This window comes from Sebastes fasciatus, chromosome 16 (assembly GCF_043250625.1).
Source record: "Sebastes fasciatus isolate fSebFas1 chromosome 16, fSebFas1.pri, whole genome shotgun sequence".
Lineage (NCBI taxonomy): Eukaryota > Metazoa > Chordata > Actinopteri > Perciformes > Sebastidae > Sebastes > Sebastes fasciatus.
Window position 1 is genome coordinate 4,736,978 of NC_133810.1, and position 144,179 is coordinate 4,881,156.

At 41.5% G+C, this 144,179-nt stretch overlaps 4 protein-coding genes across 5 annotated transcripts; 3 read left to right on the forward strand and 1 right to left on the reverse strand.

Moving 5' to 3' along the window:
• The first annotated feature begins 4,306 nt into the window (after nucleotides 1–4,306).
• Nucleotides 4,307–9,560, forward strand: LOC141753154 (rho GTPase-activating protein 24-like). The gene is made up of 9 exons (XM_074611539.1): nucleotides 4,307–4,437; nucleotides 5,771–5,884; nucleotides 6,096–6,303; nucleotides 6,388–6,520; nucleotides 6,721–6,794; nucleotides 7,102–7,223; nucleotides 7,811–8,036; nucleotides 8,234–9,193; nucleotides 9,276–9,560. The coding sequence occupies exons 1-9, from the start codon at nucleotides 4,386–4,388 to the stop codon at nucleotides 9,514–9,516; spliced, it is 2,130 nt and encodes a 709-aa protein (XP_074467640.1). The 5' UTR covers nucleotides 4,307–4,385; the 3' UTR covers nucleotides 9,517–9,560.
• A 1,223-nt stretch (nucleotides 9,561–10,783) lies between these two features.
• Nucleotides 10,784–19,969, reverse strand: LOC141752382 (putative monooxygenase p33MONOX). Its single transcript, XM_074610262.1, has 9 exons — nucleotides 19,811–19,969; nucleotides 17,491–17,621; nucleotides 17,220–17,283; nucleotides 16,377–16,552; nucleotides 16,126–16,240; nucleotides 15,902–16,029; nucleotides 15,137–15,246; nucleotides 14,537–14,700; nucleotides 10,784–13,313 (listed from the first exon to the last, which is right to left on the reverse strand). Exons 3-9 carry the CDS (start codon nucleotides 17,242–17,244, stop codon nucleotides 13,099–13,101), a joined length of 933 nt encoding a protein of 310 aa, XP_074466363.1. The 5' UTR covers nucleotides 17,245–17,283; nucleotides 17,491–17,621; nucleotides 19,811–19,969; the 3' UTR covers nucleotides 10,784–13,098.
• A 2,579-nt stretch (nucleotides 19,970–22,548) lies between these two features.
• On the forward strand, nucleotides 22,549–56,554 carry pof1b (POF1B actin binding protein). Of its 2 annotated transcripts, none has more exons than XM_074610162.1 (13): nucleotides 22,549–23,101; nucleotides 29,677–29,763; nucleotides 45,008–45,333; nucleotides 46,358–46,391; nucleotides 46,619–46,699; nucleotides 47,311–47,403; nucleotides 48,742–48,855; nucleotides 50,030–50,182; nucleotides 50,366–50,485; nucleotides 50,680–50,811; nucleotides 51,868–51,941; nucleotides 52,182–52,296; nucleotides 55,359–56,554. In XM_074610162.1, the coding sequence occupies exons 1-13, from the start codon at nucleotides 22,727–22,729 to the stop codon at nucleotides 55,377–55,379; spliced, it is 1,725 nt and encodes a 574-aa protein (XP_074466263.1). In that variant the 5' UTR covers nucleotides 22,549–22,726; the 3' UTR covers nucleotides 55,380–56,554. The 2 variants fall into 2 exon arrangements, with proteins under 2 accessions (XP_074466263.1, XP_074466264.1); XM_074610163.1 differs by having other exon boundaries at nucleotides 55,404–56,554.
• An 11,149-nt stretch (nucleotides 56,555–67,703) lies between these two features.
• On the forward strand, nucleotides 67,704–89,753 carry LOC141752762 (protein sprouty homolog 3). The gene is made up of 2 exons (XM_074610923.1): nucleotides 67,704–69,427; nucleotides 82,285–89,753. Exon 2 carries the CDS (start codon nucleotides 82,352–82,354, stop codon nucleotides 83,270–83,272), a length of 921 nt encoding a protein of 306 aa, XP_074467024.1. The 5' UTR covers nucleotides 67,704–69,427; nucleotides 82,285–82,351; the 3' UTR covers nucleotides 83,273–89,753.
• The last annotated feature ends 54,426 nt before the right edge of the window (nucleotides 89,754–144,179 follow it).

Consider the following 144,179-nt stretch of genomic DNA (forward strand, 5'->3'; position numbering starts at 1 on the left):
TGGCAACAGCCAAAAACTAAGATGGCAACGGCCAAAACCCAAGATGGCAATGATCAAAAACTAAGATGGCAACGGCCAAAAACCAAGATAGCGACGACCAAAAACTAAGATGGCGACGGCCAAAAACCAAGATGGCGACGGCCAAAAACTAAGATGGCGACGGCCAAAAACTAAGATGGCAACGGCCAAAAACCAAGAAGGCAACGGCCAAAAACCAAGATGGCGACGGCCAAAAACGAAGATGGAAACGGCCAAAACCCAAGTTGACGACGGCCAAAAACCAAGATGGCGACGGCCAAAAACCAAGAAGGCAACGGCCAAAAACCAAGATGGCAACGGCCAAAACCCAAGTTGACGACGGCCAAAAACCAAGATGGCGACGGCCAAAAACGAAGAAGGCAACGGCTAAAAACCAAGATGGCGACGGCCAAAAACCAAGATGGAAACGGCCAAAAACCAAGATGGCGACGGCCAAAAACCAAGATGGCAACGGCCAAAAACCAAGATGGAAACGGCCAAAAACCAAGATGGCAACGGCCAAAAACTAAGATGGCAACAGCCAAAAACTAAGATGTCAACAGCCAAAAACCAAGATGGAAACGGCCAAAAACCAAGATGGCGACGGCCAAAAACCAAAATAGAAACGGCCAAAAACCAAGATGGCGACGGCCAAAAACCAAGATGGCTACGGCCAAAAACTAAGATGGCAACAGCCAAAAACTAAGATGTCAACAGCCAAAAACCAAGATGGAAACGGCCAAAAACTAAGATGTCAACAGCCAAAAACCAAGATGGAAACGGCCAAAAACCAAGATGGCAACAGCCAAAAACTAAGATGGCAACGGCCAAAACCCAAGATGGCAATGATCAAAAACTAAGATGGCAACGGCCAAAAACCAAGATAGCGACGACCAAAAACTAAGATGGCGACGGCCAAAAACCAAGATGGCGACGGCCAAAAACTAAGATGGCGACGGCCAAAAACTAAGATGGCAACGGCCAAAAACCAAGAAGGCAACGGCCAAAAACCAAGATGGCGACGGCCAAAAACGAAGATGGAAACGGCCAAAACCCAAGTTGACGACGGCCAAAAACCAAGATGGCGACGGCCAAAAACCAAGAAGGCAACGGCCAAAAACCAAGATGGCAACGGCCAAAACCCAAGTTGACGACGGCCAAAAACCAAGATGGCGACGGCCAAAAACGAAGAAGGCAACGGCTAAAAACCAAGATGGCAACGGCTAAAAACCAAGATGGAAACGGCCAAAAACCAAGATGGCAACGGCCAAAAACTAAGATGGCAACAGCCAAAAACTAAGATGTCAACAGCCAAAAACCAAGATGGAAACGGCCAAAAACCAAGATGGCGACGGCCAAAAACCAAAATAGAAACGGCCAAAAACCAAGATGGCGACGGCCAAAAACCAAGATGGCTACGGCCAAAAACTAAGATGGCAACAGCCAAAAACTAAGATGTCAACAGCCAAAAACCAAGATGGAAACGGCCAAAAACTAAGATGTCAACAGCCAAAAACCAAGATGGAAACGGCCAAAAACCAAGATGGCAACAGCCAAAAACTAAGATGGCAACGGCCAAAACCCAAGATGGCAATGATCAAAAACTAAGATGGCAACGGCCAAAAAAACAAGATAGCAACGGCCAAAAACCAGATGGGGACGTCCAAAAACCCAGATGGCGATGGCCAAAATGCTTAACTCGAGGCTTAAAAACGACAGTCCGCAAACCAATGGGTGACGTCAGGTGACTACGTCCACTTCGTATATACAGTCATACCGAACACGATTGGGTCGGATGTTCCAGCAGTGTTGAGCGTAAAAGCTAAAGGCAGTTTCATCAGTTTTGGTGGACGGGGAATAACCAGACGGCCTGTTCCAGATGAACGGCGACTATCACCCAAAAGTTCCAAAATCTGGTGGAAATCCTGCCCATGGTTTTGGGATAATATGTGTCTGGTGTGTATGTTAGCCTATAGGCAGGACAACTGTTAATATTTGATTGCTTGTATTGATTAAGAAACAACATGCTGCATGCTGTACTGTACTTCAGGCCAATGAGCTTTATTGAATTGGACTGTATTGAGAGAGGAAGAGACAAACAGAGAGAGAGAAAGGTTCCTCATACTTTAATTGAGTTCAAAAGTTGACTGGACTGACCAGCCTTTCTCGCTTTTACGTCCACTTGAATCATGGTGACAGTGTGTGTGTGTGTGTGTGTGTGTGTGTGTGTGCTGCAGCAGACCATACTTCAGCAGCAGCAGAATTTGAGCCAGATCATCTCTCTCTCTTTCTCTCTCTCTCACCATCAGCTGTGATTACTTTGGTAAAACAGCGCTGCGTCGCAGAGAACCAATTTTCCTAATGCACAGCCCTCTCACACACACACACACACACACACACACACACAGCCATGGTTATTGATGAGGTAAATGGGGAGGGGGGCAACAAGGGGGCACATACACTGCTGGGAAATGGAGAGAGAGAGAGAGAGAGAGAGAGAGAGAGAGAGGGTGAGGATAGTGGGAACAAGACAGAAGGACGAGCCAGACGGGGACAAAGAGAGGGACAACGGGAGAGACAGATAGGAAGGAAGAAGGAGGAGAGGAGGAAGAGGGATGACGAAGACGTGGACATTCAGATGTGTGGACGGAGTCCTGGAAATGGAGCTAAGGAGCTAATAAAGCAAAGGACAGAGAGGGAGACAAGGAAGGAGGGAGGATGCAGGAGGGAAGATCGTCTCCTTCCTAATGGACGATGGAGTAGTTGGACTCCATGGCCGCTGGAAGAGACGAGAAAACATGCTCCTGTCAGCCGCTGAGAGAAATTGAATGTAATATAAAGAGAATAATCCTGTGTCTCATACAGTGAGACATGCTATAGTCCATAGTACATCTCACTCCTGGTGCTGTAGCGGACTGGAGACAGTTGGGAGTTCATGGGTGTGAACGGGAAGTCTGTCCCCTTTAAAGCAGCAAAAGGACAAATGAAGACGGGGCGTCTGGGGTTCTGGAGGTGGACGAATGCAACCGAAATGAGTCCTTTGTGGTAAAGGCTGATGTTTAAGAGAATAACAAGAATAAGAAGAAGAAGAAGAAGAACCAGCATCATCCAATCTGAAGAAGTTTCTGCATCGAGCAACTTGGAACGTTTTTGCTGCACACTTTCTGTCAGGAATCAGTCAGAAACCAGAGACATTTGTGATTTCAGAGACTCTGTCTGGAGAGATGGCTCCTGTGAGGAGGAGGAGGCTGGAAAAATCAAATGTTGTCTTATAAATAAATTAACTGAAACTGTCTGTGCATCCAAACGCCAATGGAGCTTTCCAAGAATCGAAGGGAGAGTTGTATTTTAAGAATAGTTCAAGAAGAGTTGTCTGAGTTGGGAAAGGTGACAACATCCAGGAACTTTTCTTCATTTCCACATGGGACCTAGGATCTCCTCATGAAGACCTGCTCCTGAAGGTGTGATCCTGCATCCAAAGATGTCCCTTTAAGGCTCGGTGCCAATCAGACACCCCTTCCTTTGAGGTTTAAAATCTCCCTGTAAGGCCTTACATCCACAAGAAAGCTCTCTTTAAGACATATGTCCTCTTTTTAATGATGGGAAACCGTCCAAAAACCTTGTTTTTTAAGGTTCTGTATCTACCACGATCCTCTCTTCAAGGCCATCTAGGCTAATTTGAGGTTAGCATGAACAATAGGAACATCTCTGCAAGGTTCAAGATGCGTTTTAAAAAGTGTAATCTGTAACTGGAACTCCTCTTTTGTGGCGAAAACTTGAAACCTCTCAATAATGTTTAGACATCCATTTGAAATCTCTTTTTAAGGCTACATGGTACTGTATTTTTTAATGTTAAATACCCACCAGGAACTGTGAACATGTAACCAGCTGGAACCTCCCTTTAACCTTTAAATATTATCACTCTTTTAAAGGGTTTTCAGCCTCTAAAATCTCTTAAAGGCCGATTATTCAACTGGAATCTCTTAAATCCATCAAAAAACAAGCTCTAAGAAGACCATATCCACCAGGAACTTACGGTTAAACATCTACCAAGGAACTCTCTGCAAATCTCTTAAGGTGGAACCTGCATTTAAGGGTTCATATCCACCAATAAAGTGTCCTTTTTTAAGGCTTTTTTGCCCTCAGGAACAACTCTTCATAGCCATACATCAACCAGGAAGCCTCTCTACTCTGGGTGGTGATACCGTTGGGACCTGAGACTGACGAAAAAGAAAATCACAAGTGATGCGTTTATATTTTATGCACTGCTGCCGTCTCAGCCTCTAAACTTTCTGCAAAAAAAAAAAAAACATTGTTCACATCGCCGTCGTCGTTGTGGTGTGTAATCTGCGCTGAGCGTCTGCAGCATGGGACTCAGCTGCTTCAAGTCCTGGAAACATGACAGTACAGGCCACAAAGGTGAGACACACACACATGCATGCACACACACACACACACACACACACACACATCACATCAGCTTATTATTTGTTAATCCCTCCAGGACTCTAGTTGTGTGTGTTGCCCTTCAGTGACATCTGTTAAATGCTGAGTCAGGGCTTTTTATCTGAGGTGAGTGTGTGCACGTGTGTGTTTGATGTGACTTTGAGGAGGATGAACAGTGGAGCATGATGGGACATGGTGGCTGCTAGTGGGGGTTAATGTATATATATTTGACATGGTTGCTCCCATGTTAATTTTTTTGTTCTTGAGCTACAACTTAAGTCAAGGTGGCACTTTCTTAAGGGGAGTCACTACAGGAAAAAACATTTTTTTCAATTTCAAATTTGAAATTTTGGACTATTTTGCTTCCATAACATGTCTCGGAAAGATATATTTTACTAGACTTTGTTTATTTGCGTGGGTAGGTTTCTCCTAAATTCACCAAAAGTTAGCATTAGATAATGCCAATTATTATCTTAATCGTAATCAGCATGTTTTTCTGGCTATTCTGACCCACAATCCTTTGCACGGCAGATATACGAGCAAGAGGGTCAAAATTCAAGGCGCAATGTCATGACGAAGTTTTATGTCCCAATTGTATGCATACTGCATGCAACAGTATATGTACTTTATAAGGGCAGCTGCAGTATGTACTAAGTTAAAAAAAAAAGTGTGCGATTTGGAACATAGGTCAAATTGCATTGTGGGTAATGTAGACGCCATGGTAATACAAAATACACTGGCTGCGTGCGTGCATATGTATACTATCATTCAACATACTTTTGTGTGAATAAACAGTAGTTTATGTTGTCACCGCCTGAGAGTCTCCTTGTCGGTTGGAGACGCGTAACCATGGTAACCCGTACCGACCTCATGTGAGTCTGAATTAATTTAAAAACCATATTACGCTATATTAACTTAAAATATTGAGATGTTACAGAGCTGTCCATCAATGTCTGTTATGAATGTTGTTGTCGCATTGCATTGTGGGATATTTATGCTGCTGTAATGTCTAACATTTGCATATTGTAATATTTCACCAGATATAATACACAACTCGTGTACTATTGGTTTCATTCTAAGGTTTCGGAAACACTAAAAAGTCTCACGTAGGTGTTTTAGCATACTTAATAGCACGTTGGTGTGGAATTTCAACCATTGTCTGCAGCTGGTTCTGCTGTATCGATGTTGATACGTAAACTGTCCATGACTAATCCGATAATGTTATAGAAGTGAAGTGACATACTACATTTTAACCACAGCATGACATCGATTTTGGACTAAAACCTCCATGTTTGTGTGTGTGCAGGTAACAGAGACGTGTTGGCCAGCCCAGGCTCGTACTTCTTCCTGTCTAACAGCGCCGGTCAGGGTGACGAGTGGCTCAAGAGCCTCAACAAGGGAGTCTGGATCCCTTTCACAGGTACACACACACACACACACAGTGTGTTCAGAAACTAGATACAGGAAAACACTGGACTTGACTTCACTGATATGAACACAGAAGGAGAAGCAGTCTGCAGATCAGTTCCTTGGTTGCCTCAGCTACATGTTTCTTAAGACCTTACCTGCCCAGTCATCTTGTTTCTGATTGGATGTGGTGTGACCTTGGTTAAAATCTTCCTCCCTTGCAGGGGTGTTTGGTCAGCGCCTGGAGGAGACGGTGCTGTATGAGCGACGTTATGGGGTGCGTTTAGTTCCTCTGGTGGTGGAGCAGTGTGTGAACTTCATCCGGGAGCGCGGCCTGCAAGAAGTGGGCTTGTTTTGCCAGCCGGGACAGGCCAGTCTGATGAAAGAGCTGCAGGAGGCGTTTGATGCAGGGGAGAGGCCGTCCTTCGACAGGTACCTCATCTTTTTGTTTTTGGATTACTTGTCCTTTAAAGCGTTTTGTGAAAGAACTTAGCTAGCTGTGTGTTTCATCTGCAGTGGCACAGACGTCCACACGGTGGCGTCGCTGCTGAAGCTCTACCTCCGACAGCTGCCGGAGCCTCTGGTTCCTTACCGACGCTACCAGGACTTCCTGCTCTGTGCTCAGAAGCTGTCGAGTGACCGCACACTGGTAACTGCAGCACAAACAATTCGTTAGTTAAAGAGCAGCTTAAAATACCCTGAAAATAAACTTCTCACCTGGCTGCAGTGATGTACAGGTGTACTCCAGGACGCCGTGACATCACTGTTTGGGTGTGTTTACAGGTGTAAGGCATTGGCACCAAAACAGTAAGACTCCTGACTCCCATCCTCTTATTCTTCCTCTCTCAGGTTTTGGGGGAGTTGAGGAATCTTCTTCATGAGTTGCCAGTTGCAAACTTCAACCTGCTCAGCTTTATCTGCCAGTAAGACGACCCCTCCTACCTCATTTAGACTGTCTGTGTGTTTTCATTCAAGTATTTGTCTTGTGTCATTGAATATTGAGTGGAAATGGTTAAACTCAATGAGACTGACAATGTTTTGTTTATTCTTTACATGGGTGGTGTAAATGCATTTGAATTTTTTGCATTTGAAAGAATTCAGCATTCAAAAGTAGAGAATCCTAACTTGTAAATTTACTGCAGAATTCATCATAACTCAAACAAAAGTGGGTTTCTTCTTCTCCTTGAGTTACAGTAAAGTCCTGTAAATCGTGCCTTTGTGTGTGTTTAGGTTTCTAAATGAGGTCCAGAGTCACTCCAGCAGTAACAAGATGAGCGGCCAGAACTTGGCCACTGTGTTCGGGCCAAACATCCTCCGAGCCAAAGCTGAAGACCCGCAAACCATCATGGGAGGTAGACAGAACCATATGAATGATGAATTACGTAGCATCTCTGATATCACATCTTGGCAAGGGGTTGTTTAAGAGCATGGATTTTGGATCCAAGTTTTAAACAAAAAAAATAATTTCTTTAGAATAATATAATAGATGTTTTTCACATAAAAAATATACACATAGTTGTTTTAATTTAAGTGTTTATATCTTCTCATTAGAACAAGGGTCATAAATTAGATTTGAAACAAACAATATTTTGGCAAAAACACGAGTTTGAGCTAATGAAGGAAGAGTGGATCTGGGTTTTGACTATATACGGACAAATCTATTTTTTTTTTAAGCACAATGGTTGCAACACATTTTCATCCAAACTCGTCACATACTGGCGCTTTGTCAGAACCTCTCGGCGTCACTTTTTGCTAGTAGTAAACACTTAATGTTGTGAATTCAAACAAAAACACTTACTTAGGTTTAGGAAAAAACATTATGGTTGGGTTTAAAATGATATGTTTGTAAAGTGATAACTGAGCGTACGGGACACAAACAGCAGTCTCCTGGATGAAAGCCTTGTGTTTGTTAATCTTAATCTCTCTACCTGTGTTTCAGGTGCAGCACTGGTCCAGGTGCTGATGTTGGAGCTGATCAGAGAGCACGAGTCTCTGTTTGCCAAAGTCCCCACAGCTGCATCCGCCCGTCCACCTGGAGGGTTGCGTGCATCACCAAGTGCTCTGAGGCAGCCTCATCTCCACCCGCCGCCCTGCCTCCGCCAGCTGTCTATGCCGCTCATCGTAGAGCGCTCCAGAGAGACCGCCGCAGACGAACAGAACCCCAGGTACGACAGACCTGTTCTAAATGCTCTAACAAAGCTTCGCCATCGACCAACACTCACAACATCTCAAACAAACATCTCACAGACAAGTCAGTGTTTGTTTGACCCAACCAACTCCTCCCTATGCAAACGTTCTTGTTCTCTATGCAAACTTTCCCTTGTCTCATATCCATCACACCACCTTTCCTTTCTTTCTGTAGCTGCGCCTACTCTGCTTCCGCCAAATCAGACTTGTCCTCTGGCCAGAAGAGACTCCTCGGCCATCGCTACACCTCCTCCCACCCGGAGAACTGCTTCTACCCCCTGCCCTCCTCCAGTCAGCCCCTTCAGCACCACTCTGACAGACACAACGTAGATTATCACCAGCGCCACGCTGGCCAAGGGCCATCCTCTGCAAACGTCCAAGCCTCTACAACCAGCCTGGAGCTACAACATCCACTGCCAGACAGCTCCAAGCCCAGAGCGATGCTCATGAGCTGGGTAAAGGCCTGGCCTGGCCCAGGAGAGGCAGGCGCTGGTTTCTGGAGCTCCGGTGCTGCAGAGGAAGAGGGTGCAGCGCCAGGAGCAGCCAGCGGGGGCAGCAGTGAGGGTCAGGAGGACAGCAACCTTTCTGCCTACGACAACCTGGACAGACCGTCTCCACGTCAGAGGTTGGAAGAAGTTACCGGTGGACATTTTGAAACCAATGATCCGGGGGGTCAAATTGGATGTTGTGAAGAGGAGGTGGAGCTGGAGGAGGCGGGGCAGACAAGGCGCTCCTCCTCTTCATGGTCTTCCTGCGAGGTTCTACCATTGGACGAGAGCAGTAATGCTGTGGTTAGCCCTGACTTGTCGCCAAAGACACCTAAAAGGTTGCCTTCAGGTCAGGTAGCAGAAGAGGAAAACAGTGATGATGACGATCATGAAGACAACAATGAAGACAATGATGATGATGATGATGATGATGATGACGTCCACCACCCTAACTCCCCAGCCTCCTGTTCTGTACCCAGTGACAGCCCTCTCAGTATGGGCAGCTCGGAGGTGTTCCTCCCCTCTGCTCCTCCAGACCTCCAGGGGCCTGAGCCTCAGTCACAACCCAGGGACGCTCACTCACTCCTGGCCAAGCTGCGGCATCAGATGGCCCAGCAGAGGGCCGAGTACCAGGCCAGGATACAGAGGTGAGACACCAGCACAGAAATATTCAAAGTGGCCTTCATTTAAACTGTATTTGATATATATCTGTATGTGTGTGTCCTGCAGGTTGGAGCGCTGCAACGACGTCCTGGAGCGGCAGGTTGCCGTACTGCGGGTCGGACTAGAGCAGCAGAGGCGCAGCCGCAGCGTCGCCGAGATCAAGATCCGCAACATGGAGCGAGCCAAAGAGGACGCCGACCAACGCAACAGCACGCTGCAGAGAGAGATGGAGCTGTTCTTCCAGATGTACGGAGATATCAAAAGAAGAGGAGGGGATGAAGGCGGAAGAGGAGGAGGGAGTCTCTGAACATGGATAGAAAGATGAAGGGTATGGATAGGTCGGACAGGAATGGAGGGTTTGGGCTTCTGGCCGTGAGCTGAATGCAGCATCATGTCCTGTTGACTTTGCTCTGATAAATAGCAGGACTTGTTGGGAATGAAACAAACAATCAAATGTTATTATTCAAGCAAACTTTAAGATACAGATCTCTGAATCAACTGGATATTTTTCCTCACTGGCTACACACTGTTTTTCCAGTATAACAAAGACACATTGACTGGATGCTATATGAAATGAGTAGTGAGACTGACTTCACTCCAACAGAAGCAGGGTGAAGACGTTTCTGTTTTTACAAACATAAAGATAGTCCTGTTCACTCTGCATGAAGATGCTTTTGCAATAAAACACTCTCACGCTTTACCTGAAAAAATAAACTCAGTATAAATCAGTGACTCTTTTCAGTGTATTTGTCAGTTTTGAACATGATGTGTCCGGTGGGGCTGGTTGACTTTAAGACCCCAGATTATCTGCTGTATTTGGTAATAATCACTGATTGTCTGCTGAGAAATACAATCGGACTAATTTCGTTTTTTTGTTTGTCCTCCAAATTCTGTTTAATGTGACGGTTCAGGATTGGGCAGGAAGCTCCTCTTTGACTGATAATGGAGGAGCGACAAGCCAATATCAGCCAATCACTGGTTACTGGTTTGTTTAACATGAACCTGACTTTGTTCTTTCATCCACTGGTTTGTGGACTGACATTTTGAAGCCTTGAGTTCGGCATTTTGGCCGTCACCAACTTGGTTTTTGTTTGTCACGGACAACTGCCAGACATGACAACGCCGTGGTAGCGACCTGTCAATCACAAGGTAGCCCCGCCCTAAAGCATCCCCTGCTTTATGGTCTATTTGACTCTAAATGGGACCATAATCTACTAAATGAACATCATGCTGTATTGAAGAAGACTTGAAACTAGAGATTGAGACCATAAACTCATGTTTACAATGTTTACTGAGGAAATAAATCAAGTGAGAAGTAGGCTCATCTTCTCATAGACTTCTATACAATCTGACTTCTTTTAGCAACCAGAGGAGTCGCCCCCTGCTGGCTGTTAGAAAGAATGCAAGTTTAAGGCACTTCCGCATTGGCTTCACTTTTCAGACCCGGCCGGAGCTTTTGGAATTCACTGGAATTAACACATTACATTTATATGGTAGTAAACAGTTAGATAGTAATTGTTCTGCTTCGTCAAACTCGGTGGAAGAAAAACAACAAATATCGAAGCACTGACTCGTTTTTCTTGATGAGAATGTAACATTTATTCTCAAGATTCACTTTACAAATCAAGAAAAATGTCTCTTTACCATCAACTGGAAACATGTTGAACAGATAAACTGTGATTCAGTCATTTTGTACTACAGAGTCACACTACTGTACCACACAGAGGAGACTTCAGTCAGGGAGAGATTTAAAGGGAACAGCGTCACACTTTAAAACACAGGAGCACTTTAACATAATCTTTAACGGAGAAACAGAAACAGTCATCTTCATTTACTATTTACAGCTGCTGACAGCAGAGTGTGTCGTCTTCTGTACCCGGCTTAAGGATTGGTCAACACAACATCTGACTGACGCCAGGTCGCAAATGACATTTTTATGGAGGACGGAACCTGCCAAATTAAAAAATAAATGAATAAATAAATAAATGACTTGATAAATTAATATGTATGTAATTAAATGTAGAAAAAAAATATTAAAAATAAATGTAGCCATTAATTAATCAATAAAATGTGACATTATTTGATATTTCTGTTTTAATTAGCTACTTTATTTATTTATCTTTGTATTAATCGCTTATTTACTCTTGTTTAATTTTTCTTAATCTTTCTTTAAATTTATTTATTTACTTTTGCATTTATTTTTTTTATTCATTTTATATTTATTTTTAAATGTATTTATTTATGAATTTATTTCTGCACAAATTTTCCATTGCATTTAATATATATATTAATTTATTGAGTAATTTATTTATTTTTGTTTTGGCAAGTTCTGTCCTCCATACATTTTCACTTCCACTGCAGTGTCACATGGAATCTATTAGCAGCAAACAGTCTGCTTCCAATTATTAATAAAAGTGAAATAATAACAATCAACCAGGTGCTACATTTCATTTGACAGATGAATCATAGTGCTCATTAAGCTCTACGAAGCTTCACACACACATCATCTTGCAGAAATGCTGCTGAAATGTCGCTGCAGCATCTAGAATAAAACCTATTATATTCAGTCACTTTCTGTCATTGTGAGGCAACTCAACGTTTCCTCGATCTGACGACTACATGACTGAAAAGCTCTTTCACTTTTTTCCGAGCAACACAAGGTTTGTGCAGGATCTGTCTCTTCAGTCAGCGTGCACACAGCAGCTGTTAACTCGTCAGAAACAGTAACGGGCAGCCTTCATATTTGACCGTTGGTGGAAAACAGAGGCAGACATGTTGAGTGAGCTCACCCACTGAAAACTAATTTCCAATTTTGCACCGTCAGTGTGTGAGTCCTGGCCACATGTAGCTCTGATTTTGTACACATTTTTTTTCTTCAGCTCCCAAAATGAACAAAATCTGTTGCTACAGTAGAATATAAAAAAATCTTAAGCTATAAATTAAAACATCTATATAAAAGAAAGGTGTAACAAAACATATAAGTGGAACGTTTCAGTGAGCAGGAGCCTGCCAAACTTCCTGAGACACATTTTCTTTACGATTGTTTTTGGATTGTTTTGATCTGTTGGTTTTAGGAATTGGTTAAGACTTGTTCTTCCCACCCTGCTTATTGAAATGCCCCTTTAAGAAGACAAGTGAAAGGTTTTTAGAGGATATTAAGACGATCAACAACGAAGAAGGACGTTTTTTGTCCCATTCGTTTGCATCCTGGAGGGCTGTGTAACGCGAGAGGGTTTGGATAATCGAGCATTTGGTGGGGATAAAGTGCATTTACAGGGGATCATTTTAAACATCGTCTTCACCTTCAGCTGGACTAAAATCTCAAGATCAGTCAGTGGCCCTCCAGGTTGAATTAGTTAGATGTAATGGTTAAAAAGGTGAGAGATGATTTTACAGCCAAGCAACACGTTAAACTCCTCAAAGATGGAGATGGGAAATTGTTAAAAATGTTTTATCGAGAATTGTTTCCACGGTGCAGATGGTGGATAGTACAGTGGTGATCTGAATGTTGGAGCAGCTGTTAAAGGTCCCATGAAACGGCTCTGAGGTTTAACAAGTTTTTACATGCAGTTTCATACAGCGTTTCCAATGTGATACTTAAAACTGTGCATAAAAATACTTGAATGGAAACACGGCTAGTGATAACCTTGTTGAGTTCAATGTTATTATTACTAACAGGAATGATGTACAAAACTACGAAAATGAGACCCAAGTTGTACTAAAACAGATTTATCTGCAAAGTCAGACCTGCAGGATTCACCCCGAACATCTATGATGACATCAACAGATGGAGACGTCATTTCAAACACGTGATGAAACCACAGAGTAAGTTTTCATTTCATGGGACCTTTTGGCGTCTGAGTGACGAGCAGCTTCGGCAGACGTCCTCTCAGAAGCCGGAGGGCGTCAGGATGTTCATGTCTCTTGGTTTGAGCTTGTGTGGTCGCGCTCCCTGCCGTCGACCCTCCACCGTGGGAATCTCCATCTTGGGAGGGGCCACCTGCTGAGCGGTGGTGCTGTCATCCAGCCGCGTGGCCTGAGACTTCATTACCTCCATGGGGGTCGGCTTGTGGGCACCGCGGTATGCCTGCAGAGCAAAGCCAGCTGGGAAAAAGAGAAAAGAAAAAATCATTTCACAAAAGCGGTAGTGTTTCCGAGCACCAGAGTCCCTTTAGAAAACCTTTCATTTTACTGCAGCAGGGTCTGACAGTCTGCCCCGTTCAGTCCTGGTTCAAGTTCTCCCATGGCTTACTATACCATAGTGAAACTAGAATGGCACTCGGAGAGCACTGAATCTACAGTTGACACTTTGATTGAAATTATTATTCAAATGCTTTTTACAATAGCACTTTGTAACCTTGTTTTAGCAAAGTGCTGAATAAACTTTTACTTGCTTACTTTTTTACTATTTATTCATTGTAACAGTTGTTTTGAATAAATGTAAACATTTTTGTCAACATTCATAAAGCACTTTGGCAATATTGCATCAGGCCGCGCAAATAAATGCCTTTGAATTTGAAAAGAAAATAATTTTAGCTGCCTTCCTGTTTAGTTTGAGGGCAGCAGTGTCTTATGTAAATGAATGCCTGTTCAAACAAAACATATTTTACGTTAATCTCTAAACCTAATAGTGTGTTAGAATAAGGCTTTCCTGTTAATGATGAACATATTCTGTCTTCAAGTTTACTTTACTGCATCAGCCTCTATTATAAATGTCAATATCCATCCACTTATGATAGTAGATTAAACCAACACAGGTTAGTGTGAGTTTTCCAGCATGTTGTGAATGAGATCAAGCAGTTATTTGGTTTGTTGAAAAGTCTACAAACCCTTTTTTCCAGCCGAGTAACACAAAAGAAAAGTCATTCCTCAAACCTGTTATACTTAAATTACCTACCTACAGTCATCCTGGAAACAAGATTTTGATTTTCCAAACCAACAGGATCATAAATGTTGGTTCTCGGCAGCCGTCAGTGCTCCAAATTAAAGTGGTCTGATGTGACTTTTATATCACTGGGATGCAGAAAAAACTTCACTGGTAGCCAAAGTCAATACGTGAATAGACTTGCACTACATTTTAGTGTGTAGCGTCAGTCTGAAGGTCATTTGTTGAGCCATTAACCCAAATCCTGGTCTGTTTCCACCTGAACAAACAGAGCTGTGAGCTTTTATTGGAGAGATTCCTTTTCCAGTTTGTTTGTTTAGTAAAAACGATGCCATGGGAAGAATTTTTGCTGACAACCAATAAACTAAATCCTTAAACTTCTGAGCACTTCAAGCTCTTTGTGTCAAGATTCAGTGTCCCACAGTGAGGCGATGCTGTTTACCTGGAGCTGTAGGGTCTGATCCCATGTCAGATGTCGACTTGTGGACGAGCGGCCGCGGCCCGAACACGCTCCACCGTTCAACAGCCGCGTCTCCTCCTCCGAGGTCCACACTGCTGTTGGAGGAGCTCATGCTGACCTCTGAACTCGTACTGCCGAACCAGCCCCTACACAAACACATAGAGTGAAACCTTACATTTCATACATTGGTTTTGAGTTTTTTTGACTATTTTGCTTTGTTTTCCTTCAGACTAGTGGAAAGAAAACATCCAAAACACACATTTAGGTATTTATTTTACTACTTTGTCTACTTGTGTCTGTAGATTTCTCCTAAATTCACCAAACGTTAGCATTAGATAATACCTCATTTGCATATTTAAACAGAACATTTCAGAAAACTTGTAATAGAAAAAATAATTGTCTTAATGTCAGTATTCAATTGGAGAAGTTTCATGGTGATATCTATTCGTTAAATGTTTGACCCTATTCACCTGTAGTGTCTCCCATTGTCTGGTCAGCATGCACTCTTAAACAGGATTTAGACCACAGGACTCAGTGTGAGTGTGTGTGTGTGTGTGTGTGTGTGTGTGTGTGTGTGTGTACCTGTTGCGTTGCTGTTGCTTTGGGGAGCTGTGAGGAGTGTTGGATGGAGTGGACTGGGCGGAGGAGTCGCGCCGCTCTTCTTTGACCTCCATGCTCTGGATCTGCAGTTTCTAAACAGCAACAACAAACTAGTTATACAACTTAAATACAATAAAATAAGTGATTATTAAAATAACAATAAAATAGAATAAAATCATACAACTTATGAACAATAAAAGTGATTAATAAAATCATAAAATATAATAAAATGATACACTTTAAATACAATAAAATAAGTGATTATTAAAATAACAATAAAATTATACAACATAAATACAATGAAATAAGTGATTAATAAAATAGCAATTAAACAGAATAAAATTGTACAACTTAAATGCAATAAAATAACAATAAAATTATACAACTTATGTACAATAAAATAAGTGATTAATAAAATAATAAAATATAATAAAATGATACACTTTAAATACAATAAAATAATTGAATAGTAAAATAACAATAAAACAGATAAAATTATCCGATTAAATACAATGAAATATGTGATTAATAAAATCACAATAAAATAGAACACAGTTTTACAACTTAAATACGATACAATAAGTGAATAAAATAAAAACATATCACAGTAGAATACCTGAAACAACTAACGCAGACCCTTCTGTTGCTCCAGGCTGTTTTCTGTCCGAACGCCCACTAATAAATAATCACCTGCATCTTGGTTGTACACGTGTGGTGTGTGTGTGCGTGTTAAAATGTGTTTCTTACCTGGAGTGATTCGGGCATGCGGTGGGGGAGTCTGGTCTCCTCGGCGGTGAGACCTTTGTGGGGAGTGTAGCTGGTGTCGGTGAGCCCGGCTCTCTGCTCGAACTTGTACACGCTATCCTGAGTCTGCTCTGAGAGACAGAGAGAGAAAAAAAGCTTTAATGATGGTTCAAAGTGACAATCTATCTTAATAGAGATTATTATGGTCATTAACAGATCCCACTTACTGGTGATGAGAGAGTTCATAATCATGGAGGAGGCCTTAGTTTTCACTACAACTGGTGACCTGGAGGGGGCGCTGTATGGCACTTTAGACTGACTCACTGCACCGCTCTCATCGTCCTGGTGGGAAAAACACAACGACATCATCATCATCATCATCATCATCTTCATCATCATCTACACACTTGTCATCTTGATGATAAAACCGAATCATTTAATAGTAAAGCAGCTCTGTGTGTGTTTGTGTCTGTCTCACCTCAGCCAGGTGTGTGAACCTCCTCTCCGGTATGATGGGTCGTCTCCACAGGTTGTTGATGCTGATGTCATGGGGGGGCGTGGACATGGGGGCCTCCATGTTGTCGTCGTAGCTGAGGGCTCGTCGGGTCATCCCGATGGGAAGCCTCATCCCGCCCATCCCAGGACCCTCCAGGGCTGTGGACACAAACAACAACGACGATGACTAAACAACAGCTTTAAACGGGAGAAGAGAAGGAAACTGTACTCAATGCCAAAGTTATAATAGGCTTGAATTTTCAATTATTTTTTTTATTTTATCTTAGTTTTGACTTTTCGATTTCATTTCAGTTTAGTTTTAGTGAGTTTTCAGAGTGTGTTTGTCAGTTTTTAGTTTACTTTTAGTGAATTTTCAGAGTGTTTGCTTGTTTTAGTTCAGTTTTTGTATGTTTACAGTGTGTGTTTGCCAGTTTTAGTTTAGTTTCGGTTCTTCAGAAAGGTTTAGTTTTAGTTTTTATATATTTAGTTTTAGTTTGTTTTTGTTATAATGTCTTAGAAGTATGTAGCTACATATACATATAAAATAAATGGTTGGAGAACTGTGTAGGAATGGTTATAATGTTTAATGTTTAATCTTCAAGTTACTTTAGTAAAGCAATTGCGGCATAGCGCCATCTCCTGGAAGGTCGAAACTAATAATAATAATAATAATAACAATAATACATTTTATTTATAGAGCGCTTTTGCCCTGTTTGACCTGTTGCAGAGCACTCTATTGTCTAAAATGTTGCTGTATTTTGTAGCATTAGGATTTCCCTTCATTGGAATGAAGTGGCCGAGCTCTGCTGCAGCATGAAACACTCACCTGGTAAATCACCTGATCCAGACATGATTTCAGTAAGAATGAACGAGATCAACCAGGACAGGATCTGTAAAGAAACACACAGGGAGAGGTTTCTGCATTACTACATCTACATACAGAAGTAATTAACAGAAAGAATCTTCTCTGCAGCAGATAAACACATTTCATTCTTCAACCCTCCTCATCCTTTATAATTTCCCATGAATATCTACATGCCTCAGATTACAGCAGCAATGTAGAACTTAAATAAGGCGGACATTCAACAGGATCCTACCTTCCGGCTGTGTTGTTGTGAAGTGGACTGGCTGGTGAAGTGGCAGCAGCAGCAACAGTTACATCGGTCTGTCTGACACACACAAAACCTGGCAATGCATTGTGGGTAGCAGTCTAGGCCAGGGAAAGCAACTATGGAGACAAAAGAGGTCAAAGGTCAACTGAATGTGTGACAAAGTTAAATGTTTAGCAGATTCATCTAAAAATAAAGAACTGTGAAACACCTAGTAGTTACACATCCTCTTCATCTGTCAGAAGATATCTTTATCCAAACTGTATGGGGATTTTTTTGTTCTTTTGAGCCTATTTTCGATGAAAACTTAAAACTCAACGGCACCACCACATTTTATATGGTTGCACCATCACATCAAACGTAAATATGAATAATAAATATGTGTTGTGCATCATAATTAGGGCTGTGCGATTTTGAAAAACTATGTACTGTAATTGCGATTATTGCAATATGATTTGCGATATTAAAGGAAATGATATTTTTTGCATTATACTCATTTTCATTGAAAAACATTAAAATGATTATGTTGTGATTTTTGCAAGGATCTGTACCAAACAAAGATGTTTTCTTAAGTCTTTAAAATATGATGTCTTACTTGCTGCACAAAAAAATATTTAATTTTACTTTGAAACACATTTCACCTTTAACAAATATTGCACATCCTGCGATTTGAAAATTGTAGTATAGGCCATATTGCGATTTCGATAACATTTTGATCAATTTTCTGCAAGCTTAATCATGATACACGTGTTTAATCTAATTTCAGCCTTGCATTTTAGGAATCTTTGCAAATGTAAACACCAAAATTATTCAAAATGACATTCTGTGTGCTTCAACAATGTGACTGACTCTGCAGGTTAATAACATTAAACTATAGGTTTTGTTTTAGGTTATTTTTACAATATGGTGAGAAAGGAATATTGCTAAAAATAAAGAGAGGGAAAGATAAAGTGGAAATGAACAACAAAGGGAGCTTATCCTCTGTTATAACCAGCAGATGACAGCAGGTTTATTCCAGAGGAAGCTGGTTGGATGATGACATAATTCCTGCAGCAGCAGCAGCAGAGGAGCTGCATCACTGATTTACTTCAAAATAAAAGCTCACGTTTAGTGTCGTGGGGTTGATCAAGCAAGCAAGTGTTTTCAGCCATAGATATAAAATTAATATAAATATAATAATAATTAAATAAAAAAACAATAAAATAATAATAATGTATGTATATATTTATATTAATATGAATACATTTAATATATTTTAATCATGACTTTTTATAGTGCTTCCTGTATTGTAATGTATAATATGTAATGTATTTTTTTTTTTTTTTTTTCTTATCTGGACCGTGAGTCTGCAATAAAGTTTGAATTGAATTGAATTGAATTGAATAAAAAAATATATATACAAATGTTTTGTATCCATGCATGCACAATACCAAAAAATAAGATAAACACTACCTATTAAATAAATATCCACATATATAATATTACTAAATAAAAAGAAACTATGTAATAAGATAAGATATTCCTTTATTAGTCCCACATAAATATAATAATAATTAAATAAAAAATAAAATAAATAAAAAAATAATAATATAAAAAATGTGTTGTATCCATGCATGCACAATACCAAAAAAATAAACTAAACACTACCTATTAAATAAATATCCACATATATAATATTACTAAATAGAGACAAACTATGTAATAAGATAAGATAAGATATTCCTTTATTAGTCCCACATAAATATAATAATAATTAAATAAAAAATAAAATAAATAACAAAATAATAATATAAAAATGTTTAAAAATAAGCTAAAAACTTCCTATCAAATAAATATCCACATATATAATATGACAAAATATGTAATATAATAAAAGAATAAAATAATCCAATATATTTCTAAAACCCAGCTCATTATTACAAAATCCTTTTGTCTTTTGCTGGTATTATTTATTTCTCTAATTCCAATGATTGATGATAAATGTTCGTTAGTCATAATCGTTAATGAGTCAGGGAGGACACAGAGGATAAATCATCAATTTTTCCTAAAATAATTAAACTTGGTGTATTTTAACTCATGCCGAATTGAAGAATAGTTGCTAAATATTTGCAAAATGTAAAAAAATCGAGGTTTAACTTTACATACGTCAACCTAGAAGCGTTTATTGTTAAATTGTGTATTTTAAGAGTGGAGTTTGGTGGCAGCTGGTAGGATTCCATTCTACTAGATAGCGGAACCAGTCGCGGCTGGTTGAAGGACAAGATGCCAGTCAGCTAAGATAACGGTTTACAACTTATTTATTACTCACCGGAGGTTATGGAGGCTTCAAGACGACGACTGAGATATCCTCGGCCCTCCTATGTCGATTGGATAGATCATAAAACAGCGGAGTTGTTGGGTTGAAGCCATTATTGTGTCCGATAAATAAGTAATAGCCGCTTCCTCGATGGATGGATGCGGATGGAATGGCAGATTACGTTACGTTGCCTCTTCTCGTGGAACATCGCGAGAGTTGAGTTTAGATCCACCTTCTAGCCATAGACATATAAAAGAGTTTTAATATAAATATAATAATAAATCAATTAAAAACTATAAAATAAAATAAATACAAAAATTATGTAAAACTGTTTTTTATTTTTATTTATTTACCAAAAATAAGCTAAACACTACCTATTAAATAAATACATAATATGACTAAATAGAGACAACATATGTAATATAAAAAAATAATAAAATAATCCAATATATTTTTCTAAAACCCAGCTCTTATTTCATCCTGCTCTAATTCCAATGATTGATGATAAATGACATAATGAAAACAAACACCTGTAAACTGTTGGAAATAAAAGGCAAAGTGCTTTCAAAGTGAATATCGCGAGAGTTGAGTTTAAACCCACCTTCAGCCATAGATATAAAACTAATATAAATATAATAATAATTAAATAAAAAAGAAAGAAAGAAAAAAAATATATATATTATAAAACGTTTTAGTATTCATGCATGCACAATACCAAAAAATAAGCTAAACACTACATATTAAATAAATAGCCAAATATATAATTTTTCTAAATAGAGAAAATATGTAATATAACAAAATAATTAAATAATCCAATATATTTCTAAAACCCAGCTCATTATTACGAAATCTTATTTCATCCTGCTTCTTTTCACAATACAGTCTATTGCTGGTAATATTTATTTCTCTAATTCCAATGATTGATGATAAATGACATAATGAAAACTGTAAACTGTTGTAAATAAAAGGCAAGACAAAATGCTTTCAAAGTGCTTTACAGGGGCATAAAATCATATTAAATGTATTAAACACAGGACTTCAAGAAAACATTGAAAACATTGAAATACAGAAAGCGAGATCAAGCAAATAAGTCGTTAAAATTAGAGAGAAATTTCATTTTTAAAAAGCAATAAAAAAGGAAAAGCAAGCATATTAATAGTTATATTAATGTTTAGTTACATAGTTTTTTAAATTATGTCTTATTTATCTAATATTGAACACTTTTGTTCAAATTTTTCAAATAATAATAATAATAATATGTACAGCAAAACTTTGTTATTTGAATAAAGACATAATAATAATAATAATAATAAAAAAAAAAATCTTAACTCATGCTCTAAAGCACCAAGAGTGGATAAGTTTGTCATGTTATTGGCTGAAGGCTACATCTTCCTATCATTTAGCATTTTGTTTCATGACTTCAGCAGATTTGTATTGATTCACTGAAGGATATAAGTAACTGAGTAAAGTGTCTGTTTGTCTCCACCTAGTGGCACACATTATTTTCCTCATCCTGTCTGTCTGAATATACCTGTATTCACTCTCTGTCTGAAACGCTCCGTTTTAGTGCATTTCAATGGAATGGCAACAGAATTGCGTTGCTAGGCAACAGCTTGGGTCCTTGTTTACATCCTGTCAGCTGATGTCATTCACATACACTGCAACCAGGAAATAAACTGGGACACATTTAGAATGTTTATGTATAAAACCATGTAATTTTCTAAATATTGTATATTTGTGACATCACAAATGGACAGAAATCCAAACGGCTTGTTTCAAACGCACAGTTTCTGAATACGGGCTGTGTGTATTTCTCCATGGATTGAGTGTTTTGATACTTTCACAGTATTTATAAAGCACTTAAACCTGCTTTATAATATAAAATACATAAAAATCTCCCTTTTTACAATATGGGATCTTTAAAGTGTCCTATTCACTCCTCTGGTCCCTCCTCCTCCTCCTCCTCAGCATCATTTGCATACAGAGGAGTGGAGAGCACCTCCCTCACTAGTTCAGTCTTCCTCTCCGTGGAAGAACTCCTCTTATTTATAATAGGCTAATAATACTAGTTTGTACTTTGTTATTTGTCTTTCTCTGTATAATATATTTTGGTCTTTTTTTATATATGTCCCTGCACATGTCTTCACTTATTTTGTAATCACTTTATAACACTATATATATATAAAAAAAAAAAAAAGAACATTTTACTCAGGTAATAAGTACAAAAGTATATTACAAACTTACAACACCAAACTGCTCATACAATAAGCAAGAATTAAAGTTAATTTTAAGCATGTTTATTTTTTTTATACAGGAACAGGACTTTTATTATTTAGTAAAAAAATGTGAATATTTAACACAATAAAAAAAAAACTGCAAGATAATGTTGAAGAGGGGAAGATTGTTGTTTATAGTATTCTAATAATACTAGTTTGTACTTTGTTATTTGTCTTTCTCTGTATAATATATTTTGGTCTTTTTTATATATATGTCCCTGCACATGTCTTCACTTGTTTTGTAACCACTTTATAACACAATAAAAACATATTTTGGTCTTTTTTATATATGTAACTTTACACAACACAAATACAAAAATGCATGTTTGTGAATAGTGAAATATTTGCAGATCATGGTACACATTTGTGGAATGTCTTCTGTGGATTACAAATAATAAAGTCCAATAAAAACTTCCATACTCCTCCTCCTCAGCATCATTTGCATACAGAGGAGTGGAGAGAACCTCCCACACTAGTTCGCTGTTCCTCTCCGTGGAAGAAACTCCTCTAACCGGACTTTCCTCTCCAGTTTATCCAACAGAAGAGGAAGTTAAACCTGTGCGGATCAGCTCTCCAACCTGCTGAAAACAACCTGAAACTTTCTGCTGCTGTTGTTCTTCTTTCTCTCTCTGGAGGAGTCTGACCCATCAACATGTCTGTCCACACCAGCAGCCAGAAGACGACGACCTTCCGCACCGTGAACCTGGCCTCTCCGGAGCCGGTGAGCAGGACGGTGATCTCGAGCGGCTCGGTGTCCCCGATGCAGTACACGCTGAACGGAGGCGGAGGCGGCTACGAGACGGTCCGGTACCTGATCCCGGTGCAGCAGCAAATGCAGCAGCAGCAGCAGCCATACTTCATCATGCAGCAGCCCATGGTGCAGCAACAAATGATACAGCAACACATGGTGCAGCAGCCCATGATGCAGCAGATGGTGTCTCCAGTCTACATGCAGGGTTATCCTCGACTGAGCGTCAGCAGCCAAGACTCCGCCGACCTCAACTACCAGGTCAGGAGCACCACGGAGGTGAGTGAGACAAACTGGTATTATTAGCCTATTATAAACAACAATTTATCCCTCTTCAACATTATTATCTTGTTTTTTATTGTGTTATAAAGTGATTACAAACAAGTAAGGGACATATATAAAAAATACCAAAATATATTATACAGAGGAAGACAAATAACAAAGTACAAAAACAAAACAAAACAAAAAGAGGATAAAAGCAGGTTGAAGAACGTGTCTTGTGTTTGTGTGTGTGTGTGATGTGGATAATGGGTGTGTGTTTGGCATTGCATGAGGCTAGATGGTCATATAAGATAAGATAAGATAATTTCCCTGGAGGGAAATTCAGGTGTCAAAGCAGCAACGTCAGCAAACAGAGTGAAACACAGGAGAGGTAAAGGTATACAGAAATTATAAAAACAATAATAGAGATATAAAAGATACAGAGTTAATGGGTGAACATAGTGTGTGCAGTCCGTCAATAAATAAATGTAGTTTGTATAATAAATAAGTGTAATATGTACATATGTGCAGTCTATAAAGTGGTATATAGGATGTATAGTGTATAGTAAGTGTAAAGTGCGCCAGTGGTTATCTACTCTTAAACACATATACTGTACACATGCACACATATCTACACACATACATACAGTATATCCTTCCTTTTATGTGTTGAGCATAGGGGGAACAAAATCTTGCAGAGTTTAATAACCTCAACTTGCATAACAGTGATAGTGACAATATTAGTGGGAAAGAATGTGGTTTGCAGAACAAAAACCAGAATACAAACTGGTTTGAGGAACCACTGTAACGCGCCAAACTCTGGCAGGCCAGTTCGCTTTCCTCTAATTACTTTTGCACGCTGAGAAATATCAGATTTCCATGTTATTCAGAGTTAAAGTATATAAACAAAATAAAAAAAATATGAGAAAATATTACTTAAAATATTCGATTTATGTGAAAGGGATTAAACAGACCTTCACGGGTGTAATTAAGTCGTTTGGCGCCCTTTAAGGCTTCAGGGCAGCAACTCATAATGTAATAACTGTAATGATAATGTAATGATTTAAATGTAATAAAAGCTCATAATGTAATAAATATAATAATAATCTAATGATTTAAAGGTAATACAAGCTCATAAAGAAATAACTGTAATAATAATGTAATGATTTAAATGTAATACAAGCTCATAATGTAATAAATGTAATAATAATATAATCATTCAAATGTAATACAAGCTCATAATGTATTAAATAATAATAATATAATCATTTAAATGCAATTAAAGCTCATAATATAATAGCTGTAATAATAATGTAATCACTTATATGTAATAAAATCTCATAATGTAATAAATGTAATAATAATATAATCCTTTAAATCTAATACAAGCTCATAATGTATTAAATAATAATAATATAATCATTTAAATGCAATTAAAGCTCATAATATAATAGCTGTAATAATAATGTAATCACTTATATGTAATAAAATCTCATAATGTAATAAATGTAATAATAATATAATCCTTTAAATCTAATACAAGCTCATAATATATTAAATGATAATAATATAATAATTTAAATGCATTTAAAGCTCATAATATAATAGCTGTAATAATAATGTAAAGATTTAAATGTAATAAAGCTCATAATGTAATAACTGTAATAATAATGTAATCACTTATAATAAAATCTCATAATGTAATAAATGTAATAATAATATAATCCTTCAAATCTAATACAAGCTCATAATATATTAAATGATAATAATATAATAATTTAAATGCATTTAAAGCTCATAATATAATAATTGTGATAATAATGTAATAATTTAAATGTAATAAAAGCACCGAAAACCACACGTTTTATTCAACACTGTTTTTGATAAGTTTATAATGTAATAATGTTCTCATAATGTAATTATTACATATATGCACAAAACTGTTATTACATGGTTTTCTTACATAATGTGGTGATTATTACAAGATGAGCTTTTATTACATTTAAATTATTATATTATGAGTTGAGCCATTTAGTTGACTTGTGTCTCAGCTATGATACGAAGCAAGCTGGATGAGAAGCTGTATCTTCAGTTTCTTGGTGTTCACACGCGTCTAAACTGCATCGACATGGATTCATAAGCAGCTTGTTTATTGGACAGAATCTGCTGAGGGGCTGTGAAAGTCTCTGAACCATCTGCTCTCTTGATTACACATAAATAGAAATCTGAATATGAGGATCAGCCCAGACTCGATGGTCTTGCTCAGACTTCATTTCTGATTCTATTAAATGTCATCATACATCTAATAACTGCATCTTTTGTTTGGAGACACATAAATCACCTGCTGGCTGTTCAACGTCTCAGATAGTTTATTAGCTTGTCAGGTTCAGTTGTCGGAGCAGAAAGTGATGAAAACAGCTGTCAGAAGAACATCAGCATGTTTCCCACATACTGATGACTTATTACTTACACTGTGCACTGAGTTTTCACATCTACTAACCACAGATAAACAGGTAAATATGATGACTTTCCACATGCCACCAGTGGCACATTTTGAAATACATAAAGAAGAGAATGCAATTAAATATATACTGTACAATATTTTATAAATAAACTAATTGATGGAGAAAATAAAAGGCAGATGAGCTGATAATAATCATTAGTTGCAGCCCTAATGCCGTCCCCTCTCTCCTGATGTTTCCTGTCTCAGCTTGTCACAATATTATTTTCATTTTAAGACCATTTTGATGCCACTGATATAATAGCATAATAATGCACCCTTTCAAAGAGCAACTTTTAATTCTTAAGAATATTCAGACAATGTGAAAAAAAATATAAAAAATATTTGAAATAAATAAAACATAAATAAAATAAAACCACATAACCAAAAAAATAAATAAAATGCCCAAGCCCATATATCATATGATAAATCGACAATGTAATAATCGTGACAGGCCTATATTCCTGCTGCTAATAAAAGGCGAAAAATGCCAAAAAATAATCTTAAGAAAAAGAAAACACAATCATTTATTTATTAGTAGGGGATGTGGATCAAACCTCAATACTTTGTGTGAAATGTGCTTGTTGTCTGCAGCTGTTAGGTATCATACGTTGGATTGAAAGCTCAGATTCTTCACTTATTCTTTAACCAGTTACCTCCTGACTTCAGTCATGCTTTAGCTCATTTTAGACTGTATTTCTTTAGGTACAGTAAAGGTAAAGCTTTTGCATCGCTGCTTTGTTTACGCACATCATTCTACAGTCAACACTGATGCAGTTGACAAGTGTAGCTAGTTTCGTTAAGTAGGGAAACAGGTTTTGAAGAAACAAACATTTTCATATTCCTCAATGCGAGGTTCTCTTTTGTTTTGTATTGGTACTGAAACTGCAGGTATTAGCGCGGGTGTCAGAGCTTTCCTTTCCATTAATTAGGTTTTAAAATGTCTTCCTGACACACTGATCTCTGGTGAAGTTAACAGAATCTGCTCACATTCACTTAAGGAATAGACACTGCGTCACTGCCAAGATATAACGTGGCGTTAATAATTGTCCTCTCGTTCAATACAAACTGTGCTGCAGGCCTCAGAGTTTATCCGACTCTTCCTCTTCATTGATTCCCTTCTAACGTGGCGCCAGTCTAGCCCTCCTGCACCTGCTGAAGCCTGATAAATCATCACTTCCTGAATGCCTTGCCCTTCGGCCTTGAAGGTTAACACTGTTGGCACATGAACACATTTGAATAATATCTTCTCCCACATCTTCCTCCTCTGCCTCTTTGATTATCAGCGACTTAATCTTTTAATTGAGTGCAACAGATTATGTCATGGTTTTCCTCTGGATCTCCCCGTTGGCTGCTTGTTGTCCTGATCATTTACTAATCTGCACTCGGAGCTAAACGCTGACGACGTGTTTGATGCCGCGCCCGGTCTGACTCTGTTGAGGTGGCACACCCTTACATAGAGAAGACAAACACATTCTTCCACCTGGCTGGATTAGACTCAATAGGTTGCATCGGTCAGAGGTTCTTCTCGTCTTCGGTCTTTATTAGTCTGTAAAGATGTGTTGAGCTTCGGGGGACACAACCTGATTTATTTTGTTCAATATCTCACTTTTGAAAATTACACCATGCAAGAATACTTGCATGGAAGTCCTTTATTTTGGTATAATCTACAGTACACTATGTCAGGATACCAAGTGTACCAGTGAGATCTGTAAATGTCTGTAGATGAAGAGCAACTTTAATGTTACTGTAATGTTGCTGCATGCAGTATTTTGAAAATTTTGTCGAAGAAAAACTGGCATGACCATTTACAAAGGGGTCCCTTGACCTCTGACCTCCAGATATGTGAATGTAAACGGGTTCTATGGGTACCCACGAGTCTCACCTTTACAGACATGCCCACTTTATGATAATCACATGCAGCTTGGGGCAAGTCATAGTCAAGTCAGCACACTGACACACTGACAGCTGTTGTTGCCTGTTGGGCTGCAGTTTGCCATGTTATGATTTGAGCATATGTTTTTATGCTAAATGCAGTACCTGTGAGGGTTTATGGATCAATATCTGTCATTGATTTGTGTTGTTAATTGATTTCCAATAATAAATATATACATAAAGCAGCATATTTGTCCACTCCCATGTTGATAAGAGTATTAAATACTTGACAAATCTCCCTTTTAAGGTTCATTTTGAACAGATAAAAAATTTCATTAACTATGGACAATCATGCAATTAATCGCGATTGAATGTTTTAATTGATTGACAGCCCCTAAAAACATCCGAAACAAAACAGAAACAAAAACAAATGTTGACTGAAAAGGTGAAAAAAGAAGCTGAAGCTTAGGCTTATTATACCCAATTTACATATCATATTCTATAGGCAACTCATCATTCATTGTAAATCAAATATGTGCAAATGTGATGTCGTCACCTTGGACTATGGGCTTTTTAAAAAAACGATTTACTGATTTATTTATTAAATTAGCAGAAAACTAATGAATAGATGAATTGCTGATGAACATAAGATTTCATGTCTCAGACTGATGTATTTGACGTTGTGAACCGTTGTCTTGGATTTAGAGGCTGGACAGCTTCAGGTGCTTTTTATTTGGCTCAGTAAGCTGATACTATTACCTCATGTGAAGTCATTTTGACTGTTACTGGCTTTGAGTCAGTTTATTTTGCTAATACCTTCAGAGTGACATCAGAGCATCATAGGACAAGTACCAACATCCTCTTCACACTGTCAGGAAGTAGCTCTGCATCTGAGTGAGAGAGAAATAGTCCGTTTGAGTCCATGACTGTCTATGTCATGGTCGACTTCAGATCGTCAGCTGCTCTGACATAATGCATCTTTAAAGTAACTCTGCCTTTATGTTGCTACCACACAAGTGAAACATGTTTTTACATCTATTTCTGACTTAACATCGTCTCTCACTCTGCAGTAAATGACCTCATCTGTACCTCCGTCCTACATGATACACTGCAGTCAGCTTGTCTTCACCACAGGGCTGCACAATATATTGTTTATTATCGTCATCACGCTATAAGCACATACATTATAAACACAAGTAAACACATATCCTCTACACATCAAGTCTTTAAATATGAGAGAGGCTTGTAGAAGTCAGGTTAGGGCTTGATATTGTTATCTTAGCTGTCCTAGTTTATTGTTGTGGGAGTTGTTTTGTGTTTTTCTTGGATTGTGGTGACGTGTTTTAGGATTTCAGGATTGTTTTTGTCTAGTTTTCATGTTGTGCCCCGTTGTGTTTTCTTTGTCTTCTAACATCTTGGGACCATGTTAGATATAAGTGTTGTCCTTTAGATATTTTTCTGTTTGTTTTATCTGATAATCCATAAATAAAAGCAATCAATCAATCAGGAAAGACAGTGATATTGCATGCAGGGTTTTTTAATTAGTTGAAAGAGTAGAAAATTGCACTATGTTACTATCATTATTTTTATTTTATTGGTGTCTTTTGTGTGTTCAGTTAAAAGAATGTTGGAAATAAGGTCCTATCATTTTTTAATTTCAAGTAATTTATCATACTTTAGCAGGATACTGAAAGCAGCAGAACTGAGCACACTTTAATATCTGTTTATTTATCGCAAGTAATATCGTTATCGTGATATTCAACAACATTATCGCATATTTTCCTCATGTCATGCGGCCTTACTTCACCACTGCTTAATGGTTTTACAACCACAGTATAATAAATGGTCAGTTTAGTTTGTTTATTTATAGACTGATAAACACACGTGCACTTTTTGACATTAAATATGTGCCTTTGTGTATTTCAACTCTTTTAAACATCGTCATATTTGTACTTTTAGGTGTGTAAATGAATTGTTTGCAAACTCAAATTTCCACTTGAAGGGCGAAGTCTTTTGAATTGAACTGAAAGTGCACGCATCATTAATTTTAATGGTCATTAAAGACTTTAAGGTTTAGTTGTGGCTGAATCAACATTTTTATTGTATCTTTATCATGGTTTTAAAACATTTTCTCAGACTAAAAGAGAAAGACGATGCCATGTGTTGTGCGTTTAGTGAGCAGAGGACTGAGGTTTTTTCCTTTTGTCTGTTATTTCAGAATTACAGCGGGCAGTCTTCATCAGTGTTCAGCCAGTCGTCCAGTCCCATCAAGAGCCCCGAGCCCAGTGCCGAGGAGGAGGAGGTGGTAAGCACACACACACACACACACACACACACACACACACACACACACACACACACACACACACACACACACACACACACACACACACACACACACACACACACACACACACACACACTATTCACTAAACCCATGAAAGCCTTCTTAACTGGCAAAACCTGGCAACCACACAACTATGTGTCCTTCACTCAGTGCACTGCAGCCTTGGGAAGTTTAGTTTAGCTCAGTTTCTCATCCACTGACTCAGTTTTTCTTGTTGTGATAAAACACAGATGAAAACATACTCAAACATAGAAATAACAGACGCAAAGAAAGCTGAGGATAAGCATAAAAAAGCAGAAAGACATCAAGTAGAAACCGCTCTGACAGACACCTGAAGTCAATGACCTCAAACTCCCAACTTGTCTAGACAGGTTGCAGGTAATCCCTCTCTGTGAAAGCAAGTTCAGAAGAGAAACTGAGAAGAAGGTTTATTATATCATGGAAGAAAAAATGCAGCGTTCAGTAATAAACCATTTGGGAGCATGAACGTTTCAACATGTTTGATTTACTAGAGGTGGAAAACTACTTAAGTAAGCATTTGGTCGGTTAAAGGTGGGCAACATTTGGTTGAAAAGTGACATTTTTTTTATATTTAAGTGTCGTTACTACTGTATTTCAGAGACCATATATAGTTCGGAGCTGTTTGACATGCTGATTAAACACCGACAATATGTAGGGATGCAGATAGCACACCTAAGTTTAAAGTCCATTATTTTTTGACACATTAAACCTGTCATAGGCAGAATGTTTTTGGCATCATTGGGCAACACTTAGCAATATCCGGCCACTGCGGCGGCGATCAACCTTCATTTATTAAGGTATCGTGAACGCTCAGGTTCAGGCAAGATCGCAATGCAATTATTAGACATGTAACGTTTGGTTAACAAGAGATGAAGTCATACAAACTTGTCAAATGCCTATAGGATCTTCGGTTTTTTATCCTTCAAAAAGGGGGCGCGGCCTTGACTTTTTGTTCAGTACCTGTATGTGCCTGTCTGATGTTTATCGCTCTCTTCAAAGTCACCAGACTACATTCACAAGAACAGTAATTTTACCTCTCAGAACACGGGAATAAACATACAACTCCACTTCAAAACACTCTGAACTAACCCTTGACGATGCTGATGATTTGATGAGCATTATAGTGAGAACAATATCATGAAACATCAGTGTCCCAAGTTTGATTTTGGTCAAATCAAAGCCGGCAGTGTGGTTTGTGCCTTTGTGCCAACTCTATGAATGATTGTTTGAAGAACAATCCTTCTGTAGTTCATGAAGGTGTTTCCTCAGAATGAGAAACTAAAGGAAGGAAAGAATGCAGAGGGGATGTGGAGTTCATCCAGACACACCCATCGGCATGAAAAATGGGAACACGTCGGTGTGTGAAAGTACAGTAGCATCTTCTCCTCTGAACTGGAGGCGATCTGCTGCTCCTGATCCCTCCCTCTCTGTATGTGCAGCTACGCCCTGCCTCCACATTCACCCTCCTACGACACCACTTATTGTTCATACAGTCACAGGACCGCCAACTGTCGCAACACTGACAAACCACTCAGACTGGGTGTCAGATCGGGGTGTGTCTACTCCAGCAGCCACTTCCCAGAGACCTTTGCTGTGCGTGGGTTGCATTCCTTTGATTTGAACCTGCAGCGTCATGTTTATGGCTGTTGCCACAACAGGGAGGTTCCCTGATTTATAGGTTGGCGGCGCTTTGATGCCAGTTGTCTTGAGAAAGTCATGTACGTGTACAAAGTGTTTTTAATAATTTGTTGGATGGATAGTCTAAATACCTTCTTCTACAGGTGTTCTCCTAATTAAGCATTTCATCTTATCTCCGTGATCTTTTTGGCAGCACCGTTCTCACCTTAGGGCTGCAACTAATGATTATTTTCATTATCGATTTAACCTTTTTAGCTTTCCAGTAGATTGTTGAGTGTATAAAATGTTAGAATATAGTAAAACGAGTAGTCGACTAATCGATGATCGACAGAAAAGTAATCACCAACTATTTTGATAATCGATTAATTGTTTTAATCATGCAAGAAAATTACAGAAAATGCTATTTTCAGCTTCTCAAATCTGTAGATTTCCTGCTTTTCGCATATTAAACTGAATATCTTTGGGGTTTGGAGTGACTAAATGAGACATTTAAAGGCATCACCTTGGACTTTGAGAAACTGGGATGGACATTTTTCACGACTTTCTGACATTTTAGAGACCAAACAATTAATGGTGGCGATCTAGTTCTCGTAGATTTTGGTGGATTGTTTAGACTGAATAACAGAAAGTTTACGAGCAGGCCGCCGTGTTGTTTCCTGTTTGAAACGGAGAGCAGAAAACCAGGAACCCAATCAGGTACATTCCAGGATAGGATACGTCACCGCTTCTTCGACCTCAAACTTTAAAACACCCTGAGAAGTAAAGTCTTGTAATTCCACTGTGAGGTTTATAACCTTCCCCTTGCATCATCTGCAGAGCCGGCGCTGCCTCTAAAACTAAAACTCACTCAGCATGGCGTCAGTCTTCTGTCAGCTGCGTCCTCAGAAAACAATTTGAACTGTGAGGCCTCAGACGGTGTTCTGCTAGTCAGCTTTTCTCAACGAAGCTTTCTTTTGCTGATTTGATTGTTTGGTGAGGACAAAGTCAGATCAAACTGGTTGTCAGGGTTCCGGTTTTAACATTTATTCATCTTTAAGACATCAGAATCTATCTTTCAGGATCAGGTTGAGTGACTTCTGTCCTTGGAAACTTCTGGAATAACTTTGAGAAGTTTCTCGTATCACGACATGCGTTTGTAATAATAACAGACCCACTGGAGACGCCTGCAGGGTGAAGTGATAAAAATGTGAGTGTGTGTGTGCAGTGAAGGCTGCAGGTGTTGTTAAGTGTCAGGATCAGGAAGGCTCTGCTGTTTGATGATTGACAGACAGCCACTCAGCTAGATTATACCCTGATTAAACATATTTCAAATGCAAACACACACACGCACAGCTAACTGATGGACAGAGTTACTACCTTTATTTATAGTCATAGTGCTTTACAAAGTCAGGTGCTTACAGGGGACAAGGAAATAAAAAGGTGTCAGAATATGAAGTGTAATTACTGACTGTAATATACACTGCCATATACTGGATGTTGGTGTCACATAACTATTATTAACACCTGCCTAATGTGCTTTCACAGAGTTTGGTTTGTTTTGAACTTTTCCCACATTTGAAAAATTGAGATTCATAAAGCACAATTAGAGAATCCAAAATCCCAAGTTTAAAGGGGCTCAATGTAAAAATATGAAATTGCTTGTCAACAGTGTCGCTCTACCGACACACAAGAGACTGAACGTGATTGACAGGCATCATGTTGATTAACATTAACAACATTAGCCAGCTAAAACCACAGTATATATTTCACCTGCTTGGCAGTAATGTTAGCTGACCAAACGAAAGTCTCTCCATGAATCAATGTTGATCCTAGTGTTAACTTTTCCTGATACAGCCTCCCGAAGGGGAGACGCTGTAGTTTTGGTCTCCTGGGCCGGAGTCGATAGCGTTACTCGCTTCGGAGTTAACCCTCGCCGTCACTCCACTCAGCAGCAGGGAAACAAGACACGGGAAACCTCCGTTGGTTTGGAGGAGCTGCCGCATTTATTTCTGCACAAACTGAAACTTCCACTGAACTCACTTGATGATCTCAGAGCTAAACTAACTCTGTCTTCTGCTCCGCTGCTCGCTCGTTTTCTCACACACTCGCCGCCTCTCTCTGTCTCTTGCTTCATCACTCACTTCCCACAACACTAGTTTTCCACCCCGATGTCACATTCCTGTTTTGCAAGACGGGCTTCGCTAGAACAATTTTGTTTTTTTTGTTCTTCCGTGGAGTTTGTGTTGGAGTCTGAGTTGTGGTGGGGGCTGGTCATTTGTTGGCGTTAGAGGACTCCATTTATAACCCAATGTTTGTTACGGCTAAGTCACTCGCGAGCTTGCATCACGTTCATCCGTTGGATTTTCCGGGAAAAACGGGCCCATGTTCTTCACATTAAAAGCAGTCTACAGGCTGACGGGAACCTTTTCGGTTTGGTTACAACCTGTTTAGACATTGGCAACAGAAAAACGATTAAAACATGTTTATACATGTGAGGACTTACTGACAGACAGTCGCTTTAGGTCTTATGTGGTTTCACAAGAATATGACATCATCGTCAAGTTTGGTTGTAGTATGATACAAAAGTCCCTTTGACAACGATGACTGTTTCCAAAACCAACACAACATGATTGATTAACTCTGAGGATGAGTGATCTTATCTGAGAGGAAGGTGTGGTGGACTAACAAAGCTTTGGTTCTCTGATTGTTCTCAAGCTCAAACTCAAAGTGTTTTATAGTTCTGAGTCGGCCTGCAGAGATAAAGACACAAATATTTTCAGCTACATTATATTTGTTCTCTAATAAAAGCTCCCTCGTGAACGTGGCAGACCAAAGAAGAACAAGTTGTTTTAAAACTGTCAACTACAGCAAAAATCTCTCTGACCTGTCTTATTACCTCAAGTTGACTGTGTCACGTTGTCATAGTTGTCGTCTGTCAGCCTCTCATTCCTCACAGCTGTGCCTGCAGCTGTATACAGGTCTGAACAGGTCTGTAGGTCGGAGCCATGTTAGGATACTATTAACCATACTAGACAGACGGAGGTTTGATTCTTCCTTCAGTAAAATATAGATTTCACTCAGCTTTATATTTAAACACCACCAACATCTGTTTCATTAGTCGGCTACAGACACATACGTTTTCATATTTGTGGTCTGTTTTTCTTGGTTTGGATTAAGCCTCTTAGTTCTTCTTAATGCTACAGCATATAGGGATATTTTAGACAACAAGGCGGTCTCAACAGTTTGTGTTTTCCTTTTCCTGTTTCAACACCAAAGCAGCTCCATCAAGAAATGTTTATTTTCCAGTTTGGTGTTGAAGAACTTGACCGACCGGCACAGAGTCCTGACCTCAACCCCATCCATCATCTTTAGGATGAACTGGAATAGAGCTGGAACTAAACATGACTTTCACTATCAATTAGTCTGTAGATTATTTACTCAATTAATTGATTATAACTTGCCCGTGCAAGAGAAACCCATTAACATTGAACCCTCAAAATGTCGAAAAATAGTGAAAAATGCTTGTTAAACTTACTAAATCATAAAGGCGATGTCTTCAAAAGGTTTTGTTCTTTCAAAATACAAAGATATTAAATTGTAAAATCATATAATAAAGCAGCAGATCTCCAAATTTGAGAAGCTGGAACGATAATTTTTGCTTAAAAAAGGACTCAAACTATTTATCAATTATCAAATTAGTTGCTCATTAAATCAACTCATGGATTTATGGGCTATTGGATTCATCTCTAAACTGGAACGTCGACTACAAACCAGACCAGACCTCATTATTTTTTCTTTCCCAGGGCCATAAATTCTACTTTTGCAAGATTCACATTCATCTGGATAGTTTGGTTTCACAGAGGTCATCGAAAACACACGGAAAATGAGAGAAAAAGTCAAATGTCCTGGAAAACTATTTCAGCATTCTCCTATTTTCCTTTAACTGAGAAGGAACTACGAGGCTACTACTACTACTACTACTACTACAGTTACTACTACAACTACTATCACTACTACGACTACTAAACAACTACAAACTGCAAATGATTCGGTTGGTTCAGTGAAGGAGCAAAAACTTGAGATCGGAAGTTTCAATCTGAGACACATTTTTCACTTTAGACATCTATTGTCATTGTGTAAACACGTCATTTGGAGTATGGATCAAAGGTCAAAGTGCTCTGACTAAAAGACCGAGTGAAAGGTGTGAGATTTCTTTTTCTTGAGCAGGTTCAAGTGTGATTTAACGGGACTGACGGACGTGTTTGCTTCTGTGAGGAGAGAATCTGTCGTCTTCTAGTTGAGAGATGTTCTCTCAAGTCACCTGCTTGTCCACCACAGTGAGAAGGACTTCACAGTGTTTAAACAGATTCAAGGATTATGGGAGTATATTGACAAAATGTATGAAACAGTGGAGTTCATTTTGAAATAGTGTTTTTGTTTTTGCTCAACTGCTTCTTAAGAAGCTTCTCTCACCACAGTATGTTAGGTATTCAGACTTAACCACAGGGCGATGAAGGATGGCGTCGCGTTGTGGTGAGGCCAGAACGCTGTAGGGGACGTCACGGTTTTAATGTTTACTCTGAGGCAATCTCTTCTGCAGCTTTAATTAAATGAGCAAATATTATAACGTTCTCGTTCTCTCCAGTATACAATGTTCCTGAAGCATCTGGTGCGGGTTCATTGGTAGCTTTCAGGATTCACATGTGGCGGTACTGATTCTCCACATTTCAGCTGATCTGGAAGGTTGGGCAGGTAACCTATAGATGAAAGGTGTTCTTTAATATTCACTCCGGCTGAAGGAAAGCTAAAATCACCCTCAATCAGAAAAGTTAAGACAACAAAGAAGTCTCTAGAAGTTTCTAGCTGACGATATCTGTTGAAATGAGGTCAGCATTAAGTGGAGACAGGATTAGAAAGTGTGCAGTTCATCACCTCTCTTAGTCCCTAAATAAAGGGCGTCATCACACTCTGATTGGCCGAGAGGTGAAATGCACCAAGCTGCTCTCAGTTGTTAATTAGGAGCCAACAGGTGATCTGAATAACATCCAATCATCTCAGGGGAACTGGGACATTCAGCTGAAATTAATAGGGAAAAGGGAAATGTCAGCATATAATAAACACTGCATCAGTTATTTACCTTTAACACAATTTCACAAAACCCACATAAATTCGTCGTCATCACTAGTGTCTCTCCTGAGCCTCCACCTCAGCACAGGTTGTTTGTTTTCTCCACCACTATCTGCTATCTGAGTGTTACACACACTGTGAGAGCCTTATTGATGGGTATGGAGCTGGTTTACGGGACGCTGCAGCATGAGCAAATATTGGACTGTTCCCGGGTGGAAGACGCTACAGAAACTGGGGATGAAGGTGGAAGTTGCTGCCTTCAAATGCGGCCTAGTTTGCGACAAGAGTCCATATAACGCCCCCCTCTCGTGGTATTCACGACCTCAGAAGTGGAAAGGTTCTGAAAGCTCAGAGTTCACGAGTTTTGACGTGTTGGCTGATGTTGTCAGAAGTGGCGGAAGCCATGGAAGTACAGTTTTTGCTGGATGGTAAATGAATATATTGTAATTTTAGTCGTATAGAGTTTTTCCTTGTGATTTTATAATATGTCTGAGGAATATGTTGATATTCCCAACAGCCTCATCTTTTTCCTCTGTCATTGTGCATTTCTTGCATTACGTTACCCACTCGCTGGCTTGGTAAAGTGTTAGCCTCTGTGGCTTCTCGACGCCGACAGTAACGTTAATATTGCCGTTGCTTAGCAGCGGTGTTCTCACAACTTAACCACTTGAACGCCAAGCATATCGTGTACACGGCTTCCCGTGTTGCAAACACGAGTTTCATTTGAAGCCTTCTAAAGCCAACAGAGGGTGACAGGTATTTATGGCTCTATTGAAGCATCTACCCATCCTTCTTCATCAACAACATCCTCCTCATTGCACCAACAGGAATTCAAAGCCTCACTATCCAGTTTTTTACGATGCCAACTAAGTTTTGGCCCTGATGGACACGTTTGCAACCGTTTTTTTTTCACATAGTCAGCTTGTCAATGCTTGTTTGTGGCCCATAGAAATGTTCATGTGGTCTTTTCTTACAGTTGATAATAATTTTCCCGTTTGCGCCACACAGGCAGCCAGATGATTTTAAAGATACACAATTTTGTATTTTTTATCAACTAAATCTTGTTGATGAAAATCATCTGTATATTTTTATCCCACCACATCTGTACGCCATCTGCTCCCAGCTGTCAGACTGGTAGTATGACTGAGTTATATTTGTATCTACATGTGTGCAGTAGGTTTCCTTTGTAAAATGAGGATATCTTTTCCATTTTCTTGTCTCCAACTGGTGGATTATGGACTCATTCTGGTTTGGTTATGAAAGTTTGGCCTCATAATGAGACATCATTTTCATATTAGTTGCACTTTGTTTTCCCCAAACCAATCAGTAGTGAATGGCTCCTCCGTCTCGTCACACACAGAAGCTGCAATAGCGAGAAACAGTTTGTCGAACAAAGGAATCTGCTGATTTACGATGTGATATGTTTTGGGTTTGGTATGGTTTGGTACTCTCGTGGTTGCTTGTGTGCTTTCTCATAAACATGGTGAATAAATCTTGTCAGTATAAACATGCACTGCGTGTTAAAACTGGTGTCGAGGAGCAAGTTTGTTTGTTTACATACCCTGCTTCTGTTGAAGGCTTGATGCTGGTATTGGCTTTGATCAGGTGTTGCAGACACACCTGTTCAAGTTGCTGACTGTTGACCCTAAACGTTGACCCCAGGCGTCTATGAAAGACCCTCCTGTACAATGCTTCCTGTTGGGATTTTGCTTTTTGTTGTCTGACCTACAAACAATGGCCAGAATATAATTTCTGTCTAACATCAAGTCCTGAATTCCTTCTTCAAGCAAGGGATAAAATCTGCCAATGCAGTAAAAATACGTCAGTCTTCATAGTCTTTACATAAGAAAGAATACGTCAGGTTGGAGTCAAGAAAAGGAAACTTTGAAAGTTTGAAAACAGGTTGAGATCCAGCAGGTTCAGGTTCAAATATTCTCACTGACTCCACTAACAGACTGAATCACTCACTAAATGAGTTGATAAGAAGGAGATGATTCAGAGACTCGCACAAAGAGGCTGTGTGGTAAAGTGACTCCTCTCTCTCCATTATCAACCTCTAGTGTTACTGAGAGAGCCCGGCTCACACACTGACCTACATCTCACACACGCACGCACACACACACAGCAGAGGGCCTGACATGGTGAAGAGGTGACGGTGTATTGAGTTACTGGGTTACTGCTGCTGCTCTCACAGCCTATAGAAGAGAAACTAGATCAGTGAGACTTTGACTGATTTCTGTTTGCATTTGAAACAGGAATGTGCTGCTTTCTGATCATATTTACTGTTCTACTGCAACTTGTGTATGTCAGGTGGAAGAAGTTAATCTGAAAAGCACACAGGCATCAATAGAGCATGCAAAACACCATATAGACATCCCTATCCTGCAGAAAGACTTATCTAGGGCTGCAAATACTGATTATCTTCATTGTGAAGGAGATTTATAGATTATTTCTTTGATTGGTCAACACATGTGCGACGGTCACGTGCATGCACGAGTGATTGAAGTCCAATGATGCAGGTCAAACAGCAGCAAGCAAGCCAGAAAGCAAACGTTAAGCAAACCCTCAGATAAGCCTGGAAAATGTAAATTCCAGGACTCGTGGTTCACTAAAGACATTTACAAACACCGGCTTGTTAAAGATCCGCAGGATGCAAATCCTGCAGCAAATAAATAAAAGTTCACGCCACGGGCATAACAGTAATTAACCTTTATCTGTGTCTCAAACTATACCGTGTTGGGTCCTTGAATTTGAGGGAATTGGGCCTGGAAAGTCCTTGAAAATTCCGACATGACTTGATAAGATGGAAGATGGATGTTCTCCCTGTGCTCTCACACTTTTCTTGGTCAGTCTGCCTTACATGCACGCACGCACGTACGCACGCACTAACCTGTCATCATCATGAGGTTGTTGTTGTCCTCCCTCACATTCTACACCGCAGTATGAGCTCAGGTCTGCAGTGGATCTCTGGAATTTAGCGTCTGCAGGTCAGCTGCATATTAAACTCTGTCAGAGGCCACCTGAGACATTTTTTTCTGATCACCAACAACAGCAACAGCCTCTTGTCTCACAGCTGTACAGCTTCTGTGTCCTCTAAGTCAGCGACTTTCAGACCTGGGTTGTACACATTTTGAGTTTGAGTTTTTCCAAATAAGATATAGAACAGAACTCTTAGCTTTTCCTTGCAAATGGCTGGGTGTATTGTGATGTCGTTCAGTTTGTCCATCTAACACTTTGGTCCAGAACAAAATATCTCTAAAGCCTCTTTCCTACGGGATAAAAAACCCAATTACACCCACCAACATCTGGCTATCGTCTTCAGTGGGAAAGGTTACAATCAGCATTCATTCCCGGGATGCTGTATGGTAACATCTGCGACTCTTTTGTCATCTCAGCCACAAAATTTGGTCCGTCTCCGTCCAAGCAGCGCTCCAACATCGTTCCAAATTAGTCGGCACTGAGTTAGATAAGATATACTTTATTGTCCCGCAGGGAAATTTGTCTTGGGCTCTAAGCCCCCTGCATCACACAACATACCAACGTCACAATGTACATACACTCATAGATCATAGATCATACATACACTCAGGCATGAATGTGCTTAAATTCACATGTTGAGTGAGACAATAGTGCTTTAAAATAATAAAAGGTAATAAAAGACATTAGTTTCAAATATTAAAAACCAGGTATAATCATACCAGATAATAAATAATCAAGTTACAATATATTAGCTCCCAATAAAATCATCTTATCATATAATACTATAGGTCTAGGAGTTTCAAAGACAGACTGAATAAGTAACAGATGTAAAACAGAAGTAGCATATGGCAATGGGAAAGGAGTCTATCGCCTATTTTTAGCAGGTTTTCCCGTCTTTAAAAAACCCGTTAAAGGGGTTGGAAAAGGCGTGTCACTAACTGGCCAGATTACCGTGAAAGGTTTCAAAGCACATTCCTGCTTATTGTGATTGGATAATTGACAAATAATCATCCATTTACTGGGCTGTGGTTTCACTGTTTCTGTCAAACACTGTCTCGTTGTGTTGGTTGAACAAACAGCAGACTCTTCCAGTTGGTGCTGGCAAGTTGTTTTTTCACATTTGGTCCTTTGTTGCTTGAACACCTGGCTGACAGGTGAAGTGGCAACAGCCCTTTCATTCCCTTCTCTTAAAATACATTTGAAAGAAAGACACTTAAAGAGGACTTCAGACACAGTTGTGAAAGGATAAATGTCACTGTAGCGTCTCATGGTCAGGACTGATATCTTCTGGTTTGTCTGGTGATAACGTTGCCGATCGTCCTCGACCAGTTTTGCGTCCAGACCGCCGCCTCCACTCTCCCTCTCTGTGCAGGAATGACAGGCATGTAAGCGTAGCAGCCACAGCCCTGCAGCGCTGAGACACACCCACCTCCATGTGATCACATAATCCTCGCCGCTGCACACTTCACTATGCTGTCGTTTGCATTTAACGTCTAACAACAGAATGATAGTATAAGAACTGCTCTAGAAGCAGCAACCTTTGATCCTGTGAGCTCCGCAGACTCGTAAACCAAACTCCAGATTTCACATCGTCAGACGGGGGTTTGACTTTACGACCTCACGCTGTCAGATACCAGAGTTATGTGTCTGTTGAGTTACTTGTCTCAGCGCCGAGCCCTTAATCAAACACTGTGAGGTCTGTTTTGTTAAAAATAACGTGTGATTTATATAAAATATATACCTTTAGTCACTGTTAATAGTTTGTTTTTATGAAAATGAAAGATTGTATTGAGATAAATTGGTCTCTATGAGAGATTAAGTTTGTGTCAAGCACACGTTCGGTCGTGTGTGAGTCTGTCTGTCTGTCCACGGCTAACCTCGTACACTACTGGACCCATCAGTCTAATAATTTCTGTTCTTATTTATGACTATGCTCAAGGAGCTCTCATGGTTTCGGTGATTCACACTTTTTGAAAAAAAAAATATTTCATTGACTGTTTTATACCGTCATTGACTGCTGACTCCTCAAAAATAAGTCATTTTTTATGAAATATTTGTCCAAATTCTCTGATTCCAGCTTCTTAAATGTGAATATTTTCTGGTTTCTTTACTCCTCTATGACAATACACATGAGTATCTTTGAGTTGTGGACAAAACAAGAAGTTTGAGGACATCATCCTGGGCATTTTTCACTATTTTCTGACATTTTATAGACCAAACAACTAATCAATTGATTGAGAAAATAATCATTATTTGCAGACCTAAGGGAGACACACCTGGAGGAGATCTGCACTCTACTGAGTGCCCGTTTCTATTTGGATTTGGGTCCACACATGACCATGTTAAGTAACGTTTGACCCGCTTTGATTCAGGTTTTGGAAGAGCGATTGTTAGATTTGAAACAGCGAGTGACAATCTTTCCCTGCAAGGCACAAAGTCTAAAAACGCACCCCAACTGTTTTGCGTATTTGCCCTGAGCAACATAACAGGTTCCCTGCAGGACTCAAATTCCTACCAGCCTTTCTGTTAGTGCTGGTTCCTGCCCACTGAGTCGTACGGCACAGTTCACAATAACGGAGCTTGTTGGGGTTCGGAGTTGAAATCAAACCTGCGATCTTTCAAGCTTTTAGCCTCCTCGCTGCCTCTGTTGTTCTTCCCTTCTGGGGAGTTTCTTGATGAATGAAAACAACAGTGAAAGTCGGCGGCCGTGCCAGTGTTTCCTGGTAACATTCTTCTCTTTCTCCCATTGGTTTAGCTTCGTGGGTGGTGGCTACAGGAAGGGCCAGAAACACTTTAAAACAACAGAGACGGGGAACTTTGAAGTGTTTCTTTTCTTCTGTACTAGCAGATTACCAGGAACACCTGCACAAATATAATCAGATACAACAGTCCTGCTTTAAGAAGCTTATAAATATCTTATCGTGATTTAAAGAGGTTACTTTTAACGTGAATGTTTGAGAGTCTGATATTCTTGCTAATGTGGATAAACACAAGATTATAAAAAACCTCAATCCAATCCCACCTGTGTGACAGCGTGTCAACAGAAACTGAACCTGATACTGAAGTGCTGCAGGACACCTTGCTGGTCTTGGTGGTCATCCAATGACGCGATGGTGTAAACTTCACCTGCTGGGAAAATCTTCCCCTCGGGCTCATGAGGAATCTGGCCGGACCGCTCTGCACAACCACAGTTTGGATATTTAAGAAGACATGAGACAAGATGTTTGTCTTTGTCAGAGGTGAAACCAAGATAGCAAACAAATGAAGCAACGTGACGGACTGAAACATCTCATGAGAAAGATATAGGTTTCTCTTTTTATGATGCTACCAAAGGAATGTAACTAAACTCTTTGGTATGAATTTCATCTCATCCCAAGGTGAAAGGAGTATGAAGATAATTTAGTGTAGCCAGTTTCTTATCTGAAGGGAAGAAGGAGTGAAACAGAGCTCAAAGCTCACTTTGCTTCAGTTTCTTTTTTTAACTTCAAATCACTAATGCAGCTTTCTATGGAAGTCAAAAGTGCTGCTGCAGCTAACTGGCTAAATCTATTAGCAGCTGTTGAGCTTTCTAGCTCCAGAGAGGCCGCAGCATGTGACATGAAATGAAAGTGTCATGATGGAGAAATGACATTATGAAATAAACATTTCTATAATGGCAAAAATGGACTCCAATGACTTATATTATTATTATGATTTTATGAAAATAAGAATGATATAACGTTTAATAATGAGTTTTTATTACGTCTTAATTGGTTATACATTTATCAGATGGGCCGCCGATCTTTTGGAAGTTGTAGCGGGCTACAAAAGAAGAAAAAATCTAGAAAATCGAAGGAATCCATTGGTACCAAACATGTCATACTAGCTTGTCACAAAGGAGGTTATATAACGCTCCAAACTTACGCTAAATTTTGGCGAGGAAAAACTGTCATGGCCATTTTCAAAGTGGTCGCTTGACCTCTGACCTCAAAATATGTGAATGTAAATGGGTTCTCTGGGTACCCACGAGTCTCCCCTTTACAGACATGCCCACTTTATGATAATCACATGCAGTTTGGGGCAAGTCATAGTCGAGTCAGCACACTGACACACTGACACACTTTTTATGCTAAATGCAGTACCTGTGAGGGTTTCTGGTGGCCACAGTTTTTGCCCTATGGAGACTGTAATTTGGCTGGAGATCAACTGCGTTGGTATGATAAGTGTGTGTTTGTGTTGATGGCAGTGAGAGTGGACTATAACATAACATCCAAGCGAATACACGTATAATGGCCAAACTCGTGAACCGATTGTGGGAGGCATCATTGCCCTCAGCAGCGCATCCAACAACCGTAACTTTCTATCTAGGAGGCCGAAATGTACCATGGAGGTCACGTGTTTGCGAGGTTGTGTGTGAATGCATGCATGCAAATTCACGCTTGTTGTGTTTAAAACTGGTCCAGCAACCCTAATGATAATATATAACATTTGGAGGGGCAGGTAGGGACAAGGGCGCTGTGCAGGCATGCGGCTCTGCCGTGGTGCAATGGCAAGAAAAACAGCTGCACCCTAAGTTTTGATCCTTAAGACGCTAAAAGTAACAAATGGCCTGTCAAAAAAACCAACCAACCTGTCTTTCACACACAAAAAAAGAAGCGCCAAACTTCATTCATCATTCTGTATCAGATTACACTCCTTCCCTCTGCTGGAGCTGAGCTCGTCTGCAGGTCTGGTGGGTGTAACTGATTATTTGTAAAGTGCTTTTTAACAACGAACTAAAAATAGAAGGTTGAACCAAGACAAGGCAAACATTGTAATGCCTGTTGGGGAGTGGACCACCAGTCAGTCTGTCATGTGTCTGAGTGACTGACGGGTGTTTGCACAGAGTGAAAGTGCTTTCTGTGTGTAAACACAGCAGCAGCAGCTCGCTGGGCTCGGCGTAGCGTTAGATAAAGAAGGTTATGCAACAACAGTTTGACTCGACTGTGTTGCCACATGTAGATAAGAGGAGGTGATGGGCGTGTTTGGGTGAGATCGTGCAGCGGAAGGTGCAGTGTGGACTTTGCAGGATGGAAGGTGGAGATCTCATTTTTCATCAATGAGCTTTTCACCAGCAGATTATTAATGTACACTATATGGACAAAAGTATGTGGACAGCAGTGTCGCGTGTCTTGCTTAAATCTATTTAATTGATTACTCGTTGCAGATCTAGCTAGTGTAGGTACCACTGAATTTGCTCCTCAGAATGATCCATGTTGGCAGCTGTTTGGCAGGATGCTGAGGAGGAGATTCACTTGTACAGATTGTTATTTCTGGCAGTAATTACAGTAGCAGAGGATCATAATGATGAAACATCACATCACATTGTAAGATATGTCCCTGATCATATCTGCTATTTGTGGATATGTGAGCAAAATGAGAACCAACAGATGTAAACACACACAGTGGTTGAATATCTGTCTCTGCCCTGTTCCTGCAGGAGGTAGAAGAGGAGGAGGAAGAAGAGGAAGAGGTAGAGGAAAAAGCAGAGGAGACAGTGGTGCTGGAAGAGACGGAGATAATCAGCATGATACAGCAGAGGCCTTCGTCGGCGATCCAGAAGACCTCCAGGACGGAGGTGAGGACCGAGCTGAGGGAGATCCCCCAGAGGACCTCCAGGACGGAGGTGAGGACCGAGCTGAGGGAGATCCCCCAGCACACCAAGCTGGACACGCGTTACTTCGGCGAGCTGCTGGCCGATGTCTACAGGAAGAACTGCGACATCCACACCTGCATCTCCGAGCACGTGTCCAAGATCCGCGGACAGTAAGTGAACGTGCATTTTAGGGCATTTATCTGCCCACAGCAGGGTGCACAGAATGACATATGGGATGTCTTATTTTTTTAAATAATGGAACTTGCCACGCAAAATGAAGAGAAAGAAAATAAGCTCATACTTTTATAAACGTTAAACAGGCTTTTCCTACATATTCAGAATTTATTGGAGGGGTTGACCGCTCAACAAATCCCAGCCCATTCTCATTCCCAGGGCGTCAAATACCGACGCTTTGTCACAGGCGTTGGCGTTTGATACCGCCGCACAAGGCACCCTTTAGCGGAAACCCAACAGTAAACGCTCAGGGAAAGTGCGCCGGGAGTGTTGTGATGTAGTCTAGTTTAAGTCTGCTGCCACAAATACTCACTAGAGCACTAAACATGTATTGATCCGCAGCTGAAAATAGCCCCCAACAAACACACTATTTCCTCCTGTTTATAAAAATCAAACTACAGATTTGTGATCCAGTTTTATAGATTTAAATCTCCAGTAGGAACCAATGTGGCACAGACGCGGTAGGGAAGTCTGAAAGTTTGGAGAGAGACAGAAAAATATAGAATAATGAAAGCCTCATGCTTTAGGAAGGAAATGTGTGCAACTTCACATGTGATTCAGGCGCCGTACTTCTCTCTTACAACAACCTTCTCCATGATACACCTCGAGGAAAACCGATGTCTTTATGTAGAGCAAGGAGGGTGGAAAGAGGAGAAGTCACGCATCATCAACGCAGCATATCTTTGGGGGTACAACGCATGCAAAGTAAAATCTGGTCTGCACTACCCCATACCCCAATACCCGTGTCCGCCCGTGTCCCAGCCTCTTTCAATGGTTCTTGATTTAGAAAAATGGGGGCGTGGCAATATACTGATTTCAAATAGCAAACGGCGGTAAGAACAAAATTGTCCGACGCTTGAGTCATTATGAGAAACAATCAGAGTCGTGTTCACCCTGCAAACTCGCTCAGTTTTCACGCTGCCGTCCTCATTGTTTGTGTTTCCTCTCTGTGTGTTACAGGAAACACCAGCTGGATCCCAGCAATGACTACAAGGTGAGAAACAAACATGCAACATCCAATGAATGAATCTGAACAGGCACAACTTCATCTGTGTCAGATTTAACATGTCAAACATTCAGCAAGCTTCAGGCTGAACATCAGATATTAACAGTCAGAACATGTTCTTCTCTGTTTAGTTGCACATTAAACATGATTCTTTGTGTGTACTGTATGTTCTTGTATTTCTCATTTTCTTCATGTGTTTCTATTGTTTCTATCAGGTGGAGAAAGAGGAGGTGGAGGCTTTGCTTCCCAAAGGAGCCACTGAACTGACCAAACAACAGATCCGCTACCTGTTGCAGGTGATTTTGTGTATTTATAGCACACTTCCCCATTGACCAGAATCCGACATACTGTAATGATGCACATTTATTTATCTCTAATGTCATGCATGCTGCATTTTAACCATTTAGCTTCATTCTCTTTTTGTTGCATTGATGTCATATTGAATCAACCGAGTAAGATCAGAAAGCATTACATTTAAAATATGGATGTTGGCTGATATTTTACAAACTAAAGCGTTTTCACTTCACCTAAATAATGTGTTTTGTTTGTCTTTTTATCTGGTAACACTTAATTTAACACCCCTTTATATAAACCCTTAACTAATGGTTTATAATACACATCACAGTAGTATGTGGTTGTAAGTAAATATGACATTTGTCAACGAGTGTAACACAGTATATTAAAGCTGTAATCATATATAATTACATACAGACAAACCCTTTACAGTGTGTTATTAAGTGTGTATTAACTGTTCACAAGCTAGTTTAAACATTATGTAATATAAGCTATGATTACATCTGTTATGTTAATGTTTGTATACCAGTCGGAGGAGGAGTTGTAGTTATATGTTGAAGCAGCTACATTGTTAATTAGTTAATTCATCTTCCTGTGTGTGTTTGTCTGTCAGACTCGTCTCACTGCAGATAAGAGCATGCGTCTGCTGCTGTCCACCTTCAGCAGCCTGAGAGAGGAGCTGCTCCACATGTCGGAGGATCTGAGGGTAAAACACAAATGCTTTTAGAAATCTCCTCCCTCGTCTCGTGTGTGTGGACCAACCGCCGACTGATTCTGTAACCGCAGCTTTAAAAGAAGCCAGAGCGTCCAGTTTGACTCCAGTAGTAAACAAACAGCATACCAATCAGATCATCTTAAACTGGCTGACACAAATGATTACATGACAAGTGACATGACCAAAAAGAAACACCACAAAGAGAAGATTAAAACTTAAAATGGGGAAAGATTTACTATCTATCAGTGGTGGAAGAATTCAGATCATTTAGTCAAACAAAAGTACTAAAATCACAAGTTTTTTATTTATTTTGAATTACTTTATTAATGTCACCACCAAATTATTATTATTATACATTTTTTTTCAAAAAACTATTATTATTATTATTATTATTATTATTATTATTATTATTATTATTATTATTATTATTATTATCTTCTTATTTTTTATTTATTTAGGAATGCTATTTTTAGAATTATTATGACTATTATTTCATCTTTTCTTTTGGTTTTGTTTGTTTTGTTTGTTATGTATGATTTGTTTTGCACCAATAAAAATAAAATAAATAAATAAAATAAATAAAATAAATAAAATAAATAAAATAAATAAAATAAATAAAATAAATAAAATAAAATAAATAAAATAAATAAAATAAAACTGGTGCATTAACGTGTAAGCAGCATTTTAATGTTGCAGCTGGTCGTGGTGGTATTATTTATATTCTGGTGGATGATTTAAATTACTGCATTAGAATTGGACATTTTGATTATATGATGGATTTGTAAATTCTTAATCTGCAAAGTAATTTATAACCATAGCTGTCAAATAAATGTAGTGGAGTAAAAAGTACAATATTCCCATCAGAACTACCTCACAATTATACTTAATGACAGTACTTGAGTACTATAAATGTACTTCATTATTTCCCACCAGATAGGAGTTGTAGTAGACTTTTATTTTTATTTACCTCCTGCTCGGTTATAAAATACTCACTTCTTATTTTGAGAAGATGGAAACTTTAATAGATCAGAACAATTATCACATGTGACAGTTGGTTGGTGACACAAATAAATCTAATGTGTGCATGCTGATAGAACAGTACGTCCCAACAACACATTATATGACCTTCACACAATAGTCCAAACTCATTAAATGCTTTTAAATTACAGGCGTCACACCAGATAATAACAGCTAATTATAGCCAGTGATGATGGACCGCGGTGGAGTCACTTTTAATAAGTGGTTAAGATAAAGATAAATCTACTTATAAACAACGTATTAATATGAATATGTGACTGTCTGTGTGTGCGTGTGTGTGTGTGCTCACAGCGTCTGGAGAGTGAAAAGGAGTCTCTGGAGAGAGATCTGAGTTTCAAAGCAGACCAGGCTCGCCAGTATGACTGCCTCCTGGAGGCCGTCCGGGAGAACAACAGGCAGCTCCAGGTACAGTACACCTGTGTTAAGTTATTGATCAAGGTGTCGATGTCATCACTGAAGATGTATTTACTTGTTCTATTCTAATAGAGAGCTGTTTGTGTGTTAGAGCACATGTTGGGGGGTTTGATATTACAACCAACAAAGTACACACATACTAGTTTTGTCCATCAGTTATGATACCATTGTACTCACCAAGATTTGGGAATGCGGCGACATCGCTACAACGAACGGGACAAGAGACGTGAGACAATCAGACAAGTTTTAAACACTTCATTAGGGATGCACCGATACCACTTTTTTTCAGACTGAGTACAAGTACAAGTACTTACATTTGGGTACTCGCCGATACCGAGTACCGATACGAGCACTTCTCTGTGCCAAAAGACCCTCGTTAACAGCCAGCTGGAGGGTGTGAGCGACACACGGCAGGCTGGGGAGTGCTTCCCGGGGCCGTGGCCAAAGTGTCACCGGGGCGGACTGACCTTAGTGCGCCCCAACCGCGTCGTGCCGCCAGAGCGGGGTTCGGCCCACGTAAAAGGCGCCAGGGGTCTGCGGCGATGTCTGCAGCCCACCCGACCCGTCTTGAAACACGGACCAAGGAGTATAACGCATGCGCGAGTCAGAGGGTGCAAGCAAAACCCTGTGGCGCAATGAAAGTGAAGGCCGGCAAGCGTCGCCTGAGGTGGGATCCCGGCCTCGCGAGGTCGGGCGCACCGCCGGCCCGTCTCGCCAGCACCGTCGGGGAGGTGGAGCGTGAGCGCGTGCGATAGGACCCGAAAGATGGTGACGAGAGGGTAACGTCACGCTGCCGTAAAGTTGTATCGGAGCCGTTTTGCGAGTACGAGTACATGAGCACAGTATCGGACCCGATACCTAATACTGGTATCGGTATCGGTGCATCCCTACACTTCATCCATCCATTATGTTTTAATTTCTATGTATATTCAAAATCTGAATTTGATGCTGTCGTATTTATATTTATGAAAGAGAAAGAAATACTCTGAGTTTTGAGACTAGTATTTGGTCCGTCCTCATTGATATAAATGGGGTGGATAAGTATTAGAAACAACTTTCAGTATAACACACCCAAACTACATCTTCAATGTATTACACTGCATCATGTGTGTGTTTCTGACTTCCTCTGTCTGTGTGTGTGTGTGTGTGTGTGTTCCCTCTGCAGACGTCCCTGAAGGAAACCAGCTGCACCCAGCGCTCCCTGGAGACCCAGCTCATGAGCACCAAAAACACAGAGTCAAGCTCAAGCTTCAAGATCAAGGAGATGGACGGGAGGATGAGAGCGCTGGAGAAGGAGAACGAGATGCTGCGACAGAAGGTAGCACGCCACCCGTTGTTGATCAGTTATCGATGGAGATCAATTCAATCACGTCCTCAAAAATAAGTGGTGGATAGGTCGCTTGTGATGGAGGGACATGAAGCTTTGAGCTCTTTTGAAGTTTAGCAGGAAGACTCACGCTTAAACTTTCTTTCCTTCCTTCCTTGTCTGTCTGTCCTGCAGCTGGCAGGCCAAGGCAGCAGCACCACCCTGCACATCAAGACAGAGGAGTTGTCCCGTCAGTACAAAGACCAGCTCAGCTCCATGAGAACAGAGAAAGACCTGGAGATCCAGAAGCTGCGGGTGAGACTCAAACCAGACTACAGGATCATGGATTAGGGTCAAACGTTTGTTGGATAATGCATGGCGTCCTGGGAAAGACTTTTAAATGTTGATGGTTGCAGCAGATTGTAAATCCCACAGCTTCACAGCACATTAAAGCTGCTTCTCTCTTTTTACTTATTTTGTCCCCTCGTCTCTCCCCGTCCTCCCTACAGAGCCAGATAACGAAGATCACGACGGAGGTCACCACCGTGAGGTCGTCCTCAGAAAAGAGTCTCCAGCTGAAAATCTCAGAGATGCTCACCGTGTTGGATCAGCGGCAGACCACCATCACCAAACAGGAGGAGGTCTGAAACACAACACACCAACACACCAACACTGGTGCTCAGGGAGACAGTTAGATTCTCCATAACGTTGAATCAACTAAAACCATTCATGGTCTTTCTTACTGGCCGTGTGGACAACAACAAGAATGACGAGCGGTTAGGTGATGAGACAGGTTGTAAAGTTAACCACATTTACCTTCAAATAAAGTGTTATTTGTTGGTAAAACTAGAGGAGAGCGCACCTGAAATGTCGGTAATACCTCATTGCACAGGAAACATGTGCACACAACTACAGCAAGAACTGTCGGTCAAAGTCAGCCCAGTAAAACGGTGATAGTTTGGGTAATGATTTTACCACATGCCTTTTGTTTTCTCTTCCTAATATGTGTGTGACTAACCCGGGGGTGTGTTTAAAACCACATCTGAGTTCCCAGATAGAAACACACACACACACACACACACACACACACACACACACACACACACACACACACACACACACACACACACACACACACACACACACACACACACACACACACACACACACACACACACACACACACACACACACACACACACACACACCCTCCAGGCTTGTGAGCTTTATTTATGTCATTGGTTAGTTTTCACCTTTCAGGTCCAACTGCATTCTGACCTCTTTTGTTTTTGTGCAGCACCAACTGAAGACGGTTTATTTTACCGCAGGAATGCTTCTGTCACCTCACGACATACCTGCTTTATAGTTTCTCACACAAACACGCACACTCAAAGAGCAGCCGACAGTTTTGGTTGAAGTTCAGTTGCAGTTTAATAAAGTGACGACGACCAAAGCAGTCGAGAAGAGAAGAAGCAGACTGGAAAGAATCACTTTTTAACAAAGAAGCCGTGATTCTCAAATGTTAAACGTTGTCTAAACAAAAGCAGCCATACGAGAACTTTGATTAAATCAAATTAAATTGGGGAAATTATGATTTAAATCTGTAACAATCTGATCAAAGAATGGAAAATAGACAAGACGGAAAATCTGTTGCTAACTCCGCTGACCTCTGACCTCTGACCTCTTGTGGCCCTCAGGAGATCAAGAAGCTGATACAGGAGAGGAACGAAAGCGCCAAGAGCCAGATCACCAAGACCACCATCACCAAGAGGTACAACATCCCAGCAAACTATGAGACCAGACTACATTTATTACACTACGCTGTAGAGCTGAAGTCACAGAAACTAGAACTATTTTAATAATCAGTTAACCGTTAAGGTCATTATTGAAGCAAATATGCATAAATAGGCATAAAAAGAAAAAAAATATCAGCCCAAATATCTCACCCTGCACTGCAGTGTTAAAACTGTTTAAGCTATAATTGAACACATCTCTGTGTGTGTGTGTGTAGGTACAGGAACCAGTACCCTATCCTCGGTCTGCTGAGCGACGACTACAATTACACCTCGCCCGTCAAAGAAAACAAGACCATCGTCATCGAGAGGTCTGGAGAGATGATCAAACAGGTAAACACAGGAGAGAAGAAGAGAGTAGAGTGAGCGCTTTAACTCATGGATGACTCCTCCGTATTGATCATGTTAGGTGTAATGAAACAGCAGACGGTCATGTGTGTGAGATTACGATGATGGTTCTGAGAAATCTGCTGGCATTGAGGCAGCGTGCTAAATTCTGCCGACCGATACGACAGACCACCTTCACCGAGTCGCACCACATTCAACACCGACATAATGAAAGGTGGCACCCAGAGGTCGGACTGAGGGTGAGGGGATTCATATGATGGCGTATTAGGGCCATTGTAGTTAAATAAGTAAATAATTATGGAGCCGGGGGAGGAGTTAATATTCTGAGAAAAAACTCAGATTAAAGTTATAAATTTACAAGAAAAATACTCTGATATTCTCATTGATTAAAGTGGCAAATTTATGAGAAAAAAAACTTGTATATTCTAAGATTAAAGTCGTAAATTTACTAGAAAAAACCCCACAAATTTAGGAGAAAAAAACTTGAATATTCTCTTAGATTAAAGGAGCAAATTTACGAGAAAAAATTTAATATTCTCTGACATTAAAGTGGCAAATTTCTGAGAAAACAACTTGGATATTCTAAGATTAAAGTCGTAAATTTACCAGAAAAACCCCACAAAATTAGGAACAAAATTGAATATTCTCTGAGATTTAATTGATAAATTGACAAGAAAAAAACGTGGATATTCTCTGAGATTAAAGTGGCAAATTTATGAGAACAAAAATTAAATCAGTATGTTTTCTTCTGAATAGGAAATATATATAACAGGAAATCTTATGAATAGCAATGTTTCTTTAAAGTCCGGGCGCTGATGTTATCCAGTGATTCCAGGCTAAAATCTCCAGTATTTCTTTATTGCTAAATGCAATTGCAAAGTATAATTTGATGAGGTCATCCACTGCAGGCATAATACACAGCAAGCGGCGGCGTCTGTGGTGTGATGAGGTTGATCCAACCTGGCAAAGTGAAGCCATGTGGCTCCTTGCAAATGTATGACCTTATAATCTCAGAGAATATTCAAGTTTTTTTCTCAGAAATTTACATTTATCATATTGTTTTACTACATTTAGCTGGAATTACAATATTTTCATACATTTAATTAGTTATTCTTTTATTGCACCGAATTTCCAAAGAAGTTTCTAACACAATGTTAAGAGCTCAAGGCTAACACAAACTTAGAGGAGAGGGAGGAGACAACAGTGAAGGGTTTTAACATGTTGGCATGTGAATGAAAATGTGTGGGAATGAGGTCATGTTTAAAGTGGCCACACTAACTGCACTCACACACGCACTCCTGCATAAAGAACTAAAAGGTCTCACATTTCAGAGTAAACCTGTCAACCCTAAAAAAAACTAGGACAAGCCAAAACAAACAATCGGCCCACTATATTAAAAGCTTCCAGTTAATTTCATTGTGCAACGTTTCGATCTAACAGAGATCTTCGTCAGGCGTTACATCACAAAGCAGAGTGAGCAATATATATACACATTCCTCACTCAGGTGATTTGTATCTGCATGATTGGACCAGTCAGAGCACAGCTGTCTGATACGCCCACATTAGGGAACAAAGCCTGCCTTTATGAGAAAGGAACTAGAAGATCAATGTTAAACAATAAATATAACATATCAAAACGTTAGTCAAATATATCATAAATCACATAAATCATCTGGAAAAAAACAATTATCCTAGAAATTACTATATAGCAAAATACTTAAATAGAAAAAAGTAATATATTACTGGCCCAAAAGAAAATGTATTTCAGGAATACAGGCAAGTTCAGCTCAGCAATTGGCCATTAATACCAACATATTAAATACAAAATAGAGTCAATCAAACAAAAAATGATCATGAAAACTACTACATAGAAAGATGCAAAAATACCAAAAGTAAGAAAATAGAAAAGTACTTTTTTCTACTTTTAAATATAACATAAAAAATAGTAAAATATAGATCATAAATTACATAAATCATCTGGAAAAAAGACAAATTTCTGACTTTTATATGCAAATTGTAGACAAAAAACTATTTTCTGTTCTATTCTATTTCTAATCATTGCATTGTAAAACTGCACACATCTACGGTGAGTATTGTTGAGCCAGGAAGTTGCTCTGCAAGTAACATTTTAACTTTGTTTTATCTGCACTCCGTTAACAGTAAACTTATCTTAATTTTATAATCTTGGTCTAATGAATTTGCCATAAATATATATTTCGGCCATCATTTAAAGATGAATAAGATCTCAGCATGTTGTCTAAACGGTGGAAACTGGTCTGCCTGTTGATCTGTCTGACATCCAGACTAGGGATGTCACAAGAACTGATGCTTCAGTACCAAGTCGATGCCAAAAACTCGGACAACGTGATGATATTCGTTTTTCTACAGTACCGCATGTACCATTAGGGCTCGAGACTAACGGCGTCTAAAATCTCAAACTCTCTATCGACGCACCCTATTTTTTTCCCTGATAATGCTACATTGTGAACAACAAACCAGTGTTGAAATCAGCAGGAGGAGAGCTAGTTAACGTTTGCTGTTAGCTGTCGTTAAGCAGCTCAGTCTTGCATGCAACATTACGAATCCTACTATAGCGAAAGCATGACCCTCCCTACTCTGCCTCTGATTGGCTTACCCCTGATATTCTTACCCTAACCAATCTCACTCCTCATGCCTAAACCTAACCAACCCAACCAACAAAAGCAGCGAGTACTAGCCAATCAGAGGCAGAGTAGGGCGGGTCATGCCTTCGCTGTAGCAGGATTCGTAATTTAGCGTCCTACACGGAGCCCTTTTGGTGCCCGAGGGTAAAATCCTGATTTGGAGCCTTAAGTGTTCTCAGGGCCCTAAGTGTTTATTGTTTTGTTTTTTTACCATGGTATTGAATTGGGTATCGAGAGTCGTGAAATTTCTCCGGTATCGACTACTACATTTCTGGTGTGACATCCCTACGTCCAGACACCTCCATTCTTTTCTTTTTAAAGCCGCCTAAACGTGTGTACAAAACGTTAACAACTGCACCTGTATTTTGTTTATTCCCGGAACAGGAAATCATTACAAGCCCTTAAAGACACACTGCTTCTCTTCGACAGGAATGATTGAACGATCAGAAGACCCAGACGTCACCTGCCCTCCCACCCGCATGTTCCCCTCCCCTTCCCCTCCCTTCCTCTCCCGCATCCTCATCCTCGGGGCTCCCATGGTTGGTGGTGGTTGAATGATCCCCCTCTAATCCCCCTAGACTTGGGATCATTGGTTCAAATCTTTGGTTTGAGCAAATTGGGCTGGTGACTGTTTTTATTTGGGCTTTTTTATGACAAGGAAACAAATAATCAAAGACCAAATCTGTCAGCCAGTTGGATTAAGGTGGCAGCAATCATGACAACTGGGAACTGTGGCGAGATTTGAGCAGATTTGGTAAACAAATCTGAGCTGAGATGATTTACTACGTGGCACCGATACACTTCTTCTCCTTTCTCACAATCATAACCGTATTCTGCCTGATTAGGTTGAAAACAACAAACGTCAGATCCCAATTAACAAAGTAAAACACTGTCTGCGTCTACTAAACTTAAATGTCATGTGAGAAATAATAAAAAACAAAACGTGTATGTAATAAAAGTACTACTCTTAACACACTCATATCTAAATGTAACATCTCGATCTGACTATACATTAACACTGAAACATGACATACAGTATTTCACTGAAGAATTGAGTAGACCAGGTGAATAAATGATCAGCACTCTGCAGTAGGGTTGGGAAATCACGATACATTGCCTGCAATCGAATCACGAAACGCGTGATTCTGTGATACATTAAAAAGCATGTAACTGAGGAGAAATGGCAGACTGCATGTGAAAAATCTATGAATTTGTTGCCTGCATGATGAAGAAATTTCACAGAATTGTATATATGGACAACTGTGACAAACGTTTTGAGGCGTAAAACAGTTCAGAGTTAAACATCCTGCAGTAAAAGAAAGTTGCAGCTCTGTCTCAGTATCACAGAGGAGATTGTATTGTGATATATCACTGTATCGATTATTTGTCCCATCCCTACTTGGCAGCTCATAAATTACTGTAAAGCTGCATTCAGCTCCACGTGGATGTTGTTAATCTTCCCTCTAATCAAAAGGAGGGAATCCCCAAAACGCTAGCTGCCAAACAAAGTAAAATTGATGGAGGGTCCCACATTCATACTTTAAATACACAGATTCTTAGCAGGTTCTGAGTATCATCATCCGATCAATCAATCAATGCCACACTGTGGAGAAGTTGTGCTCAGAAGACAGAAAGGCTTAAAGCATTCGTTTCAGTCGTCAGGACGGTTCGGTTTCAACATCAGTTGATCCTTCGCTGATGCTCTCGTCTTTACATCAAAACTTTCCTCACCGAAGGGAAGACAATGTGCCGACGTGGAACCACAAGTTACCAAAAGAGCGCCGTCTCAGCTTCCAGTTGTCACTTATGCATGTTTAAACAAGACTGGCCCCATGTAGCATGCAGCATGAGATCCTCCTTAAAGCCACCACAGCCACGCTAGCCCAGGGGACGAGGAAGCGGATGTGTTGCGCTACTCTGCATGTAAATAATGATGTATATATATATTGTAAGATGGGCACGCTCAGTGAGTGTTTTCTCCGGGTAGTTTGCTTTTGTTTTGTGCTAAATGGTATTTTTTTTTCTGTCCACTTGTGTTTAAAATTGTTTTTATGTTGATGTTGGACTCAGAGGTGCATGGGGTATGAGATGTTCACATGTAGCTGTGATGTGTTTGTGTATGTATCTGTGGTCGGAGCTGTGCGATGTCTCACATCCACGAGAGGGAAGGTCTCCCGTGGGTGTGATGCATCGCGGTGGGTGGGTGGAACTGGAGCATGATTTTATGGGGTTTTAAGATGGTGGAAGAAAATGTTAAAGCACAATTATTACTGTTTATTGAGTCTTTCTCTGGTTGTTCAGGCTTTCTACATGAGGAAGCATGTTGACGGCTTTGTGTCCACTGGGTGCTCGTCTTTAAAAGTGCTTGATGGGGTAGAAAGTTTACAGAAACCGTAAAACCAGCTGACTGTTTATTTATTGTTGCTCCTTCTTTATCTTCTTAACGTAGAGACAGACATGGATGTTTACGTCTTCCTGCTGCCCAACCTTCTTCCTTTTGATAACAGTCACAGTTTATTTCTTCTTGATGACTACTTACTATGGACAGCAGTTCACATTACTCAGTTCTGCCATTCTTGATGTTGTGAAATTTACCATGGGCATAGAAAGCATCAGGATGGGACCGATAAACGAACCCGACCTCAAACCAAACAACCGATTTCTTCCTGCATATGTTTCTTAAAGCCGAATGAGAACTTTTTGTATATGTTGAACGGACCAATAGCTTCGGTGGTAGGCCTATTAGTCAGCCTGGTGAAGTCAGGTTCAGTAATGCATTGTCATTTTGGTGATACAAACTGAGCCGTTTTTGTTCCTCCAGCTCCTGGAGCCTGGAGGCTTTTTGTCTGTCTGAGTCGAGGCTCTTGCAGGATTTTACTGCTGGTAGGAGGTCAGGATGAGTTTGTCATCACTTAAAGAGGACATATACTTTTGTGCTTTTGTACCTTTCGTTTAGTGTGTTTTATAGTTTTTTGTGTATTTGAAAGGTCTGCAAAGTTACACACAACATGAGAAAAGTAAAGCCTAAAGGTATGCACCTGAAAATAAGCATGCATAATAGGTCCTCTTTAATTTTACATGGAAAAAGTTTGTTTGTGCAACAGATGCATGCACTGTAAATGCAGGCTGCAGCACCAGCTCCTACAGTAGCTGCTGCTGGAGCACACTGCACCGACATTCCCCCCCAAAGCATGTGATTAACACTACTGAGAGAAACGAGCTGCCCAGTGGACACGGAGACGAATATCGTGGAAAGCCTGTAAAAATGTATCGACTATCACGGGACCTCAAGTGCCTTACTGTGTTAGCAACGTAAACTTGTTAGCGAGCTAAGGTCGGGCCAGCAGCATCACTGTTTGGTTGACAAAATATCATCATCATCTGGTCAAAATCTGGCAACTCTGATCAGTTTCAAACAGTTTTGGCAGCATGGGCCTTCATTTGCTCGCTTTCTGGGTGATCTTCTCTGAGGAGACCTAAATCCTGCCTGTCTTTCTACGCCAGCTGAGAATATATATTGTATGCAGAGCTAAATTAACTCCTAATCTGCAAAATAGATGTGTCTGGATATATTTTCGTATGCAAACAGTTTTTCTTTATTTTCCAGTTTAAAGAGGATTCGGGCTGAGTCCTCTCCAAATAACAAAATGTTTCAGCTGTGATGATTAAAATCAGTAATGTATCTATGCAAAAGAGCACTTGTTTTGTGTCTTACTGAACTGTTAACTGCATGTTCAACACAATCACATTGATTGCGCATATGGGACCCTGGATGTTGTTGCAGCTCTAAGCGTCCCCAGCAGAGGGAGCCAGCTCCCCTCTGCAGCTCGCTCCTCGCCGCTCGGGGTCAATGAGTGGAGCTGATGGAGCAGCGAGACGGAGAATGAGGTCATCGCAGCTCTGTAGGGCTTGGCTCAGTTGGCTGCTCGTCAACCATTTTGACTTCAGTCACTGTTCTCTAAGCCCACATGGCCACAGAGAGAGAGCACAAACCATCACGGAGCACCGACTGTCCCGACATACAGTCAGACCCACGAAGTCACAGATTACATGCAATGCACTACCGATAATTAGTTGATTGATTATGGATACTGAGCAAATTAAATAAGACGACACGGGAGATTAAAATATCCAAAATCCTAAACAATATTTTTGCATCTTGTTTGCAGAGGAAAATAAAAAGGTTAACTTTGAGGACTTTGTACAAAAGTGTATTTGAAAGTGATCGTATCAGTCTTCAAAGCAACAAAACTAATATTATTAAACTTATAGATTATGGTTAGTAAACTGCAAATTTCCACAGAAAGGTTCATTTACAGTTTGTCAAATTGGATTGCATGAATTGAAGAAACATTTCAAGGGATAAACACAGAAAGGGACTTCAGTAAATGTCCTAAAGATTGAGATTTGTTTAAAAAAAACATTTATTTCTCGCCTTTAACTATTTTATTCTTGCTGCATTTATTATGATATTATTTTTTTTAACTCTTTTAAGCTCATGCATATTGTTTCGTTCCATCCTGAGTCTTTCAAGTCTATTATTATTATTATTATAATATAAGTTTTATTGGGTCTAAATTCATGATAAGGCTGAAATCATCACCATGTTTCCTCACTGACATGTTTCCTGACTGAGCTGATTATGCAGCTCATTCTATGTAGGCCTCATGAATTAAATATGAGGAGTAACACTGAAAAAAAAAAAACCCAAACAAACAAAAAAAACATGTTTTAAATTATTGAAACCTGCATTATATTCAATATATGACAAATTTGCTGTAGAGGTGATGGAACGATTCTGGTCATGGGTAAAAGAAAAACAACCACCTGACCTCCTCTCTCTGCAGACTCTATGGTTATAATGGCTATTATAATAATATTATGGCTATGTTAACTATTTACTCCTTTGCTTCTGTTGGACAAGTGTCCTATAATCCTAATTCTTAGGATGTGTTTGTCACTTGAACGTCTTCTTTTGGGGCATTTTGTTGAAACAACTGATGCAGTTATTTTTTCTTAGGAGGACAATCTCCAACTTTCTAAAACTCTTTTAATTTTGCACACTTTTGTTTAACCCGTTTACGCACATTTATGCCTTTTTTTCACATGAAGATATAATCTCTCGCTCACAACCACATGCTCTCTCCTCTCTCTACAACTTCTTTCTGTCACATTCAAGCTCATGTACCAGTCTGACGTATACTCCCTCTCTCTCTCTCTCGCTCTCTCTGTAAACCCAATATCCTCTGAGGCCCGGGGGTTTTAGAGTGTAAAGGCAGTGCAGAGGCAGGAAGAGAGAGACTGCATTATCCACATCAAAGAGCCAGAGTTAACAGCCATAATCAATGCTTCCCCATTACGCACTCCAGTCTGCCCCCCCCGCCCCTCTTTCTCTCTCTCTCTCTAATCAGATCAATATGCTTTATTGGCATGAATGGAAGTATGATATTAATATTGGCAAAAAAGGGGGGAAATCATCAACAAAAGGTGGCGACACAGAAAGAGGCTCGTTAATAATTGGAAGTCTGTACAGACCCCCAAAAATATCTAATTTTGAGACGAGAGAAATATGAAATCAGACTATTGGGAAACAAATGAAGGGCAGGACAAACAGCTGATCTCGATTGATAATATATTAAAATATAAAAACTTACTATTAATATGGATATTTATTTATTTGCATTAGGCCTCAAAGTAAAATGATATAAAATGTAAAAATATCCACTATCTGCCACCAATTCAACATTAATGAATCGGCTGAAAAGCCTCCGACACGGGCAGACTAGAGCTGACGGTGCGGAACACACCGCAGAAACTAGGCCAACGGACGTGACGGCCCCAAACTGTATGACGGCCGACCGTCGGATTGTTGCGTCAGGGCCCTAACTGCAGACGTGACCGTAGTTTTGTTGCGTACTGTACAAATGACACATGAAAAGCATGAAAGGCGTCCTCATGACAAGTGTAATGTCCTTGCAAAGTTGTGCTTTTCATACGCCTTCCCGTGAGCTCTGGTTGCTCATCCCTACTTGTCATATTTTGCTGCTTTTCAGCCTTTCGCGTAGTATCTTGACGCAGAAGGTTCGTGCATGGTCAACACTGTGAAGCGGCCGTGGTTAACGCTGTAACATGTCGTTAACAATGTGAAACGATTGGTGAGGTTTAGGCAACAAAAAACTTGGCTAAGGTGAGAAAAAACGTCATTTGATCGTAGAGATCGTTTTTTCCGAAGCTGATGATGGAAGCAGCTAACGAGTGAGCCATCTCGCTTCTTACTCATCTCTGTTGACAGTTGCACATGCTCAGTACTGATTGGGCAGAATGTACGGATTAGGAAGCGAGTGACACGTGTTGTTGTTGTTGTTATATGTGTGTGGAGTTGATAAATGACATGATAACGTGATACTGGATCGGTGCATAGACTTGCTTACTCACCGATACCCGATCCAGCATTTTAGGCCGCATCAGAGGCATTTCTGATACTGATACATGCATACACAAAATACATGTATGCAAACATTCGGTGCATTTACATGTACTTAAAGGTACCTTGTGGAGTTTTTGACCACTAGTAGCGCTATGGAGACTTGTTCGAATGAGCATATCCCGTTTTGTTTTGCACAGTAAACATTATAAGAAACTCACTTCCTGCAAACGGGGTGGGTGACTCAGTTATTTATACGAGATTTATAATCAGCTTTTAAATAATGTGCATGTGCATGACAAAGACTGCAGACCAAGGAAGTAATGCTTTCACAGCAATGCAGCAGGAAGTATCATTACACACAGAGATACATTCTCATATTCAAAGTTGAAACTGACACAGAGTTGTGTCTATAAGTCTAAATAAGTGTTTCCAATGCAGAACAGTAAACTATTTAAAAATTCAGACACAATGATAAGACTACACACTAAGTATGCATTGATTAAACTGTGAAGAAGTAGGTAAAATACAACAATAAGGCAAATGAAAATCACGTTTTCTCTGCCTTTCGCCCTTATTGACCCCCTCTGCTCCACACAGCCAGGCCTATCGACCCCTCTCTCCCAGAAACCAGGCCCCATGCCTGGGGTCAGCGACCCCCTGAAGCCCCCTGCTTGGCTGTGTGTGTGTGTGTGTGTGTGTGTGTGTCACCACCCCCCTACCTCTACACTGGGGCACGGCCAGGCATTTATGAAGCTGAACCGGCTGCAGCTCATACTGTGTTAATCCAAGATTCGTACATCAGCAGTAATATCGCACAACATGGACGTGAAAGCATCGCTCTTTATTTAAAATGTTAAAGTGCAACGAAAATATTTTTGTCCCCACAAATCATCGAATGTTCATGATAAATAATCATGCAGCCTTATCACGATCTGTTACAGATACCGTACAACAGCTCAACCCTCTCCTGATGGCCGTCCAGGTCGCATCTAATCAGTCTGGATCTTTTCAGTTTTCCATCAGTCATGGCAGTCATCACTCTCTCTCCTCCTCCGTCTCTCCACCCTGCCAGGAAAGCGTCGACAGCTCTCGTCTTTCATCCATCTGATGTAATTATGCTCCTCTATACACATCTGAATGCCCCCCATTCACATTTTATGGTGTGATGAAAGGCCACATAGTGTTGTTTGTGTCTATGTTATGTTGTCAAAGCTAAGCCTTGTTTTCCTCCCACTCTGCCGTCCTATGCCGAGTCACGGCTCTGAGACAGACCGAACTGCTTCAGCCACTAAGAGATTGTATTTATGTGTCATTCAGGTTCATGTGCATACAGAAGCCAATCATTTGGTCAACTACAACACATCTTTAAAACTATGCATGATAAGAGACTCCCCAACCTCTCCCCTAGTGACACAATCAGACCACTCAGTCCCACCAGACCATCAAAAGAAGCAGATTACAAATCATCCCTTAATGTGTGAACCAGATTTCATGGTAATCCATCCAAAAGTTGTTGAGACATTTCACTAAAAAACACAATTTTTCCCGACTAGAGGAAAAGCTAAAAGGGTCATCAGGTTACATCCTCTGGGGACGATGGATGTTTGTACAACATTTCATGCTAATCCATCTCATAGCTGTTGAGATGTTTCAGTTTGGACCGATCAACGGACTGACATTGCTGCCGAAAGCATTGCTAAAAAAACATGCAATTTGTTTACCACATTCATTCTTCTCATAGGCAAACACATTTTACATTTAAAGTCCCTTTTACTGATAAGAAAAAATGTAAAATGGTCAGTATTTTCATATTGTAAAGTAGGGCTGCATGATATTGGAAAAAACTGAGAGTTAAATATGGATATTCTGAAAAAATACAGGAATATTCACTGTAAATTTTGTACATTTTAGAGTTAAATGCATCAATCTGGTGCACTTTGAGAGCAAAATTAAGAGGCTAGATCTATGAAGAACTTTGTGCTTTAGTAAACAATTTGATGGTGATGACACAGCAAAAAAGTCACACCAACAAAGCATGGTAAACGAGACGGGGTCTGTGTTTTAAGATGGCTCACCGACATCGCTGCAGACCCCTGATGCACTGAGGACAGGCCGCCCTGTTTGACAGTCACACCGGGAGCCTCGTCGGGAGCAATCATGCCTTTTTAATTTGTACTTCTGTGGAAAAGCTCGCACAGAGAGCCCCCACAGAGTTGCAGAGATGGTTTGTGGAGCTCGCAGAGAGCTACAGAGACGCGCCTCCTGAAAAAGTGCCTGGCCGCAGAAGTTTAAATGGACGTCAGAGCCGAGAGGTGGGATTTCCGGTAGCCTACCTCACATCCGTTACGACAACAACAAAAACCTATTAATTCTAAGCACAGGAGCTCCTCCTCATCATCCAGCTCTTCCATCATGCTACGTGCAATCCGCCACAGTACCAGTAGCAGCCCGCACAGAACGCATAGGCACACAGCTGCAGCAGTATAAATCAGATATAAATCTACGGCCCGGGTCACCGCTGGCCTTTCCAAGCTGACCTAGAGCCGGTTGCGGCACACATAAGGAAATGTGCCCAGCGAGGGCCAGCCAGCGCCGTCTCTGACCACCAAGTTGAATCCTCTGGTGTAAAAATATATAAGGTTCATTATGAAACGGTGGCGGGTCTAGACTCTAGGTAATTAACGAGAAACACTGGATTAGTCATGGAAAAGGGGAACGGTGGGATTCTTCCTTTTGTATGAAGCAGCAAAAAAGTTGTAGCCTTGATGTGATTGAGTTCATTTGCTGACGTCCTGCAATGTGACTATTGCTCGCATCACAATGACGATGCTGAAGCGATATATCGTGCAGCTCTACTCTAGACATTAATAGTCAGTCGTGTGATTTTTTTCAGGAAATCTCCCCGTACATATTTAAATGACTAGTATGTGTTTAGGAAAGGAAAGGTGCACTGAGCGACCTGCAGTGTAATGAAGTTACACTGTAAGAGATACTGTAGAAAACCTCCTCCTATCTCTCTTTCTCTTTTAATGTCTCCGCTCTGGTTTGTTTCACTTAATTCTATCTCCCCATCTCCTGATCCATCCATCAGTGTCTCTCTCTCTCTCTCTTCCTCTCTCATCCTCTGCTCGTCTCACATCGTGTCTCTCTGCAACTCATTTTCACTCCCCATCATCCTCTCCTTCCTTTCTCTCTCTCTCTCTGTCTCCCTTGATGAGTGAGTGAATGAGTGAGTGTGGGCGAGCGGGCATAGCTGCTGATGCACTCCTGGTCATTAATAAAAGTTTTATACACAGTCAGGAAATGCATTTGAGCCCCGGTGGCTGGAGCTCCTCTCAGACACACAGGAAATGGGCGCTTGGCCGACAGCCAATCCTGCTATTTCAGGGGTTTGTCCGGAGCCAATCAAGCTGGGCCTGGTCAGTTAATGGATCAGTGGCTCTACTCTCCTCTACACCCAAATATCAGCAGCAATTAGGAGGTGTGTGGGGGAAGCTGCAACCTGGAAAGTAGTGAAATGAGGATGTAATCGTCCAACAACTTGGCCATTTACATGGGAGGGTTTGTTCCTCACGGTATATGTGTAGCTCAAAATCTGTAGCTAACATCTGCTGCAACATCTGCCGTCACATCAATTCATCAAACCTGTCGTCAGCGCAGCTTTAAGACCAACCTCAGGGCAAATGAAGCGAGGTGAAATTTCATGTCTGAGCATCCAATGTGTGTGCAGCGTTGCTCACGTGAGAGACGTACTGTAATGTGTTGTGTAAGTTGACACCCATGTGCTTCTTCTTCTTGGGTGGGACGCCTCCTCCCCATCCAGCAGCCGTTTGTTACTGCAGCACAATGACACACACACACACACACTAACACACACACACACACACACACACAGGAAGAGAGCGTCCAGAGTGGAGCGCCGGCAGAAATGAATGACTTTGTCAGCTGTATGCTGTTAACCAGGCCATTTGACATTGATCCCTGCCTGACCCAGAACATCTCCCCATTGCTCTCCCTTCTCCATTTAGTGGCTTAATTGGCATGAAAGTTGCATTTTATGGGGAAGTGATATTTCAGGAATTTCGTTCCACAAAAAGATGAATGTGCAAACTCTGTGTCTGTGTTTATGTTGTTGTTGTTTAGCGTTTTATCCCAAAAGGAAACTACTTGATGAATGAAATTATCCAGAGAAGGTAGCAGCCCTTCTATTACTGAAACACGTTTTAATTGAAACAAACAATACAGACATAGATAGTAATCTAATCTTAGCACAATATATAACAATATAGGTAAAGTGATTTAAAAGTCAATCAAAAGTGCACCAATGTGAAGCCAGTTATACATATCATTTCACTGAATTAAGAAGGTGTCATGTCACTAGGATAAGAGTTTTGAAGCCTCGAGTAAAGTTGTAACGAAAACACAGACAACTCCCAGACCGGACAAATCCGTGATAGCGACCTGTCAATCACAAGGTAGCCCCGCCCTAAAGCATCCCCTGCTTTATGGTCTATTTGACTCTAAATGGGACCATAATTTACTAAATGAACATCATGCTGTATTGAAGAAGACTTGAAACTAGTGATTGAGACCATAAACTCATGTTTACAATGTTTACTGAGGTAATAAATCAAGTGAGAAGTCGGCTCATTTTCTCATAGACTTCTATACAATCAGACTTCTCGGAGTCGCCCCCTGCTGGCTGTTAGAAAGAATGCAAGTTTAAGGCACTTCAGCATTGGCTTCACTTCTCAGAGGTTGCCCTCTGTGTGATTGACCTGATGATGGTGCTAGATGAAGGGATCACCAAAAAATGTATAGTGAAGGGGACATGAATGTCTTTATGAAATTTCTTGGCAACCTAACAGTTGTTGAGATATCTCACTATAAAGCGAGGTCTGTCTGTCTGTGTGTCCTTCTCATATCTTGAGAATCGTCCATCTGATCTACTTCAAACTTGGCGAGTGTATTGCTGGGGACCCAGAGACATGTAGTGTTGAAGCTGGTGCAATTTGGACATTTGGACATAAACTTTTGAATAAACAAGCGTCAGGGATGCTGGATATATTAGCATTACAACCCAACTCTTCATCACTTCCCAAGAGTCAACGAGAAATGTGCGGTTCTCGACAACGCTGCAAGCAGCACTACCAGGGGCCCAGCAATTGGCCCGCTCCGACCGGCCACTGCACTAGATTGAAGTCAACTAGTAATGAATGCTGGTTTATAACTGGATGTTTTTGTGTATAATTTCTATAAAAGAACACACGTTAGACTTTGCAAAGAAAAACAACAACAATAAAACACTGATTTCTTGTAGATAATCACATTTTCTTTGTCTTTATTCCCCCTCAGAGTGTCTCTATCAGCAGCTTGTTTCATCTCAGATATTTTCCTCAACAGGAAACAGAGCTCCCCCCCCACCCCCATTAGGGACCAGTGTCCGGTTACTTTAATGTGTGTGTGTGTGTGTGTGTGTGTGCATTTGTATGCCTACGCTGGTGTGTCTTGCTTTAGTCCGGATGGTTGCAAGTTGCTGAGTAAGGGCACAGACCAAAAGAGACAAAAGCACACACACACACACACACACACGCACATGCATGAGCTTCACTCACACACACACACACGCAGACAAAGGAAGAGCTTCATATTACAGTCATGCAGCATATTGTCAGTGATGTCACTTGTCCTTATGGAACCAATGAATGAATGAAAATCTCCTCCCTCCTTCTTTCCTCTTTTGGAGTGACCATAATGAAGTACAGTATTGCCAAAACGTGTTGAACCTGATAGAAAATCTAAGTTTAATCATTCAGAAAAGAGTCAACAAATAGTTTGCACATTACAACACGATATAAACTGATTCGTCAACAGAGATACGAGTCAATGGTACCAATACATCTCCTGAAGAAACTGGTGCTGTGTTTGAAATCACTCCCTTGTTCACTCATTCATTGTTGCCTACCAACACGTTCTCATCCCAACTCGTCACATACCGCCGCTTTGTTACGCACCCTTGGCGTCACTTTAGGATTAGGCAACGAAACCACTTAGTTAGGTTTAGGAAAGAACTACATTGTTGGGCTTTAAATTACTAAATTTGTAAAGTGAAAATGACACTGAACGTTGTGAACACGGGACACGAACAAACAGCTGATTGTAACGTGAAAGTAGGACTATAGGCGATAAGGAGAAAATCAAATATCACAATATTTTTGACCAAATACCTCGATATCGATCGCAACGATAATGTATTGTTAACTATTGGTGCTTTCACAAAATATTATACAGTGGTCTCCTGGCTGAAAGCATCGTGTTTGTTGGGATTGCTGCAGAGAATTTCTTTTTTTTCTTTCTTACAAAATGACTCAAACAGATTAATCGATTATCAAAATAGCTGGTGATTAATGTAATAGTTGACAACTAATCGATTAATCGTTGCAGCTCTACTGAACCATCCCCACCACAAACTAAAATCAGAGATGAATCAACACTTCTCTGATGGTTCCAAATGACACAAATATTCAAATTATAATAAGGGTTGACAAAGTTAACGCCTTAACGCAATTTGCAATAACGATTTTTCAGAGGTTGTAGCGGGCTCAGCTTTAAAGCTAGAGTGAAGATACTGGTAACCATGTCAGACTAGCTCCAAACTTGTGCTAAAGTTTGGCGAGGAAAAACTGGCATGGCTATTTTCAAAGGGGTCTCTCGACCTCTGACCTCCAGATATGTGAATGTAAATGGGTTCTAGGGTACCCACGAGTCTCCCCTTTACAGACATGCCCACTTTATGATAATAATTACATGCAGTTTTGGGCAAGTCATAGTCAAGTCAGCACACTGACACACTGACAGCTGTTGTTGCCTGTTGGGCTGCAGTTTGCCATGTTATGATTTGAGCATATTGTTTTATGCTAAATGCAGTACCTGTGAGGGTTTCTGGACAATATGTGTTGTTTTGTGTTGTTAATTGATTTCCAATAATAAATATATACATACATTTGTATAAAGCAGCATATTTGCCCACTCCCATGTTGATAAATACTTGACAAATCTCCCTTTAAGGTGCATTTTGAACAGATAAAAAATGTGATTAACTATTTTAATCGATAGACAGTCCTACCTTTAATGCAATGTCAATATTTGTTTCAGTAACACACGCTTCTGCCTCGTCATGTTCATAAAGCTGAACTGAATTGAATTGAATTCAGTGATGGGAGAGGAAGGGGGGAGGGAGGAAGAGAGGGGAGGGGTGACTGGAGAGTGTGTGTGTGTGTGAGAGAGAGAGAGAGAGAGAGAGAGAGAGCGAGAGAGAGAGAGAGAAAGTGCATCCAGCTCTCAGTCATTCATCTCTCGGGGAGAGGAGAGGAAACTACAGCAGGACGGGAAAAGAAACAGTTTCTCTACAGGAAAAAAAGGAAGATTTGTTGTTTCAAGCTCTGACTTTAGAAGCTTCTCACTCACAACCACCAGCTGCACTTTTCCTTTTCATCATCATCAGTACTTCACATCGCATGGAGATACTTCCACTTCGTCTCCTCCTCCTGCAACTCTCTGAAAAACTGCACATTTAAGAATCAAACAGGGTTTCTGACAAGGACCCCGGCATCACAGAGGCAACTTCCTCACAACTTGGCCAGAGAGAGCTGAGCCCCTTCGATGCAGCGTGAAGCGTAAAGGGACTGGTTGGTTTGTCCGGGGAGGTGTAGGAGGAGATCAGAGCGCTCCTGCAAGAGCTCCGGGAAGAGGAGGAGGAGGAGGGTGCGTCACGCTGACAGAGAGAGAGCATCCTCCCTACAAACACACACAGTAATCTTAGAAAACTAGACGTATTTTAGCAAACATTACCTCCTGCAGCAGCATCAAGTCAGATTAAGACACTACAGAAAGGACATTAAGGTTGAGATAAATTACTCACTGGGTTCCATAGACTACTACAAGTCACAAGTCATTTGTCAGAGGCACACGGACACCCAGGACGCCCCAGCACGCCGCTGCAGAATGGATCTCCCACCAATCAGAGGTAATCATAAATTCATCCTGTCGCCATCCGATCTGCTGATGAACTATTGATGATTTGTGTGACCTTGGGAGGAAAAAGTTCCCAAAGAAATAAGGAATTATTCAGGTTTGAGTAGCTTTGCAAACAACCGTTGTGTCTTGACTTCAGCTTTTTTTACTTAATATTATGAGTAGAGCTTTTAAGGGGATATGATAGTGGTAATAAAGGTTCTGAAGGGCACTTTAAAAGAAATATAACAGGCATTTTTGGGGCGAACCAGATGCAAATGGTCAAGATCATTTTGGAATCCACACATTTTTGCAACTACACAAAGTTATGCCCTATTTTTATGTGCTTATGCTAAATCTTTGCATTTGCCCTCATGCATATTTTGCCAGATTTTAGGGGCTTTAAGTTAAGGATAAAGTTTTGGTTTCTTTCTTTACTGTAAATATATTAGCAAAGCATCTTGTCAGAGTCCAAAATCACAAGATCTGGTATGACGTGAAACAGAAAAGTGTGCAGAAGAAGAGGGTAATCTGGTGTATTTAGACTCTGTAGACAGACACGGGAGGAGAAGGAAGGTAACTCCTCATTCTGTTTCTCTTCGCTGTTGATTGGTGTTCGATTATGCATCTTGTGACTTGTACAAATGCATTAATCTTACTCAGATGTATTTCTTTCCATCTCTTGTCTTGGCTGGCTGTTGGGTGGGGAGACAGTAAAGGAAGGATGTCTTTGTAATCATGTAAACTCTAATCTGCTTTGCCCCTGGTGGACAGATTGGTCCAAGCTTTAGTTTTATTATTAGTGAAGGTGAATTAGTTTATTAGTCTGGACAGTTCACATTCAATTTGTGTTTTTACTGACTTTTGGAGAAAGTTAGGCAAACTTTTGAATCACTGAGAGGTGTGAGAGAGAGAGAGAGCGCATTTCTGAACCATCCATCGTCATATTAACCGATTGTTTGACTGCATGTTAACATTCGTCTCGCTGTGTTGTAGCAGTTGATGTGTGAGTGTGTGTGTGTGTGTGTGTGTGTGTGAGATGGGGACATGTGGGGTTGGGATTGATTGTCCTCAAGGTCGGATGCAGAATGTCAATACCCATCTCCGCTAGGGTGGGACTGGAGGGGCGGGTGGAGGAGCGAATGATGGGACGGCCTGATGGAGGGGAGGGAGGGGAGGGAGGGGGGAGAGAAAGTGAATGGGATGAGAGGAGTGGTGTTGTTAGGCGGAGGCATTGACCAGGGATGGATGGATGGATAAGAGGAAGGGAGGGGACAGTATGTGTGTGGAGCGCAGGAATATGGCGGATAGATGAATGGATGATGAAACGGATGGATGGTTAGATGGACGGCGAGGGGAGGGGGAGATGGAGGGATGTTTTATGCCACAGCGGAGGAGCTAATGCATTGACTAATGCACTATAGAACCACAAACTTGTGGAAGGAGAAAAGATTAACAGTAAAACACTTTGTAAAAAAAGAAATAAAGAACGTCATCCTCAAAGTAATAATGGTGGAGAAATACAGTTTCTCTACTTTGCTTCGATTAAAAACAACAATGTTTATTCATAAAAGCTGTCTTGTCGGCCGTTGCTGCTGCACAGAAAGTGCTGGACTTTTCATTTTCAAACATTTGGAGTAAATCAAAATTGAGCTGGAAAGTTTTTTGCAGAATGAGACACTCAGAGTTTAAATCAGGAAAGAAAGAAGACGTCAAAGTGCAGCAATTAGCGACAGGAAGCAACCATCAAGGCAGAGTTTGTACGAGTGTCCTAAGGTGGAGTTCCTCCAGAAACCACAATTGTGTTGCAGTGAAAAACAACCCAAATATACTCTTTGAGTACAAATTAAATTCCCCACTGGAAGCTTAGTCTCAGTCTCATTGCTCTAATTGATTAGTCCATTGATGTTTGGCAACTACTAAGACACAATTGTTCAAGTCATTTATCAAGTAAAAAAAGGCCAAGAAGTGGGATTTTCATGCAAAGTTGCGAATTTGTGTCAAACGTACGATCGACGTCACGATTGTGTGACGGAGGACAGTTCCTAAAAGTTTAGTGGAAGCTACACATTTTCAATAAGTTTGGAGAAATGCTACATGAGTGCAAATACTAATTAGTTTGAAGTTTGATGAACTGAATGGAATTCCTACTATTAACTTCATTTACCAAAGTTGACTACTTGAGTTCCTTTAAGGCGGTTTGAGTTGAACCAACACATCAGGCTTTACTGTAAACAGCTGTGAGTCTTTACCGTTTCATTGAATATTTTATTTTTCACACTGACTCAGAATGAACACTTACATTTCACACTTGCGTCATCATCTACGTGACATTTGTTTATGTTGTCGCTTCAGCGTAAAAGAGCTCTACCATACAAGTCGAGCTTTGCATTATGCCTACTGTTTATAATTTGGGGACAAGAACAAACCTCTTGCCTACCCTCCTGCTTTCTTACCGTGGTCGTGCAGCTCAGAGGAAGAGATCAGCGCAGATCGCTGACTGCTACTGCGTTAAATAGCGGTCCACTTCCAGTTGGTTTTCACTCCTGATGCGAACCGTACACAAGTACACATGAACCGTACTCGAGACACCTTTTCAAGCGGATCTGGGAACAGATCGACAAACCGTGCCCGGGTACGGTACACAGTGGTTCACACTAATCAAACAAACTGGGTCAGGTGTACTCAGATCCGGGCCAGGGACTTTGATCTCCTTAACCCTTTTAAAAAAAGGACCTCCCGTGGACGGTGGGAGGTCGTTGTTTGCATGATCGTGTTTACATTTGGTTTTTTTTACAATTATTTTTGGGCTTTTTGCATTTCTTTAACAGAGAGATAGCAGCATATGCAACAAGGGCCACAGGTCAGATTCGAACCCCGGCCGCTGCAGCTGAAAGCTTAGGCTTCTGTATTTCATGTATGCCTGCGATGACGTCATTACGGTACGTTACATGTGCTAAAAGATACGGTCAAATGAGTGGCGGTGCCAGAGCATTGCCCCGTAATAGCCGTGAGTGGATTGTTATGAGACAATCTGGAGTGGTTTAATTTGTGTGAATGTGTCGTCAAATGATCTGTTACTTCCTCCCCAACTCTCTCTCACACTTTCCTTTCCCTCTCTTGTTTAGACTTTTGTTCTCTACATCTGTCTCTTCCTTTTTATCGTTATTAGCATCACCATCCCTCACTCATTCACTGCCTCTCTCTCTCCCTCCCCTCCTGTTCTCTCTCCTCCCCCCTGCCTGGACTTGCTGGTCTGCAGTGTCTATTTCAGTCTTTCCGTTGGGGTCAGATTCGGCACATCCGGTATCTCATCCAGTTTATTGTCATTCAATCCTGCTGTGCTCCCGGAGGGCACCGGGAGGAAGGCCCCTGGGTCTTAGTGCCTGACGGGCCTCACACACAGTCACACGGACCCACAATTTGCAACTACAGTCTACGACTCCTGAAACACTTTTGATGGCATTAGACAGCAAACAAACATGTTTCAGGGCTGTACCGAATATAGCTGGAAGCTTCGAAGCTTCATTCATAAAGCTGCCTACACATACTCACCGCGAGGTATAGGGCACAGAGCCACGCAGAGGCAGCAGGTCAAATATGTCACCAAAAAATGCGCAAGGAACGGCGTTCACTGTTTAAACAACAACAATTGCAGCTGTTATCGGTTGCGCTTTGAAACCTCAACCGCAACCGATGTCAAAGTTTAAATAATTTGAACTTTGAGTGCAGCGCTCGGTAGCAGTTTTGAGAGTGCCACGTCAAGGGTAGCCTTTCCGCTTACTTCCGCTTCAGGCTTACAGTTACTGTTACGGGGAAGTTTACTAGAAAATATCATGGGTTCGGGCGGGCGGGTGACAAAGCAGCGTTTCGAGTAAGTTATTAATAACTTATATAAATATTGCGTGCAATAGTCCACCTTCCACCATCTCTTCCCCCCTTTCTCAGACACACACAGCGAGCGCTGCTCAGTCCTCAGTCCTATGTCAGCCTGTTCGCATGAAAAGGCGTATAAATGCCACGATAATACGCGAGGTGTTTAGCGTGCAGTAAGTACGCCTTTCTTGATTTCCGCGTGTCATTTGTACGGCATGTTTCCTGTACTGACAGCGATGTAAATGCATAAGCGTATAAATGCTATAAGAGTTAGTGACGTAATATAAAAAGCGAGAAAGACCACTTATGGTGGGCGGATAGGGAGGTGGATCGGTCCAACACACACAGGACTCTTAACCCGGAGGCCGGTGTTCGGTTATGACGGTTGTTTACCGGTGTTTCGTTTTGTAAGTTACGTTAGTGATGTTTGTTTGTTTTTTATTAACGTGTTTTCTGTAGTTGTGTTACATTGTTTCCGTATCTACTTTACTTAGTTTACGTACTTATTTTAAGCCCAACCATGAAATTTTCCCTGACCCTATCTAAGTGTTTCTCTTGCCTGAACCTAACTGCGTGACGTAGAAACGACACGCGAAAAAGGCTAAGACTTAAAAGTGCGACTGTAGTCCGAGAGAAAATATATTTATATACACAGATAGATAACAAACAACTGAAGTGAATATTTATATGCTCAATAGTGAGGAGGGTGGGTACAAATCAGGCTCAGCATTTGCATTTAATAAAACCTGTTATCTTAACAGAGTTGTTCTATATGGGAGACAGACCTGAGGGCCCGTTTCAAACCTGTAGACAAGTTCATTGGATAACTTATTATGTGCAAACATCCACCCATTTCTTTAGAGTTTCTTTATGTAGCTGTTTTAAGCAACGAAACAATATATGTGAATTTGAAATCAAATAGATATTCTTTGCCAGGATGTGGGGAAACTGCATCTAAACATCATGTAAGGAGATAAAACTTACAGAATATGCACCACAATAGTTAAAATAATAAATATGCTATGAGTTTTTAGTGTCTTGTCAAGTATCTGTTGGTGGGAGTGGGGTTGCACTCGGGGAACGTAGACTCATGACCTCAGTATTTCTAAAATCCTTCCTGTCTGGAGTTGTTGGGCAGCTGGCTTTTCTTACTTCTCTGAATGCACACAGATTAAATTAATATATTGATGTACTCTGATCTTCATCTACGGCTTTAAACTACTTGTTTGGTCATTCACAAACTGTGATACTCACTGCTGAGCTGCACTTCTCAAGTATTATTGATCATAAATAACTTATAAAGGAGCCATGCTCTCCTCAAAGAATATGTTTTATATTTTGGAGACGGAGAAAGGACACAAAAAGAGCAGAAAAGAGAAGAGAGTGAAGGACGGCACAGCAGAGAAGGGATGAAAGAGGAGAGTGAAGGTGAGGTGAGGGGGTGAGAGGAAGGGAGGAGAGAGGAGACGACAACAGGAAAGGAGAGGAGAGGAGAGGAGAGGAAGAGAGGGCAACCCCTCCTCATTCCAAGGCGAAGGGTCACTGCAGTCAGTTTTTAAATAGCCTGAAACCATGATGTCACCGCTGAGGGATGCAGCGATGCTCCGTCTCCGTCCATTAAACTCATCGACCATCGGCAGGTCGAGTCCAGACTCAGCGGAAGTTAGGGAGACGAGGGATCAGCAGGGTTTACATTTGAGTCAGTGAGTTTTTAACCGAAAACAGATTTTTACTTTAATAATTGAGCAGCTTCTTGGGGCAGCTACCGAATAGTAAACTTCTGTTTTGCGATTTTCTACTACTGATGCTTTAAACTATCAGTGTCTGCTGGCTCTCAGCCAGTTTCTGCTTTCTTTGACACAGGTACATGTAGAAGAACAACTGGGTATATTGAGTTTGAGCAATGATATCTAAAGAGAGAAAGAAAACAGGGTTAGATTTCAGACTTTTTAAGACTTTTTATGAATGATATTCAACGCCTGTTTCAAGACAATAACCAATATTATGTTCCTGCAATAGAAGAGGCTGCAGTTTCAGGACCGCGTTTCTAGGACCCTAGTTTAATTCCATCCAAATACAACTTTCTGATCTCATAGAAATGACCGTGACCTCTTAACACCACGTGGTGGCGGCACGTAATGCGTTAAATTACGTGCCGCCACCACGGCTGTCTCCTGACAGCCAGCAATCAGAGATTTTAGTAAATGAAAGACTTTTTAATAGCTACTTTACTCAGGCCTCTTTTTCGGGGATGTGAACAACAGTTCGACTGCAGACAGAAGCCTCAGTTCAAACCAGGCAGTGTAAATGGTGATTGGGTATACAGTGTGTGTGTGTCCCAGCAGGGCAGAGGCTCAGTCATTACTGATACTCCCCCAGCACAAAGGTCCATCCTCAGGTTACCACTGACGGACCCCTGAAACACCAGCTCTCTCTCTCTCTCTGTGACTCCCTCACTTTGCTTCACTGACGTTCATTTTTACCTTTTACACAATGCAATGTTTGGGAAGTTCATCACAGAAAAAAAGATCCTTTAAAATGTTCTGACGCTGTTGACCAAGAGAGGATGGGTGCCTCTCCCGTCTTCTCTCCTCTGAGCCAGATGGATTGTCTACTAAATAAGTCACTCATTGTGCTGTCGGCCACGTTGGTTTAGTTTTAACCATAAACCTGCTTCCCCTGAAGTTTCCCCTGAGCCATGGACCCAGGAACGCAACTGAACAACAGCAACATATGCAATGCAACAGACATAGGCCTACTACTGAGTAGTTACAGAACACTTTTTAGTCAAGGTGCCAGGATGACGTGATTGAGGGGGCTGTTAAAATTGATTTAACCATGCAATAGCCCCAAAAAGGCTAAATAACAACAACATAAGGCTACCGTCTCAAAATCAAATAATAGATTTACTAATCAGAGCACTCACATAAGAACGTAGCACTATCAGAGCCGTTTGTGACACTAGAAACAGACGTTTTCAGCTCTAGAAACGACCGTTTGCGGCGCATATAAACAGCTGTTTGGGGCGCTAGAAACAGCCGTCTGCAGTGCAAGAAACAGTCGTTTGTGGTGCTAGAAACAGCTGTTTGCAGCGCTTTTAACTCTTTCTCTCTCTCCAACCACAAAAAGCTAGCAGGCTAAAAAGAAATCAAACTAAGAAACCGTGTTCTTTTTACCGATCTCCTCCGCTCTGTTTCAGTGATACAGAGAGCGCCGCACCTTCACACATCCCCTCTACATACTATAAACAGCGCTGTCCATGGTTCTGAAACAACGCTGTTGATAAACAATGCACACGATAGGTAAAAGTCAGTCACTGGGAGTGTGTGACAGTGACTAATATTGTTTGGCTCATTTAAAGTATTCAATTCATAAAAATATTTAATCCGGTATCACATAGACCCGCCTGTCCACCAGAAGACAGTGTCATGTTTTGCATCACGGAGGAGCAACAAAACTACTCACTTAGTTAAGTTAAGTTAAGGGTAAATGTCAAGGTTAAGCTTAAAATAAGTATGTAAACTAAGTTAAGTCAGTGTGGAAAACACGTGACAAACATCACTAACTTGGAAAACAAATCAAAGGTCTCAAACACAGGTCTCACACTTGAAAGTCCTGTGTTTGTTGGACCCATCCACCTCCTCACCGGCCCATCACATGAGGTCTTTCTCACTTTATATTCTATATAACATGCTCTGAAGTTAGACTTCCATCACTACACAACACGTGACAAACGTCACTACAAAACACACAAATGGCTGATGACATACATGCAACATTTACCCAAAGTTTGGAGCAGGCTATTTGAAACAAAGAAAATGTTGATCAGGAAAATGTGGTGATCATGAAGCAGTGGAACAAAATATAAAAGTTTCCAGAGTTTTATCTCTTCCACTAATCGAGGCAGAAATTAAATAGAAACTTGGTGTAACTGAGTTGTAACTGAGCAGTTAAATAGCCTGAAACCAGAGTTAAAAAAAAAAAAAAAAGACCCACATTGGGTGATCAGATAATCCCTGATCTATATCAGATCATTACTAATTTTAGACTGCATTATATTCAGGCAGAGTTCTTGGTCAGCTACTCAGACAACACTGATGCATTTGAGAAGGAAAGTGGCTTTATTATTGTTATTATTATTTATTTCATTCAAATAAGGCACTGAAAAAAAGAGCAGTTTTGGTATTGGTACTGAGACTCATATCAAAACATCTTAATAGCCAGGCCCAACACAGTTAAGTTGTGAACATGCACAGGTATTTTAAATGGTTTTAAACAGACAAAAGAGTTACTAAAATAACTGAATAAGTAATCGCTGTAGTTTGCATCCCGCCGTCACCCCTCTACTGAAAGATGTGAATCCAGAATCACACATTAATGGGACAAGGTAGATTTTGTTGTAAACAAACAGAAGTTACATCCAGAGTAAATCCAGCATCATTTACATCCATGTACTTGTATTCGTCTTCTTTCCCGACTTTGTTGGTGCATTGCAGCACATCCTGGCGTGTTACCGCCACCTGTTGATCAGTGGAATAGTGTGACACCATCGGTAGGACTGTGTATTGCATTACCTGCATGCACATGTGCGTCCTCGTGTGCACTCACAACACAACCCACTCACAGAACTACAGGTCTAAACCTCCACAGGGAAACTTTAACACACAAGTGACATAAAACACACACAGACTGGACTCAGATTCACCGGTAATGTGAGAGGGAAAGGTGCTGCCTGTCTCCACCATCCTCAAACACACACACACACTCTCATCCCAGCTGTTGTTGCCAGAGGACTGATAACAGACACTCCCCAGCAGAGCCAGACACCCAAAACAACTGTAGCACTCGGCGGAGCCAATCACAGCAGTCGACTCAGGTCATGTGCTGATGCTGATTCCAGGGCCATTGAGATTGATGTTATTTTAAAGGAGAGATTTGTTTCTCCCAGTGGGCTATACCTCCGTGTCTGAAAAGTGAAGCCAATGCAGAAGTGCCTTAAACTTGCATTCTTTCTAACAGCCAGCAGGGGGCGACTCCTCTGGTTGTATAGAAGTCTATGAGAAAATGAGGCTACTTCTCTCTTGATTTATTACCTCAGTAAACATTGTAAACATGAGTATATGGTCTCAATCTCTAGTTTCAAGTCTTCTTCAATACAGCATGATGTTCATTTAGTAAATTATGGTCCCATTTAGAGTCAGATAGACCATAAAGCAGGGGATGCTTTAGGGGGTGGGGCTACTTTGTGATTGACAGGTCGCTACCACGGCGTTGTCCGGTCTGGGAGTTGTCCGTGTTTTCGTCTTACAACTTTAACCCTTTCACAGTGTGCTTTCAGTTCATGAACGTTTCTTATAACATTTTGGTCGCCTAAAAATGTCTTCGTCAGCATTCGGTTATACTAATCGATTAATCGTTGCAGCTCTAGAACCAGAAGTCTCAAAATAACTATTTCTGATAATCAACTTTCTACACCAGTTTGTTTCGCTTGAGTTAAGACTTGAAGTTGAACTTGAAGGGATGCTCAGTCTCGAACTTTTTGACATGACTTGCAGTATTTGTGCCGCGTCGGGGGGGCTGACAGTGGTTGGCTCAACCAGTAAATATGAGGTCATGGAAATGGACGGCAGGCCTCCTCTTTTTAACAATTAGATGGGCTGATAGGCGGGCAGAGTATGAGCGTGATGAGATTAGTCACCAGGACTTCTCCTCTCTCCTCAGACTAATTTGAAAATGCATCCTCATCTAACCAACCTGAGCCTTCTTATCTGCTCCTTTATAGCTGGACCTCTGGAAGGACTGATAGATGCACAGAGAAAGCTCCTTTATGATCAGACTTTGTTCTCCTTGGAGAGCCTGGAGAACCTCTTCCTGGAGGACAGGAAGAGGTTTTTATTTTTGTTTTTACAGTCCGGTTGGCTAATCACCTCTCCTCCCTTTTCCCAGTGATGGATCGCCATTCTTGGGTTTCTTCCACGTGCCCCATCCCTTCTGTTAGCTCCTCTCTTATTGCTCTCTCACTGAGGCCACGCTCTGTATTTAACTGTTTCGCTGTACAGAACAGGTCAACAATACAATGTGATTATTAGAGCTGTTAAGTAAGGGATAATGTACAGCGAGCCTGTCATTGCTGTGAAAGAAACCCCTTCAGGGCGATGCTGCTGGTCTCTCATCGCCCTGAAGGAGATTCATTCACAACAATGACCCGCAGCTGTACATTATCCCGTCTATTACACGGCTACTTACTGAAGAAATCAATATTTTGACACAAAAACAGTCCCCCAGAGTCCGACATCTGAACTGCCCCCATAGCAACGGTCTGTTATACATAGCAACGGTCTGTTATAAAGAAATAACAGACCGCAGAACGCCGCGATTGACCAATCAGAATCGAGTATTCAACAAAGCCGTGTAATAATCGATTAAAATATCTAATCGCATTTAATTGCAAATTAATCCCGTATTTTTTATCTGTTCAAAATGTACCTTAAAAGGGAGATTTGTCAAGTATTTAATACTCTTATTAACATGGGAGTGGGCTAAACTAGTTAGCATGAAGAGTCATCCGATCGGGTTGCCTTGACAGAGGGTGGCGGTAATACATCAGATTGAAAAACAAGGAAGAAGAAGACATTTAACTGTTGCTCTTTTGTTCTTCCGGCAGGTCAGTGTAGAGCACCGTTAATCTAGACAGGAAATCTTTGCTACATTAACAGTGTATTATGAATGTATCTGTGTTCACGTGGACGCTGCCTAAGATGGTTAGTTGCTGCTCGCTGCTCTCTCTTACCTCCCTCCTCCATCTAATCTCATGATCTGAGCTGCTTTTAATGCATTTCCATTTGGCCTCATTACTCTCTGGGAGGACCGGCACCATGTGAGGAGCAAGCCAGCTATCTCTCCCCCCTCGGCCACTTGGCAAGACTGCACTTTCTTTGTGTATGTATAGCTCCGCATGTATGTGGGTGTATGTGCAGCATTTGTGCATGTTTGTCAGGGAGGGTTTCTACTGTATTTATCATACACACAAATACAAAGAAACACAAGAAGCTATCATTTCTCTTTTTTCATTCAGGGCTCATCTGATGAGCAGGGAATCAAATCAGCTGCATATTCAACTTGGACCTTTTATTTAATTTGCGTTTTTGCTCATGCATTTACTGCACTCGTAAGCACATTTAGATTTACCTTTTAAGCATTTAGTTGCAGTCTTACCCAGCATTATAATGAGTACACAATGCACCACTATACTATCTCATGCATGTATATTCCTCCACCTATTATTTCAGGTTATTCAAACCACGATCTTTTCCTAAACCTAATCGAGTAGTTTTTGTCACGAAACTTCCGCACTTAAGTCACGCCACTTCCAGTTTGGCGTAACTTAACCACGATCTTTTCCTAAACCTAACGAAGTAGTTTTGTTGCCTAATCCTAACCAAGTTGTTTCCTGTGCACCGAAGTTTATTTTAAAAAGACTGGAGCAGAATCTGACGCTGGACATTCGTATTAAAGTTGTTCTAAGTCTGAGTCATTAGCCTTAGCAGTGTAACTATGCAGACACTTTGGGTTTTAAGCTCCAAAGCTTTGAGATATCTGACTGAGATTTCAGCTGGAGTTTTATTACATATGCAACATCTCATCTGTCCAGAAACAATATCCGGGTTACTCCAGATAATCCACACACTTTCCAATGAAATCAGTTCACAAGGAAATAGTGCAACAGTTGATTTTGACTTTTTTTGTAAAGGCAGTTATTGGTAGCCATTAAAGAAACCACGTCTTAAAGCATCTCCGTTCTGCCTTCAGCATTTAGCCACGGCTGCTGCTTGGTTAGGACCACAGACCGAAAACCCAGTGCACTTTATATTTATATTTATCAACTGGTTTTCTAAAATTAGCCACCTTTTTCAATGAGATGTTGCTGAATGGGACTGATCCATAAGGTGAAATAAAGGCTTTAACCTTTCAACAGGAAACATTATAAACATTAGAGTTAAAGCTGTGACTGTACAGTTCCTCTATGGTCTGTCTTACTGCCAGGCTCTGTGTGCCTGCAGGTGGGTTTCCTCCGTGGCAGCAGCAGCAGCTGTGTTCAACAGATGCTAAATTACAGTGTGGACCTCATGGTCGTATCTCTCCGGCTCTGGCAGGCTAATAATAGCGTTAGCCGGAGCAGTGGAGAACCTCAGTGGTCACGATGACATGGCTGATGGTTGTGTGGACGCTGTGCTGCCAAAATTCATCTTTGATCAAGTGCTGCCTCAGTATTTGGACAGTAATAGGCTACTGTTTGCTATATGTAATGTGGTGTCGCCTCTCAAAATTTACTTCACATTGACTACGTTTACATGCACACTAATATATGTGTCCCAATTGAGTGTTTTACAGCAGTTTGTGACACACGATCTCTTGCCTGTTTACGTCTAGCTCTGTGCGTTGTACACAAACCAACTAGCCGACAGTTTGCAGAGATGCATGCCCAAAAGAAAAGGAGAAACCTACTTTTAAACATCATGAAAGACTTGGATACCAACAGGTTTTTGGATATGCACAAATATCACAACGCCGACCTTTTCAGGAAGTTGGTTAAAGGAAAGAAAGATAGAGGCTGTGTGCCCTTTTTGGATTTTCCCACTAGTTTTTTAAAAGAAAAGTAAACGTTACGGTGGTGAACCTCTTTGCGTTCAGTGTTTGTGTGCTGTATAATTCACGGCGCTCATCTGTCAATCAAACACTGGGCAGAACTACCAGTTCTTCTTTGGGTTTTCTGTTAACGCAGTTTGACTTTCTGCAGGTGGTGCTTCTTGGTGTCGAGCCATCGTGGCTTTGGTTCACTGCTAAATAGGCAAATCTTGTTATAGACCATCAGTTCCTCTGCACCAGAGGATGTGTTTAGAACAGAATATAGAGTACATAGAATAAATGACAAGCTGTAATTTGATGATGGAATCACTGAAAGTTAAATCCCTTCCTGTCTCCGTGTGTTTGCAGGTTTATCTGATGTGCCGTGAGCGTTGGGAGCACCTCGCCCTGGTGCCACCCGGCCTGGCTCACCAGGATGGACCCTGCTCATTCCTTCAGGATGGAGCTGGACGGACTGGACCTCCAGCAGGTCCCAGTGCTGTCACTCGACCAGATACGTGCCATCCGGGCCAACAATGACTATGTGGAGAGGCCCGTGGCGCTGGAACCGGCGACCCAGACCGGATTTTTCTATGCCCATGATGACCGTTACCCTCGTGGAGTATACCCCATCTACCCCCAGCCTTCTTTCCACTCGGCCCTGCCCCGCAGCCAAAGTCAGCAGCAGCACGCTCACCTGTCCCACCTGAGCCGTTCCAGTACCATAAGCTCTTCCATGTCTCGGACCAGTGCCACCTCGGACCAGCGGCTACTGGAAGGTTTGACACCCTCTCACTCTGGCCTCAGTTCGGTGGTCCGTTCTCAGCCTAAAGGAGAACTCAAGCCTGATGCTTCCTTTGGTAAAGGCCTGACGGAGGACGAGGCTGAGCTCGGCCGTCATTTGTTCATCTGCGAGCGGTGCGGTCGCTGTAAGTGCCAAGAGTGCTGCGCCCCCCGTCGCCTGCCTTCCTGTTGGGCCTGCGGACAGCGCTGTCTGTGCTCCGCCGAAAGCGCCGTGGAGTACGGCACCTGCTTGTGCTGCGTTAAAGGCCTGTTCTACCACTGCTCTGCCCAGGACGACGAGGATAACTGTGCTGACCGGCCGTGCTCCTGCGGTCCAGCCCACGCCTGTGCCCGCTGGGGCACCATGGGGCTGCTGGCGCTCTGCCTGCCCTGCCTCTGCTGCTACCCCCCTGCCAGGCTGTGCCTTGCCCTGTGCCAGTGTGCCCACGACCGCAACACGCGCCCTGGCTGTAGGTGCAGCAACACCAACACCGTGTGCCGCAAGATCTCCGCCTCCAACCCCAACCCCGGTCACCCCTCGCTCCGCAGCAAGGCCCTGGAGAAGCCGTTATGACAGGCCTAGATGGGGGCCAGGAAAATCCACTTCCCCTCAGCCGTCGCCAAAGCAACGCTGTCGCCAATCAACAGTGCCACAGCTGACATTGTGACGACAATGCCACTGTGACCCACCTACCTACATACGACAAGCCAACTAACCAACCAACTAACCACCCGTGAAGTGTTGTTCACCGAACGTACCTTGAATTTACTTCATCTCCAGCTCAGGAGGGACCAAAGCTTTACTGTGCCTGTTCATGTTGGAGACTCCATGCCTAAAAACTCATCCTGAAGAAGCTGTCGTGCTTTGCTGGACCGCCCTTCAACCTTAACTAAGACATCCAGACAGAAATCACCTCTCTCCGCATTCTGTGGTGTGATCTGGACGCGTTAAAATCTATTTATTTATTATTGAACCTCCGTCCTCCCCACCCTCTGCAAAGAGAACGCACAGAGCTCTGAGACGGGCGATGGACCAAATCAGGAAGGAAAGACGCCTGTGGCGATGTGTACGGTCTATGCCAACAGAGTTTCTGTCCTCCAGAAAGGGAGACTCAGAAGAAGCATGGGAGATCGAGGACCACAATGACATTCAGAGAGCTCCACAAAAGGTTGAAGATGAATGAATGAAGAGAACAACGTCGTGCCGCGGTGCATATCTGACTGGGAGTCTTTTAACAAAGCACCGAGGCACAAAGTGAGAACAAAGACACTTGTAACACATCTGTAACAACAGTTTGACACCAAAAAAAGGGACCATGCACTGTACGAACTGAGTGAATCTCAATGCTATTAAGCTCATTTGTAAAGGAAAAGCACTGTGAGGTAGATGGACAATGTTTACCCCAGCAGCCAAGATTATTTAACCGGAGGGAGGGTGCATCCATTGTCACTAGGCAGCGTGTGTGTGTGTGTGTGTGTGTGTGCGTGCGTGTGTGTGTGTGTGTGTGTGTCCTCCTACTGTACAACAACCTGTGTATGTAGAAGCTGTGTGTGTGTTGTTTTGTCAGCAGAAGAAGCCTCCCTTGTCTTATTTTTAGCAGTGCAGCTTCAGTGGAGCTCTGAGGGTCTGGTCGGGTTTCCTCCCGAAGTCAGTCTGTCGCCAGCCTCCCTCCTCTGACCGACCTCCTTCACAGCCCCCCTCCTCCTCCGTCTTACTCTCCTCCTCCCATCCTCCAATCAGATGCTCTTTTTCTCGGGACCATCTTTGTGTCTCGCTGTCATTCAGGCAGTCAGTTAGTACCTCGATTCACACGATCCTGCCACCGTGGAAGAACAGTGAAGAGAGCAAAAGTCATGTTTGCACAGAGCTGCAGAAGCTGAATACTTTATTTTGCTTCAGTGACATTATATTAGGGAGAACTTACGACTACTCAAACTAAACATCTGATCAGTTTCCAGAGCATTTTTAAACTCTTAACTAATCCAAAGGTGGTTTCTGGATTTCCAGAGTTCCAGAGTTGATGAGAAGCCAGTAAGTCTTGGGTGTTACTTCTAAGTAGGGATGTTAACCGTCACTAGAATGAAAATAGCCGGTCCACCTTAAAGGTCAACCCACCTTAAGTGATCCTGAGCCGGAGTTGTCGATAACTTTGGGGCTGACCTCTTTCACTTTAATCAGCAGGTGGCAAGTAGGGGTGGAGAATACTGCAAAATTTGGTTTTGATCCAATACCAAGTAAAACAGGACCAGAATCGCCGATATCGATACCTTTTATAATCAAAAGCGACTTATGTACTTTCATGTTGCTTTCCACTGTTAATCACATGCATGTTAAAACACATGGCACTTTTTAAAAGGCAATTATTACATGGCTTTGACGATATTTTATTATTGTAAGTTGAATGTGCAAACATGAAAAAAGTGTTTGTTATTAAGTGGAAACATTTATTTGTTGAGAACAATGAATGTTTTAAAACTTTATTTTAGTGCAAATAACTAAACAAAAGCACAAACTACCTTCAACCATCATTCACAGCTGTGAAATAACTCCAAACATAGTGCTCTTTTGTTCAACCATCACGTGTCGGCCGGAGTAACTAGTCAAGGTGCGCACCGCGTTGTGTTGTTTGAACGCACACAACACATCCGTTTGTGCACCGGGTTGTCGTTGCAGCTGGGTGACTTGTTTGGCACTTCCTGCATGCAAGGAACTAACGGTTAACGGTTATTGATCGGTAAACGAGGGTCGGCTATCGGTCAGAAAAATAAATCTAAATTAGAATTTGGAACGACGTGATGAGGAGCTTTTAAAAAGCTGCAACACAAAAAGAATCACAACCGAACCCAACCAGCGAAAGCCAGCTGACAAGAGGCGTATTCCTCCCCCCACACACTCCCATACAGTATATCCCTCCTGCCTCGTCCGTCTCTCCTCTTACGCTCACAGGGCTAAAAGCCTCCAGTTCCTGGTCCGCAGAGAGTTGATCAAACAGGCAATTAGCTCCATGATAGCTCTTAATGGGCCGGAGAAGAATGGAGCGTGGGAGGGAGGGGACAGGATGAGTGGAGCTGTGGTGTTTGGCAGATGGACAGCTGATGGGGAGAGAGGGATGCTGGGAGATTGGATCGAGGGAACGAAGAGAGGAAAGAGAGGATGTTGATGTCGCCAGTAAGTCAGATGGAGAACATGCATGCTTGAAAAAAAAACAACTTTCGACTGAACTTATTCAGCACTTCAGGTACAAATTGTATGCAAAACGTAAATGTGCATGGCTCTTCTAGGGAGGAACAGCTGATGAAAACAACACACACACAGCATCAGGTGTGTATGCGTATGTGAATGCATGTATGTTTTTAAGCGTGTGTGTGTGTGTTCATGTTTGGATGGGCTTTTCTGTGTGTGTGTGTATGCGTGTCACCTATGCAAACACACACACACACTGACCTGATTTGTTAAATGTTACTTTGCTATATTTTTATATGTAAATATGGGCTATTAACTATTTTTATTCTGCTTTTATTTTGTTTCTATGAGATGATTGATATTATTACGGTTGTTTTCCATTATAGTGAACATTTACTTATTTACTGTCCACTTGTGATCGATTCAGGAACTTTTGGGGCGACTCTAACAGCATACATCCCCTAGTACAGCTCAGTATTATGGTCTGGTTTTGAACCTTTTTTTGGGACCAAATACATCTTTAGCATCACGTATCGACAGCTGAGCTCTGTTCTTTCTGCTGGCATGAAAGCAAACAACATTAGGATTTGTCTAACAGTTCTTCTCAGATGTGTAACATCAGTCACAGTATTTTATTTCTCCTCATTAGGAAGTAAAACATTAAGCATTACTTAGTGAAGAGTGTTTGAATGTGTGACCGTTGCCCCAAATGTTTCTGTACTCACTGGTTTCACTTTTGATGGACAGGTTGGCGATTCAACTTTTATTTCTTTTTAATGTTGCAACTTTCTCCACTTTTTTAGTGCCACATTATTATTATTATTATTATTATTAGAAGTATTGGCAACCAAAATTCATAATCTATGACACCTATTAATGCAAATCACCTACAGGAGGTCGACATCATGTCCACATTAATGCTGGTGAATTTGAAAACAATTTTTCCGACATGTTCACTTTTCATCCACACTAAAAAGGCCTTTACACAGCGGGGGGGCGTGACGAATGAAACGACACGGATGTGCAAAATACTTGCATGGAAATATTTCACATCGGAACTATTCATAACAGCAGCGATGTGAATTTAGGACAGTTTCAACACTTCTCCATTACACCAACTACTGAGACTATTGACCCAGAGCAGCGTCTGGCAGTCTGTCTGAGCTAAATTGTTGTATAGGATAAACTACTGTAAGCTTTTTCAGTTTCCTTTCAGCAAAATGCTCTGAGTGAATTTGCATCTGGTAAACAGTAACGCAGTCTATATGTCTAAGTGAGGAATAGGCTATGCCACTGCTGAATCTTGTTTCATTTTGCAACTAGATCTTATAGTTTCACAGCTTGGTCCAAGTTTCGTGAGCCAGACGCGTCGCGCTGGACGGGCTGATTTGAGTAAAGGACTGTTCCCCGCCTCTTCATTTTGAAAGAGCAACTCTAACACTCAGTGACTCACTCAGTGACAGATTTTTGCGTTCGTACGTTTTTACGTCTGGCCCTCTGCGGTCCAGCCAATAAGTTTCCAAACGAGTCGCATGTTGGTTCCGGTTTGAACGCTGGGAGCAGCAGCCCACGAGGGAAAGCATTCGTCCAATCAGGTGTCTAGTGGCAGCCCATCGAGCGTCCAATGCTGGGAAGCGAGGCGATCCTACGTGTCCAAAATTGCCCCTGTGGACACGTATCATAATAGAGTTTGCTATCTATTCAGAGTGCGGAGCCTCCATGTTGTTGTACACTCTAGTGTACATATTGATTACGTCTGTTCCGCACAACGTGATTGGTTGATGCCTTTATTCGTGGTGCAGAAGCTCAGAAAAAATCCACCTTGTTCCTAAATTGACGTGCACGACAAAAATGCTCCCCGCAGTGTAAAGGCCTTATCTAAGCGTTTTCAACAACCCAAAGCAGAACGAGTGGACACACTGGAAAAGGCCAGTCCTGTGTTGAAGTGTAGGAAAAAAAGAAGAAACGGAGCTTTTGGAAAACGCTGATGCTAGCTCGTCATGGGAGACATTTTTTGATAATTCGCTGGCACATTCTATCCTGCATGTATGCTCTGTGAATGACAAAACAACGCTTCAAAAGCAGCCACGTGGCGGCTTCGTGCTGCAGACGCTTTGCCCGATAGCAGAGCAAACAAACCCGTCTCTACTGTCTTGGTGATTGAAAACAACAATGTGAACAGGAAACTTTCTAAATGTTTTCAGATGTAACCGCATTACTGTGGTCATCGTGGCCTCCGATTGGTTCAACACACACACATACACACACACATACACACACGTCTCCTCTCCATTGGCTGGATGGCTTCAGTCACATCTTGGTGCTCGGGGGAGATGACCTGAGGAACATTTATTTGTACCCGGATTGTTTTTAAGTCTGGAGGACGTTACAGAGGAAACTGCATTCGTTTTAACCAGTTATGATTCATCTGTGTTCAGAGTAGCTTTAACATATTTACAGTGACAGTCGTAAAATCATAACCTCTGTAGTATGCAATGTTTTGTATGTACTACAGATACACACAGAGTGGTGCAAGCAGTGCATTGTGGGGTACGAGGCTAATCAACTATCATTTATTCTCATTTTGTCATGTTTAAAGGAGCAGTGTGTGGCATTTTAGGGAGGCAGAAATGGAATATAATATTAATAACTATGTTTTCATTATTGTATAATCACCTGAAAATAAGAATCGTTGTTTTTGTTACCTTAGAATGAGACGTTTATATCTACGTAGGGCCATTCGCGTTTTCGCGTCGGCCACCGTAGTTCTCCTACACGCTTAGCGGCGCTTGTGATGGGAGAAGTTTCAGTTGGTTGCAATCTGCAACCTCACCTCTAGATGCCACCAAATCCTACACACTGCACCTTTAAACAGTTTTATCGGATTTGTGTCTCTTCTTATTTTATTTTCGTATAAAGTGCGAGTAAATGCATTTCAACTTACCGAAAAAACTTTTTTTTTACATTTTAAAATGATCAAAATGGTTTAAAATGTGTAGGTGCTGATGAGGGAGCTAGTTAGCTAGATGATGGCGGTAGAAAGTTGCATGTGGCATCAATAAATTAAAGGAAAATATCATGTATCTTAACAACATTTAAGGGAAATGGAAGGACAGCTCTCTCCGTGGCAGTCACTAGCAGCATTTTTTTCCTTTCCGATACCGATTCCGATACCTGAACTTGCGGTATCGGCCGATACCAAGTACCGATCCGATACCAAGTACCGATCCGATACCAGCGTGATAAAAAATATATAGTTATTATTATTATTAAACAACTCTAGTCATTAGTGGTGTGAAGCTTCCATACCTCCCTTCTGCTGACTCTGCTGTGTGTATCTGTACGTACAAATAAGGCGTTCCAATATATAGATATTTTAATTTCCGTCAGTCCTCCCTCAGAAGCGGAGCTCATGTCAGGAACCTGTCTGATGCTGTACGTACGCAGGCTGCGACTATAACCACTCAACTTCTCCTCTCGTGTCTTAGCAAAGCATCGCTTTTGGTACAAATTGGCATCTTGTATGTTGTAAAAGAATTTAAGGAGAGTATATGGAACAAATATATATAGAAATCTATCTAAAATGAATATATTATATATGGAACAATATGCATTTCACACTTTTTGTTTCATTGCTTCATGGATATTTATTTAAACGGTTGCAACAATAGCGGTAACAATAATCACGAGGATGGTGTTGATGAGTGAAGTATTTATTTTGCAGTGGTCAGAGGAGATGAAGAGCACCGATGCTGTTGTTGTTGTTGTTGTTTGTCTTTTGATTTGGTTTGTTTGTTCCTCTTGGTGTGGTGTGGCTGCTGCTACCCTCCTGGCTAAAGATGAACCAATAAAAAGGAGTTTCCAAACAGAACTAATGTGTGCTTTCACTCATTTAATCGTTCCATCTCATCACTAAAGTGAAGTCAAAGCCAACTTCTATGTATAATACATGTAGGTTCAGTCATTATTAGGAAGTTCCAACCAGTTTAGTTCATTTTATTTTCGTTCTGCTGACTCAATATGTTTATTTAAATAATAGAGAAAGTGGAGGTTGTGCCCTCAGTGCATTCTGTGATGCACAAACCTCTGTCCTAGTGTTTTAACAACTCACTCCCAACTAGTCAAATACCGTCGCTTGGTCAGTGCCCCTCTGCGTCTCATACCGATGCACGGAGGCACCTCACCACATACAACAACTACGTGGGTGGAAATGCGGCTGTACCGAGTACCATTTTTTGAGCTCCGGAGCTTCGGTAGTAATCATGGCGAATATTCGGCCGTCAAAGTCATGTTTTGCGAGCCTTCTGCCCCTAAACTGCGGCGTTTTAAGGCCGATCTGTCTGCGCATTACGCACCGCCTCTCCGGCAGTGCCCGGCTGCAAGGCTGTGCTTCATGCAGCCTCCAAAGCCTTCCTTTCAGCCCTTTCATACACACTGGAGACACATACAGTATTAACACCAGGTGTAAATGTAATGAGGTTAAATCATATCTACATACAAGACACATTTAAATGCCACGTGTAAAGGGGGTCATAGAGACAGACAGCCATTCACGTTTAAAGGCAATTTAGGGTCCACAATCAACCTAACCTGCAAGTCTTTGGACTGTGGGAGGAAGCTGAAGAAAAGCCACGCTAACAGAGAACGTGCAAACTCTACATAGAAGGGCCCAAGGGTTCGAATCCAGAACCCTCCCCTCACCAATGCTTAACACAGTCTATACCAAATTAAAACATCTCCACATTGTCTCCAGTAATTAGCCTTTTTTTTTTTTTTATCTATGGATATTACTCACTCAGTTGTCTTTTTTTTTTTTGCTGACATTGTAAGAAATGATAAAAATCAACTGTGGTGAGATGTGGGTGAAGTCAAACAACAGTTTTAGAAATGAGGCCCCCCGGTGCTCCACTCTCCTCACTCTCCTCTGCTGGGCCCATAAATAAGTAATCAAGGCTGGGTCACACTAATAGCTTCCCAGAGCAGTGGATACAGATGTGTGTGTGTGTGTGTGTGTGCATACGCGAGAAAAGAGATGAGCAGAGGGGGGGATTATTAGAGGAAGAGAAACGAGACGTTAGTGTGTTTGTGTTTATGTGCACGTGCAGAACTGGAGAAAAAAAAAAAAAAAGCACAACCTTTCTGTTCATCATCTCAAATCAAAGTGCATTAAAGCTCTTAGCATCTTCCACCCTCACACACACTTCCCTCTGGAGCCACACACACACACACACACACACACACGCACACGCACACCACGTGGATGTCCCGTATGTACTCATGTGTACATACATGAGCCAACACACACAGATAAAAATGCACACACACTCATGGAAATGAACGCACATACTTTCTGTCATTTGTGACACACAAACACTCAGTAGACAGTGTGTGTGTGTGTGTGTGTGTGTATGTGTGTGTGTGTGTGTGTGTTAAAAGTGTGATAGAGAAAATAAATAATGCATGCATGTTTCCCTCCTCAAGCTTTTACCAATAAACCCATTCACCAGCTCTGGGCTCTGATATGTGAGTGCTGACCCAGTAGCCTGACAGCTGTGCACACACGGTTGCTGGTTCAATCCCACCACTGCTGTGTGTGTGAGCATCCATGTCACAGGTAAACTACTGTCCTCTGACCTCTGACCTTTAATGAGTTGCTCTGTCCTGTATGTTTAGTACTTTTCAGGATGAGGCTCCAACATGGTTAAATAGCTCACTACTCTTGTTTTCGCCTCTTTACACTGGCTCCCAGTATGTTTTAGAATTGATTTTAAGATCTTACTGATTACTTTTAAGTCTCTTCATGGCCCCTTTCCCTGCTCTGACCTCCACCGTACACACCGGTAAGTACTTTGAGATCCTCGAGCAGAGGTCTTCTGTCTGTTCTGAGGCTCTGGAATGATCTACCTGAGGAAATCAGGTCCGCTGAGTCAGTAAACTCCTTTAAATCCCCTAAAGAGCCTTTACTGATTTAGTTTGATTTGTTGATATCCAAGTCTTTTGTAATGTTTAAAAGTAGGTGTGTATCTCCTTTTCTTTTGGGCATGCATCTCTGCAAACTGTCGGCTAGTTGGTTTGTGTTCAACGCACGGAGCTGGACGTAAACAGGCGAGAGGATGTGTGTCACAAACTGCTGTAAAAACTCCAACTGAGACTCAGAACATCCAAACAGAATATGCTGTTTACATGACCGGTATCAAATTCACTATATTGCCATATTCAGAATAATAGTGTAATATTAGTGTGCATGTAAACGTAGTCACTAATCGTGGCTAAATGATTGTCAAGAGGAACAAGTGTACTATCATTGACTAAAAGCAGCTCTCTCTTCCTCCCCTCCAGCGACGAGACAGGCTGATGAGTGATGCCACTTCCAGCCGTGACCTCTGACCCTGCTGTTAAAACGGTGGGCGTCCAGAGGTGAGGAGCCGCCCTCCCCCCCACCCTACCCGACCTTCTACCCTCGCCAACTTGTGCATCTTCACTGTGGCCCTTGTTGTTTCTATACAGGCGCTGTCCTGGTGCACCCTGGGAGTCGGTCCCACAGCCACTCAAGAACAAAACCTCCTGTCCGTCAAACACCCATACAGCTGTCAATCACCGCAACAACTATTCTTCTGTGTTTACACAGATGATGCTGTCGGCGAGGGCGGCCTCACACGCACTCATCGCTGCGGTTTATAGCTGTCAATAGCCACGCAAAAAAAACACAGAAACACAAATAAAGGAAGGTCAGAGGTCAGGGTTTCAGGGGGGAATCTGGGTCTTGCTCAAGGACACTTCAGCAGGGTGAATGGTGGCCGACACTTTTACAAAATCATTGATGTAGCAGGATGTAAATGTTACTTTGAGTGGGTAATCATAATGAAATACATCATAACTCCAGAAAATCAATAATTCATTCTAAAATGAAGTAGCTTCTAATAGTTTTCATTCACTATGAATGATGTTTGCCATGAACTCACACCAAAATAATGAAGTCAAGTGTAGTTTAGTTCCACCACATTACTTTTGATAATGGAACAAGAAGCATAAATGGGTTCTGGGAAACATTCAAAGTTGTGTTTTGATAGTGGGAAAGGTCCGTGATGTAATGATCCAAGACACAGAATGGACTCAGATAGTTTAGGTGCTGGCAGAGTGTTTGGAAAAGATAAGAGGTCATCATAGCTGTGTGTGAGCTCCAATAGGAAGTTGGGGATTTGCGTGGGTGGAAAGGAGGAAAGGATGAAGACAAGGAGGAGATATGAGATGATATAGCTGTGTAAGAGAACATTTTCTTGCACACAAATATATCAAACATTCAAAGCAAAGACCACGAAAACATGCAATCTCTACTCCCACGTTTATGCTCACACTACGAGCAACAAAGCCACAAAACGACCAAGCGTGGCCAGCTACGTTGTCGCCATTGAAGTGTTGCTCAAGTTCTCATTGGCGTAGTTCTGTCGTTAAATAGCACTGGCAAGAATACATTTTTCTGCCATTTTTTAAAAGGTACGTAACAGGAATTGTGGGGAGAGAGAATGGGACCAGAAATGGTGAAACAAAAACATACGATTAGTTGATTTATAGCACTTCGTGCCCGTCACGCAGCACAGTGTCAGGCGTCAGTTAGTAGCTTCATTTCACCGGCTTTCATTGAAAATTACTCGTAGCCAGTAAAATTAAATATTATTAAACAGCACCACAAACTACAGCCCCCAAACTGACCATGAGGAACACCTCTCTAAAACAATTCAAACAAAAACTGAACATTATAAACTCCATGAGATTCATTCATCCATAGACTATATATAAGAAGTTGACGTAGTCACCGGGAAGTCACTCATTGGTTTGTGGACTACGGTTTTGAAGGCTTGAGTTCGGCATTTTGGTCATCGCCGTCTTGTTTTTTTGCAAACAGAAGTGACACGAGAGGGAGGAGCTAAGTACAACTGAACACTGAATTTTTAGGCAACCAAAATGTCACAATTAACTTTGATGAACTAAAAAATACACTGTGAAAGGGTTAAAGTTCTAAGATGAAAACACGGACAACTCCCAGACCGGACAACGCCATAGTAGCGACCTGTCAATCACAAGGTAGCCCCGCCCTAAAGCATCCCCTGCTTTATGGTCTATGTGACTCTAAGTGGAACCATAATTTATTAAATGAACATCATGCTGTATTGAAGAAAACTTGAAACTAGTTACTCTTTACTGAGGTAATAAATCAAGTGAGAAGTAGGCTCATTTTCTCATAGACTTCTATACAATCAGACTTCTATACAACCAGAGTAGTCGCCCCCTGCTGGCTATTAGAAAGAATGCAAGTTTAAGGCACTTCTAGAAACGTACACGTAAATGTAGTTTTGCAGGTATTTGGTGATATACAAAAGTATTGGCCAGTTCATAATGTTGTCTTGATTGTGCTAGAGGAAAAGTTAATAGATCACCAACACTGGGCCATTCCAAAGCATCCTGATGGGAATATAAGTGGCTGCACCAAATTTCATGGAGATTCATCCAATGACCAAAGTCAGTGGGTTCCATCCTCTGGGGACCGTCACACGTCTGTACAAACGCCTGTGGAAATCCATCCAACAGCTGCTGTTATGGGCGATGTGAGAAACAAGAAATGCATAAAGAGACAGCGAGCAGTGGGGATTCACAGAGTTGCGTACAGGAAACAAGTAGGAGAGAAAGATCCAGGCAGCAAGGGAGGGCTTCACACAGCTGCAGGGATGGGGGAGGGTGGGAATGTTATCTGCAGGGGTCAAAAGGTCAGGAGAGAGGTTTTAACTCACTTCCTGTTTCTGCTGCTGGGATGACAAAACTCCTCTCCCTGCCCTCTGGAATTCACATCCATCCCTCCCACTCTCATTCTTTCGTCCCCTGTCCTGTCTTCAGCTTTTTCTCACTCGAGCAACTCACAATAGCTGCGTCCCCATTCACATATTTTCATGTAAACTACGATATGAGGAGTTAGAAGAGCAAACAGCATCACCATCTTTGTCTAACATCAACTAAAAACAGCATTAGCTGACATTTAAGTATTTCTGTTGATTCGTTTTTGCGGATGTTTGTTGTTGACCCTGAGGTCAAAATGAGAAGTTGGCGTCCGGTCAGACATGCAGCTGTGTCCAAGATAAACCACTTGGTTCAGAAAATGCTCCCACCCATTTTTATAAAAGGCACATTTGAGACTCCTTAAGTTGATTTTATTTGGTCAAGTGAGAGAAATACTAAAAAATGTGGTGTGGTTTGTTAAGAAACAGGATCCCAAACAAAACAACCCCCAGAGCACAAGGGTTTCTGGGTAGGAGGAGACAGATGTTGACATGAAATGTCACATTGTCTGTACTGGATGTGTTTTTTTTTACTCCTTCAATGTCTCATTCTTTCAAAGTTCTCATGAAACTTAAAGCTACTTCGAGGAACTTTCATTTTGTGTTCATTTTTGGCGGTCCCTGTGGACAAAAATGTTTCCGAGCACCAGAGTCCCTTTAGAAAACCTCTCATTTTACTGCAGCAGGGTCTGAAAGTCTTCCCTGCTCAGTCCTGGTTCTGGTTCTACCGTGCCTCCCCTCCCTCCAGCGGGTCCAGCAATATGGCCTGGGCCTTAACACAATACTTTCAACCAGGAGACCGGTGTTCGTGTCCCGTGTGAAACTAAAAGTAACGCTGACTTATTTTGTCACGTCAGTCGTTAGTCACATGACTCATTAGTATCGTCAGCCCTGTGAGTCACGTGAGTTGTTAGTCAGTGAAGTTAACGTCAACCACGACCGTTTCCTAACCCTACCTAAGTGGTTGTGTTGTCACAGTAGTTGCATTTAGCAAACATTATGTGTTCTTGTTTTTGCCTCGTTACATTATTGTTGTGTGGTTATGCAGTGACGAACTGTCAACCCAATCTGCACATTAAAGGCATGCCCATGTAGCAGGGACTTAACTGTCAAATTTAAAAGCAGACGTGATTCACAGGCTCAAGCAAGTTGTGCTGAGACGGACCGAAACCCAAGGCTGCATGGAAGAAGTGTGGCGTGTGCTATCAAAATTGAGCCGCAGTAATACAAAATGTAGAGGAGATGCACGATACTTTAAAATAAAATTTCTGTAATTTTTTTTTACGTGTTCATTTTTTGAAGACTAGGAGTTAAATTTGAACTCAAATTCAGTTTTCTTGTGATGTCGTGTGAATCTTGTAAGAGTACAAGCAGACAACCTGATGTAGGTCATGACCAGGAAGTTATCACACACACACACACACACACACACACACACCTACACACACGAACACCCTTTCTGTGATTTTCAATGGACTCCGTGCATCCTGTAGAGAATGCAGAGAGGAAGTGATTGAATAATTCAGCATATTTCCTGAACAGTAATGGCCTGCTGCTGCTGCTGATGGTAGTGGTGGTGGTGGTGGTGTGGTATTCAGCGATGGGGTTAAGTGCTGTGTGTACTCAGCCAGCCATGCAACCAACCATCCATTCATCCATCCATCCATCCATCCATGGACATGTACATGTACATGTACATACATCCGGTTGGGTTTGGCCTAAGTTTAGTTACAGCCGCAAAGCATTAAAACTGGAAACTTAGAGGCACAAGTATCAAACTGTGCAGGAGACTTTAAGAGTTCTGCACAAACATAAAACAAACTACCTAAACGTTGATGTATCTGACACGCTGAAATAACACGTGTAGCCTTCTAAATTCAGCACACAGCTTCTTGATCCAAAAGGTTTCTGATTCAAATCTATAAAGTTGATCAGCTTGAATTATTGATATGATATGGATAAAAGTTTAACTGGGAGAATGTGATGACTGAAATTGACGTGAAGTGAACTGAAAAGACATATCACTCTTTTGAGTTGTTGGGACGACAAACACACAGAGAGTGGCCGTCACTAACGAGAGCAGCGCTCTGCAACGGTAGCAGGCTGAGGTGGACAAAACACAAATCTTAGATGTAAGTATCTTTGACTGAAATGCCATCAGTGTAAGAGAACTAATGCAACATTAGAGAAAATGTGACTTGGAAGTTAAATCCCAGAGAGAACATGCCTGAGCGCAGTTTTCTGGCTCTGGGTGTCTTATATTTAGCCGTTTGGTCCAGGAAGCAGGATGAGAAAGGGGGGTCGGTTGTTAGATATTAGTGAGCCTTGAGGGACGAACCGGGGTTCCCACTTTCCCACAGTCTGAGCTGGAAAAAGACTGGACGGAGGCCCTGACAGCTGGCCCCGCCAAGGACCCTGGGTAACGGACTGCCCGCTGCCTCTACAGGAAACAAAGGTCAGAGTGTAAACACACTCAAAAACACGCCATCGGTCCAACACACACACACACAGGCCTATCTGAAAATACCTGAGAGGTCTTTTCATGCTGTTGGTTATGATGAACTAATGTTAAAGTCATGTTTCCCTGTTAGATCCGCTGCTCTGGTGGCTCATTTAAACATCATACCTTTAAAACTGTTATATCATTTTCATATTAACAGTGGATCAAATGACCTATACAGAATACCTGTATGTGAAAGGCGTCACTCATTGTGATGAACCAGATAATTACCATCGAACTCTGAGGGGATCAGTGTCACTTCTAGCTGCCGTTTTAAATAGAAAAGCTCTAATAAACCCACTGTTTTGGCCAAAGTCTCCCGTCACGGGCTAGATTTTCTAAAGCCTGGAAACAGAGCCATGAGGAGGTGCTGAAGTCTAGTTTTCTCTCAGAACACTTGAACACTTGATGCCAAAAAAACTGTTGTCCTCAAAGTTATTCTAAAGCCTGCAAGTTGTCTCAATATGCAAAGATGGAGACTGGAAACACACACAAGACACACTTCCTTCTCTTCCCACAGTGTTGTGGTCAGGGAGCAGAGAGAGTGTGGGAAATCTTCTTTTCTCTGTGTGCCAAATGTATGACGAGTCACATCAACACACGCACACACATCATTTCTGATAGTGCCGTTATTTTGCAGGCAGCAGTGGAGTCTTTTAGTCTAACTGTATATGCCACCATGCATGTTCATTTCTCAGGTAAATCCTCTCAGAGAGCCACATATATTTCCAGGTGTATAATATCCATGTGGAAGTTCTGTTTTTAGTGGGGTTTTAGTTCCCTCTAGTGGTTGTACTGAGACATGACGGGCTCTACTAGAAATGAAATGGATGACATGGCCTTCATTTCAAAGAAATCTGAGTTGACTAAGACCAAAACGACCGATTAGTCGACTTTAATAGACTAAGAGGGGGGGCAGCCCTAATTCCATTTTATTCAAATCTAATTGCAGGCAGCGAACAACACAACTACAACTAAAGCACATCTCACTGTCAGCTGTCAGCAGCCACAGGTCCATGATTATATAGGACTGATTTGACACAAATAGTCTTCCTCTATAACAGCCTGAGCTCAAACAACCTGCTAATGTCGATATAGTCACAATCTCACTCTAAATATCTAAATATCTCTCCCACAGGAGACACTTCAGACTCAAACCCATGCACACAACAAAGCTCATATCGCCAACTACAACAGCACATCACCAACTACAGCATCACAACACCGACTACAGCATCACATCACCAACTACAGCATCACAACACCAACTACAGCATCACAACACCAACTACAGCATCACAACACCGACTACAGCATCACAACACCGACTACAGCATCACATCACCGACTACAGCATCACATCACCGACTACAGCATCACAACACCAACTGCAGCATCACAACACCGACTACAGCATCACATCACCGACTACAGCATCACATCACCGACTACAGCATCACATCACCGACTACAGCATCACAACACCGACTGCAGCATCACATCACCGACTGCAGCATCACAACACCGACTACAGCATCACATCACCGACTACAGCATCACATCACCGACTACAGCATCACAACACCGACTGCAGCATCACATCACCGACTACAGCATCACATCACCGACTACAGCATCACAACACCGACTACAGCATCACATCACCGACTACAGCATCACAACACCGACTACAGCATCACAACACCGACTACAGCATCACAGCATCACAACACCGACTACAGCATCACAACACCGACTGCAGCATCACAACACCGACTACAGCATCACAGCATCACAACACCAACTACAGCATCACAACACCAACTACAGCATCACATCACCGACTACAGCATCACAACACCGACTACAGCATCACAACACCAACTACAGCATCACAACACCGACTGCAGCATCACAACACCATCTCATCACCAACTACAGCATCACAACACCGACTGCAGCATCACAACACCATCTCATCACCAACTACAGCATCACAACACCGACTACAGCATCACAACACCGACTACAGCGTCACAACACCGACTGCAGCATCACAACACCATCTCATCACCAACTACAGCATCACAACACCAACTACAGCATCACATCACCGACTACAGCATCACAACACCGACTACAGCATCACAACACCGACTACAGCATCACAACACCAACTACAGCATCACAACACCGACTGCAGCATCACAACACCAACTACAGCATCACAACACCGACTGCAGCATCACAACACCATCTCATCACCAACTACAGCATCACAACACCGACTGCAGCATCACAACACCATCTCATCACCAACTACAGCATCACAACACCGACTACAGCATCACAACACCGACTACAGCGTCACAACACCGACTGCAGCATCACAACACCATCTCATCACCAACTACAGCATCACAACACCAACTACAGCATCACATCACCGACTACAGCATCACAACACCGACTACAGCATCACAACACCGACTACAGCATCACAACACCGACTACAGCATCACAACACCGACTACAGCATCACAACACCAACTACAGCATCACAACACCGACTGCAGCATCACAACACCATCTCATCACCAACTACAGCATCACAACACCGACTGCAGCATCACAACACCATCTCATCACCAACTACAGCATCACAACACCGACTACAGCGTCACAACACCGACTGCAGCATCACAACACCATCTCATCACCAACTACAGCATCACAACACCAACTACAGCATCACATCACCGACTACAGCATCACAACACCGACTACAGCATCACAACACCGACTACAGCATCACAACACCAACTACAGCATCACAACACCGACTGCAGCATCACAACACCATCTCATCACCAACTACAGCATCACAACACCGACTACAGCGTCACAACACCAACTACAGCATCAATTCTGTATGTGATGTGCGTTGTGTTGGTCTCTTTTTAACAAACACAAAGGAGCCAGATAAACAATCGTAAAGCACATCACAGCAAACACAAAATAAGCAACAATGACAAATATAAAATACATGTTGTGTGTTTGGCTTTAAGCAACAGTCGACAACAAGTGTATCTGCAGCAGTGACATCATGACTGTGAACTGATAAATGTCCTACCTGCTCCATGATGCTACTCCATGAGGTGTTCAGCAGGTAAACAACACGTGCAGCTCGACAGTCCGTGACAGTGATATATCTTGAGTTTTTAAACAGTCCTGGAACACTTAATAGTCCAATACTGAAGAGTTTTTCCTCCATCAGTTCATGCTCAGTGTTTAGGAAGAGGTGAAGACAGCAGCAGTTGAAGCCCCGCCCCCATCTACACACCTGAGAATACCTGGCCAATCAGTGAACTGAACAGCCTACCGAGCTGCATGCTGGGAGTTACTATGGGATTTTACCCCCAGTTTTTACAGTTTTAGCTGATTACATTTTCAAATAAATGATTTGAAACATACTCAAATTATTTGATGACATGTTCAGGACATCTATTTATTATTATTATTATTATTACTATAGTGGGGTATTTATTATAGCACCTTGAAATGTATAAAATGTATAAGAAATAAAAGGGAAATAATATAGTAGTAAAATAAATAATAATAAATAAAAATTGAATGAAAAAGATAAATAAATAAAATAAATAAAATAAATAAAATAAATAAAATAAATAAAATAAATAAAATAAATAAATGAAGCAGTAATAACAACAAAAACAACATTAAAAGAGATGTAAAATGCTATGTTACACACAACAAATTACAAACAGCACAAGGTGACACCAAAGTCAGTTTAAATAAGTGAGTATTCACGTGTTTTGGGAATGGGAGCATATCCTTGCAGCAGATTCCTAAATAAAGCCTTTACAGATGATAAACATGTAAGATTAGTAGCTTATAATTAATCAAATGTATGTCACTAATTGCCAAACATTTTATTTTGATCATATAGTTTTTGGCATGTAGTCCGATAATTAAGTTCTGCTTATTTTCAGTTTGATATATTAAATGATTTTATATAAATCATTTCAAGTCCTTGCTTTAACTGTTGACCTCACATTTGAGAGATTCAAAGCCGGTATAACACAAGATAATGTAGTCAGTAGCCACAGGCAGTATAAGTTTGAGCGATAAAGATTTAAGATGGGATTAGTTAAAGATGAACCTCGGCACTACTGGTCCCAGGTCTTCTGTCAAACCAAAAAGAGCAGCAACGAGCACAAAAGTTGATTTTCCTGCCTCCATTCCCCACAGAGCTGCCCTCATTAATAATAAAAACATGCTCTACTTTCTACAATGAGTTTAGGGGGAGGAGGAGGAGGAGGAGGAGGAGGACACCAAGGGTGAGGAAGAGGAGAAGGACCAGAAGGACATGCACATCCTCTGCTGGAGGAGACTTCAGGAGGACGAATGGAAACAAGAGGAGGAAAGGAGGAAGTAGTGGAGCACAAGATGAGGTAGAGGAGGAAGGAAAAGCAATCAAGGGAGGAGGAAGAGGTGGAAAAGAAAAGGAAACAAGGGAATAGAAAAGGATTTAAGATAGGAAAAGGGAGCAGGTAAGGAGATAGAAGAGTACAGGAGAATAAGAGAAGAGGATCTAATGGAGGAAAGGAAAAAATGGAGACAAGGAGACAGAGGAGGTAGGAGAGGAAAGCAGGTTTCTGGCCACACGGTGTCAGTGTTGGAGCACTGTAATGACGGCTGGGTGGAGGAGCGCTCCCTCTGGTGCTGTGCGGAGTCTATAAACCATGTGAAAAGGAGGCTGCCACCTTCAGGGAGCTCCAGCCTCAACAAGCTCTTCCTGGCAGCAGTTTAGTTTGGATCCACCTGTGCAGACTGCAGCCATCTCTTTCCCAGGTCCTCAGGGCAGAGGCTGACTCAGCACACAGCGGCATGTTACGCTCTGTTAAACACACTCACACCTGGGAGGTGCTCAGAGGCCTCGGAGCAGCTCAGGTGGAGACTTTGGGTTCAGTGCCTTAGCGGGTCCTCTAAAGAAGTTTCCCAGCCTGTGAGACTCTCACGCTGCTAGGAGATATAATCATCAATTCATGATGTTTGACACAATCCAGGAGTTATTTTGGGATGAAGTGTTGTGATTCACTTTGTCTTTTTGGCCCCAGTTTCCCCTAAACCTGCCTCGGCTATTTCTAATTTAGTGATTTCATACGATTCCCAGAAAGTCTCCTCTGTTATTCATTTCTAATTCTAAAAGACATCTGAAATACATTTTTGGGAAAAATAACATTCAGCTGATACAAGATGAGTGCACCATGGGGACTACAACAATGGCTACCCCTGTGGTCATTACAATAGCACTATAATAGCCTTAGCCTCCCATAAACTCAACTTTGAAGAACTTTGTGAGGCTTTGGTACGAGGTTCGTCCTTGCATTTTCCTTTTTTTTTTAAAAAAACTTTTGATTTATTGACTCATTTTATCCATACATGTACTTTGTTCTCCAAGATACAAACTCATTGCATCATACAATATAAATGAATAAGACAAAGAGCATGCCTTAACATAATCATATGTAATCCAAAAGCAGTAATTTTATGTGAAAATGTATATAAAAATATGAAAATAAAAACAAGGAGAAACAGAAAATTATTATTATTATTATTATTATTATTATTATTAATAATAATAATAATAATAATAATAATAATAATAATAATAATAATAATAATAATAATGATTAGTTAGTGGAAAATAAATTAAAAATAATAACAATTATTACCATAAAAAATAAAGAACTAACAAATGAATAGGGTTGTCTCTGTATTTCTACTGTATTTTACAAGCCGTGATATTTTGGATTCATAAAAAATGAAAAGGCGACAGCAAGACCGACCTCATCACTGTTATGTTAACTTGGTGAGAGAAGTACAAGGTTGTGGGATAAACAACAATAGAAGAAGTGGTGTAGATATTGTTATTGATTTTCAAGACATTCAAGAGTCAAGTTTCCTTTATTGCTACATCTCAATTTATACAGGTATAAGAGAGTGAAATTCTTTTGTTTTGCTCCTCGACATAGCAGCATAATAGCAACAAAAACTAACAATAAAAAGACATTAAAAAAGGTAGCAATACAGTTAAATACAATATAATCACATAATAATATAAATAACATGCAGACGGTATATACATACGGTGCATATAGTGTGCAAATAAGTGTATAAGGTGCTGTGTGTGTTCTGTTGGAGCCGACACAAGCTGGTTTGTGGCCCAACATGTCATACAGAGGGTTGAATCAACGTGTAGTCTTTTGGTTTGCTCCACTACACAAATTGTGATCCTTTCATTTTTCTATCGACAGCACTGCCTGCAACACTGAAATTAACTGAAACTTGCATTTAGTGTCACTTTCTGAGCAGAGACGAAATTTAGTTGCATGAACTTGTCTCTAAAGTAGGCGGAGAACGGTGGAAACTAAAGCTGAGCCTGTGATTTATACTGTAAATGCACAGACATTTGTCTTTGGTTTTATGTGCTTATTGTGTTTTTATACATTACTTCTTATAGTTATTGTACATGAAAAAATGGGAAAGTATTGTACATAGACTGGATTGTTTCGTAGAGTAAATAATAAATGCCCTAAATTTACAGAGATTAACCTGGAAGGTAGTTGTGTTTAATGTATTTTAACATAATATGTCTGTTTTCCCACAGTTTATTAAACATTTATCAACAATAATATGTTGTTATTTGATTAATTTTCTTTGTAAATCTGCTCAGTTTATTACATATCATTTTGTGGTTATTTACTGTAATTTGATGTCCGTCTGCAAACTTTTGCTGCCAGTGCTTTCACCGTTTCGTTACAGGTTTCCTTATTTACAGTGCAGAGTCTGTGACAAGGGCTGCATGTTATGTTACATTACTTTACAGTAAGTTCATGAAAAGGAGATGAGCTATAGTGATGCTGGATAGATGCAGGGATGGTGCAGAGAGCTCTCATTGTGTAACTCTGATAATATCCTAATCACACGATGATAGCCTCTAAAGGTTTTTTCAACCATGCATATGTTACCCTTGTACACTTTTGTATACATTTGTTGTTGGCTTAAACTGGAATTAAATTGAGATTGAAAATCCCTTGTTGATTTTGGAGACAGCAGTTGATAAAACACTCTCACCTCAGGTTCCTTTAAGAAGCTGTTGTGGATCTTTTGATGGTATCGCACCAGAACAGCCCACATTGTTCCACCCTCATACATCAACACCCACTTAAAGCAGCTCTATCATATTTCAGCTCTGTGTCTGTCGGATAGTTTCATGCTGCCTGGACCTGTTGAGCAGGACATGGAGTTCATATGAGGGTCACTGGAAACTATATTTATAACCCCCCTCTGCTCTCACACACACCGAGAGAGAGAGAGAGCATGTGTGTGTTGCAGCAGCAGCAGAGTCCCAGGCTGATCAATAAGTAGCGCTGAGGGAGGTTAGTTGTCACTCATCCAGTGTCTGACATCTGCAGTGCAGAAGGCCTGAGCCGGTGATACCCTCACTGACTCACTGCCTGTCTATCTGTCTAACTGTCTGCTTATCTGTCTGACTGTTTATCTGCTTGATCGACTGTGTAATGATCTGACTCACCGACTGGTTACCCAACTGATTAATGGATTAACTGACTGACTATGTATGACTGACTGACTGATTATCTGACTTGTTGTGTACGTGTCCTGCCATCAAAACTTAAAATACCTCATTTGATTGTAAGTTAGATTCACATAATATAAATTTAGTGCATTCATTTAACACTTTATCAAAGGAACAGTGTGTAGGATTTAGTGACATCTAGCTGTGCAGACTTTTGCATTTGTGATACGTCAAAAACAAACGTTATCCGGGAGAAAATAGGTTCCCTCGAAACGTAATTCACGATGCAGTTTCGTTGTATGGGAAGCTAATCTTTAGGAGACCATGCAGGCTGCAGCTCCGCTTGCATGGCTACAGTTTATGTACAGTACCATGTGATAAAGTGGATGTGGCAGGCAGGAAAAATAAATGTTCTGTGTGTACACTGAAGAAAGAAAGTGGGTCAGAGTACAGGCATGTAGAGCATTTAGAGGCAGCTTTAACATGCTGTGCAATCATGCCTACAGTGAGAGATGCACAGTGCAGTGTATGGCACCGTGTGCACCATGTGGTAGAGTTAGCATGTTCTGATGACAGCTTACTTAAGGGGTTGTAGAAAAGCATTCAGATGCCATTATATGTACATAGACCAGAGGGCAACTCTGGGGTCTGAATGCTAAAGTGCCTTAAACTTGCATTCTTTCTAACAGCCAGCAGGGGGCGACTCCTCTGGTTGCAAAAAGAAGTCTGATTGTATAGAAGTCTATGAGAAAATGACTTGACTTGGAGACGGCCTAAATGCCGAACTTGAAGCTTCAAATGACAGTCCACAAACCAATGGGTGATGTCACAGTGACTACGCCCTCTTCTGCTGACTTTCAACCTATAAGACACAAAAATATTTTGCAGGGAAAGGGAAGGAGAGGAACAACAACCAGCAGGCAGAGAGGCTGTCACGCAAACTGACAGGTAAGACGGTGGACAGGCAGGTGAGTCGAGAGGTAACGAGATGGACAAAGAAGCAGCACGAGCAATCAAACAGCTGGGAAGTCAAAGTGACAGGCAGCGATGCATGCAGGCGGAGTGAGGAGACAGACGAGCACAAAGGCAACAACATTACACACCAAAGATGCATCAGTCAAGCAGACACACAGACAAACACACAGTGTTGATAGTGGGCCGCCCAGTACACCCAGGGAGGCGGCTCCACCTCTGATGTTGTGGCGTAGAGGTGAGGTGTCTCGCTACAGGGTGCTTCTGATCCGCCGTTGAGGTGCAGTGTTAACACTAACTTCAATGCAGCCAAAACCACTGCAGGCTCCCTGGCGCAGCTCTGCCAGGAGGCTTCAAAGGCTGCCTCAGCTTCAGTGATGTATCCGCCCGATAGCTTGGTATTCAAATATATGTTTGATTTGGCTTTAGAGCGTTGAAAAATATCCACTGATCAAATATTGCCACGGGTAACGAAACATTTTAGACACTTTGAGTCAGAAAATGCTTCAGTTCCTGCGTGTTTGAATGTTGTCACAATAACGGCAGAGAGGAGATCGTCTCTCCTCCATGATCACGATGGTTTGATCATCAGTACACGGTGTCATTAAAGAACAATTCAGTTACTACTAACGTGTGCAAACATATGGGTCGGTTCGGTTTGCCTTTTTATTTTAAAAAAGGAACAAACGTGGGAATTCATCAGTGTTTAATTTCAATATTAAAAAAATTATAAAATGCATATGATAAAAAATCAATAAAACAAAAATCCAGTTGAAAATTGTGTTTTTAAAATACTGTTTGAAAGGAAGATTTTCTAAGCTGTTATTGATTGATTTTGTTTATTATTATTATTATTATTATTATTAATAATAATAATAATAATAATATATATATATATATTATTATTCTAGTATTTTCATCGCTAGCATTTCTTGTTTGGAAATAATATTATTTTCTTTTTTAAAAATATTTTTAAAATATTTATGCATTTATTTATGTTATTGTAAACCTCTTTTGTTTTATTTTATTATACGCACAAATAACAAACTAACTGAACTAAGCTGTAAACTGCAGTGTTTTCTTGCAGCAGCAAACACGAAAGCTGTTGCTATAATCCAGGTGAAAATATGTTTAATAAACTGATCTGAAAAAAATCCAGGTATTAAAAGTAAAAGTAAAAAGTTAAAGGATAAGTTTCGCATATGGGACAGTGTGGACCTCGACTGGCTCTGTAACCGTTACATCAGTGCTGCAAGACTTCTGATAACCCTCACAGCTGCTTAGCAATGTAGATTTCTAAGAAGTTTCTCATCACCTGGGACAGTCTGACCCAACTAACGCTGCCTCAGGGTCCACCCCACCAAATAGTTCCACTTCCTGACAGAGGAAAGAGACTGAAATTGGAAAATTGTGAAGAGGAAGAACAGAAAATTACCTATTGTCTTGCCCCTAGAAACTCATGCAAACTGATAAAGCATCGATGATATCCTATAGAAAGACATGCACACATCATAATAATAGTTGGCTTGTATTGCATTTGGCCTGTAACAACAACAAAAACAGCTTTGATGAACCCAATGTGCACCAAAGTTAGCAACTACAGCAACTGGTGGAGTTCTCCCCACATGGCCATAGTTATGGCTGAAATAAAGGAGGAAGTCAGGTGACATAGTATAAAGGGGGTTTACGTAACGAACTTAATTTACATACGTGTAACACAGCGTCAGAGCAATGTGTAGGATCTGGCGGTATCTAGTGGTGAGGTGAGATTGCAATCAGCTGAAGCCTCTCCCGTGTGCCAAGCGTGTTGGAGAGCTACGATGGCAATCTCTAGAGCCATCTGGAGCAGAGCCAGTGCGTAAAGGGTGTTGTGTGTGTGGGAAGTGAGTGGTGAAGCAAGAGAGAGAGAGAGCGGCAGCGACGGGAGGGAGTAACATTATCGACTCCGGCCCAGGCAGGAAAAGTTAACAGAGTTTGGTTTGTCCGTTTTGGGCTACTGTAGAAACACACACTCCGTGGAGAGAGGACCCATACAACCAAACATGTGGTTTACGTTGTGAATTAAAAAAAACCAAAACCAAAAAAACACACAAAACTGGTTAGGTTTACTAAAAAAACATCATGATTAAAATAAGTGAACGTTGACTTTTAGTTTCACATGGGACACAAATCGCAGTTTCCTGAGGGGAAGTCCTATATTTGTTGGACCCATCCATCCACTCCGACCTCCTCTGTATATGGACTTCCACGGACCATCATTGCAAACGTTTTTGTGATACATCAAAAACAAACGTAATCCATGACAAACTATGCTTCCCTCAAAGAGTAATTCACAATGAAGTTTTGTTGTATGGGAAGATCATTTTAAGGAGAAATTGAGAAAATTGGCACATGCAAAACTGACGCTTGAGGGGTGCGTAGAGCATCTGAAGCGTAGGGCTACTGACCAAGCTGCCACAGCCTCTTTGACGAGTTGGGAGTGAGAACGGGTTGCAACTTTATAAGATAACAATATATCAGATGTCCTGTTTTCAGCTTGTTTCACTACTCCCCAAGTGTAGTTTTACGAGACGGAGGTTGGGCTACAGGAGATTAAGAAACACAAGAGCTTTGTTGAAAGATTGTTCTTCAGTTATGTGCAATTGTTTTTGTCAGATAAAGCGTCACCTTTCTTCAAGATCACATCTTGGATTAAGGACACTTTCTGCTCAGACAGTATTGATTTTTTTTGTTTCAGAGCTGTAGCTACTTTTTAAGGCTGTATACGTTTATTGTCTCCAACTCCAACCTATAAGGCAACATGTTTAGAGTGAATTAAAGTGTGAAAAGACGGAGGACAAGCTGCCGTTCTGAGAGGAAAAACAGCATAAAACACAGAGGACAGAGGGGATCGTGGGGAGAAAGAGTGAGTTAGTGTGATAAAGAGGTGTCTGAAATGTAATATCAGAAAGATTTATTTATTTTGCAGCGAGGGGAGGGAGAGAAGAGGGCTTTAGAGATTGTTGGGGGAGTTTTAAGCATTGAGGTATGGCGCTGAGAGATTTCAAGGCCAGAGAATTTCGAGAACACAAAAGTAGAAGAGCTCTTTATTTATATATTTTTCATTATCAATCCTCAAAACAAATTATTTTCCACAGAGTGAGACGGCGATGGGAGGGAGGGGTGGGGGGGGTAGTTGATTTTTCTTTTTTCTCTGTGTTTTTCCTCTTCTCTTTTCTCCTTATTTTTCAACAGATGTAAAAATGATTGAAATCCCAGCAGGCCTCATTACCGCGGCCCTCCGGAGAGCCGGGGCAGGGCTTAAGGTCTTCAAGTAACGATTGAAACATGATTTGTATTAAAGCCAACGATCTTCCTCGCCAGAGCATCAAATTAGCGAGAACCTCTGCTGAAGAAAGGAAGAGATATCACCAAAATGTAATTGTCTCTGACGCTCGGAGCCATGGATAACGTTACGAGCTGAGACACGGGGAAAGCTCTCAAGGAAAGTTTGCTTACTGACAGCGCCGCCGCTCCCACTGACACCGCTGTAATATTCACTAAAAGTCCTCCAACAAGGACACGACTTCACACTGTCAAATGTGAAGGTATCACACTGCTAATCTTCAGCTTGGGGGCAGAATTATTCAGCGCCATAAGGTTAGATTGCTTCCTAAACATTCTCAGCATCCCTCAGTCCATTAGAGCGGATAAAGGAAGATTGTTGTCAGTCTTTGATGCCTGGATCAAAGTCCCAGAGGAGGCCGTACAGTGGCATCTGTGTTTGAATAATCAGGGCTTTGTTTTCCCTGTTTGTTAATGGATATGGTTTAACCTTACAAATCCCAACCCTTTGCTTCACACAACATTATTTCCCAGAGCTTCTCATCTACGAGTCATCCCCTTCTCGAGCTGAAAGACGCAGACAAAAGACGTAATCTGAAAAACACTCGTTGTTTTATACCTCTTAAATATGCTGAGGTCAAATACATCAGTTAAATCACTGTCCCCAAACCTGTCCTATCCTACAAATTACACATACATAAAACACTATTTTACAAGAGCAAAATGTGGTTGAGAAAAATGATGATGTTGTTTATACGTGACAAAATAATCAAGTAGTTTTCCATTTATCTCACTCTAGTGCTAAAGTAACAGCAGATCAGCAATAAATGAAAAGTTTGTTGCAGTGATGTCACGGTGTACTCGTGTGAGAAGTTAAACCACTAGAGATCCAGCCCGTAGCACAAAAAGGCGTATAAATGTCACGATAAAGCTCAAGGCATTTAGCGTACAATAAGTACGCCTTTCTTGATTTCCGCGTGTCATTTGTATGCCATGTGTCCTGCACTGACTGCAATGTAAACACATCCTTGTATAAATGCTATGGTAAGAGTTAGTGATGTAGTATAAAAAGCAAGAAAGACCACTTAAGTTGGATGGATGGGTCCAACAAACACCAGACTTCTAATCAAGAGACCGGTGTTTTGTTTTGTAAATTACGTTAGTGACGTTTGTCACGTGACGATTGTGACATGTTTTCTGTAGTTGTTTCTGTTTTACTATGTTTACATACTTATTTTAAGCCCAACCATGATGTTTCTCCTTACCTTAAGTGGTTTTCTTGCCTAAACCTAACTACGGACGTTTGCGTGGCATACAAATGATATGCAAAAAGGCTAAAATGCGTACTCATGACACGCAGAATGTCCGTGTAATTTCGTTGTATTTATACGCCTTCCTGTGGGACCGGGTTGGGAGGTCAGCAATAACAAGATTTTAAGCTGCTAAAGTTGCTCTATAACGTAAAACATAATGTTCATTGATGGATTATCTATTGTGTTTCATTAAGTTTCACTTTCATGTTACGTGATTCACAACATTCACAACATTCAGTTTCCTTTTCACTGTACAAACGTGGTAGTTTTAAGCCCAACAATGTTGTTTTTTCCCCAAACCTAACTAAAGTGGTTTTATTGCCTAATCCTAAACAAGTGTTTTTATTTAATTCACAACATCAAGCACTTGTTTACTGCGACATGAACAACAAAGTGTCCGTATGTGACGAGCTGAGATGAGAAAGTGTTGAAATGACAAAGGAGAGCACTGTAAGCATCAAAAGATAAACGAAGAAGATGCTTAATTGATCTAATAAGTGTGTTTAGTCTCCTCACATCCTTGGGCCTATTCTGTATCACATAATATCGTCCTCTGATATGACACCTACCACAGTAAACCCTCATCCATCTGCACCTATACCCATCCGTTCCTTTTCAATCTTCATCAACAATATGTCCTTCACCTCCCACGTCCCTCATCTCAAAGCCTCCTGCATCTGTTAGCAGATATTTAGGTTAAATCCCATTAAAAGTATTAAGTATCTGGTTTCTGCAAATGATGCAGCTACTTTGCGGCATTTCATGATTTGAGTGCTACCCATCTCCTGCTGCTTTTTTGCAAATTTTGTTCCATCTATCTTTTCTTTCTTCCCTCCCATGTGACTCCTCTTGTCTTTCGCCCTCCTGCTCGTCTCTTTTCTTTCTTCGCCTCCCTCTTTCTATCTTTTCCTCCCCAGTTTGACCCTGAGGCCAGGCGATGAGTCCAGAGAGGATAGAGAAGAGAGAGGCGAGGGAGCGAAAAGGAGAGAAAAGAAAAACTCTCAGGTCGCTCACTCTTCTCCTCCTCCTCCTCCTTCCCCCTGCTCCTCACGTCTCCTTTCTCTCCCTGTTTGTCTGTGTGAATGAAAAGCTTTGAAGGGGAGAAAAGGAGTCGGTATCGATTGGCCCTCTGAAAGATGCAGCCGAGCAGACAGACCCCCGCCGCATTGTGAACGCACCTCCCACCTCTATCACACCGGCAAATCGATAAGAGGGCCGGGAGTGAAGTCGGTGCGGAGGGCTTGAGGAGAAAGACAAGGAGGATGAGGAAGAGGAGGAGGAGGAGAGGGTGAGGAAGGTTTCTACCAGTCTTTCTGAGGAAGGAGGAGTGATGAGCAGAATCACTGAGAGAGTGATTGACAGGCTGACATAAAACAGTATCTGACATGATGAATCAAAGTTTGGGAAAGGTTGGAGCACTAAAATAACTCGGCAAAAATATATTTTACATGAAAATAAACATTTTGTAGAAAATTCTTCTTGGCATGAATAGCGTGTGTTGTTCAAAAAGATGTCACACAGTGCACCAGCAAGTCAGAGTTTCTCAAAAATGGATGACTTGACAATCAGACACACTACAAATGTAGTAGTTTGACGTCCAACCAATGTTGTTTTCTCCTAAACCTAAACCTAGTGTTGGTAGAGATGCTCTTAGAAAACACTTCCCAGATTGATTGTTTATTAAACATACATGTAGACTCACTTTACCCTGTGACCAACATGTTTAACAAGTCACTAGTACTCCTGAACATTTAATTACAGAAAAATGGTGTGTATTTTTGATCTAGACTCATGCAACAATACAATATCTCACATCTGTTGGTGCAAAGAAAACTCTTTGTTTCATCATTGTTTCTGTGAAAAAGCCTCATTATCATTTAACAAGTGGAGGTTCTTCTTGTAATCAACTCGTTAAGTGTGAATTTGAGAGTGTGAAGGCAGCCGAGCGCCGAGTCTGACCCTGCAGGTTGGTGGATTATGACTTTATCCAGTGCTAATGAGAGCGGCTCAGCTCTGAATCCCTTCTCCAAATCAATAAAGAGAGCTAATAAGAGTCGGGCTGTTACCGGCTTACCGAGAGATCACAGCAGGCGGAGGGAGGACAACACGCCAAGCTGGTGGACACATTACCTGGGATAAGAGAGAGAGGAGCCCCTGGGGGGAGAGTGGGGGTGTCTGGTGAATAGCATCCCATATGATCATGAGGACGCTTTTTAAGTTATGTTTAGGCAACTACTTAGTTAGGTTTAGGAAAAACATCATGGTCGGGCTTAAAGAGTATATGTCTCCATGCAACCTGTAGTTGCTATGTTTGCTGCAAATAAGCTGCTGATTGTGAGTCTATTATTCTAAATAAACAAAACAATGAATCATTAAACTACGCAGTGTTCCTGCTGCAAACGGCTTTTTTTCCCAGCCCGTTTACACGAGAAGGTGTATGAATGCCACGATAATGCGCAAGACGTTTAGTGTGCAATAAGTACGCCTTTCTTGATTTGCGCGTCATTTGTACACCATGCATCCTGTACTGACTGCAATGTAAACGCATCCTCGTATAAATGCTACGCTAAGAGTTAGTGACGTAGTATAAAAAGTGAGAAAGGCCACATCTGGTGGATGGGAGGGGAGGTTGATGGGTCCAACAAACACCGGACTCTTAACCAGGAGACCCATTGTTGACCGGTGCTTTTTTTTATCAGTTACATTAGTGATTTTTGTTTTCTGTAGTTGTGTTACGTTGTTTCCGTACGTGTTTTTACTTTACTTACTTCAAAGGCTATAATGCGTTCTCATGGCACGCAGAATGTCCGTGTAATGTCGTGGTATTTATACACCTCCATGTGAGACCGGGTTGGGTTTTCACATCAATATTCGAGCCAAACTTTGAAAGTAAACACATACATTTATCTCCTTATCTTACCTCACATGTCTGAAAAGAAGAGTCCATGTAGATTTCAATGGGAAAAATGAAGTTTTGCCTCAAAATATGCTATTTTTTAAGAAGGAATTTGCTGCAGTACCAATGCAGGATTAATGCATGACGACTTTGACGTTGGCACCCACAGATATGTGGGCATACCAACACACATACACACACACACACACACACACACACACACACACACACACACACACACACACACACACACACACACACACACACACACAATATCTCAGCATCTCTGCGAGAAAACACACAGTAAGTCAGTGACAGTTTTTGAGATGTAAAATGTACAGATAAGAGATAAGGGAGATGGTGGAAGAGAGACTCTTCGGCAAACATCTCCTCTGTCTTTGTTGTCCATTGCAGACAGATGTGTCAACCCCCTCCCTCAAAAAAAAAAAGAAACCAAAAAGCCCAGGCCCTCATGGGGGAGGCGGGAGTGTGTGTTGATGGCGCCTTGATCAAGCCTTAATCCAGGGAGTAACACCCCCTCCATCCAACACACACACACACACACACACACACACACACACACACACACACACACACACACACACACACACACACACGTCCCACTTTGGCCTGATCTATGCAAACACCATCTTTGCATGGTAAACAGCCTCCTCCCTCTCATGACAGAGAGAAACCAGAAGACAGGGAGGGATGACAGACACACACAGAGAGAGCAGAGGGATAGAGGGAGAGTTTCATCAGGACCAGACCACATAGCGTACAAATGACACGAACAAAAGCGAGAATAGCGTTCTTATTGAACTCTAAATGCCCTATCTACGCAATATTGTGTCATTCATACGCCTTTTCGTGCAAACAGGCTGCTGTCTGTATCAGTTTTGACATGTTTTCATAGAGCCGTTACGGACTATTAACGTGATGGATACCTAGGTTTGAATACAAAAAATACATTTTTCTTTAAGAGATGGATGAGAGCAGAAGTGTGGCTTGAGATGCAGGTGGAGTAAGAAACAGAAACAAAACAGAGCTAAAGAGGAAGATGGAGAAAGATGGGGCAAGAGAGAGAAAGAGTGAGAGGAAGATAGGGATGAAATGACATGGTGGGGGGGAAATGGAGAAGAAGTGGGGAGCAAAGGAGGGGAAGAAGAAGAGAGGGAGACAGAGAGAGAGAGATTGTGGAGGGAGAGAGAGCCAGCGAGCCAGCCAGGCGCGGGGTTAAAATTCTTTCAGATCAGGTACACATAATAGGCCTCGTTAATATTCATAGTTTCCTCAGGTACAGCGAAGGTTAAATTTTACTTACTTTTCAACTCTCATTACTAATACATGACGGCAATAAGAATATTCAAAGCGGACGGGTGACCAAAGGTTGATGAGAACCGTACCTTTCCTCTGACATTTAAACACATTACCATTTCAGGGCCCCTTCCTCTCAATCGCGCCCGCCAGAATAAATTGCCAGCTAATCACGACTCGCCCTGCGCGCCCGGCCTGAATGATGATATGCCAGCCAGGCAAAGTCCACCCCCTCCTCCATTAGGACCCGGCTCTCATTATGTGGGAAAAGAGAGAGAGTCAAAGTGTGTGTGTGAGGGACGACTTGATCTATCTATCTATCTATCTATCTATCTATCTATCTATCTATCTATCTATCTATCTATCTATCTATCTATCTATCTATCTATTTATGTTCCACGAGCCTCTGAAGGTTTCTTTCATCATCAACCATGTCGTAGTAAAACGGATCCTGGGGTTTCTTTCAAAGCAACATTGTTTCCTACTACTGCAACATGTTGTCATACAACTATAGTATTATATCTTACGAAAAGTTATTCCTACGAATGTCCAGCAACACGAGACAATTTACATTTGTTACATGCATACAGTCTTTTCAAAATGATCTCCCGTCTTCACAGGAAAGACGTTATTAGGCAACGAAATTACTTGGTTGGGTTTAGGAAAAGATCGTGGGTTAAAATAACTACGGAAGTGTTATTACGTTACTTAAGTATAGAGGTTATGTGACAAATAAATCAACGTTGACTTCTGGTTTCACGCGGGACACAAACAGCGGCCTCCTTCATGAATAAAAGCATGATATCTGTCAGTAGTTTTTCTTAAAACTTGAAACGAGCCAAACGGTATTGGTCATTGTCACCCACTCCCTCTGACGGCTGCATGCAATTTCACTTTTACCACCACGTGCATTGTTTATTAGCGACGTTGTTTCAGAACCACGGACGGCGCTGCTTATTGTGCGTAGAGGGTGCGGCGCTGTCCGTAGTACTTAAACAAAGCGGAAGAGATTGATACACAGAACATGGTTTCTTGGTTCGGTTTCTTAGCCTGCTTGTTTTGTGTGATTGCAGAGAGCGAGATAGAACTGAAACAGCTTTTTCTAGTGGCGCAAACAACTGTTTATATGTGCTGAAAGCAGCTGTTTTTCAGCGGCTGCAAACAGCTGTTTCTACACGCCTCCCCAGCAAAGACGTATAAATGCCATGATAATGTGAAAGGCGTTTAGTGTGCAAGTATGCCTTTCTTTCCCCCCAAAGCAGTGGCACTCAAATGCTATTTAGATACCATTAAAGACTGTCAATCATCTCGACAATGGTCGCACTTTTCCTCCAAATTTGATATGACTTATTGATGTTAAAATGCTGCACATACAGGGAACATATGTACAAAACAGGAGCTGCCAAAAATCTTAAACGGATGATCAACAGTATTGAGAATGAATACGTCAGTGTGTGTCTGTGTGAGACTTCCCAGGTGGTGCTGTGACACGACGGCGCTTTAGGTGAACAAACAGGGACAAAGCTCCCTCCATCAGGGCCGATCAGCATCAGAGCCGCCTGACATGACATGGAAGTGTCTGTCGCCCCGAGGCAGTCACCACGGCAACAGGAGGGATGACAGGAGAGGAGAGAGGATGAGAGGAGAGGGCAGGTGACAGCAGCAGGGAAACCACACACCTGCACAGACCGACATGTACACAGGCAGCTTCTATTGGTATACCTTTGAGGAGCATGCATTCCCTAAATCCCTTAACTTGACCCTTATCTTTATTCTGTTCATGATTTTAAACGCTCAATAATCAAAACGCAGTTAACAAAAAATAACCAACTACAAAAAGACTGAAAACTGGATTTTTCAGGCTTCAAATGAAGATAATAAGTTCTTCCAGTCTCCCCAAACTTGCAAAGTTTTCCTGCGTTAACTTTGCATTTTATCTCCGGTCTTGTTGTTTTTTCACGCAGGGCCAATTTGTCTGGACTTGAGTGACAGCCGATGGTATTTGAAGATGTGTGATAGCGGCTGTTTTACTGCAATGGCGCTTGTCGTGTGATTTCTCCAGCGTCGACTTCAAGGCTTTCTTTGAAGTGATCAAAGTGAAACAGTGATGATGTCAAATCGTCCTTCTGGACAGAGCTTAAGGAGGCCGTCATCCATCCATCAACCCCTCCATGCTCACCTCCGCTGATCCGTTTTTCGCTCCATAACAGGTTCGGATCCGAAAATCCTCCAGTTTACATCCATTAAACTCACATGTGCTGCTCTGCACTGAAGGAGCTGTTATCTAAACCCTCTCAAACATTCGCTAAGTGTGTTTTCATGCAAGTATTCCTTTGAGTCTGATCCTGGTTTTCATCATATTTGGGGTATGAAGGCTGTTTGGCTCTCTGTATACATGATTCTACCATTATCCAGATTTCTGTTCGTCTGCATCAGTGCAGGCGTGTCTGACTCTTTTACATCCTCTCTGTACAGACTGCATTGCCTCAGCAGTTGTGGATGAACACAGTGTGATAACTCCTACATGACCTGAGTGGATCAAACACACCTGTCAACACAATCTCACTCCCAACTCATCACATACAGGAACTATGAGGCTCTAGGTATCCCTCTAGCGTCAGTTTCGTACGTGACAGAGACCAAGCTGTTCTCATACACTGTTCGTAGCTATACCTACGAAAAGTAATGTACTGTAATTCGTGTATATCCTAGAAAATCAATTTGTATGCAATCCACGTAATTGTGAATGAGGAAGTATAAAGAGTGGGAAGGAGTTCGGGGTCTCAAAAAACGCCAGACTTTCGCCTAGGAGACCAGCGTTCATGTCCTTCGTGAAACCAAAAGTCAGCGTTGATTTGTCACATTACTTCCAAACTTCAGTTACGCCACTTATGGAGTTATTTTAACCCAAACTACGATCTTTTCCTAAAGCTAACTAAGTAGTTTTGTTGCCTAAACCTGACCAAGTCGATCTTTTCCTAAACTTAACTAAGTAGTTTTTGTCACATAACTTTCGTACTTAAGTTAGGCCACTTCCGGTGTTGCGTAACTTAACCACAATCTTCTAACCCCTAACCCTAACCCAAAGTAATTTAGTTGCCTAGACCTAATCAAGTTGATCTTTTCCTGAACCTAACTAGGTGCTTTTCTTGCCTAAACCTAAAAAAGTTCTATCCTGTGAACACAGAAGTTTATTTTGAAAAGACTAGAGCGGATATTTACGCTTGATATTTGTAGGGGAATGCATGAAAAATTAGGAATAACTTTTTGTAAGATATCATACGGACCGTTGTTTGAGGATACGTGTCAGGTACGCGTGTCAGGGATAAACTTCCAATGTAGGTTCACTTACGCAAAAAAACTACTTTGTTAGGTTCAAGTAAAAAAATAGTGGTTTGGGTTAAAATAAATGTTGGTTTGTTACGTAAAGTACAGAAGTTACATCAGAACACTAAGGCATAATAAGTCAACGTTGACTTGGTTGCACACGGGACACGAACAGCGATCACCTGGGTGAAAGTCCTGTGTTTGTTTGACCCATCCAACCTCCACTCCCACCTGCCTTACACCGACTTTCTCGCTCTTTATACTGCGTCAGTTGCTCTGACCGTCTAATAATGATGCGGGTGGGTTTACATTGGAGTTAGTTGAAAGCCCGGTGCGTTGGTATCAGACGCCGATCAGATGTTTACATGCTGATGTATCCAGGTTTCTATCGAAGTGCTTCAACTATGTAGCACATTCAGGTGTTTCTACACCTGGAGAAAGACTTATCAAAAGTCAAATAACACATGATGCAATGCAGCCGGTGTGTGTTCTACCTAAACTATGAGACTGGCAGGTGATCTGGGAAGTGAGCAGAAAATGAAATGAATAAAGTCTCTGGGATTGACAGATAATGAGGTCCATCCGTCCCCCACCTCGTCCTGCTGTCTCCTCCTCCTCTCGCCTGAATCCCTGCACGCCTGTTTGTCACTTAAACGAAAGCTCACAGACTGACAGGCCGATATCCGAGTCTTTAAAACGAAAACTACCAGCAAATTAATTTTTCATCCTTTCTTATCAGTGACTGATGGGCCGCCGAGTCCCTCCCAAAAACCCTCTGTGTCCCCCCGGGCAACTCCTGCAGCCCGGGAACCAAGGTTTTCATCCTAAACGGTGGTAAATGGCTCGCCGCACAAATAATGCATAAACAGCTGTTTTGCCCAAGTAAGTTATCCTCTTAAAAGATTCAGAACCCTCTCTCTCTCTCAGTCTCCTGCTCTCTCTCACTCAGTTAATTCATCAATTTCTTATGATAGCAACAGTTCTGCTCGGCGCGGGTGTTTAAGTACCAATTAGAGGGGCGGGTTCCCCTCGGCCCGTTCTGCCACACCTCTCCTCCTCCTCTTACAACGCTTCTCTTCCTCTCTTGCCTCCGTTCCACTCCTCCTCTGGCCATTTTCTTGTCATTTTGTTGGAGGGGGTAACTCCCCAGCTGCAACCCGTCCCCTCTCCATCCACACCACACATCCGTCCTTCATGTCTACCAAATCTCTTCTCTCGTCTCAGAAGTCCAAATTATTAACTTTTTAGTACTTTAAATTATTTATCCCAGATAATCACTGATCAAAAGGCAGAAAACACACATCAATCAGGAGGAACTTCTCCTCAGACCAGCACTAAGGGACAATTTGTTTTTTACTTTTGATTAAAGTTGCCTGCTCTGCTTGACGCTTGGACGATCGCCACCTCACTTTGGCGTTCAGGTGGGTTGAAATCAAACTGGAACTTGTGCTTGTAGTCATGTTTACACCGAACTGCCACAGGAATATACTGGTGGAAAACAGATGGTGGCTTCTTTAGTGTGTCAGTCTTTAAAAGAAAATGTGTGTGCATGTCTGTCTGTGTGTCTAAAAATGTGTTTTTCGATTATGGGGGAGGATGAAGAGACTCTTTTTTTTCTCCTGATAGCAGTTCTGGAAGGATAGGAGAGGCAAGCCTCCATCTTTGATTTGTGAAGTGCTGCCACTTGGCCTCGGAGTCGTCTTCAGGCTCCTCCAGAGGAAGCTGAGATGGAGACTGTTGTGTCTCGTATCTCCGGAGCCTCTCAGATGTCACCGCCAAACGTCACACACTCACAAGAAAAACACCGCTGCCAACCGGAACACATGCAAACATATAACACGCGTGTGTGTGTGTGAGGTTCACAAGCTTCTCCATGGAGAACCAAAGTGAAATCAGAACCAGCAGAAACCTTTATTTCAAAATCATATTGATAAGTTAAAAACTGTTACAATGATAGTAGGCCACATTTTGATTTAGCCACCACATCTGGCATTTATAAGCACTCTATTAACATTTAATTAAGGCTGTCAAAGTGAACACGATAATAACACGTTGAGGCAAATTTGATTTAACGCCACTAATTTCTTTAACTCATTAACGCAACTTTTAGGCCGTAGCGGGCTCAGTTTTAAAGCTAGAGTGAAGATACTGGCATCATATTAAACTTAAAAACCTAATGAATCCATTGGTACCAACCATGTCATACTAGAGTTTGTCATGTTGTGATTTGAGCATATGTTTTATGCTAAATGCAGTACTTGTGAGGGTTTCTGGACATTATTTGTCATTGTTTTTTGTTGTTAATTGAGTTATTAATGTTAATATTAATATTAAAGTTAATAAAAAATATCCCTTTAAGGTACATTTTGAAAAGATAAAAAAGATGTGTGATTAATTTGGGATTAATCGCGATTAAATATTTCCGATTGAAAGCCCTAATTTAAATACAACAGTTTCCTCCACTCTCTCGTGTGCCCGCCCTATAATACTAATCCCTCTCCCTCGGTCTGGCAAGACGGTTTTCAATTTCTCAAACTATCTTTATTTTTTCATAATTATGTCAAATATTTACACCGCTATGATCTCAGTTCCTTACTGAAGGGTGGCTTGTGTGTTTTTCTACACAAACCCCGGCCCTGTTTCCCTTGCCGCCATCTCCTCTCCTCTTCTTTTCTCCAGCTGACACACACTTGAGACATCTCTACTCCGTTCGCCTGTTTTCTTCCCAGCAGCCTGTGAGACGGAGCCCAGGGAAAACAAACCCCATAATATAAAACCCATCTTTGAAACTGTCCCCAGATTGTGCGAGCCTTTCAAGTGCGCCATCTAGATTCATTTACTTCCTCTTTCATGTGAGAAATTTGGTTTCATCATGGCAATTAGCTCTCTGGTGTCCCGACCAATTATTCCATTAAATTAATGACTCTTCCAGGATAATAACTCGATTCCATCGTCCTTCTTCTGCAGCTCCAGTGTGCCGTTACACCTCATTTACAGGGATTTTCTACCATCTTGCCCTCATTAGCGGTTAAGATCACACACACTCGACACACACACACACACACACACTCACATACATGGCAAATCAACATCCAAGCTGTGTAAAGTAATTTGTCAAACATTGCCTTTAATGGGATACACGGAGGGATCTGTGACACAAATGGGCACTTGTTCCTCCCTTTGTTGTCTCCGTTTCATGGCCACCACCACTCTCGTTGCCACCCATCTTTTACTTTTACTTGCAATAAAACAGGAGAACAGAAAGTAAAATAAAGTGTCGAGGCACGGAAGACGGGTAGATAGATGGGTGGTTGGGTGAAAAGGCGAGGAGTTTGGTGGTGTTGGAGGTGGTGGAGGGGTTAAATGAATCATTCATAAGGTCCTCAGAGAAAGGGAGAAAGAGAGAGAGCATGAAGGAGAGACAGAGCAGCAGGAAGAGGAGGAGGAGGAGGAGGAGGAGGAGGAGGAGGAGGTTGTTCAAAGGGGAACGCCGTTGATTTTTCTGGCCCATCCACAGAAGCAGGAGGTCGGTCGCGGGGAGCCCAGGGGAGCCCGGTCCGTCTCCAGTGGAGAGACAGGCGTTCGGTTTGGTATAGACCCCCCGCCCCCCTCCTGCGTGCCCCCAGGCTGATAGGGTCGGCCTCCAGATCTCTCTAATGAAGCCCCTGGCCTCTTCACCGCAGGCTGGGAATGCTGCAAAAAATGTCGAGTTATGAACGAGATTTTTTTAGCCGAGCCCATCGCAGAATCACGAGCAGCAGATTTGTCTTCTTTCTACTGTTCCTCTGAAACGCTTCCTCTCAAACCTTTTTGGTTTACGACCCCTTAATAGGTTCAGTCAGCGATTCTAATCTATTACACTGTTTGTCAAATTCAGTGAATATATCCTCACGGTCCACTAGCGGTCCGTTCAGTGTTGTATGCTGAAAAAAACAATCCGGTGTTCATACACAGCCCTGGCTCTGTAAATGGGAAACAAACAAAGTGGCTCGTATTCCACCCAGTCAGCAACAGGGGGCGTCGGTGTTGGTGCACAGGACAGAGGAAAGGCCGTGGATGTATAAAGAGGAAGGCAGCGGGAGCGACTGTAAATCTGGAGGGGATTTGTTTGGGTGTCAAATGTCAACAATCTTTCTCCAGAATTGCTGACTTCATCTTTATGGTGGAGTGTCCGGTTGAGACCCCTCATCACAGATTATAGATGTGGTGTAAACAGGTAGATCTAAAGATTAGAAATCTGGAAAGATTTGTATCAGATCAACATATTCTCATAAAACGGGTTGGATGTTATCTTATGAAAAAGTTATTCCTCTTTTTTTCCTATGAATGTCCAGCAACCCGTGTCAATATCCGCTCGTTACATGCATACAGTCTTTTCAAAATAAACTTCTGTCTTCAGTTTAGGAAAAGATCATGGTTTGGTTTAAAATAACTACGGATGTGACATTACTTGAGTACGGAAGTTACGTGACAAATAAATCAACGTTGACTTCTGGTTTCACACGAGACACGAACGCTGGTCTCCTGGGGAAAGTCTGGTGTTCTTTACCGAACCACCCCGACCTCCTCCCTACACGACCTTTGTCGCTCTTTTTACTTCCTTGTTCATGATTACGTGGATTACCAATTATGAATTGATTTCATGGGATATATACAAATCTTTCCTATCATGTTAACCCTCTTGAAGTCGTATACCAGCTACATGTTACCTTCTTATTTGGCCAACATTTATTTATAAAACTCAACATCTCAAGTGTGTCCATACACTCACACGCACACCTAGATAATACAACCACATTGCATAAGAAGGTCATAATATTCAGTTTTATTTTAGAGAGATGTTTGTAATTTGTGGTGCTCTTGTTTCTATATAATATTTAGCCTATACCCTCACTGATATAAATGGGGTGGACAAAACATTAAGATGCAATGGAGCATTCATATAATTCCTGCAAAGCAACTGTAATTGTCTCATTCTCAAGTGCAACTGAATCTGCAAAAAACAGCTGGAGGAAACTGTAATAGTTAAAATAAATTGTGCTCGAGTCAAAAAGGTAAGCGACTTGATAATGAAATCACTCGCTTGCAATTCTACACCACATTTTTTGCAGCGTTTGGATCTTCATCCTCACCTTCATCTCTTCATCCCTCCCTGCATCGTCTCTCCAGCGATGCTCCGCTCTCCTTCCCACTGAGTCCCTCTGAGGAGCTGAAAACACACACACACACACACACACACACACACACACACACACACACACACACACACACACACACACACACACACACACGCACACACACACGCAGACACACACACACACGCCGAACACACCCCTGTTCACCCTCCGTCTTTGATTTCTGCATTCCTAAGCAACCAGCCACCATCCAGGAGCCTTGAATCAGCCAAACAGCAGCCGCCTTATGCTAATAGTATTTCCTCATTACTATCAGGGCCGTCATTAATCCCATTAAAGCAGCTATTAATCAGAGCAGCAGGGGTTCACAGGGGCTGGGAGGGCTCTGCTGATCATGTTCAGGTTACTTTAAATATCTTTTAAAGGTGCAATTTGTTACGTGTTCTTCAGCAGAACACACAGGATTGTATATTACACATTAAGTGTGTTGTTTGTGAGGCTGTATGTTCACTGTTTACATGATATTACAGATATTTTGAGTGTATTTAAGAAACCTTTTAATTTTAAATCGACTGAGAGTTGGTTTTTATATACAGTTATTGTACAGTGTGTAATATGAATGTAAAATCGGGATAATAAAGGTGTATATAATATATAATAGAGGTGTGAAGATTTCTTGATTCTATATGCACCGCGATGCGGACGTGAACGATTCTGCATCGATGCAGTGACCATTTACTGTCACGCTAGTTTCTCTCCTCTCCTCTATGTGGAGAGACGGCATTCGTCAGTCAGCTAACTGAAAATACGTGCATGGAGGCTGAAATCAACCGTGGTGTTGTTCTGTAGGGGGATGCAGTGACTTAATGTTAAACCAAGTAAGAGTAGAAGAGCTATGATGAGTAAGGAAAAGTTACTAACAACAACTAACTGCTAGGCTAATTCATGTAGTGTAAAACGCCATAGGCATGTTAGAGTTACTATGTGAAAACCTTATTTTTGTAGATTACAGCACACTTGGAATGCACTTCAGAAGGATTTATGTTTTGTTTTTATAATGATTATGTACTGAGGTGGGTCACACAGAGATACTGGTATTTAAAAGATGCAGCTGTTTATATTTTAAACTGTTGGTAGTTAGATTTTTGAAGCACTTTCTAAATAAAAAGGGAGTTCAGATTTATCTGACTAAAGTAGCCATTGTGCAGTAATATAGAAAATTGAGGATGCGATATATTGAAATGCATTGAGAATCGTAATCAAATCGAATCAAGTAAAGATGTGCATTCACCTTCTGTTTATCACGGGACTTGTGTCATACTTTAACAAACTTTAGGTTTGCAGTGCCACAGTTATCTAAAAATGTTTCACATTAAGAATTCCATCATCAAAGTCTAAAGTCATAGTTTGAGTCTAACGTGCAACATACACCAGCGTAACATCTGCCGTACAGACTGAAGTAGCGGGTATATATACTGTAGAAAGTGATGTACCGATTCTGGCAGCAAATGTGATAACATTGCCGCTTTTCTGGAGAGTTGTTGTGCATAAATGCTGTGAAATAGGACACTGGTGTGTCCTGACATAACAACAGGTTCTCATTCCAACTTGTCACATACTGACGCTTTGTCAGACCCCTCGGCGGCACTTTACAGTCGCAGTAAACATGCTTAGTGTTGTGAACTAAACAAAAACACTAGGTTTAAACTAGTTAGATTTAGAAACAACAACATGGTTGGGCTTAAAATTATTATGTATGAACTGTGAAAATGCGACTTGACATTGTGAACACGGGACATGAACGAACAATGACAGTAAAACTTAACGCACGGGACACGAACAGCGGTCTCCTGGATGAACGCCTTGACGTGATGAGAAAAGGATTAAATCCTGTTTTGTTCAACGTGGATAAAATCAAAAAGATCAATTATGTTTTCTTTTTCTCATTCTAGAAATAATAAAAACACAAGAACATCAACTTCTACCAAATCTATGAGTGAAGCCTTTTTCTCACTGCAGCTTTGTGCTGCCGGCTGTTGTCTATTAATGGATGCTGGCGTTGATAAAGTCCATTGACTGACTTAATGTGCTATTGCATCAACTTTGCTGTAGTTAACGAGGGAGGGAGACGCACTTCTGCAGGCAAGAATCTTCCAAATCTTCCCTCTCTCATGGCTTTCCCCCCGTCTCTTTCTGATTTTTACCCTTATTGTAATTCCACATATGTACAGATATCCCCGGGACAGAAAAGCTGAGAAAGCTCTGATAGTGATTTTTCAAGCTATTTCCTTGCAGGGTTTTCAGCTCTCTTTCTCTCTTCTTCTCTTTCAAATCACTTCAGGGAGGCAGCCGAGCACCGCGGCGACTGTAGATTAGCAGCTAAATTAAAACTTGATTATTCCCTGGATATCCCCTGTATATATATTTACACAGTGGCATTTAACTTTTAAAACCAGCAGCTTTTTGTGAGCGCAATAGCTTGAGGCCGGGTCTACAAGGACTGAGTGTGCACGTGTATTAGTGTGTGTGTGTGAGACTCACACACAGACGTTACATACCAAAGCTAATTAAGCTAATCTAAACACTTTGAAAGTCCTTCTAATGAGGCTAATTATGTCTGCGGCTCATCATTAGCGCTGCCGAGGCCTCGTTAAAGGAGGACACTTTGAGTCACTTGAAACAACATAATAGCGGCCAATGAGGCGCCATCTTATTGGGTTCTCTATGTCCGTCTATCTGTCTGCCTGTTGTTGGTCCGTCTAGCTGATGGGATTGTTGTTAGTCATGTTTGTAAAATTCCCCTTAAATTTAAACTCTGGTTTATTAAGTCTTGGGTGTTTCTGTATCTTGGGTTATTCCAATACGTTCTCCTCCCAACTTGTCACATACTGACGCTTTGTCAGACCCCTCGGCGTCACTTTCCGGTCACAGTAAACACGTGCTTAATGTTGTGAATTTAACAAAAACACTTGTTTAGGTTTAGGCAACAAAACCACTTAGTTATGTTTAGGGAAAAACAACATGGTGGGGCTTAAAACTACTACGTTTGTACAGTGAAAATGTGTCTTGACAATGTGAACACGGGACACAAACGAACACGGACCCGAGCGGGAGAGCAAACAGTTTTTGACTGCAGTGAAAAATGTTGTTTTTGAAAGGCTAAACGCCAACCAATAGGGATTGAAGCTGAATATTCCATAAAATAAAAACATGATGTGAATTTTAGAAACTATTACATCTATCTTTTTTCAATAAATGTTGACTTTTGGACTTTACAACGCCCTGGAGTTATTACTTCACATTAATGCTTTGCCACATGGATAATTACAATAAGACATAAATAAGGGTCAATGTCCCTCAGCTGCAAAACTTTATGGGCATGTTTGCGCTGTTATATCATTATCACAATATCTTTTGTGAATGGGATGTTGAGACGGGGCAGATAGCGGTTGCAAGTGATGCACAATTCATGGAGCTATCAGCGACCACAATTCAATTCGTCTGTCCGCGTGCAAGAGGCCAGTACAGTAGGTCGAAACAGAATGATGAAGTCGGTTTGCAAACTGTGATGGATGTTTCCAATGGACAATTTGGTTCCCCTTCATTTTCTCTTCCATATAAGATTGGTAACCTGGGGGTTTGTTTAAAATCTGTCTGATCGTCCCACTGCTTGTATTTCTTGCCCTGTTGCAGCCAAGATCAACACTGTGACTTAAATTTGGATTACAGGTCTTTTTGTTTTACTATTTTCCACTCCCCTCCATTGCGCTGAGGTGTGACCAGTAGTGCTGAATGAGGATATCTCAACTCCTAGCCAACCTGAAACTGTATCCACAGCCAGATACTGCTGGAGTAAATACAATTTTTTTTTGTGATTTGACTGAACTGTACAATGTCCTGACCTTTGTCTCATTATCTGTCTCTATTGTCCCCTGCAGACGTCCCAAATTTGTGTACCTTTTTGGCACAATGGCGACTACGATCACTCTGAAGTGTGTCTCTGCCCCAAACTTTACCTCCGATCGATCCGATCTGGTACCTCACTCCATCCCATTTTGCTCTGTGTTTAAATGTGATGTGTGCATGTACAGTAGAGTGCACTGAGTGGACACCGGGCCGGCCAGAGGCAGAAAAACAAGGGGCCCCTCCATTCATAATTCACTAGGTGGAAGAGTACTGTAAGAGTGTAGGTGGGGGCGAGAGAAAGAGAGAGAGGCAGGTCCATTAATGGAGTAATCTCGTCCTGAGTGGTGGGGGAGTAAAAACATCTTACCTCCAGTTTTGATGGGGTTTTGTTCCTGTTTTTTTTTTGTTTTTTTACTGTGGCTGAAAGTTAACGTGGTCGTTCAGGGGTTGAGAGTGAGCTTAATGACCCCGTAGCCCCCGAAAACATGTTCAAAGCATACTTCTGTCTGGGACACAGTTCATAGTCTCTTAGCCATGCAGATTGGGTTTTACGTGTACAGGTTGTCTCCAAGATTTCAGCCTACACCTCAATACAAAAGATGAATACAATTGCATTTTTGGTGCACTGAAAAGAAAATACACTTTCGGAAATTAAACAGAAAATCCTGTTATAACTGTCCCAAACTGGACACTTGGATGTTTTGAAAGTGGCTGAAGTGTCTTTCAGCCGGCCCACTGGGACACACAAAGAGATCTGCCATTATCTGTAAGTGTCCACTGAAGTGTGTCACTGTAGTTTTGTTGTTTTTTCCACTACAGATGTGGCGGTTCTGTCCACTCATGAGACATGTCTGTGGGGACACGAGTACAGTAAGGTTGGCTGTATGCTTTTTCAACATGCATTTGTGCATTTGTGTTTTCAGCTTTAACCTTAGAAAACTACCTGGACATCCGAGCAGCACTTCACAGACGTTCTCTCCACATGTACAGTACCTGACAAACCAAAATTCAATCAGTTTTGACAGTTAAAACAGCAACTTGACTGGCATGGGTTAAAGTCAAAATGCCAACACTGGAGAAAAACACCTACATTTAATGAGAAAACCGTGGAATTGTAGTATGACCCCAGGGTAAACGACAGATGAAGATAGTGACAAGCTGGAAAAGAAAGTGCAGCCAAACATATCTTTATGCAGAAATGTTCCTGAGAAGTTGGTGGAGACCAAAAGAGAGCTAAAAGGAGGATAAATATAGGATTTAAATTTGTCAGGGGTCTAGAAACGCTATGACTGTTGACTCTTGGCCTGTGGCTTGATGTTTCACCAAATTACACTGACATGACTTGATTGAAGTTTTGAGACATCTAAATAACTGACAAACTGATAAACAGTTGAAACAGGACCAATAACATAACATCATTGGGGTAACACTGAACCCAAAAATTACACAAATTTCGTAATGTTGGTTGTAGGACTGCCCCTTCTTAGTGGATTTGTCGAGTAATTGGTTGATTTGGTCCTAGTCGAGTAGGATTTCTTCAGTCTATTAGTCAGTTTTTTTTCATGCTGAATGACGTATTTCCAAGAAACTTTTGAGCACATCTCTGATAAACACCAGATTTAAAGAGGTGCTTTGTGGAGAAACTCAGTTTTACAGGTAGTCGACAAAATCCTATGAGTGTTAGTTGACTAAGAATTTCTTTGGTCGTGGACAGCCCTAGTTGGTTGTAAACTAAACAAAAATCGGAGTTCTTCTGATTCTGCTTTTTTGACACATAGTTTGTGAAAATCCAACTTTTCCATTATTCGTTTGCAAACAGTTCAGCCATTCACAAGGGGGCGCTAGTCTGCTACTGCCCGTCATTCATCCTCTAGTAGAAGACATTTCTACCAGCTGGCACACAATAATACACACAGTGGCATACCGAAAGACAAAACACACAGACACACTCACACACACACACACGTAGGTCCACATACATGAGTGCATGTAGCTCTGAGACACACGGGGAGTCCCAGCCTCCTCATTGATTCTTGCTCACTGACTGTCCCACCGGCCTTGTCCTTTAAAACACGGCTGTTAGGAAATTCACTGGCGTGTGTGAATCTGTGTGTGTGTTCCCGAGTTACTTCCTTACATTATCTGCATGGCTGGACTCGGAGCACTAACAGAGAGTCATGATTTGTGTTACCCAGGCAGCTCTGCAGGGAGAGAGTGTGGACCGAAGCACAGATCAGACCAGCTCGCTGCTTTGCTCAGAGGTTAGGGTCAACAGTGTCAGGCCACCGAGTGTGTGTATGTGTGTGTGTTGTTTTCTTTCTTCTCCTCGCCTTCATCTTCTTCCCTCAACTCTCTCTTCTTCCTCTCATCAACCTATCATCCACACTACCTTGTTTCCTTCTTTACTCTGGAGGTTCTTGAGGAGCCGATACAGTGTGAAAGGTGAGGGTCATGTTGCATACTTGCCAACCCTTCCGATTTTCCCGGGGTCACAATTCTCCCACATGTCTGTCTCCTGATTTATGACAAATTCTCATACATTTTCCCTTTTCTTTATCACAACCTGTTTCTGGTACTGTACAGCGTGTATAAGTTCTACTGTTTCCACACGGACAACAATACAGATACACCAAAAGTCGTTTGCTGGCAGGAGAGAACAGCTGTGACAATCGCCAAAAAACGTCACCAACGTAACTTACAAAACAAAACACCGCTCTCGAACATCGGTCTCCTGGTTAAAAATCCTGTGTTTGTTGGACTCATCCACCTCCTCACCATAAGTGGTCTTTCGCGCTTTTTATACTACATCACTACCTCTTACCGAAGCATTTATACACGGATATGTTTACATTGCATTCAGTACAGGATACATGGCGTACAAATGACATGCGGAAATCAAGAAAGGTGTATTTATTGAACGCTAAACGCCTTGTGCAGTATCGTGGCCCCCAGGAAGAGCGCCGGGCTTTGAAGTCAATTTCCATCGAGCGGTGGAATTACAACTTCTGTGTCCATCACGTGATTCCATGTTACGTTCCGTTGCTACGTTCCGTTGCTACGTTCCGTTGTTACGTTCCGTTGTTACGTTCCGTTGTTATGTTACGTTGTTACGTTACGTTTTTACGTTACGTTGTTACGTTGTTACGTTGTTACGTTGTTACGTTACGTTGTTACGTTACGTTGTTACGTTGTTACGTTGTTACGTTACGTTGTTACATTATGTTACGTTGTTACGTTAACAACGTTGTTATCAATCACCTCACAACGTTATCAACATGGCATTGTGCGTTTCTGCATGCATGGCTGATATGAAACCTATTTTTGGTTCAGAAATGTCAACATTCAAAACCCTGTCTGCTAAAGAATGATGTTCCCATACAACTAAGCTGCATTCTCAATTATGTTTCGAGGGAAACATATTTTCTAACCGGATTACGGTCACAGTTTTAAACAATTTGGTTAACATTGTAAATTGAAACAAAACAAAAAAACAATAAAACTACTTGGTTAAGTTTAGTAAAAAAAATCATGGTTGACTACGTTTGTTACGTTATTAAGCTACAGACGTAAATTAAAATAAGTGAAGACAACAGGTAATTTTCAATAATAATTTAATATTGTAAAACTAATAGAGCTCACACAAACAATGGCGCTGCTTCTACTGTTAGCTTGACTTCCTCCATCGACCATGTGACCGTTGCCTTGAGCGTCGTAGCTTTTCTTCAAGAGTCTCCTCCGTTTCTTTGCCTCTTTTCTTCTTGCTCTCACAGTTCTGTCTTCTTCTCCATCCTCCCCCTCCCTCTCTGTCAGCGTTCACCTGCCCAGCTCCCTGCTCTCCTCCTCCACCTCTAACCCCAGGAGGATGTTTCATGCTGGCCATGCTAGTTTTTACGTGCCATTGGCTTTGCCATGTTACAGTTCTGTCTGCCGCCTCTTGCATCATTTAACAGAAACCTCCCACAGCGGGCCGCAGACAGGTAGAAGAAGAAGAGAAGGAGGTGGAGATGGATGGGGTGAAGTGGGGCTGAGGGAGGCTATGGGGATGAAGACAAGATGAAGAAAAATAACAAGAGCAGACAAAAGGAAAGTGGAACAGAAGAAGAACGAAGAAGATTCATAGATGAGAGAGAGTTGTTCTCAACAAGAGTCTTGCCATGTCTCATCCAAAACAAAACTAACAAACTGTGCATACCGTAGAAATGATTGTGTCTTTATCTGATGTTAAACTTTTATCCCTCCGCTGCTCTTTTCTCTGCCACCAACAGCATCTGTCTTTAGATGTGGTTTTTGAAAATGATGCTGACCTAAACAATAAAGTTGCAGACAGATAAACAATGAGCTGAAACTCACGCACTATAAAGAGCCGAGGGGAGCTCCAGATTCAGCTGATAATTCATCTCTATGAGCGACCCCTTCCATTGCCACATTGTTTTCACATTGAGAATTGATACTTTATCATAAAAATATCAATTATAGCCAACAAAGTACTTATTTTAACCTTATTTTAGGATCTTTCCCTAGACCTATCCACGCTGTGCCAAGCCAATGTATCCTCATACAACAGTTTGTATGATATCTTACAGAATTTTTTTTTTTTTTAATCCACGTTATTGTGAACCAACAAATAAATAATAAAAGAGTGTTGGACGCCACGTAGGGAGGATGTCGGGTGGATGGGTGGGTTAAAAAACACCTAACTTTTGCCCAGGAGACCGCTGTTCATGTCCCGTGTGAAACCAGAAGTCAACGTTGATTTATTTGTCACGTAACTTCCGTACTTAAGTAACGCCACTTTTGGTGTTATTCTTACCCAAACTGCGATCTTTTCCTAAACCTAACCAAGTTGTTTTTGTCACGTAACTTCTGTACTTAAGTTACGCCACTACCGATTTAGTGTAACCACATCCGGTGTGGCGTAACTTAACCAAGATCTTTTCCTAACAAAGTAATTTTGTTATCTTTTTCAATGTTTTTCTAATCCTAATTAAGTAGTTTTGTTGCCTAAACCTAACAAAGTTGTTTCCCGTGAAGACGGAAGTTTATTTTTAAAAGACTGTAGCGGAAATTGACGCTGGATATTTGTAGGAAAACGCAAGAAAAAAGGAAGAATAACTTTTAATAAGATATCATACAAACCGTTGTATGAGGATATACGTTGCCTGGGTGTTAAATTGATTTAAGGGGATATATACAAATTAGTGCATTATTTTTTGTAGGTATAACTATGAATGGTGTATGAGAACAGCCTGGTTGTGTTTGTGTCTAAACCAGACTTAAAAGATAATTTTTGGAAGGCGCTGACATTGTTGTCTTGCATTCTGGAGGGAAGTTAAAAAACAGCGACCCGTATTTGTTTGGACCCGCTTGGTAAAAATTGTGTTGTTTTAACTTGGAGATGTGACATTTCAGAGGCTTTCCCCCTCTACTCACACAACTGCTCTCTGATTCATGCTCTTTGCTCCTGATCGCCTAAATGTTTTAGGAAATGACAGAAGTACCAGTGTTATTAATTCATCCAGCTTTTAGGCTTTTGGGGTAGCTTCCTCACTTCCCGGCTGCCCACCGGGGGGCTCGGTGTGGGTGTTTTCTGGTTCTGATGAAGTCCAGGAGGAGTATATATCTTTTTTTATATACCCCTCACACCTCCACTGCCCAGAGGAGGGTAAGTTATCCTGGCAGCTGCTCTTTAAGCATTTATCCAGCCTCCCTCCGCCTCACTCACTCTGCAGCTGCATGAACATAATTTCCAGAGAGAAGCTGGCGAATTACAGACGGACGAGGTCAGGGAGAGGGAAAGAGAGGCATGTATGTGTCAATATGAAATTTGCATGAGCATATACATGCTGTGTATACTCCTATAAATGTCGCCCCTCCTCCCTATAACTGTCTTTTATAGAAGGATAATGCCGAGTCTGGAGTTGAGAGAGATGGGAAGACAGAAAATGGCAGTTTTTAGTTACACAAGCATAAAATAATCTCACTGGTTGCATAAAGCCAAAGAACCATCCGGTGTGGAAGTGGTGGCAGAGATGGTTGCTGTCACTAAATTATTTACAGCAGAATTTAATTTTCTCAGCTGCAAATTTCAGTCACATTAATGTTTCCCCTAGTCGAGATATTTGTAAATATGTGATATTAAAAGGATTTGACACAGGATTGTTGTTTTTTTTGGTTTTATTTTTCTCTGCTTGGCTCACTCTGAACGCTCTGTAGCCAACAAATGATCAGTTGTAAACAATCTCCTGCCTTCAAAAACACATCAGAAGCCTTCACTTCATCCACTGTGCTGCACAATGGACAACATAATATCATACAACAGCTTGAATGATATCTAAAGAAAAGGTTATTCCTCCTTTTTCATTCGTTTTCAAACAAATGTCCAGCAACACATGTCAATTTCTGCTCGTTACATGCATACAGTCTTTTCAAAATAAACTTCTGTCTTCACAGGAAACAACTTAGATAGGTTTAGGCTTAGGTTTTGGTTTGACTTAAAATAACTCCAGAAGTGACGTAACTTAAGTACAGAAGTTACGTGACAAGTAAATCATTGTTGACTTCTGGTTTCACACGGGATGTGAACGCCGGTCTCCTGGGTGAAAGTCCAGTATTTTTTGACCCACCCCGACCTCATCCTGATGTGGCGTTGGCAGCTATTTATAATTTTCTGGTTTCACAATTTATGTAGATTACACATAAATTGATTTCATGGGATATAAACGAATTACAGTGCATTACGTTTCGTAGGTATAGCTATAAACGGTGTATGAGACCAGCCTGCTGTGGAAGAGGAAAGCTTGAATAAACCTCAAAATGGCAAGAGAAGAGCAGAGAAGAAACAGACAGAAATAACAACGTGAAGTTAAAAAGGAGAGAGACAGAAAAAGAAATAGAGAAGTATGAGTCACAGCAGCACACGGAAGAGATAAAAACGAAAGAGACGGAGAATTATGGCACACCTGGCAAAGGGTCAGCAAAGCACTCTGCACCCATAAGCAGGTTAATGGGTGGGTGGGTGGGGGGGCGACATGGGGTTGATGGGAGTGGTGGAGGAGAGAGGGAGGGAGGGAGGGGAAGGTTGTTTTTGAGTGGTAAAGTAAAGCAGACGGAAAAGGGAGGAGGAGGAGGAGGAGGAGGAAGAGAGGGGTAAATGGGAGGAAGGTTTTATTTTTTCTGGTTTCTCCCTGGATCTGTCCCCTCTTCTCCCCCCCCACCTCTTCCTCCTCCTCCTCGCCTGTTTTAATCTGACTAAATAGGATAACCTGCTCTTCATAAAAAATGGATGCCACTTCATTCGGCGGGACCCGCGGGCAGGGCCCCTAGAGGCCTCGGCCAGCCGAGCGCGGGGGGCCACAACTACCGGTGCTGGCCAAAATCACTGGCCGTAATTAATTACCACCACCCGTCACCGCCCGCCGCTCCATTCCTCGGCAGTCGCACACCACCACAACACCACCCAGACTCAGAAAGGAGTTTAAAAAGCAAGAGGTGAGAGGAAGGAGGGTGAGACGGCAAACAGAGGAAGGAGTAGAAAGAAAGAAAGAAATGTAGAGAGTGAGAGAGGGAGGAAGGGGTGATGTGGGGGGGGTTGGTGCTTGCTAGGCAAAGCAAGCGGCTTTTTACCCAATCACGTGGGAGAGTTTGTCAAGCAGGAGATTGCAGTCTGAAATATTAATGTGGCCCTCCTGCTCCTCCTCCTCCCTCCTCCTCCCAAGACCGAGCGAGCCAGCTCCTGGAAGGGACACTCGCCCGTCAATATTTCATGAGCCGGGCCCCGGCCCAGACACGGGCAGGCGCTGCTGGGCCGCCCGCCCCTTTAACGCTACACGCATCAGCCATCCCTGCCTTTAATGTAGCCAGCGGTGGTAAAGTATGGGTGAGAGAGGTGGCGGGGGGGTGAAGGGGTATCTTGGTGGTCTCAGGCCAGAATAGCCTTCTAAAAATGAAGAGGAGGATGAAGAACGATGATGAAGATGGAGTGGAGAAGAACTCCCTCAAAGCATGTCAGAATCTTCTGTGGGGGTGAGGAGATGGACGGAGATGTGGAGAGAGGTCGAGAGAAGAGGCAACAGAGGTAAACCTTCACAATCTTGACGAAACCCCTCAGACAGTGTCACTCCCATGACGTCAAATACCAACGTGGCCCTCGGCGTCTTTATATACCGACGCACATGGCGCGCTTTAGCGTCCGTATGAGATGCACTGGGCTTTAAGATAGCGCCAATATAAATCTGTCCACATCATTATTAGACACTCAGAGCCACCAAAGAACGTGATGGTCCACTCAGGGTGGGAGGGGTGGGTCAAACAAACAGAGGACTTTCACTCAGGGGACCGGCGTTGTGAAACTAAACGTTATGTCACGTCACTGAGTCACATGACGTTTCTAGTGATGTTTTCACCCAGGAGACAGGAGTTTGCATCCTGTGCGAAAACAACAATGTTTAGTTGTCTTAACTGTTTGTTTTTTTGCTAAAACCTAATGAAGTTGGTAATTTTCAGTTTTACAACATGTTAGCGCGTGTAGCTTTTAAGTTTCACTTTCACTTTTACTTTTACAACGTAGTAGGCGTAGTAGGCCCCTATTGACCCACATCTACGGTGCTTATAGTGACTGAACGTCCATTTAATGGCCTGATAACAGTCAAATCAGGTGCCAAGGAGCGTAAGGTTTGCTAGCAGCCATTCTCGCCGGCGTTCTAGCAACACAATTGCATTTAGAAATCCCCAGATATTAGGTAGACGGAGATCGGATATCTTTTGTTTTTCCCACAGCAACTTTAACACTGGTGTTCACCTCTAATGACGACCTGAATGCTGTTCTGGAAGCTTCTCTGTCATTATATCAGTGTAAAATGGGTTTGATTTGAATATGTAGGTGGAAACTATCTGCTGACCTCCAACGCTGTGTGAGTGGGTTATATACAGTATATATATACACTCTTCGTGTGCGTGTGAACATGTGTGTGTGTGTGTGTGTGGAGGGGGTGAGGGACACTGAGGCCCCTGAAAGCCCGTTGGGGTCCTGGTCTCCTGACCTGTGACCCCCCCCTCCCGGAGCTCTCAGTGTGTCCTGACGCCTCAATAATTGATGTGAGGGAAAGGGACGTCCCGCCTTGGGAGCGACTCTCTCACCTGCATACACACAGAGACGCTCCCCCCCACCGTCCTCCCCCTCACACTCCTCACGACACGTTCACACACATGCAGGCGTATTGATTTTGTTAACTGAGCCGATGCTGTGGACACACAGGCTGAGTGGCAGAGTTTAGGAGGAGTAAACACATCCTCTCACATCTCTGACTGTCTGTCACTCAGCGAGGCCTCGTCCCTTTATTCCCCTTTATTCCCATTCTTTATTCCTCCTTATTCCTCTTTCAGGGACGGCCGGCCGAGCGTGCACACTCCCGTTCAGCTTCGTATTCACAAACATCTTCTCACCTTGGAGCTTCCCAGTAAAACCACACTGGTGGACAGTGAACTGCTCCACTGCAGCAGCTTCAGGGTTTAACAACTTGTTGAATAAAAGTTAAAGAAGAGACTGTATGATCTCTGATGTCACTATATCCACAGATATTAGCAGTTTATCTGGTGTGTAAAAATACTATAGAAGAACATGAAACATCGATATTGTATTTCTGTTAACTTGTACTGTAGAGCACAATGTTCCTGCAGAGAAACACATATCAACATGATCACAGTATTAAATTAGATACATTAGTAAGATACAGAAATCTTTCATTCGACAACCTTCATTTTACAACCAATATATTTACACAGATTAAATTTTAAACCTGTATAACTGGTCACACACACTGTGACACTGAAACACAGCTGCAGACATACAACACACACACTGGCATGCAATGTGTGATAGATGGATAAAGCGACTCTCTTCCTCGCTGCTCTCTCTCTCTGCCCCCAGGTGTCCTCTGCTCTGGTCTTTGCTGTCTTTTGTCCGCTAAGTACCAGTTTACAATATTGATGAGGCCTGGAGGTCCGACCAGCAGCAGGACACACAGTCTGGGGGGCATCTTACACAGTAAGTGTGTTAGAGTGGTTTGTGTATTTAAAGACTGGACGTGTTGGGGGTTATGATGTGTGTGCTCATGTGTGATGCCGACTTTTACACTTCAGAAGTAGTAGGACACCGACACGTTTTGGCTCTCTGTACTCCAGCTCATCGAATCTGAAATAAAGGAATTACTATAAAGCTTTAATTTGAAGGTGTTCGGAACCTCCTCGGTGTAACGGGAACTATAGCCCTACAAGTTTAAGTCCTGTAATCTCAAGGGGGATAAAAAAAATATGAAACACACAAATTAAAATCAACTTTAAGTCTTCGTATTTACCGGCCACAACAGTGACGCTGGTATTGTTTTCACCTTGTCATCATGGTTAACGTGGTCCTGGAGACACCGACTGTAGCTGGAACTATACCACAGAGGAAGTTTACAGTACTTTGACTTGGTGTTTCTGTTTGTGGAGGGGGCGCCGGTAACTTTCATCCAAACTCGTCACACTTGGAATGATTGTCCCCCCCCTTGATGCGTTCCACAGTCCATGGTTGAGATCAAAATGAATTTGGCGTTGTGGCTGGTGTGATCCCATCACAAGATGATCTCTAGTTCATATTTCTTTTCAAAAAGATCTATAACAAATACAAAAACTAGAGACTGAATTCCTACCTCTGTAATTCTGGCACCCCTGCTTGGACCACGCCCATCTTCGAACTCAACCTTCATTTTGATCTCAACTACGCACCTGTTAAGTTTCGTGACTGCATCTTTCACAGTTGGGACGCTATCGCAGTCACAAACAGACATATAAACACCAGTCAAAGTACTGTAGAGCTCCTTTGTAGTAGTTCCTGCTACGGTTGGTGTCTCCAGGACCACATTTTGCTGCGACATACACAGACTCACAAGGTGAAAACAATAGCAGTCACGCAATGTCGTGGCTGGTAACAACAAAAAGTTTCACTTGGCAGCAACAATACCTCTGACGCGCTCTTCCCTTTAAAGATGAACTGACAGGGGGAAGTGGAGTCTGTGATGTAGCTCATTGGATGTTAAGAACACAACCTGAGGCTCTTCCATGCAGCTATTACCCGTCTCATCCTCTCTCTCTCTCTGCTCTCTGTTTGGTGTGGTCTCGCTTTAAATTAATCCAGGATCAAAAGATCAGACGAATTAAATCAGCAATGCAATCTCTCAGCGCGAGCTGTCATACAATACAGTCAAGAGTCTTATAGCCTCAGGTCAAACACACAATTCATGAACGCCCGTAGAGCAAACAAGCAGGATTAAAGGCTTCTCTCATAATGTACTATCTGCTTCATAGAATATAAAGAATAGTTATTATTCTCTGTTGTATTACATTTAAAAATAAGTTTACAGATTGGGTTTATCTGTCAGTCTCCATTTTCAACTGCAACTTTGGACATAAATTGCTTTAGGTTAGTGATAACTACGTAATGAGAGTTATTGTGTGTATATGTGCACAGTCGTCGTGCAAATCTGCCTTTGTCATTAATTAATTTAGTTGTAGTAGGTTTCTTTAACTTTATAATTGTGCACTAATCAATATTTTAGTTTATAATAAGTCAAGACAAAGCAAGGTAGATCTGTGTGCAACTCAGCAACTCCAGAAGATCCGTCTTTTCAATTAAAAACCCACAAACATCACTGGTATAAAACCGGCTATTGTAAGTGTAAATAACGCCACAATAATATTATTCATATCATTTCTGTGTAAATTGTTTTCTAGCTTTTAGGTGGTAGTATTTTTCATTGTATGTCTGTCAATATGGATTAATAAATATGTAAGAGAGTAGAATAAAATGTTCCCTGAGCTGTCGTAGTCTCGCTTTTCTGATGTGTAGTGCTGTCCATGGTGCTGATCATGCAACTGTCACGATGTCGCTGTTTTAGTGACTTTATTTTGCACCAATAACTGACTCAGGCCTCGGACTGTTAGTGTATGAGGATGTGAGGTTTAATAGTGGGGTGAGACTACACAACTTTACCATACTCCACCATTCTTATGAATAACTGAACCGAATTTGAAGTGTCATCATTAAAAAAAGTATATCATCAAATCGTCAGCACGCTGAGCTTGGGAGCGGTCGCCACAGATTTTCATAGACATTGTATGGCAGCTCGCCGCAGGCCGCACTTAGCCGCTACTCTGGTGTGCATTCGGCATTAAGCCCCGGTAAGCCTGTGCATTAAGGCACCAATGCATATCAACTAAAATCTATTAATGCAGGTTTAACTATTTCTTTAGTTTAGTAATCTGTGTTTCATGGGGATCACAAAAAGCTTTTCATTTCTTAATTCGATGCCTTTAAAGAACTAAATTAACTCGGAAAACTAAACTAACAAAATCTACGTTACATCTTCAAAACCCTTTATTACATCTACTCCCTCTTTAGCTCTTCTACTTCTTCTCTTTTCACTTCATGTCCTTCACATGACTGTGATCTCTTACCTGTAAACTCCGCTGTAGGATTTTCCTGATTGATGCTTATGGATTGAAACTCCACTTTCACACTCGCTGTCAGCTAAATGAACTAAAATAATCTCTAACATGTACATCACGTTTTGAGAACGAGGAATTCCTTCAATAAGTGGTATTCCCCTTGAAAGTGTATCTCTGAAAACAAAGTTTTGGCTCAGGTGTCGTATCGCAGCATCCCATTCGACTGCACTTCAAATAATCTAGAAAGCAGTGCGATGGTGAGTGACTGACAGCACCTTTCTGTGTGTGTGTGTGTGTGTGTGTGTGTGTGTGTGTGTCTAGGGGATAGGGACAGATCACATATTTTACGACAGATGAAGTGTGAAATTGAAATGTTTTCCATTCGGGTTTGTGTGTGTCACTGACCTTGTCTCCATGTGTGCTCGCTGCCACCAGCCTCGTCAAAATTCAAATATGTATTTAAATTTCGCAATATTCTAATGACCTACGAAGGCCACATCGCCCTTCCAACTCTGTCTGTATTCTCAATTACGTTTGGAGGGGAACGTATTTAGTCCCGGATTATGGCCGTGGTTTTAAACAGTTTTAAACACGTGGTTAACATTGTAAATTGAAACAATAGAGGAAAAGCAACAAAACTACTTGGTTTGGTTTAATAAAATAACATCAAACTACTTTTGTTACGTTATCCTTTATCCTTCCTACAGCGACTATCATTACAAATGTATTTGCGATACGTCAAAAACAAACGTAATCCACAACCAAATCCCTCAAAAAGGTGATTCACAATGCAATTTCGTTGTATGGGAAAGTCATTTTTAGGCGACAGGGCCCCTTCATGTGTAAGTTAGATTATAAAAAAGACTTTCCCACTTATTGTGTTTTGTACTGAACATTAAATTGAAATATCCTAACAAAATTGTTTCTGTTCTAATAGATAGGTAGGAGCTGCTAAAGATAAATGGAGAGGCAGGTTCCAATACCTTCACTCTGTATTTACAGCCTGCTCTCATTCCAAGGGGCGTCAAATACCGACGTAGTAGTTTTAAGCCCAACCTTGTTGTTTTTTCGTAAACCTAACTAAGTAGTTCTGTTGCGTAAACCTAAGCAAGTGTTTTTGCTCAATTAATAACATTAAGCACGTGTTTACTGCGACCGAAAAGTGACGCCGAGGGTTCTGACAAAGCGTCAGTATGTGACGAGTTGGGATGAGAACGTGTTGGTGTTTACTGATACGGTTTGTTGAGGTCAGCCGTATGTTGGTTGGGTTGGTTAGGTTTACAAATGACATGTGTGGATATCAGGGTAAGTTAATCAGAGGCAGAGGGTCGCGGGTTTTGGAATAATAAGGCATCGGAACAACAGTATGATCTGATTCGTCCAGATGCGTCCCGTCCCTGCTGTAAAAACCAACGAACAGACGGTTTGACTCTTTCCACTCGGCTGTTCATAAACTATTCAGAATATGTCTGAAGTCACTTCTCAGCCTCTGACGCCATAATCCTTCTTTTAGCAACATGACGCTTTTCAGCACACATGATGTCATTTACCTATGATGTCATCGCCACGAGGTGCTGAAGTGAAGTTTCTCGAATGGACAGCTGCTGTGAGTTTATGAAAGGTTTGGTTTCTTCTTGATGATAAATAATGTTTAATAATAAATTGCTTTGGCCGGCTTCTTGGAACAGGATTTAACAAACATGCTAAAATACTGCTAGTGTAGCTGAAACGATGAGTCACACATAGTGCAGAAAATGTGATGAGTCATAATGTTGGAGAAATATCATGAGTCATCATAATGCATGTAGAAGCTCCAGTCAGTTTAATCTTGCTGGTATTCCTTTGAACAATTACATATTTACTTCATTCAAGAGTTTTGAAGCCATGAAAATAATCCAATCATGGATTTTGAGTCGATAACTTTGCTACAGGTTTGTCATGGTGATGTCCCACATACACAAACCAGCCAGTTCATTCAATCCTGGGCTCCATACACATTGTGAGTCACCATAGAAATATATAACAGGATTTTTCTAGCTGACATTTTTGCATTTCAAAGTGGTCTCTGTGCAATGTTGTTTTTTTGACACATACAGGATGTCCTTCTGCATGTAATGTGGAAGTCTTGAGGGACAGGTGCCTGGAAACACCGTCATATAACAAATAATGAATCACTGAATCAGTGGAAGCACCCACACATTCCCTGTAGGGGTGACACACCAAAACCAAAAGCCATAACTGAATTTCAGGTATTTTATCATGCTGTTGTATATATAAAACTATGTCAATATTTTACAGTTAATGTTACTAATTATCTGATGAGCATAAACAAATGTTATTGTGTTAAGTATCTATAAACATGTACAACTCTGTCTCCTACAAAACTACATTTCCATACATCTAAACTGCATTCACAATTACATTTCGAGGTGAACATATTTTCTTCCAAGATTACAGTCACATTTTTAAAGATGTGATTAATGTTGAAAAAAAAGAAGAAGAAAAAAACGCAACAAAGCTGCTTGGTTAGGTTTAGTAAAGCATCACGGTTTGTAAAATAACTTGTTACGTTATTTCAACCTAATATCATAGGAGGGCGTGTCAGTAGTACAGCATTTTAAGGACATTCTGCGTGCCATGATAACACATTTTAGGCTTTTTGCGTGTCATTTAACGGCACATCATAACAGTCGCAGTTAGTTTTAGGCAACAAAAACACTTAGTTAGGTTTAGGAAAAACACTATGGTTGGGCTTAAAATAAATAGCCTACGTAAACTAAGTAAAATACGTACATAAACAACGTCACAACCGTCACTAACGTAACTTCTGACAACACTTTGGGACACGAACACTGATCTCCTGGTTGTAAGTCCTGTGTTTTTTTTAGACTCTCTCACTTATTATTCTACTTCACTACTAGCTGTGTAGAATATTCAGACGGATACGTTTACATTGCATTCAGTATAGAATACATGGCGTACAAATGACATGCCAAAAAGCAAATATGGTGTTGTTATTGCACACGAAATGACTGAAAATTGACATGTCATTCATACTCCAGTTAGTGAGACCGAGCTGGTTATTTAAGTTACGGACATAAAATAATGTGTATTTCCGTGAACTGTAATTAGATATGTATTTGTGATACGTCAAAAACAAACCTAATCTGGGAGAAAATGCGTTTCCTTCGACACGATTCAGGCTAAAAAGACAAATTATACAGCTTTAATTTGAAGGAGAACATTTATTGTAAAGAACAAAACATTTACTGGTCCGTCGCCTTGGCGGTGCCACAGTCCTGAATACTGTCCAAACGTAGCAGGTGGATCTTTTTATTGATTATTTTCAAACTGATAAGAAGTAGGAAAGCAGATCTGATCAAAACACTGTCTTTTTAATCAATAAAATGTTCTGACAATGTGTGGGACAGGCTGTCGAGAGCACCAAAACAATGAGCTGAAGCAGGCTTAAATAGTACTGAACTGAAGAGTTTGAGGGATCTCTTCCACGTTGCACTTTGTCATTTGATCTATATGGATTAGTCCAGCTTTAAAAGTTTCTGCAAAAACCTTTTAGGTTCAAAGTAAATGGGTCTTCTGGAAGTGAAGTTTATGAATAATTGTGTACAATAGTTGTTCATATTTAGTCATTGTCCAACAACCTACTACATGTGTGACTCTATAGGATTAGTCAGCTACTCAGAACATAAAACCAAACCAACTGTAAGTGAAGTCTGAACCAGACGACCGGTTACAGACACACCAGATCAATTATAACTCTCACACGGGTACTCTCCAAAACAAACGTTGTAAATTTAACATGGCTGCTATCACTTTGGCTCTCTCCCCCAACAGGTCTAATCGTGTGCTTGGGGGAATTTCTACGAGGGATGGGAAGCGTATCAAATATTTACTGTCGGGTGCTAGCTGGCGGTGACATACACAGCATAAATTTAACATGGCTGCCGCGGAGACAAAAGGCAGGACTGTGAGAAGCACGCTTCCTGGAGAGACACCGGTCCGGGTTGGGGAATAAAACGGCGGATATAAAGGAGAGGAGAGGGCCGCGCCGCCACCGCCGCCGTTTGATCTCTGCTGTTTTGCTTTTAGCAGGAAGCCGCGCATGCAGAGGGTGCACCGGTGAGCTGTAGCATTGCATATATGTGTGTGTGTGTGTGTGCAGCCACTTGCATGCGACCACATTTGTTTGTGCATGTGTGTGTTAATGCAGCTCCTTGCACGCATACATTTGTGTGTGTGTGTGTGTGTGTGTGTGTGTGTGTGGGTGTGTGCCCTTGCATGTGTGTGTTTTTGCCTTAAATTACGGCTGCTGTTTGTTGAGTGGTCCAGTGGAGCGCACAGTGACAGATGATGTAAATTATTAATTGCAGTCTTTCCTGTAGCTGAGTGTGGTGGGCCTTGTCCTCCTTCTCTCTCCTCTTTCTCCTTCTCTTGCTCATTCTCTTTGTCTCTCCCCCCCCACAGACCCATTTTTTTTTTCTTTCTTTTGTTGGATCACGTCTTTCTCTCAAACATCAACCTCATTTCTCCGTCCAAGGCGGCGCCCACCGCTCTCCTCATTTATATTTGTTCCCCTCCCTCATTTTCTCTCCACCGATCTACATCTATATCCATTAACATGGGCCAACATATATAAATGTTCAGGAACAACATT

Coding starts and splice junctions, on each gene's coding strand:
- LOC141753154 (XM_074611539.1), top strand. CDS start 4,386: ATGGGACTCAGCTGCTTCAAGTCCTGGAAACATGACAGTACAGGCCAC. Junction 4,438..5,770: donor TGACAGTACAGGCCACAAAG/GTGAGACACACA, acceptor GTGTGTGTGCAG/GTAACAGAGACGTGTTGGCC. Junction 6,521..6,720: donor TGTCGAGTGACCGCACACTG/GTAACTGCAGCA, acceptor TTCCTCTCTCAG/GTTTTGGGGGAGTTGAGGAA.
- LOC141752762 (XM_074610923.1), top strand. CDS start 82,352: ATGGACCCTGCTCATTCCTTCAGGATGGAGCTGGACGGACTGGACCTC.
- LOC141752382 (XM_074610262.1), bottom strand. CDS start 17,244: ATGTCTGGATCAGGTGATTTACCAG. Junction 16,553..17,219: donor TGGATCAGGTGATTTACCAG/GTGAGTGTTTCA, acceptor TTGTGTCCACAG/CCCTGGAGGGTCCTGGGATG. Junction 16,241..16,376: donor GGTTCACACACCTGGCTGAG/GTGAGACAGACA, acceptor TTTTCCCACCAG/GACGATGAGAGCGGTGCAGT.
- pof1b (XM_074610162.1), top strand. CDS start 22,727: ATGTCTGTCCACACCAGCAGCCAGAAGACGACGACCTTCCGCACCGTG. Junction 46,700..47,310: donor AGATCCGCTACCTGTTGCAG/GTGATTTTGTGT, acceptor TTTGTCTGTCAG/ACTCGTCTCACTGCAGATAA. Junction 50,812..51,867: donor CCATCACCAAACAGGAGGAG/GTCTGAAACACA, acceptor TGTGGCCCTCAG/GAGATCAAGAAGCTGATACA.